The following is a 144179-nucleotide window of genomic DNA, read 5'->3' as shown; positions in this document are numbered from 1 at the left end:
TTCTGTCTTCCCCTTACCTCAACCCTTGTGTTTCATCTTTTAAGTCACCTCTTCTCTTTTGTTTTCAGTTTCTCTTGTTTCTATTTTCTTTCCTCTGGAACTCAGTACTTTCCCTACCCTGGCAAAAGAGTCGAATCATCTGGGGATTTTTTAAATACCCATGCATAGACCCGACGCCTAGGAAACCTGATTACATCAGTCTGGGGTGGGCCTTGTCATCTGCAATTACAGCAGCTCCCAGAAGACCCTGGGGTGCAGCCAGAGACAAAGACCACAAAGCCCTGCCCTGCATCGGCCCTGCAGAAGAGCTTGAGGTTTCCTGTTAGCCTCTCGCTGTCTTGCCCGGGGGTACTGGAACTTCCTGTCTTTAAAAAACCAACATCTATTTTCTACAAATAAACTCTGAGAGAACAACTGAGCCATGGGTTCAGTGTCTGCCTAGAAGAATGCCTGCCACCTGGTGGGCCAATAATCAAATAAAATCCATTGCCTTTTATTTTGCTGTCACAGTAACTGAGGACGCACCTAATCTAGAGGCAGCTTCTGAGTTGAGAATTATACTGTTATCCAATACTGTTGACTCATTTTGAACCTTTAGACACTTATCTCTTGCCATATACGCTCTTTTTAACGGTGCTCCCATGTACCACAGAGATTACCAATCGTAGCGTCAAATAGCAGTTGGTTTCTTTTTATTTTATGGATGTTTATCATTAACAATCTGACCTTTTTTAAGCGTCTTGAGTGATGTTCTGGAAAGACAGAATTGGTACGTGACACAATGCTATCCCAGTTGGAAGATTGGTGCAGAATTCCTTCAAATCTTTGACTTGTAAAGCCTTATATTCTAATTTAGAGCATCTCTTTGACCCAGGACATTTCACAACAGTCCATTTAGTTAAACAAGGCAAGTGCTTCACTCTGCATGGAAAACACGTTGAAGATGAACAGGAAATTTTATTTCTTTTTTGTTAACTTCCTAATATTTACAGTAGTGTCATTAACTGTTTTCTTTAGGGAGAGCCAAAAAAGGATACTTTCTGCAATGTAATGAGATGTTCTATAGTGTAACAAGGAAGGGATTCATGTATAATACTCATTTACAATTCCATACGTAAGTATACAGATAATTTTTAAATATGAGCACTAATAAAGACTGTTCTGTGGATGGTAGTGTTCAATGCATTTTCTGTTTTGTATAGTGATTTCAGGCCTTTAATTTTCTTGAAAAAAGCAGCCATTTAGTAGAATTCTTAGCATTATTTTGTGCTGTGCGCCAGTACTTTTTTGTGCATGATTTTTGTCATCTCCATTAAAAATCGGCATTGCCAAAATTGTGCAGCTCATGTGTAAACTCATTCAAATAAATGTTTATTTTTTTATTGAACTTGTATAATCAGGTGCCCCTTTTCATATTATTTAGAAGTATTAGGAGTGTAGTGGTCAAAATACAATTTATTGGGGAAAAGTAGATTTTAAGTTTTAAAAACTCTTAAGACTTTCGTGGGACCTATACTTTCTTGGATTAAGTTTTGTAGTTCTACAACAAATACTCAATCCAAAAGGATTTTATCAGTGTTACTTAAGAACACAGTCTTCTTTATATTTAATCTAGTAAATGATCAGATGGATTCCTGTCATGAAGCATAAGGGCACTGAGCCAAGTGTCTGCATCAGAGAGAAAGCACCCCATCACTGCAAGTTTCTGGATGCTTCCTGCTCACAAGGCACCACCCCTGTGAACCCATCAGCTGCTTTTCAAAGGAAGCCACCACTCTTTAAATGAAGCCTGAAAGTGGCTTTACCATGGAGCTCCCCTCCTTCAGGAGCCAAAGGGCAGCCTTTTCACGTGGGTAACTGGAACTCAAGCCATGAGCACCGTGGGCGGCGCCTGAGAGGCGGCCACAGAACTGAAATTCACTGGACATTTTCTAGGGATTTACACTGATGTTGGTCCTCAAAACCAGTGGTCTGCAAAACAAAATGTATTGGAAACCTCTGAGTAAGATGAACATACTGTTGAAATTTTGTTTTTAAAAAAACACTGGTGACGCCTGAATCTGAACTACTTTCAATGTCGATCATGTCTGGAATTGCTGATGTTTTCCTTGGTGGCAGGTCTACTGAGACAAGTGAATGAAATGGATTATGCACAGGGAATCATCTTTGTGAGGAGTCATATTCAGAACGAGAAAATGTTGAGTCCTTAGAGGATCATGTAATTCATGTGATTTGAGGAGGAGGAACTGGTCTTTACGGCGGTGTTTCTCAGAGAGCAGTCCAGACCACCCGCCTTAGACTCTCATGGGGATGCTTGTCAAAGGCAAATTCTGGGGCCCCAGTGAATACAGCCTGAAGAGGCTGGGCCCTCATGGGGTCAGTAATGCCTTCAAGCAACTGGAGCTATTTGCTAAGGGATTTCAAAACTTAGCTTGATATTGACACAGGTTGTGTTGAAAGAGTCCTCGTGTCAATGCAGGTACTGAAATATTGTGTAAGCAATATGCAATTGGCTTTTTGTCTGAGGATTCTAAATAAACTTCAGTCTTCAAGGCCAAAAACAGGCTTGTGGAAAGGCACCAACCAGGAAGACCATATGCTCTCCCTGCCCTACCTACAACCCCCGCAGATGCTCTCCCTCACCTACCTAAAACCCCATGTAAAAACCCCTACCTTCTTCCTTCCAGGTGGTGGATCTGACTTCTAAATCCCATCTCTTCATCTGGCTGCCTTTCGATAGTAAACCTCTTTCCTTGCCACAAGCCTGATGTTCCAGGTCTTGGCCCTACTGTGTGGCAGATAAACGAACCTGCATTTGTGTTTGGTAACACTTCCATAGCACTTTATGTATATTCCATCTTGGTATTAATCATGTTAACATATATTTTTAGATGTATATAATAAATGAATATGTACTTCAAAGGTCTGTTGTTTTGTGATGGAATAGAATACATATATGCTGTAGAAAAATTGAAAATATAGAAAGAATTTAAAGAAAACAAAACTTCACTCATGCTCATGCTCTCCAGGAGAAAACCATTGTTAAAATTCCATGTGTTCTTCTTTATTCATATATAATTCGAATATGTACATACCAATTTGACAAAATTGGTGTTTTCTATACCTTATAGTACAACAGAAGCATTTTATCCTCAATAAACATTCTCTAAAAACATGATTCCTGGGATGTAGAGTCACAGATTATTTTACTGTATTTTTCTCCCTAGCTTTATTGAGGTATAATTGCCAAACAAAATTCTCTAATTTAAAGTGTCCAACAGGATGATCTGCTCTGCCTCTAATTGTGAAACACTGACCACAATTAAGTTAATTAACAATCATCTCACATCGTGATGTCTCTGTGTGTATGATGAGAACACTTAAGATCTACTCTCAGTAAATTTCAAGTGCATATTATTATCAACTGCAGTCACCACGCTGTACATTAGATCCCCAGAAATTATTCATCTTGCAAGTGAGAGTTTGTAACGTTGACCAACATGTACATTTCTCGCACTGCCCAGTTCCTGGCAGCCAGCATTCTACTTTCCACAGTTAGAAATAAGTTAACATTCTTTATTATATTTTTCAACCATTTGATAGTAATCATGAGCCTTTATAAAGAAGAGATGCCAAAACTTATCTTAAAAACCTTTGCCATTTAGGTAGGTTAGAAAAAAAAAGACTCCATATTGTTGGTGAGGTTGAAGATATTTTTATATATAGAGTGGCATCGGCGTTTCTGTGATTGCCTGTTGATTTCTGTATTAGAGTAGGTTAAGTGGTAATAGTGTAAAGAGGAAACCCTGAAATCGTCATGGCTCAACAAAATAAAAGGTTACCTTCAACATGTCACAGTTAATGTGAGTTGGACAACTCTCCTTCACCCAGAGACGGTTCAAATACTATAATTTTCAAAAATGGACCAAGTCAGGGCGATGCTCTAAACACAAAATTTAACCAACTCTGCTCTAAGAACTAAGCCAAATATAGGACTTGATCATTGATAATTGTCAACATAACATTTCATAGGTCTCCTTAAGCTTCTGTGTGCATATGTTTCTTTTCACTTAATATCTCCTGGACAAAATTCAGGGGTCTACGCATCCAAATGGATGCTGTGTAGTGCTGCCACCTCAAATTTGTGACCCTTAAGGACACTCGTGACAGGGAAGCGACAGTAATGGTGATGTTTCTCAATTCAAGTATTTGAGGATTAGATGTTTCTCTAAAATATTGTTGCAATCTGCTGGGTTATTCTTGCACCACAGAAGAGCAGATTATGTTCTTAAAATACGTTGAGTAGAAAATACATTGGCTTTTCTGCAATCAGATCACTGATAGAGTGAATTTTCTATTTCCTTTCATGAAGTTTTGCTGGGCTTCATCCTATGCCATCCTTCCGAGCGTAATCCCTTCAAGGGCAGCAGGACAAGGAAGAACGTTCAAAACCCCCTGAAAACATCAGCTGTGTATTCAGGGTTGGGATCAAATATTTAAGACTGTGAAATAGAGGATACTATACAGAGCACAGGTCCAAGACCTGTTTCCCCGGTGTTCCCTGACTAAACAAAGCCCTTGGCATTGACAGCAAGCTTGGATTCCAGCAGCCCTTGATCATATCTGGACCCTATGAGCACTGTGTCACCGACTGTCTTACATGATGCAGTCTGACCATTTCACCCACTCCCTTTCCTATTCAAGATACAGCACATAACCAGAGGGAAAACGATATCCCCATGCTCTACTTTTGAGAATAGGGCTTTGAACCTGTTGGTTTTCCTTGTAGACTCCGGCATGTTTATTCACTGCATGGTTCATACATGGATTCTTAATGATAAAAGGTACAAATTACTGCTGAAACTAAATTGTGTTGTCTATAAAACCGCTACCCAATCTAGAACAGAAGATTGAAATGGGTGTGGGATTGAGGTGAGGCTCAAGGAGATACATACATACATCTCAAGGAGATGAGTATATATATATACTCATACACACACATGCACATGCATACATATGACAGTTAAGTATCTGAGGCGTTGATATCTATGCTTGTTTTATTCTGAAAATAAAGAGGATAGTCCAGCTGATCTGCTCTCCTTTTACAGGATAATAGTGTAAAACTTCGAATTCAGGTATAAGTCTTTCAAAGGCAAGGCTAAACTGACACTGAAAAGCACTGGCTCATACATCTGAAGTCAGAACAATTTAAGACTGTCTGGACTTTTCTCGTTAGTTTTCATCTTCAGCTTGCATTTGACCTTGTGAGGCTGAATCTTGATGTCCGGGACCTTGACTTCCTGGGAAAGACAGATCAATCATGTACTCGGGAGGGACAGAAAGACCCAGTCATATTAAACAATAGTTGATTATGCTGAATATGCACAGCTGCAGTTAGCAAAGCTTATCTCAGAGTTTTTACTCCAGAGCAGAGTTTTCCACTTCTACATGCTCGGTTTGAGAAGAGCAGAATTTCCAGGGAGACTGATAGGTCCCGTTCTTTCTTTACTCTTGGGAAATTTAGCGTTCCCAAAGGAACTCCTCTTCCCCCAGCAGTGTCTCTGGCTCTCCCTCTCTCCCTCTCCTCTGGCCACACTCATTTCCTGTGGAGAAATTCCTCCTGCAGAGTGTTAAGCCCTTGCCAGGTACTTACCGTCCTTCTCTCCAACTAGACTGTGAACTCTTTGCTAACACGAATGGTTGCTTGCACCCCTTTCTAGTTTTCCCTGGACATTTGAGTCAGCCCCGCATGAAACAGGTACTCAAGAAGTATCTAAACATTTGTCGGTTGGTTGATCTTCACTCTAGATAATTTACCCCAGACCTCTTGACATTTCTCCATCCAAACAATTCCAGTAGTGACCACTTTATCATTCCATCTCCTTCCAGATTCATCCATAGATACCTTTTAGTCTGGTTCCTACTGAAAGATTAAAATCTCTTTCATCACACACTGTCTCAGTTCTTCAGACTTCTTGTAATTATGGCTGACGTTGGAAATGGAACTGTAGGAAATAAGCCTGCATCTCTTTGCCTGGAAATGATTTACAGAAAGTTTGTCTTATAACTACAGCACACAACTTCATCATATTCGTGCCCCTAGAAATATCATTATCCTGTCAATTATTTTCATAAGAGAAAACCATGATCTTTATGGAACAGATTCTGAAATTGTAATTCAAATCTAAAGGAATGGAAATGAGTGGAGTACATGTTTGTGTGTGTGTGATTTTTTTTCTAATTTCCTTCCTCTTAACCCTTCACCAAATACCAGAGATCAGCTCTTCTCAACAGGATGGGAGTGGGGCTAGTGATATGTCAAAGTCACCTGAGAAGATTTTTCATTGCTTGAAGCTCACTCAGAACATCCAGGCTGGGTGCAGATCCTGGGCAGGGACCGACACACCACTCATCAAGCCATGTTGTGGTGGCATCCCACATACAAACTAGAGGAAGACTGGCACAGATGTTAGGTCAGGGACAATCTTACTAAAGCAAAAAGAGGAAGATTGGCAACAGATGTTAGCTCAAGGCCAGTCTTCCTCACGAAAAAAAAGAAAAAGAAAGAAGAAAAACCAAGACAAGCTCGAGATCCTTAACTGTATCATATGTGCCAAGACTCTTTTTTTCCCAACAAGGTCACATTTCCCCGCCGAAGCCCGCGGTCCGGGCGGCACTCCCCAGAGCCCAGAGCCCTGGGCGGGCGCGGCCGCTGCTGGGCCCTCCCGAAGCCTGGAGGCAGAGAAGCCGGCCGATTTAAGCGGGACCAAGGCCATGCCCGCACAGCTCCTCGCCGTGGTCATGGACCAGCCCCGCGTTGCCGCCCGCCTGCGCGTCCTGCTGGGCCAGCTCGGCCGCTGCTCGGCCGGGGCCGTCGTATCCTTTGGGCTGCGCGGGGCTCGGGCTGGAAGGCTCCCCGTCTCGGTGTCCGCGCCTGGCAGGGTTTTTGGTGACCCTGCCGGGGAGGTGGCCCCAGGGCGCATCGCGCAGCCGCCACGCCAGTTCGTGGTCCCGAAGGCCCCAGGGGGACCTGGCGGCGGTGGCTGAAGCGGCGTCCATCCAGCGTCCGTCCCTCTCTGGCCTTTGTCCCCTGCTTTATGAGAGGAGGGTGGGCAGTCCTTCCCAGGGGCGTCCGTCCTCAGCTGCTTGTCATTTTCTGCGTTTGTCGGCGCGTGACCTCTGCAGCAGCCAGCAGACCTAGATACGTGTAGAAATGTGGAAGCCCAGCGCAGGCACGCCGCAGCGCAGAGCGGGCCCCGGGAGCCTAGGCTGGCGGGCGGGCGGCCACAGGGCCCTCTCGGGGGACACCCGGGCCGGCTGTGCAGGGGGAGCCGCTCTCCGCCCGCCCTCCAGTCTTCCTCCTCCAGGGAGCTCGGGTGCGGCGGTCCTGGGCGCCTGCGGACCACAGGCGCGTTCCAGCGTGTCCTGCAGACGGACTTGGAGCCCTGTGTCCGCCTGCGGAGTTGCCCTGCAGAAGTGAATCCCAGGGGGATGCGTGTGCTGCCCGGGACGCATGCGGGGAGATGTCACTGAATGGCACGGAAACCAAACTGCCTTGTAGAACTGTTTTTGCCTGCTCAGGAGAAGTGTCTTCTTCGGGACAGACTTGGGAAGCTCCGTAGGAAACTTTGGCTTAGATTTTTCCATAAGCGACTTCTATTCTGCTTTATTTAGGATCCTGAAATGTCTCCTAAAAGTTCCAGTTATATCTCATTCCAGTATATTGCTGGTTCCACAACTGAGCAGGTATCAGAAACCAAAAGTGAAAACAGATTGCTGGCCTCTCCCCCAGGTAAGTTGATTCCACAGGTCTGAGATGATTCCACAGGTCTCCTAAAATGATGATACAGCTGTTCCTTTTACTGTCACCAATGCTCTCCCGGCTGATTCCAAGCAGCGATGTATCAGAACCCTTGTAAGTTTAAATCTGTCCGTAGACCGATAAAGGGAACCCAGGTGATCATGAAACCTCATTTCCAGGTGAGGACTCAGAAGCTGAGGCTAGGGGAGTTCACAACTCTGGGCCAAGGTCATTTATCGAAATCAGTGGTTGTCAGAGTGTGGTCCCCCGACCAGCACCATGAAGATCACCTGGGAACTTAGAAATGCAGATTCTCAGGCTCATCTCAGACCTGTGGAATCAACTTACCTGGGGGAGAGGCCAGCAATCTGTTTTCACTTTTGGTTTCTGATACCTGCTCAGTTGTGGAACCAGCAATATACTGGAATGAGATATAACTGGAACTAGAAATTAAGGTTTCCCTGTCCAGGCTGTTAGTACCTTTAAATTTGATATCTGATCCTGCTGGTTCTTATTATAATATTTGTGAGGTCAGAGCTTAGTTCTTTTTACATGTGTGTTTCCTAGAACAGCACCATCCAGTACAACGTTCTGTGATGGTGGAAATCTGTCCCAGCACTGTCCCATACCGTAGCTACTAGCCACACGTGCCTATGGAGCCCCTGAAATGTGACGAGTGCCGCTGAGGGACTGAAGCTTTCATTAAACACATTTCAATCTAAATGCACGTGGCTAGTGGCTCTGGTATGGGACAGTTCTGCCTAGATTTTCAGTGAATGTGTGTGGTTTAATCTTAAATAGACTACTAGAAATTTTGTGACAGTTTCTCCCCATCCCTAACTGTTTTGAAGAAACATGGACTCTGGAATCAAGAATAATTTTTGAAGTACAAAACGTAATGCAGTTTTTAAATGCAGGGAAGCATAAAGGAGAAAACCAATGTGACCCGTATTCCACCACTCACAGTCATTATTGGTAAACTTTTTGGTGTGTCGCTTTTCTATGCATTTACATAATTAGATAATTAGAAGAATACTGTATGTACACTTTTGCATCCATTTTTTCATGTTTACTAGCATTATGTAGTCAATATTTACTACTTTACATAGTAAACACTGTAAAGATTTATTAACTTTATATAGTAAACATTCCCACAGCATTAAAAGTATTCTCCAAAAGCAAGAACATCAATAATGAAAAACATCATGCTGGAGTGGTAGAAAGGACAAAGGCACTTTGAACCAAAAGCCCAACGTCCAGAATGTCCTGGTGACCACATTGTGCTGAGAATAGGTGAAGAAGGTCGTTAACCTCTCCGCTGTGGGGAAAACAGACAGTAGCTAGTAATTCTGCCTCCTGGCCTGCCTCCCTCCTTGACTATTATATTGTCCCCATTATATAAAGACATCGTTTACAAAATAATGTATTGATGAGAAGGGACCTTCTGAAGGTAATTCTTCAAGCTAAAGAAACAATGAAAAAAATGAGAAGAAAAAAAGAAACAACGAGATGCTAAACCAATAATCTGTGACTACTGGATCGAAAAGAAAATTAGAGTTTCTAGTTCTGTAACATACTCAACTGTGTGGATTATACTTTTCTTGGAGTCACTGTTTATTTTATGGACTTTTTTTCTTGACCGGCCGAACTGTTTCCAATATGTTGACGGGACTCCCACTAAATTAAGTACCTCTTGTGAATAGCACATGTATCTTCTTACTTCTAGAATAGCCCTCCAATGATTTGTTCAGCAGTTTAGTGGAAGGCGTAGTCACATGAAAGAGAATAGATGGAAGCTATGAAGAAAAGCGTGCGGGTCAAGTCATGGCTCAGCCATTTTCTGCTGGGTGACCTTGGACCAGTTCCTGAGCCGCCAGGCCTAGGCTTCGTGCTCTGTTCAGCAGGAAGGATAACAAAGCTCTTGGCCCCCAGCTACCTCCTCAGGCTACTGTGAGAATGAAATGGAGTGCTGCCAGCAGCAGTGCATCAGTGTCAGAGGTTATGTGTGTCAGCAGTTTGCTTGATGTCCGTTTAGGACCTGCCTTCCCTTGTGAGAGCCAATCCAGGGCAGACTGTTGCTTCTAGGAAAGATTGACTCCTCAATTTTACTTTATCTGCCTTAATTCACCTCCTAGATAGCTCACCCCACTTCAGGGGCTGTTCCTCCTGCCGGTTTCCATCCTCAACAATTCCAGTAAGTAGATTGAATTTTAGTTTTGAACCATACAATGTATCTAAAGGTTTTTCTAGTGGTAACTAGGATATAAAATACAATGTATCATGTTGCCTGATGAGAATTCATTATACATTCCTCCATTTCCAGGACTTTTTCTAATTAGAACAGTCGTGGAAAATTTTGAAGACCCTGACTTTAATTTTCTACATATATTTTAAAATTCAGAATGGAGGACAAATGTCAAAAAGTGCATAATGTGATTTTTTTTTAATTCGTGTGTGGTATATCTCATTACAATTAACCTGTAGTTTGGTCATATTGATACATTAGGTAGCATCTTGGTTTATCTCAAATTGTCTTTAAAGGAAAGACCATGATCCCCATGGTATGTTCTCATGAGTCACAATTCCAATCCAGAAGAATGGACTGAATGATTTGAGGTTGTGTGTACGCTATACTCTTATTTGGATTTTGTTACTTTGGTTTTTCTGAGAATGCATGAACTAGACAAGTAAGAATATTGAATTTTTTCCCACCTGAAAAATCATATGTATTCCTTACAGAAAAAATTAAAAAATCAGAGAAATAGAAAGAATTTCATTACATTGGGGCGATCTCTGTTAAAAAATATTTTTTGTTGTATTTCTTTGCAGTCTGGGTTTTTTTTTTTTTTTTTTACAAATAATGTCTTGGTTTCACGTAATTGTAATCATATTTTACTATAATAAGCGTTGTTCATGCTGAAACATTATCTTCATTTTTAATTCCTGACTTATATCCCATTGAGTGTATATAATAGAATTAGTTAATTATTCTTCCATTAATGCAAGTTTTTTTGGTGACAATAATTAATACTTTGGACTTGAAGCTTTTAAATTTTTCACAGAATATGTCCTGAGGGTAAAGCCTTAGAAATAGAAATGCTGGGTGTAGAAGTCTGAGGGTTTCTCAGTTTTATGATTCATATTGTTAGGTTGTGATTTCTTGATTGGACTCATTTAAGAATATCTTTTCTCCTCTAGGTATACTCGGGATAACAGTGTTCTAACCCTGGAACAGAGACAATTTTATGAAGACAATGGCTTTCTTGTAATTAAAAAGCTGGTCTCTGATGCTGATATTGAATGCTTTAGGTACAGTAACGCTATTTGCTATTTTACAGAAATATGTGCTTTACGTATGAAATGGGAACGAGAGAAAGATTAGCCTGTGCAGGTTCAGATATTTTCCAGTGATTTGGGTCATTAGGAAGTGGTTAGGAACATAGGCTGGAGCCAGACTGAGTGGCTTTAATCTGAGCCCCACCACTGAACGTTGTGTGTCCTGGGCAGTTTCCTGAGCCTGTGCCTGCCTCTGTTTGCTCATCTGTAAAATGGGATAATGTAGCACTTCTGTCCTAGAGTTGTCATGAGGACTAAATAAGGTAAAATAGAGAGAGAATGCTTGAACAGGGCCTGGCACGTGTGAGTGCTGTGGAAGTGTTGCCTATGATTTTCAGAAGTAAGCAAATCATGACTATTCCCCACTTGTCTGCTAAGCCAAGGAATATCTGAATTCTGGTGGGGGACTGCAGCCTCACAGTTGGGACACCGGGACTTCTGAGTTGGCCATTTTCTCCTCCTTCTCATCACAGCTCTTCTACCTGGGGCTGGAGGCCAACTGGGGGCAGAGAAACCACCCGCAAATCTTCCCGTCTTTCCACAGAACAAGGCCAGGCAGGTGCTTGGAGTCAGCGGTATTGACATCATTGCCCATTTAATTTTCTAGGAATGAGTTTGAAAGAATCTGCAGAAAGGAGGTGGAACCAATGAGATTAGTGGTAATGAGAGATGTGACCATTGCAAAATCAGAATATGTTCCAAGTGAAAAGATGATTACGAAGGTCCAAGATTTCCAAGAAGATGAGGAGCTCTTCAGATACTGCACTCTCCCTGAGGTTCAAGACTTTCCTGCGTTTTCTTTCTTTCTGAGTCTATAGCCCATCTGCATCCTGACTCTGAAATTGGCTGTTTTTCCTTTATCTCACACCTTTCAACTGTGGCCCTGGAGTAGTGGTTCTCAATCGGAGGTGGACATTAGGCGATGCCTGAGGATATGTTTGGTTGTCCCACAGGAGGGATGGTGTGCTAGTGGCTTCTAATGCTAGAGGCCAGGGATGCTGCTAATGGGGCCCAGGGATCCGGTAAAGCACAGAACAGCCCGCTCCCTGAATAACGACTTACCCAGCCCCCAATGCTGGTGGTGCCCGGGTTGAGAAACCCTGCTGCAGAGTGTGCTAGTTATCTTTGGTTAAGAAGGGCAGGAATTCTGCGTTACTGAGACAACCTTTCTTACACTCCATACAGTGTATCCACAGCGGTGAAACTGCTGAGCCTATTCATGGTAAATTCAATCATGTTTTCTTTTTTCTCTTTGTCTTGTGAATCTGGTCTGGTTATGTCTCACCACAGTTGCCCATATCACTGCTTGTTTCACATCGTCTTCCCACTAGAATATAAGCTCCATGGTGGAGGGACCTGCTTATACGGCTCACCGTTGTGTCCCCATTTCCCATCACTCTGCCTGGTTCCCAGATGTCAGTCAAGAGGTGTTGAGTGAGTGGCTGCACTGATCATGAAGTGTCCTCTGAGCCACTGCTCAGCTTTCCTCTGGGCTACTCATGACAGCTGCAGAGGTGTTGGGTCCTTTCATGGTCCCTTCTTAGGAAGAGTCACCTGAAGGAGGAGGAAGCTGCCTTCTCACAGGACAACCGTCCACAGCTTTGGTTGAAAGAAAGGCATTCCTGTCCTTCCCAGTTGATATCTCTTAGGCACTTGTACCTTTCCTGTAGAAAAAGTGGTTAAGTTTCCGACTGGCTCCAAAAAGCCTGTTTATTCAAAGTATAGTAGATTTCCAATTGCTCACTTTTTCAGGCTTTGTCTGCAACGTTGTATAATACCGATTGCTCTTTAAATATTGCCGTCTGGATTCCTGTGTAGATAGTTGGACTTTGTGTGACTTGCTTGTGCATCTGATTTCCCATGAGCTTTTTTCCCCCCTTTTCCCTTAGGTTCTGAAATATGTGGAGTGCTTCACTGGACCCAATATTATGGCCATGCATACAATGCTGATAAACAAACCTCCAGATTCTGGTAAAGGGCTCTCGTGAAGGAGAATTAAAAACTTCTTAATTAGGGTACATAAGGTGGATGTTCCAACCATAGCCATGTGTGTAACTGCTAAACTTTGCCTAAATGAATCTGTGGACTTTTATTGATGTCCTAAAATAGCTTCCATCCTATCAACATTGATGTGTCATAGTGAGTGATTTCAGATCTCCACTGTGGGGTTATTGCTGCATTTTCAGATGACTGGCTCCTCAAAAAGGCAGTTTCAGAAACACCTCTCTTCATGTGCCAGAGGCTCCTCTTCTCGAGCATCTCTGAGCTTTGTTAATGATCTCACCCATGAGAGTGTGGATTCTGCCTTCCTGATTGGAAGACATTATTAGGACTAACAAAGTTAAATCTATTCTTGTAAATCACATCTTACAGTTGTTTTTAAAAGTTTTGTGCTTGCTAACATGGAGCTTCTAAGACCTCACTCCCAGAGAGGCTGATTCAGAAGGTAGAACCCAGGAATGTGCATTTAATGAGCCATTCCCCGAGAGTTTAATGCGGGTGGCTCCTGGGACATGCTGAGAAATTCAGCTCCAGCCACAGGAAATCAGCCATTAGAGATCCTTCCTCTTTTCCTACCTTTTCTTCCTCCAGATGCTGGGAAAGGTTTCTGTGACAGGCCTGCAGCTTAACATCACCAAGTCCCTCCCTCCCTGGATGTCTTGTCTGGAGAGAGTGGGTGGCTGGGGACCCAAGTTCAGAGAGCAAAAGTGATCATGGTGTCTCTGATTGCACACAGGGATTGTACACCAAATGCCTCTAGTTCAGGGGAAATCCTCTGAGAGGCCTTTTATTTAGTTAGTTAATTTTTTGTGCCTCAGCCACTTGGAAAGCTATCAAGGGACCTCAGATTTGGCCATTTTCTTCAATATAATTCATCAAAGTCTTTTTGAACACTAGACTGTCTGCCCTAACCAGAGTTATAAAGGAATACATGACACTAGAGCTACCAACATATGTACGACTTGCTAGAAAATAGTGTGTGTCAGTACTTGGCTATAAGAAACCCAGAAACAAGTATAGAATCTGGATCAACATGTTGATCTGATATTCCAATTCAGTGCTTATCTTGTGAGTCTCATTTTCTAAATGTTTCAAATTTTTGGCTTTGGCCGGGATAGGTCATTGTTCCAGTTTTCATGCAGAGGAGAAGAATTCTGAGACTTGAGCATGTTTTAACAGCAGATTCTGTTTCAGGCAAGAAGACATCCCGTCATACCTTGCACCAGGACCTGCACTATTTCCCCTTCAGGCCCAGCAATAACATTGTTTGTGCTTGGACGGCCATGGAGCACGTCGACCGGAACAATGGCTGTCTGGCCGTACTCCCAGGCACACACAAAAGCTCCTTGAAGCCACACCATTATCCCCAGTGGGAGGCAGGTCTTCCTAGGTTCTGGGTCTTGATCAGAATCTTATATTGTTTCAATTTCACATCAGTATAGATCAAGAGCTTTACTAATGGCGTTTCCTTCCTTAGCAAAATATTGCTCTAGGAGTTCCAATTAGGATCAGGGAAAACTCAACGATGTCACGTAAAATCATCAACATTTCTGTTCTTTCAACAAGTGTTTGAAAGCCAACCAAAGTGGGGAACTTTGGTAGGTGCTGTGTAGGACCTGAGATTATTAGAACTAATTGCAGAGGTAAGACTTAAATATGGCCACCCCAGGTGCATGTGACAAGTGCCAAGTAAGTTTTACACACTGACTGATGGCCCTCAGAGTAAAGAAGAGGGAGAGCTCCTCTCCTTCCAGCTGGAGGGACCAGTGGAGGCTCTGAGGAAGGTTGAATGGGATTTCATTGCATGGCTGTTCCATGGTTTTTGGACTCAGCTGTTGATGCCAGAGGACTATCAAAGGTTTTTCAGACCATGAATGATGAGATCAAATAGGTCCTTCAAGACGGAAATCTTGGGGTCTGGGCAGGATGTATTGGGGGTGTAGGAGTCCAGAGGTAGAGAAACCAGAGAGACTATTAGCATTTTAGTTGTAAGACAATAAGGTCTTAAAACCCCATAATGATGGTTAAAATGGTAAAGCTCCCATTATTAAGGGAGGGAGAATGAATGTGGTTCTGTAGGATGTAAAGACTATGGCTATAGGAATTTCTGTCTCCTTTAGTTTGAATTCTTGACTGATGATTAGCGCTGAGTGAAAATATTTTAGTCTGTGTTCTGATATAAAATCTGAAATTGTGAGATTCATCAGTTGAGTTGAGATATAGGAAAGGTTCAGTGCAAACAACAGAAGTGGGCTCTGGCCGACTTAAGCCAAATGGGGTGTTTTGGAGGGCTTCAGGGATGTGGAAAGTCCAAGGAAAGGCTGGCTAGCTCTGGTGGGCAGGAAATCGGAAGTCATCAGTTGGCAGGAACAGTCAGGGAGGGGTGCCTGGTGGGGCACTTGAACCCTGACTATGTCTAGTCTCTTTGATCCTCTGCTCATATTCTAAAGGGCTCCAGTGGGAGGTCACATTGGTTTAGCTTGGGTCACCTATCCATGCTTGACAGGAGAGAAGCACACTGGCTCAAAGTCCCAATAGAATGCAGCAGGAAAGGAGCCATTTCTCATAGGAATTTGAGATAGTCTTAGGAAGAGGAATGGGACACTGCCCTCCCAAAACAGCAACAGCCTCCCCTCCATCAAGGCTTGTAAACTTTAAGTCACTTCTCCCTTTAGTTTCTTTATTATTAAAAACATAACCATACCTAAAACAGTAACTAATGTTGGAAATAGTTATAACCAAACACAATGTTTTAATGTACTATTCTTCTTTCTTTACTCTGGACATGACGTGAGTGATATTTGAGCTCAGAAAAATCGAACATTTTATTTCCTCTAGTTTGGGAGAATAGTTGGCTTCTCAGAGATACTCCTCAGTAATACAAGAATGATTTATGTCAAGTTCCAGGTGGGGAGAATATCGTGTTGGGAAAGAATAATTATAGATTCAGCTAAAAGAGTGGTCCCCTGAGTTAACGGTAAAATGCAAAGCTGGTCTAGATCTTCATTTATAATTCAGTAATGAAGGGTAGGTGAAAATTCCAAATTTTTTATTTGGTCCAAGATATCCATGATCTTAATATCAACAGGTGACTTTCTAAAAGCAGACATCTGAGAAGCTTTTGTATATTTAATTCTTTTTAAGACTCCAATTTATTTATCTCTGTCTTGAAAGAACTTCGAGAAACTTTGGTTTTCCTGATGAGTCATTGATAAAATTTTTAATTATTATACTCCCTCAAATACAGAGTTTGCTTCTCTTATATGTTCTAGGAGGGGGTTAATGCAATATTCCATGGCATCGAGGACTATGATGAAAACAACGACCGAGTGCACCTCGTGATGGAGAAAGGAGACACCGTTTTCTTTCACCCTTTGCTCATCCATGGATCTGGTCGGAACAAAACTCAAGGATTCCAGAAGGTGTGCATGAACAGCACTGCACTTTCCAAAGATGAATGGGTTAGAAACAAAAATGTCAAGATATACAAACATTTAAAAGATTTGTGGCTTTTAAGTAAACTGGCCTTTAGTCTGGTTTATTTACCAGGGAATACATTTGTCTACCTCATGCTTTTTAAACTCCTTTCAATAAGAATCTGGGTGACCTCAGGATTCCAACCCTATTGATACTGAATCACAGACATTCATAGAATTGCTTCAGACCAAGAGCTTACTTCATAGCTGAAAGCCCCTGAGTTTGGAGGCAAAAACAATGGCTCACCGACTAAAATAATAAAGCTTAGAATATTTATAGCTCATACTAACCTTATGAGAGGAAAGTTTATAAGATCATTGCTGCTGGAAAGGTATTTTTTATCTGAAACAAAGGTTTTGAACTGGCTGTCCAGGAATCAGATTCAGCAGGCAGCCATGTTTTTCATCCCTTAGCCTCAGAGAGTTTGAAACTTCTTGATTCCATTGCTTCCATTAAAAATGAACAAAATTTATCATAAGGCCAGATTTTTTATTCCTTTGAAATTCAGTAGACTTGACAGTACTATGGGCTCACATTTCTCATGGTAACATAGCTCTCGATACTAAATATTGGAGGCTCCTTTGGGGCTGAGCGAGGATTTCCAGTTTGTCACACCAACCCTTGTTGTCTCCCTGAGACCAAGGCTTAGTTGTCAGTTTTCATCTTCCATTCATTCATATTTCCACCTGGCTCAACAGGACCGGGATGAGGTGAAGCAAGAAGGCACTCTCCTCAGGGTCTCAGTTTAAGCAGGGCACCAAAAAAACCCGTCAGCATCCAAGTTATATGATATTTTAAAAAATAAAAATTAATGCCACAAAATGCATGATAAGCACTATGCCAAAGTTTTAAAGACAAGATCAGCCTCTTCGCTAGCACGACCCTCAGACCCATGCTGTGTGGGTGGATACATAGTGCAAGGAAACAGATAATGTGAAGTTTAATATACACGACTTTGCAATTTTTCAGTATATTTTCAACTACTTTATCTTTGCAAAAATATTAACCATTAAAAAACTACGTAAAAACATGTCCAGAGGAGCGCTCACTTTCCCTTTTGCCTCAGGTTCCCATACGGCTCGGCATGGCACTGGGCCGTACATGGGAAATGGAGTTTGGGACTCCACTGTCTAGAAAGTTGATGTTTTGGGCAAAGTACATAGTCCTTCTGACACGTGTGGTCACCTTAAGATAACTAACTTATGATGAGGAAAGTGAGTTTTAAGGATTGCCTTGCGGTTTAGATGTGTTTCTAACTTTTTCAAGAATGAGGAGAACCACCTAACTTCCCTCTTACCTTCAGAGGGAAACAAGACAGATATCATATGTGAATGCTACTGGACTGTAAATGTCTTTTCGGTTCGAGAGGGATGTGTGTGTGTTATTTTCCTTTGCAGGGTATTTTCATTTTTTGTTTTTCATAATCTGTGGCCGTTGAAATAACCGGTTACAAAGTCAATTGCGTAACTAACTTCTGTGACTAAGAAGATGGTGAAAAACCCTGGAAGACATTCCTTTTTAAGACTGGGTCATATCCACTCATTAGAAAAATCAAAGGCTAAAAGTTAAAGACCTCTTACTTACAAAATTATGTTACCTGCCTCGTAGATACTTTTTGAAAATAAATATCGCAACTAGTTAAAACCCTCTTGTAATATCTCAGTTAGCCTGTTTTAGCAAAAGAGAAGAGACTGAGTCACAAAAAGACTGATTTAGGACACAATGGAACACCTTCAATCTAGAAATCAAATGTGGGTGAAATAACTTTCTAAAACAAGACTCCTTGCTTGGATGCTAATGTTAATGGATTTTTTTCTAATATTAATTGGTTCACTTTGCACAGGCTATTTCCTGCCATTTTGCCAGTGCCAATTGCCACTACATTGATGTGAAGGGCACCAGTTAAGAAATCGTTGAGAAGGAATTTAGAAAGTTTGCAGATAAATTCTTTGTAGTTAAAGACGTCAAACTGAAGGTACGTTTATACGAAATGACAAGGTAAAGATCTCAGTTTTTTCTTTTCTTCAGATGTTTAATAATCCTCATACCTGATTTAATTTGAAACATAAAGTGCTTAGTTTAGAGCTCATTGCAGAAACGCTGCTGAGACCCATTAAGAATGACAGTGGAATCTCAGGTTGTTCTTGCCTCCGCAGTGTGGGGGACCCTGAGAACTGCGTGCTTCATCTTTATGTCTTTGTGTTGTCCTGTGGTATGCAGGCTATCCTGTTCCAAGATGGACAGGCAGGAAAAGAAATAGAAAACAGATTTAGAGCAGAGGAAGTGAAGGACACTAGGCTGCCTTCTGAATGCACACAGGGAAGTTAAAGGTTTGGGCTGTCAATCATAGACCTCCTTTATTTGTATGGAGTAGAGTATTTATGCATTTGGACATCCAATAAGACTCCCAGAGCACATGTCAAGCAAGTTTTCTTTGGAGTCATATTGCATCTGGCGTTTAATGGGAGGCATCGCCTGCAAGTAGCAGAGACTAAACATCACTGCTGCTTATCACTAGGGGGTATGAGACAGCAAGCCATATGCTTTCCTAATAAACACGCATCACTTGTAAATTATTTGTTTTCAACAATTAGACGTTTGATGCTGATGATCATCAATAGACAAAATATCAGTCAAGGCAAATAAATACACAAAGTTACTTTGTAGGCTGTACGTTTTAGTCTCTGAACCAAGACGCTGTTCCTATTTTTTAATTTGCGTTAGATAACCATGCCTGCCTGCATGTCCCATGGGGGTGACATGACCCCCAGATGCACTGAATAGAATGATGACTCTGGGCCTTCCAGTACTTGGAAGAGCATTGCACCCCAACAGAAGCTACATGCTGGCAGGAGTCATGTTCTGAAGCACCTTCCCAGCTCAAGAATCGTACTTCACCCTTTACCGCTTCTCCCCTTAGGATCCATAAATACATCCCGCACATGGAAAGGCTCTAATTTCACATTTGCAGATCCTAGAGAGTCTTGTCTTCCTCCTGTTGTCCAGTCCTTAAAAGACCTCGCATAGGGAATACATTTTGCCAACCAGGCTCCCGTCCAACACCCTGAGTTTGAAGGCAGAACAAATTGTGTCCATTCTGCTAGGGATTTATGAAGGTTTACTCAGTGAATTACCTCCTGTATTCATTTTAGTTACTCTCTAAGTTATAATTTATCAGCTTTAGTTTGAATAACAATACTAACTTCTGCTGTGTAGCTCTTTGTAAGGTACTAAAGCACTTTCATATCCCTTTTGATATTTCCTTCACCAAAACCCAATGGAGCAGTCATGGTAGCTCTGTGGTCTTAATGAGAAAATGAAGAGCCAAAGAGGTTGGCCTGAGCTACATGAGGGACAGAACTGGATTTCAGAGTCAGGCCAACTTCCAGAATCCGTCTCCCCACCACGCCTTGCTATTTACTCAAAAAAACAAAACAAAACAAAACAAAAGCAGAAACAAGAAATAAATATCTGAATTGTTTTAGTAAGAACAAGGAAATGAAAGAACAAACCAGTAACCCAGGCCTAATTTTCACAGTGAGACCTAGGCAGCAATGGACCAGTCAGGACGGGGCCGGCAAATAACACAAAGGAGAACAGAAAATTGGGTAGTAAACTGTTTATATTGTGAGCAAACCTCCACTCAGCCAGTTGGATACCTATGATTAACAAGAGGTGCCACATAAAACAGGCCTGACAGACTGGGGACTCACTGTCTTAGTTAATTTAACACTATTTTAGATGTTGGCAAGTAAATCAATTGGAGTCTCAGAGTGTAGTTACTTACTAACTGATATGACAATTTTTGGGAAATGTTTAGAATATTTAACCATGTGTAGACGCTATAAATCTAGTTTGTCTTATGGTGAATAGCCAGATTGAAGCGTCCATAAACTCATCCTGTTTGGTGTTTATTTCAGGATTATTGGAAATTGTGAGCACGTCTGGTGAAAGGAGAAATGGCCAACTTTTGAAATAGCTCTTCGCTATAACTCTTTTAAAGAAAACCAAAATAAACCGGGTGTGTAAGGAAATGTTTTCTTAATGAGATGACGTAATCTTTTCTGTCATTCTTCACAAAATTAGGATGCATGTATCAGGTACTCAGTTGCACGTGGGTAATTTTGCAGTGAAGTGGTGTTGCTTCGCGGATGTCAAAACAGTAAAAGTGCAATATTATTGTGTTAAGGAAAAGTAACTTAGGGTTGCAACTAATACAGATGATTGATGCATCATTTAAGTGTGTTAAATCAGTTTCATTCAATTAGCTCATTACCCAAGCATAAATGAAGGCTTTGAAACACAGGGTGTGTCGACTTTTCCTCAACAATATATGGTAACAGTTCCAATAGCCAATTCTAGTAATACATCTAATTCAAGTAATACAACTCTTGGGTCTTTACCAAGGAAGCCTTCCTATTGCATAATTGATATCGTCTAAGAAGAGTTTGGTATGTCGTGGGATGAAAAATCAACTTGTGTGTCAATATCGTGCTCTCAGGATTGCAAAAGCGTAGCTGGCCTGCTTGGATAAGAACAAGCTGAACAGCTGAAGGCCAATACCCGGAGCTCCAGCCTGGGCCTGACTGCGTGAACACAGACCGTCTCCGGGGACTGAGGCCTTCAGGGGAATTTCAGCACCACGGACAGCGCCTGCTCCAAGCTCACAGTAGGAAACATTCCCAGCAGCAGAGGTACCTGACCAACCAGTGGCAACAAGAGGCCCTTCCTGTTGACGGCATCTGTCTCTCACTAGTGCTAAGGACGCAGGGACACCCGTTCTCCACACCCTGAAGCCACTAGGCTGTCCTGTCAGTACAATGTCACAGAGGATGTGTTTCACTGACACCAAAGTCAGGTTCACAGGCTTTTGGTGAAGCCCACATTTGGTAAGGAAGACATTTTGTTTTTGAATCCCTCATATTATCGTCTTCTCTGAGGACTTCGCATGCTCCCAACATTCTTCATGAATGCTTTCTTAAAAAACTCGTGGTGAAATATCAATGACGTAAAATTGCCATCTGCTGCACTTTTGAGTGTACCATCCCCTGGCAGTTAGTCCCTTCACAATGTTGTGCAACCAACACCACTATCTATTTCTAAAACCCTTTCATCACCTCAGACAGAGACTCTCTTTCCATTAAGCTTGAAACAGACATACCCAGTTCAGGTGTTCTAGCAACTCTATTCCCACAAACAGGCCCCTTCAGAGGGTCTGAACTTGGGGCCTGATGTGTACGCACACATGCCTCTCATTGTGATGGATGAAAATGCCCTGGCTATCACTTCTTTGCAGATGATTTTCTGAGATGACCAAATGTCTGTGGGGCCTCCTAGCATCAAACCTACAATGGTTTCAACTTGCTTTGCCATTGCTCCCAAGGTAAGACTCTTGTCCAACAGAGCAATGAATAGAACCACAGGAAAGAGAAAAGATTCATGTTTGCTTACAGCTTACAAATAGAAATGCTGAGTCCACACTGTGCATTACCTTCTTGAATCTCAAACTGAGCGGCATCCCCCTGTCCTCCCTGAGTGACAGTGCTCCTCTCCCTGACTGGGGTGTTTGAGAGCTTGAACTCAGCAGTCCTGCTCCCTGTGTCCTCGGTGTGTCTCAGCAGTCATGGGAACGAAAGAACAACGCTAATACAGCTGTTTTGGTGAAACTATTCTCTGAGACAGACACTGAGCCCAGGTGCTTCTCAAGTCTCTGAAAGAGTTTAAAGTTCAAGTGTGGTTTCTTAATCACGTCAGCCACAGCCAGTGTTACAGCAAGGCCAGTTGTAAACATGACTAGAAAGCAGATGAAAATGAAATTTGTGTTATCTCCTTTGGCTTCATAGTACCTGTATTAGTCGGCTAGTGCTGCCATAATAAAGCACCACAAACTGGTGGCTTAAGATAATAAAAGTTTTCACTCACGTTTCTAGAGAGAACAGACTTTGGACATTTGGACCATGCACAGAAACTGGCCAAGCAACAGAGAGATGAGGTGTCCTTTGTGATTCACAACATTTCTGTCCTTGCAAGATGGCTGCTGTGAGCAAGGCCAGTGGAAACGTTTTGCCTCATGCATTTGACCTGCCTGGAGACATCAGTTACAAGGATCCTGGGCCCAAATCTGAGGATCAAACTAGTGAAGCTAAGGTTAAGTTCCATGAGAAGGAAGAAGTCAAGTAAATGAGCTTGACCCACTTTGTATGAGGTCAGTGCTGATAAGCTTGGCCTTCTTAACAAGGAATGTTCTCAGCCCCCTCCAGTGCTGTAGGCTTCCCATCTCCTGCCATCCTGTGTGGGATCGGATCATTTTAAGTGACTTAATTCCAGTGTTTCTGCATTTGTTAGTAGGATGGAAAGGAGGGAGAATATGGGAAAGATAAGTCATTGCTCCATTTCTTTTCAATATTAGCATTTGAAATAAGCATAGGTTACATTGAACAGTCTGCATTTTTTCCTTGAATAAAATGCCTAAAATTGCTATTTAAGAATGAAATCACCTATTACGTCTCCAAACTGCCAAATTTCTTTTGAATTCACTGTTTTTCTCTCTTCCCCTTACCTTGAACCTTCTGTTTCATCCTTTAAGTCCCCCTTTCTATTTTGTTTCAGCTTCTCTTGTTTCTGTTTTCCTTCTTCTGTAACTCAGTAATTTCCCTACCCTGGCAAAAGAGTTGAATCATCTGGGGATTGAAAAAGTATCCGTGCCTCGGCCCGATGCATAGGAAACCTGATTAAATCAGTCTGGGGTTGGCCTGGTCATCAGTAATGATAGTAGCTCCCCAGAAGATTCTGGGGTGTAGCCCGAGGGGATGACCCTGCCCTTGTGTCAGCCCTGGAAGAGGCCTTGCAGTTCTCCAGTGGAGCTCACCAACCATTCACGGAGGACCGTGCACCTCCCTTTATATTAAAAAAACAAAATCTATTTTCTGGAAATCAGCTCCAAGAGGCCAACCAATCTGTTGGTTCAGAGTCTGCCTAGAATGGTGCCTGCCACCTTGTGGGCCACTTAAGAAAATAAAATCCATTGCCTCTTTTCCTATTACGTTAACTGAAGATGCACTTGATCCTGAGGCAGCTTCTGAGGTGAGAATTATATTGTTATCCAATACTGTTGATTCATTTTGAACCTTTAGACACTCATCTCACGCCACATAGGTTCCTTTCTAAGGGTTCTTTCACATAGCACAGACATTAGCAATTATAGTGCCAAATAGCAGCTGGTGTCTTTTCATCTTATGGATGTTTACATTATCAGTGTGATCTTTGGTAAGTGTCTTAAGTTTTCGTAAGAGAAGACCATGATCTCTATGGAACAGGTTCTGAAATTGTAATTCAAATTTAAAGGAATGGAAACGAGTGGAGTGTGTGTACGTATGGCTCCGACTTTTCAGGGTGTTGTTTATTGAATACGTTTTAAAAAATGACCAGCCAAACAGTTTCTAATATTTCAGACTGGACTCCTATTAAACTAAAGACCTCTTTTGAAAAGCACACATTACATCCGGGGCTGAATATTTGAATTTTTGTTCCTTCACCAGCTTAGTGGAAGGAATAGCCATGTGGAATAAAATAGATGGAAATTATGCAGTTAAGAGTGTGGGATCAGTTTCTCATTGGTTGACCTTGACCCAGTTACTGAGCCCTTCAAGAGTAGGTTTCCTACTCTGTGAGGCAGGGATGATCCCCATGAGTCTTTGTATGCAGGATGTGCAGTAAAGAAGTCGGACCCGGCAGTGGTCTAGGGAGCACACGCCAGGCTGAGGGGCGTGTCTGCAAAGAGCCACAGACAGGGCGGGCCAAGATGCGCTTCACTGGAGGTCCACGCTCTTGGCCTGGCAAGGTCCAATAGTGGCCCCTCCAGCCACCTGGAGGCCAGGCGGCCCATAGACTTAAGTGGGGCCCAGGCCAGGTCGGCTCCTCTCCTTGCCACAGTCATGCAGGAGCCCCACTCTGTATCCCGCCTGGGCATCCTGCTGGACCACTTCGGCCAGTGCTCAGAAGGGATCCAGGTGTCCTTTGGGCTGCACGGAGCTCGGGCTGGAAGGGGCACAGCCGCCTCTGTCTCTGGAGAGGCAGCGGCCCTGGTGACCGTGGCTGGGGTGGTGGCCTCCAGGGCAAGTTGCACAGCTGCCATGTGAGCTCTCCTCCTTCCTCGGGCCCCCCTTGTCCCTGTGGTGGTTACATTTCCTCCGGGCACCCCAGGGAACAAGGAAGGAAGGTGCATTCCCACACTCCTGTGGCCCCCAAGACCCCAGGGGGACCTGGCTGCTTGGCGGTTGCCTGACTGTGCCAACCTCAGTGCCTGCAGGGACATTCCCCTGGCATTCCGGGTCCTCTTAGGGCCTCTGTTCCCTGCTTTATGAGAGGAGAGTGGGAAGTCTTTACCAAGAGGGTCTGCCCTCAGCTACCTTGTCAGTTTTGGTACTTGGGCTCACGTGACCTCCGGGGCAGCCAGGAGACCTAGAAATATCTAGAAATGTGGAAGCCCAATCTCAGGGACGTCGCGGTGCAGAGTGGGCCGCTGGAGCTGAGGCGGGCGGGCTGCAGGGTCCTCTGGGGGCAGGTAGGGGGGATGATACCCGGGCTGGCTGTGCAGAGGGAGCCAGTCTCCGCCCACCCTCCCGTCTTCCCATCTCCAGGGAGCTCTGGGTGCGGCGGCCCTGGGAGCCTGAGGACCACAGGGGTGTTTACACCGTGTCCTGGAAACGGACTTGGAGCCCTGTGTCCACCTCCCAATTAGTCCTTCAGAAGTGAATCCCGAGGGAATGTGTGTGCTGCCCGGGATGCCTCCTCAAAGATGTCACTATACAGCACACAGATCAAATTGCTCTCTAGAATTGTTTTTCCCAGTTGAGATGAAGTGTCTCCTTCGGGGTGCACTTATGGAAGCTCCATAGAAAGCTCTGCCTGGGATTTTTCCATAAACGACCTGATTAGCCTCTGTTCTGCTGTATTTAGGATCCTGTAATCTCTAAGATAACGATACAGCTGTTTGTTTTACGTTCACCATTGCTCTCCTGGGTGATTTCAAGCAGCGATGTATCAGAACCATTCTAAGTTCAAATCTTGTCAATAGACGGATAAAGGGAACCCAGGTGATTATGGAATCTCGTTTCCCGGTAAGCAATCAGAAACTGAGGCTAGGAGTGTTCACAACTCTGGACCAAGGTCATTTAACGACAGCAGGGGTCATCAAAGTGTGTTCCCTTGCCGGCACCCTCAACATCACCTGGGAACTTGTTAGAAATGCAGATTCTCAGGCTCATCTCCAGCCCATGGAATCAAAATACCTGGGGGAGAGGCCAGCAATCTGTTTCCACTTGTTGTTTCTGATACCTGCTCAGTTAAGAAAATTCTCCAGGAACTTTGGACTGGAAGGCTGACATCCCCTCTGGACCAGATTGTGCTGAGAATAGTTGAAGAAGATCATTGGGTTCTTTGCCTTGGGGAAAACAGTAGCTAGTCGTTCTGCATCCTGGCCTGCCTCTCTCCTTGACTGTTATATTGTCCCCATTATATAAAGGCATCATTTAAAAAATGATAACACGTTAATGAGAAGTGGCATCTGAAAGGAGCTCTTTCAGCTAAAGAAACAGTGAAAGGGTGACAAGGAAAAAAAGATATGAGATGCTAAGGCAATAATCTGTGATTAGTGCATAGAAAAGAAAATTAGAAAGAATTTCTAGTTCTCTGAGAGAGTCAAGAGTGTGGATCATATTTTTCTTGAAAACATTGTTTACTTTATATACCATTGTTCTAAATGACAAGCCAAACTGTTGCCAGTATGTTGGACTGGACTCTCACTAAATTAAACACCTCTTTTTTTCTCAGTAGTTTTATTGAGATCATAATGGTTTATAACATTGTGTTATTGCAGGTATACATAATAATTTATCAATTTCTGTTTAGACTTCATCATGCTTACCACCAGTAGTCTAATTTTTGTTTGTCATCGTACATTTGTGCTCCTTTACCCCTTTCACCCAGCTCCGCCCCCTTCCTCATTGGTAACCATTAATCTGTTCTCTTTATCCATGCCTTTGTTCATCTTCCACATATGAGTGAAATCATGCAGTTATTTGTCTTTGTCTGGCTTATTTAGTTTAACATCATACCCTCAAGGACCATTCATGATGTTGCAAAAGGGATGATTTTGTCTTTCTTTATGGCTGCGTAGTATTCGATTGGATATATAACCACATCCTCTTTACCGATTCATCCATAAAAGGGCACTTGAATTGCTTCCTTGGCTTGGCCAATGTGAATATAAATACCCAGTAGTGAGATAGCTGGATTGTAGGGTAATTCTATTTTTAATATTTTGAGAAGTCTCCATTCTGTTTTCCATAGTGGCCACGCCAAGTTTCCATTCCCACCAGCAGTGTATGAGAGTTCCCTTTTCACCATAACCTCTCCAACATTGCTCATTTTTTGTCTTGGTAACTATAGCCATTTTGACCAGTATAAGGTGAAATCTCATTCTAGTTTTGATTTGCGTTTCCCTAAGAATTAGTGATGTTGAGCATCTTTTCATGTACCTGTTGACCATCTGTATATCTTCTTTGGAAAAATGTCTGTTCATATCCTCTCCCCATTTTTGGTTTGAGTTTTTTTTTTTCACTTGAGTTGTATGAGTTCTTTATGCATTTTGGAAATTAACCACTTGTCAGATATATGGTTTGCAAATATTTTCTCCCAGTCGTTGGGTTGTCTTTTCATTTTGTTCATGGTTTCCTTTGTTGTGCAGAATCTTTTTAGTTTGATGTAGTCCCATTTGTTTACTTTTTCTTTTGTCTCTCTTGCCTGAGGAGACATAGTATTTGAAAAGATACTGCTAAGACTGACGTCAAAGAGTGGACTGCCTATGTTTTCTTCTAGGAGTTTCATGGCTTCAGGTCTTACATTCAAGGCTTTAGTCCATTTTGAGTTAATTTTTGTGTATGGTGTAAGATATAGTCTATTTTCATCCTTTTGCATGTAGGTGTCCAGTTTGCCCAACACCGTTTATTGAGGAGACTTTCTTTTACCATTGAATGTTCTTAGCTCCTTTGTCAAAAATTACCTATCCATAGACGTGTGGGTTTAATTCTTGGCTGTTGATTCTGTTCCATTATCTGTGAGTCTGTTTCTCTGCTAGTACCATGTGTCTTGATTACTATAGCTTCATACTATATTCTAAAATTAGGGAGAATGATACCTCATTGAATCTGCATCGAATCGGTAGATTGCTTTAGGTAATATGGACATTTTAACTATGTTTATTCCTCTAATCCATGAACACAGAATATCTTTCTATTTCTTTATCTTCTTCAATTTCTTTGAATAATGTCTTATAGTTTTCAGTGTATAGGTCTTTTGCCTCCTTGGTTAATTTATTCCTATGTATTTTATTCTTTTTGTTGTGATTGTAGATGGGATGGTATTCTTGATTTCTCTTTCAGCTTGTTTGTTGTCTGTGTATAGAAATATGCTGCAATGTTGGATATGCAGATTTTTAACAGAGGTCACAAAAAGCGTGCACAGAAAGATAGAGGTACAAAGGACAAAATAATGCTAAGAATTATGCTAAATAGCTGATTATTTCAAGAAACCAAAAGGCCTGAAACCACTATACAAAATATGATATATATTAAACACTACCATCCATAGAATATTCTTTATTATTGATTACATTTAAAAATTACATGCATAGTTAATTATATATGGAATTGTAAATGAGTAGTATACAGGAACTCCTTTTGGAAGGCAATTCCTTGTTGCACTATAGAACATCTCGTGATACTGCAGAAAGCATCCTTTTTGGCCATCCATCAATGAAACAGTTGATACACTGAAATATTAGGAAGGTTACAAAAAAAGAAAATTTCCTGTTCATCTTCAAAGTGCTTTTCATGGAGAGTTAAGCACTTGCCTTGTTTAACTGGTGGACCGTCAGGAAATCTCCTGGGTCAAAGAGATTCTAAGAATTAGAAGAAGAGGCTTTACACGTCAAAGACTTGAAGGAATCACGCAACCCTCTTATTACTGGGATGCTAGAATGGAATGCCATTGTGTCCCTTACCAATTCCATCTTTCCAGAACACCACTCGAGACACTTAAAAGCGATCAGACTGATAATGTAAACATCCATAAAATGAAAAGATACTAACTGCTATTTGCCTCTACGATTGGTAATGTCTGAGCTATGTCAAAGCACCTTTCAAAAGAGCCTATGCAGCAGGAGATGTGTCTAAACATTCAAAATGAATCCACAGTATTGGATAACAATATGATTCTCAAGGGAGAAGCGGCCTCAGGATTAGGTGCATCTTCAGATAATGTAACAGCAAAAAGGGGCAATGGCTTTTATTTTATTAATTGGCCCACCTGGTGGCAGGCATCATTCTAGCCACTCATTGAAATAATGATTTAGCTGCCCTTTTGGAGCTTATTTCTAGAAAATAGTTTTAGGGATTTTTTTAAAGACAGGAAGTTGAAGGGTCCTCTTTAAAGGCTTGAGCGGCCTGTGGGAGAACCACAAGCCCTTCCCAGGGCTGACACGTGGCCAGAGATTTGTGGTCTTCATCTCTGGCTGCACCCTCGAGCCTTCCGGGAGCTGCTGTAAATATTAATGATTAGGCTCACTCCAGACTGACTTAATCAGGTTTCTTAGGTGTTTGGCTAGCCATGGGGACTTTTTAAATCCCCAGATGATTTGATTTTTTTCCAAGGTAGGGAAACTACTGGGTTATAGAGGAAAGAAAAGAGAAACAAAAGAAATTGAAAAAAAGAGAAGGGGGCACTTAGAGGATGACACACAGGAGTCAAGATAAGGGGAAGAGAGAGAAAGATGACTCAAAAGAAAAATGGCACCTTGGAGTCATATTATACTATTTCATTCTTAAAACAGCCATCATAGACATTTTTTCCAAAGACAGAATACAGCCTGTTCAGTGTAACCTATGGGTTTTACAGTTATTTCAAATGCTAAGTTTATGAGGATATAGAGTAATGTCTTATTTTTCCCATATTCTCTCTCCCTCCCAACATATCACCAAACGCAGAAATGCTGGACTTAAAATGAACCCCTTAAAATGAGGCCCTACATCCCACACAGGATGGCAGGAGACTGGTAACCTACGACACTGGAGGGCACTGAGAGCATTCCTTGCTACGAAGGCCAAGGTTATCAGAAGTGACCTCACACAAAATGGGATCAAGCTCATACACTTGACTTCTTTCTTCGCATGGAATTTTCCATTAGCCTCACAAGTTTAATCCTCCGATTTGGGGCCAGGATCCTTGTAGCTGAGGTCTCCGGGCAGGTCCCATGCTTGAGGCCAAACATGTCTGCACAGGCCTTGCCCACAGCAGCCATTTGGCCAGGACAGGAAGGTTGTGAATCACAAAGGACACCTCGTTCCTCTGTTGCTTCGTTTGGTTCTGCACAAGGCTCAAAATCCTCTCGAGAACTGTGAGAGAAAGTTTTATTGTTGTAAGCCACCCAGTTTGTGGTACTGTCTTATGGCAGCTCTAGCGGACTAAGACAGTGCTACAAAACAAAGAAAGATGACGCCAAAACTCAATTTCACCTACTTTCACGTCATGTTTACAACTGGCCTTGCTGTAACCCTGGCACTGATTCATGTGATTAAGAAACTACAGTTGAACCTTAAACTTTTTCAGAGACGTGTGAAGTACCCAGGCCCAGTAACCATCTCAGAGAATTGTTTCACCAGAACAGCTGTACCAGTATTGTTCTTTCATTCGTGTGACTACTGAGACACACTGAGCACACAGTGAGCAGTGCTCCTGAGACCAACTTAAAAACACCCCAGTCAGTGAGAGGAACATTGTCACTCAGGGGAGACAAGTTGATGCCACTCAGTTTGGGATTCGAGAAGGGAATGCACAGTGTTGACTCAGGATTTTTAATTTCTAAGCTGTAAGCAAACGTGATCTTTTCTCTTTCCTGTGGTTCTTTTCATTGTTCTACCAGACAAGAGTCTTACTTTGGGAACAGTGGCCAAGCCAGGGGAGACCACTGTAGGCTTGGTGCTGGGAGCCCACACAGACATTTGTCACCTGAGAAAATCTACAAAGCAGTGAAAGCCGGGGTGTTTGCATCCCAAAAAACCAGAGGCACATGTGAGTACCCAGCAGGCCCCAAATTGAAACCTGTAAGGGGGCCTGTTTGTGGGGAAAGAGTTGCTCGAAGATCTGGGCTGAGTATGTCTATTTCAAGCTCCATCTTCTGGGTCTGTCAAACTGAGGTCAGATGTGGTGGTGGTTACAGAGATATGACGGGTACAGGTCTCCATAATGCCACTGGGACCACTGCTCAATAGCCTCCCAGCTTCTCTCCTCCTGTTCTGGGGAGGAGAGATGACGTCATCATGTCAGGATGGAGAGGACTCTGAGCTGAGGAGAGGCACTGAGCCCTCTTGGCAGCTGTCAACGCTAACTGCCAACACTGTGGAGACATCAACCACCTGTGCCTGTGTGCATTGGTGACAGACACAGAATGTCCAACCTAGGTGGGCCTGAGAGAACATGGAGTCCATAGGCGTTGTTATCAGGTCAAGCCCATACAGGTGAACTTGACAGAGCTGGTTGCCAAGAGAGGTGAGACCAGGGTCTGGCATTCCAGGTCAGCCCTCTTTCCCTGCATGAGTAGCAAAGAGGAAGAGCCTTATGCAGAAACTGGCTCAAAGATATAACAACTAAGAACCGAAATAGAAATGGGATGAAACTGGACTACTCGCCATACCCAGAAGTAAATATCATAGAAGGAAATAATCGCCACCTTCCAGTGATGGGAATATGGTTAATTTTTCCCCTATATTTTTCTGTTTTCTAAGCTTTGAAAATAAAATTATGTTTTTAAAATTGATTGGAAAAATGGATGGATGAAACAAGTGTGGAGCATTTGATAATTGTTGATTCTGGGTGATTGTTACATGGACATTCATTGTACTATGTACCTTTCCACGTATCTGAAATTTTTCATTAAAGGCTAAAAAGAATACAAGGGAATTTTTTAATCAGTGAGAAAGTGCTTATTTTTCTGTCCTTGGTAAGACATATTTCTGTGTAATACCTTTGTGCAATTGTAGAATTAGGCAGCCAGTGCCAATTCAACACTGCCTGTTAGTGTTAAGTGCCATTAAAGCTTGAAGAGATATCCTATCTCTGTTTAAATGTTGAAAAACATCTGTAAGGCTCCTCCAAAAGAGAAATAGAATCACCACATAACCCAACAATTTCACTCCTAGATATCCACCTGGGAGAACTGGTACAGGAACAGATGAATGGATAAATAAACTGTGAGAAAGATAGATGAATGCATATATACGTATGTATGTATTATTCAGCCAGAAAAAGGAATGAAGTTCTGATACAGGCTACAACCTGAGTGAACCTTGGAACATGTTAAATGAAGTACACCAGACATAAAAAGACGAACATATGACTCTACTTCTATAAAATATCTAGAACAGGAAAATTTACGGAAACGAATGTATTAATGGTGACCTTGGCTGTGGATGGGAGTTATTGCATAATGGGTACAGAGTGTCTGTTTGAGGTGTTGAGAGGGTTTTCAAACAGTGGTGGTAGTTGCACAACATTGTGAAGGTACTAAATGCCACTGAACTGTACACTTAAAAACTGTTCAGATGGTAAATATTCTGTTACGTATATTTCACTGCAATTAAAAAAAAGGGATTCATGAAAAACGTTGGGGGGGTTCAGCATTCCTAAGAGAAAGAGATAATATCAAGTATTCAACACCCAAAATGTAACTCTCTCCTCTCTTTTCTCAAATGCGGGCTTGACCAAAAAGCCTGTGAACCTGACTTTGGTGCTAGTGAAACATACTCTGTGGCATTGTGCCAACAGGACAGCCTAGTGGCTCCAGGGTTTGGAGAAAAGGGGTGTCCCTATGTTCTTAGCACCCGTGAGAGCCAAATGCCCTCAACAGGAAGGGCCCCATGTTACCACTGGGTGTTTAGGCACCATGGCTGCTGGGAATGCTTCCTTCCTCTGTGAGCCTGGAGTTTGCACTGTCTTTGGTTCTGAAAATCCCCTTAGGGACTTGGTCCCCAGGGACAGCCTGGAGCTCACAGAGTCAGGCCCAGGATGGAGCTTTGGGTAGTAGCCTTCAGTTGCTCAGACCGTTCTCAGCCAACGAGACCAGCTATTCTTTGCCAAACTTGAGAGCATGATATTGACAGAGAAGTTGGTTTTTCCTCCCAGGTCATGACACACTCTAATGGTCTAAGAAAGACCTTTCACTTAGAGAAAGGGAAGGTTTCGCTGATAAACACTTGGGAGTTGTATTACTAGAACTGACTTTTGGAAATCCTACCATATATTGTTGATGCAAAACTCAACACACCCTGAGTTTGGAAGCATTCATTTCTGCTTGGGTAATGAGTTAATTGAATGAAAGAAACTGATTTAACACCCTTAAATGACGCATCAACCAGCTTTATTAGATACAACCCTAAGTTAGTTTTCCTAAAAACAATAATATTCCACTCGTACTGTTTTGGCATCCATAACGCAATACCACTTCACTGCAAAATTACGCACATGAAATGGAGTACCTGATACATGCATTCTGATTATGTGAGCAAGAGATAGAAAAGATTACATCATCTCCTTAAGAAAACATGTCCTTAGACACCTGGTTTCATTTTGGTTTTCTTTAAAAGAGTTATAGCAAAGGGCTATTTCAAAGGCTGACTCTTTCTCCTCTCACAAGGTATGCTCACAATCTCCAAACATCCTGGAAACAATGCCAAACAGAAAGAGCTTATGGGGCACTTCAATTTGCTTATTCACCAGAAGACGAAGTAGACTTCTAGCGTCTACAAATGGTTAAGTATTAAAAATATAAATCCACAATAGTCATATCAGGTAGTAAATAAATCATACTCCTAGAGTCCATTAATTTACTTGCCAACATCTAAAATAACATTTTAGTTTAATGTAATTAATTAATTTACCAATTTATTAAATTAATTAATTAATTATTAATTAATTAAATAAACTAAGACAACGAGTCCCCAAACTGTCAGTTCTGTTTTATGAGGCACTCTTGTCGATCTCAGGTATTCAACTGGCTCAGTGTGATGTTTGCTCATAACATAAATAGTTTCCTACCAAACTTCTGCTTTCCTTTGTGTTCATCGCTGGCCCCATTCTGCCTCGCCCATTCGTGACTAGATCACATCACGAAAATGATGTCCTGCATTACTGATTTTTTGTTTGCTTGTTTTGTTCTTAATAAAACAATTCAGACTCTCTTATTTATTTCTTATTTCTTGTCACTTTTTGAGCAAAGAGCAACGTACGGTGGGAAAAACAATTTTTGACTTCGACCTGACTCTGAAACGTAGCTCCACGAGTCACATAGCCCAGGCCAACCTCTTGGACTGCTGATTTTCTCATTGAGACCACACAGCTGTTAGGACTGCTCTATTGAGTTTGGGTGAAGAAAATATGAAAAGGGACATGAGAGTTATACAGCAGGAGTTAGTTTTGTTGTTCTCACGAAAACTGATAAATTGTAACTTAGAGAATAACTAAAATAAATTCAGAAGGTAATTCATTGACAAACCTGAAACATAATATTTACAATTTTTTTCTGCCTAAAACTAAGGTTGTTGTTCAGAAGCCCCAATTGACTAAATAAATTGCCTTTGTAATATAGTTTAAGACTGACCAAAGGGAGAAGGACAAGACTCTCCAGGATCTGCAAGTGTGACACAGAGCATTTTCATGCATGGGGTTTATTTATGGATCCTAAGGGAGCAGGGGTAAAGCATGAAGTAAGATTCTTGAGCTGGGAAGGTGTTTCAGAAGATGACTCCCACCAGCATGTAGCTACCATTGCTGTGCAGTGCTCTTCAAAGTACCGGAAGGTACAGAGTCATCATTCCACTCAGTCCATCTGGGGGTCATGCCACCCCCATGGGAAATGCATGGATGGATGGTTATCCAGTGTGAATATAGAAAATAGGATCAGCTTCTTGGTTCAGAGGCTAAAATGTACATAGTCTACAAAACGACTATGTGCATTTCTTTGCCTTGACTGATAATTTTTCTGTTAATCATCAGCAGCATTGAATGTCCAGTAGTTAAGAACAAATACTTTACAAGTGATGTGTGTTTATTAGGAAAGCATATGGCATGTTGTCTCACACCCCCTATTGATAAGCAGCAGTGATATTCAGTCTCTGTTACATGCAGGCTATGCCTCTTATTAAATTCCAGATGCAAGTGGACCCCAAAAAGCCTGCTTGAGATTTGCTTGCTGGGAGTCTTATTAGATTTCCAAATGTATAAATACTCGATTCTGTACAAATAAAGGAGGCCTATGATTGACAGCCCAGACCTTTAACTTTCCTGGGCGTATTCAGAAGGTAGCCTTGTGTCCTTCATTTCCTCTGCTCTAAATCTGTTTTCTATTTCGTTTCCTACCTGTCCATCCTGAAACAGGATAGCCCGCATACCACAGGACAACCCAAAGACCTAAAGATGAAGCACACGGTTCTCCGGTCCCCCACACTGGGGAAGCAAGAACAACCTGAATTCCACTGTCATTCTTAATGGGTCTCCACAGGTTTCTGCAATGAGCTCTCAACTCCTGCACTTTATACTTTCAAATTAAATCAGATATGAGAATTTTTAGCCTTTTGAAGACAAGAAAAAACCGTAATCATTACCTTGTCATTTCATACAAACATACCTTCAGATTGATGTCTTTTTTAAGTTCATAGAATTTAGCTGCTAATCCTACCATTTCCTTCCCAATGTTTTCTTGGCTGGTGCCCTTCACAGGATATAGTGGCAATCGGCACTGGTGAAACGACAGGAATTCGTCGGTGAAAACTGAACCGGTTAATGTGAGAAAAGACATCCCCCCAGCAACTGAGCACGGAGTCTTCTCCTAGAAAGTCAATTATTTCATTCACATTTGATCTTCAGATTGAAAGCTATTCCATTGCATCACAAATCAGTCTCTTTGTGGCTCACTCTTTTTTTTTTTTTCCTCAACAGAAATTACAAGAGGTTTTCTACTACTGTGATAGTTATTTTCAGAGGATGTGTATGCGGCAGGGAATGTAGTTACATAAATAAGAGGTCTTTAGCTTTTAGCATTTGATTTTTCTAATGAGTGGATAACTCTACATCCTGAAACAAATGTATTCTGGGGGTTTTCATCATCTTCTTAGTGACAGAAGTCTGTTACTCAATTGAGTTTGTGATGGGTTCTTATTTCAATGGCCACATCATGAAAAAATAAAACCTGAAAATACTTTGCAAAGGAAAATAATATACTCATTCCCCCCTCTAGGATCAAAAGGACATTTACAGTCCAAAAGCATTCACATACGATATCGGCCTTGTTTCCCTCTGAAGGTAAGAGGGAAGTTGCTTGGTTCTCCCCATTCTTGAAAAGTTAGAAACAGATCTAAGCTGCAAGGCAGTACTTAAAACTCACCTTCCTCCTCAAAAGTTAGTCACCTTAAGGTGACCTCACCTGTCAGAAGACCTTCCTACTTTGCCCAAAACATCAACTTTCTAGGCAGTGGAGTTACAAACTCTGATTCCTATGTGAGTCTCAGTGCCATGCCAAGCCATATTAGAACCTGAGGCAAAAGGGAAAATGAACACTCTTATAGAAATGTTTTATATTTTTCAATGGTTAATATTTTTCCAAACCCAATGTCATTGAAAAATACTGTAAAATTGCAATATCAGTAAATTAAAATTCACATCATTTGAATCATTTTGCCTATCCCCGTATTTGCACAGTTCTGAGGATCACGCTAGTCGAGAGTCTGATCTTGTCTTTATTTAAAATTTTGACATTAGTGTGCATCATTGACTTTTTTGCATTAATTTTGATTTTTAAAAATATTATTTAACTTGACTCCTGAGTTTTTTGATGTCCCCTCCCCCCAGTCATTTAATGTTTCCCCAGAGGAGAGTGTCTTCTCGCCTCACCTTCATCCTGGTCCTTTTGAGCCTGGTGTAAATATTAATGAATGGAAGATGACAACCAAGCCCCGGTCTCAGGGAGACAGCAGGGTTGGTGTGACAAACTGGAAAGCTTCACTCAGCCCCAAAGTAGCCTCCAATATTTAATAATGACAGCCAAGTTACCATGGGTAAATGTGAGCCCACGGTACTGTCAGATTGCTGAATTTTAGAGAAGTGAGAAATCTGGGAATTTATGAAAAATGTTGTCACTTTTAATGTAAGTGATGAAATCATTAAGTTTCAAAATGCTGAGTCTAAGGGGTGAAAAACATGGCTGCCTGCTGAATCTGATTTCTGGGCGGCGGGTTCAGAGCCATACTTTCAGATCAGTAATATTGTTGCAGTAGCAATGATATTATAAGTTTGCCCCTTATAGGGTTCCTATGAGCTATACACATTCCAAATTTTAGTGTGAATCTTCCTCAGCCAAAAAAAAAAAAAAAAGCATTAGATAGACAACATATTTCCTGGTAAATAAACTAGACTGAAGTCAGTTAAATGTCACAAATCTTTTGAATGTTAATATATCTTAACATTTTCATTTCTAGCCCATTCACCTTTGGAGAGTGCAGCGATGTTAATGCATACTGTCTGGAATCCTTGAGTTTTGTTCTGACCAGATCCCTGGGTGAGCAAAGGATGAAAGAATACAGTGTTTGCCTTCTTCATCATGAGGTGCACTCAGGCCTTGTGACTGTCATAGTCTCTGATGCCGTGGGACGTCCATCCTAGAACGCATAAGAGAAGCCAAGTCTGTAGCTGAGGAAGACAACAATTAAAAACTTTATCAATGACTCATCAGCAAAGGCGAGGTTCTCTACACTCTTCCAAGAGAAAAAGATGCATAACTTAGATAAAAAGATACGTAATTAGATTCTTAAAAATAATTTTAATATACAAAACTTGTCAGATGTCTGCTTTTAGAAAGTCACATGTTGATATCAAAATCATGGATTTCTTGGATCAAAGGAAAAATTTGGAATTTCCACCCTGCATTGCTAAGTTATAAATGAAGATCTGGATCAACTGCATTTTGCAGTTAATGCAGGAGACCGTTTTCAGCCTGAATCCATAATCATTCTTTCACCTGGCACTGTGCATAAATCATTCTTCTATTACTCAGAAGTATCTCTGAGAAGTGAACTATTTTTCCAAACTAGAGGAGATAAATGCTCACTTTTTCTGAGTTCAAAAACTGCTCATGTCACGTCCAGAGAAAAGAAAGAAGGGTAGTAAATTAAAGAATTGTGATCATTTACAACTATTTCCAGAGTTGTTATCACTCTAGGTATGATAATGTCTTTCTTAAAGAAACTAAAATGAGAAGTGATTTCAAGTTTACGAGCCTTAATGGGATGGTGGTTGCTGTTGCTTTAGCGGGGCAGCAGCCCATTTCCCTTCTGAACACTATGTCAAATTCCTTTCGGGAAGGATTCCTTTCCTGCTGGACTGTGTTGGCACTTTGATCCAGTGTGCTTGCTCCTGGCCATGGTGGATAGGTGACCCACGTGAAACCAATCTGACCTCTGAGTGGAGCCATTTGGAATCTGAGCAGAGGATCAGGGACCAAATACACTCAGGGTTCCACTGACCACACCATGTGCCCCTTCCTGACTGTCCCACCAAGCAGTGACTCCTCCTCTCCTGCCCACCAGACTAGCCAGCCTTTCCATGGACTCACCATGTGCCTGCAGCTCTCCAAAACACTCCCTTTGGCTTAAGAGCCACAGCTTGCTTCCATTGCTTGCACCAAACAGTGCCTAAACCTCAACATAATTCGTGACTCTTGTAATTTCAGATTTTATATCAGAATCCAGACTCAGATCATTTCATTTAGTACGAATCATCCATGCACGGATTCTAAGTACAGGCACAGCACAGAGATATTGCGGGTTCAGTTCCAACCACTGCAGCAAAGCAAATAGCACAATAAAGCAAGTCCCATGAATTTTTGGTTTCCCAGTGCATATAAAAGTTATATTTATATTATACTGTACTCTATTAAGTGGGCAATAGTGTTATGTCTAAACAACAATGTATATACCTTATTTAAAAAATACTTTATTGGGGCCAGTCCCATGGCCTGGTGTTTGAGTTTGGTGTGCTCTGCTTCAGCGGCCCAGGATCAGCTCCCTGGTGCAGACCTGTACCACCCGTTGCCAGCCATGCTGTGGTAGCAACCCACAAACAAGATAGAGAAAGATTGGCATAGATGTTAGCTTGGGGCAAATCTTCCTTAAGTGAAAAGAGGAAGATTGGCAATAGACGTTAGCTCAGGGCAAATCTTCCTCAGGAAAAAAAAAAACATTATTGCTAAAATATGCTCACCATCATCTGAGCCTTCAGTGAGTTGTAATCTTTTTGCTGGTGGAGGATCTTGTCTCGAAGTTGATGGCTGCTCACTGATCAAGGTGGTGTTTGCTGAAGTTGGGGAAACTACGGCAATTTCTTAAAATAAGAACAATGAATTTTGCCCCATCGATTGACTCTTCCTTTCATGAATGATTTCCCTGTATCACTCAATGCTGTTTGATAACATTTTACCCAAAGTAGAACTTCTTTCAAAACTGGAATTAATCCTCTGAAACCCTGCCACTGCTCTGTCAACTAAGTTTATGCAGTATTCTAAATCTTTAGTTGTCATTTCAACAGACTTCAGAGCAGCTTTACTAGGAGTAGATTCTATCTCAAGAAACAGCTGTCTTTGCTCATCCATAAGTAACTCTTCACCTGCTAAAATTTGATCATGAAATTGCAGCACTACATCATATCTTCAGGCTCCACTTCTAATTCTAGTTCTCTTGCTATTTCCACCACATCTGCAGTTACTTCTTCCACAGAAGTCTTGAACCCCCCAAAGTCAGCCATGAGGGTTGGAATCAACTTCTTCCAAACTCCTGGTAATGTTGTTATTTTGACCTCTTCCCATGAATCATGAATGTGCTTAATGGCATCTAGAATGGGGAATCCCTTCCAGGAGGTTTTCAACTGACTTTGCCCAAATCCATCAGAGGAATCACTCCATGACAGCTATAGCCTTGTGAAATGTATTTCTTAAATAAGACTTGAAAGCTGAAATTACTCCTTGATTTATGGGCTGCAGGATCAATGTTGTCATAGGAGGCAGGAAAACAACATTAATCTCATTGTGCATCTATATATCAGAGCTCTTGAGTGACCAGGTGCTTTGTCAGAGAGCAGTAATGTTTTGAAAGGAATCTTTTCTCTGAGCAGCAGTTCTCAAGAGTGGGCTAAAATATTCAGGAAACCACCTTGTAAACAGATACGCTGTCATCCAGGCTTTGTGGTTCCATTTGTAGAGCACAGGCAGAGTAGATTTAGCATCATTCTTAAGGACCCTAGGGTTTTCGGAACGGTAAGTGAGCACTGACTTCAACTTAAAGTCATCTGCTGCATTTGTCCTTAACAAGAGAGTCAGCCTGTCCTTTGAAACTTGGAAGGCAGGCATTGACTTCTCCTAGCAGTGAAAGTCTTCGATGGTATTTTCCAGTGTGAGGCTGTTTGGTCTACAGTGAAAGTCTGTTGTTTAGTGTAGCCACCGCCATGAGTTACCTTAGCTAGAGCTTCCAGATGACTTGCTATGGCTTCTGCATGAGCACTTGCTGCCTCACCTTGCACTTTTATGTTATGGAGGTGGCTTCTTTCCTTCCACCTCATGAAACAACCTCTGCTAGCTTCCAACCTTTCTTCTGCAGCTTCCTTACCTCTCTCAGCCTTCATGGAATTGAAGAGATTTAGGGCTTTGCTCTGGATTAGGCTTTGGCTTAAGGGAATGTTGTGGCTGGTTTGATTTTCTATCCACACCGCTAAAACTTTCTCCACGTCAGCAATAAGACTGCATCCCTTTCTTCTCATTCGTGTGTTCACTGGAGTAGAAGTCTTAATTTCCTTCAAGGACTTTTCCTTGGCATCACAAGGCTAACTGCATGGCACAAGAGGTGTAGCTTTGGGGCTACCCCAGCTTTTGACATGCCTTCCTCACTAAGCTTAATCATTATTATGTTTTGATTTAAAGTGAGAGACAAGTGACTCTTGCTTTCACTTGAACACTTAGAGGACATTGTAGAGTCATTAATTGGCCTAATTTCAATACTGTTGTGTTTCCTGGAACAAGGAGGCCTGATGAGAGAGAGATGGGGGACCAGCTGGTCGGGGGTGCAGTCAGAACACACACAACATTTATCGATTAAATTTGGGGTCCTATATGGACATGGTTCATGGTGACCCAAAACAATTAAAAAAGTAAAATTAAGATCACAGATTATCATAATGAATAATAATGAAAAAGTTTTCAATATTGGGGTAATTACCAAAACTTGACAAAAAGACAGGAAATGAATAGATGTTGTTAGAAAAATGGCGCCAATAGACTTGCTCCATGTGAGGTTGCCACAAACCTTCAATTTGTGAAAATGCAACATTTGCAAAGAGCAATGAAGTGAAGCACAAAAAATGAGGTATGCCTGTAATTGAGACAGAAGTCCTTAAAGCCATGTTCTTTACTTCTTCCAGAACCACATTCATTCGTCCTGACTTAACAACAAGTACTCTCTCCATTCTGACCACCATTATGGGGTTTCAGGACCTTGTTGTCTTATACCTAAAATGCTAATCATCTCCTCTCTGGTTACTCTGCATCTGGACTCCTACACCTCCAATACATCCTGCCCCAGACCCCAAGATTATCAACAAACAGATTTGATCTCACCACTCATGGGCCCCAAAGCATTTAATAATCCTCCAGCATCAGCAGCTGAATTGACAAACTGTGGAACAGCCACAAATAGAAGTGGTGGCTCCTCAGAGCCTCTACTGGTCTCTCCAGCTGGAGGAGATGAACCCTCCCTCTTCCTTACTCTGAGGACCATCAGTCGATGTAAGACTTGCTTGGCACTTGTGACACACATCTGGAGAGGCCATGTTTATATCTTATTCTGCAATTAGGTTTTATAATCTCAGGTCCTACCAGCACCTACCAAAGTTGCCCATGTTGGTTGGCTTTCAAAAACCTGTTGAAAGAACAAAAATGGTCATTATTTTATCTGACATCCTTCAATTTTCCCTGACCTCATTGGAAATCCTAGAACAATGTTTTGATCTGAAAGAAAATAAATTTCTTTCATTTCATTGGTAAAGCTCTTTATGTATACTGTGTGAAATCAAAACAATAAAAGATTCTGATCAAGACTCAGCCCCTAGGCAGAACTGCCTCCCACTGGGGATTATCCTGTGTCTTCAGGGAGCGTTTGTGTGAGCCTGGGAACACAGCCAGACAGCCATGGTTCCCGTCAATGTGCTCCATGGCCGTCCAAGCACAATGTTCTTGCTGGGCCTGAAGGGGAAATAGTGCAGATCCTAGTGCAAGGGTTGATGAGATGTCTCCTTGCCTGAAACTGTTACCAATTTTTTTTTCTTTCTGCTTTTTCTCCCCAAATTCCCCAAGTATGTAGTTGTATATTTTAGTTGTGGGTCCTTCTAATTGTAGTATGTGGGGATGCAGCCTCAATGTGGCCTGATGAGTAGTACCATGTCCGTGCCCAGGATCCAAACCAGAGAAACCCTGGGCTGCCATAGTGGAGCGCTCAAACTTAACCACTCGGCCATGGGGCCGGCCCCTTGCCTAGCTCTTAAAGCAGAGTTACGTAAAATTGGTGTGTAGAACGTATTCTTACTTTGGCCCATTTTAAAACATTAAGGAAATTATACTAGTTGAAGTCTCCTGCTTTTATTTTTTAAATAAAAGCTAGATTTTATTCCAGCACATCAAGAAACAATACAAATGAATCAGAAAGACATATATTTGTAAATCATTTCTCAGATATTAAAATAGGACAGTTCACCTGGACAACTTTAAACGTCTTAAAATTGAGTGGCCATTATGCCCCTAAACCAGTCAAATCGGTCTAGTAAATCCACTTACACCAAGAAGTTTTGAGGTGTTTAAGGTCCAGGTGACGTTTATTTCTTTTCCCAACTTTTTAGTTTGAAAAATTTTAAATACAGAAACTTGAAGAAATAGCAGAATGGATCGTCCTAGCAACGTGAAGTTGTTGATATTTACCACATTTCCTTTCTTCTTTCTCTCCACATATAACCTGTGCAGCTTCCATACAGGTAGATACGCAGCCTTGTTTCTGTTTTGGGTGAGCCACTCACAGAAGGCAATTACAGACATTGTGACGGGTGGCAGGTGGACGACATCCATACTATACCAGCATGTACTTTCCTCAGGTGATCAGATTGCCTTGCATGCAGCCATAGTGTTTTCACAGCAGTTTTGACAATTTTAAGGGAAGAATGAAAGAGAATTTCCAGGGTATAAAATAATTGATGTGAGGAAAACTAAGAGAAATACCAAGTGAGAGAAAGTCTTTTTAAAAATTAGAATATGCTGCACATATGATTGTACAACTTGTTTCTTTTTACTAAGATATCTTGGACATAATTTCCTATCAGGTTTTATGGTAGAAATATCCCCATTAGTTTTTACTCTTAGTTAGTAAGCATTGTATGGCTGTAGGATACTGAGTTATTGAAACATGGATAGATATTGAAGAGGTTTCCAGTTGTTTCCAGTTGTCTTTCCTTAAGTTTTGTTGAATACTGATCCTTGAAATGTTGGAAACCTAAAAGTTGTACTTCCAGCCCCCAGCTAATAAGATTTGATCATTTTCTTTTTTTATATTTATTTTTTTATTGCAGTAACATTGGGTTATAACAGTATATAGCTTTCAGATATACATCGTAATATATTTTGAATTCTGTGTAGATTACATCATGTTCACCACCCAAAAACTAAACATAGTCCATCACCTCACATGGGAGCCTCATCACCCCTTCTGCCCTCTCCCCTCCCCTCTTCCCCTTTGGTAACCACCAATCCAATCTCCAGTGCTATGTGTTTGCTTGTCGTTGTTTTTATCTTCTACTTATGAGTGAGATCATACGGTATTTGACTTTCTCCCTCTGACTCATTTCACTTAGCATAATACTCTCAAAGTCCCTCCATGTTGTCACAAGTGGCCAGATTTCATCATTTCTTATGGCTGAGTAGTATTCCATCAGGTATATATACCACATCTTCTTTATCCATTCATCCCTTGATGAGCACCTAGGTTGCTTCCAAGTCTTAGCTATTGCGAATAATCCTGCAGTGAACATAGGGGTGCATGTATCTTTATGCATTTGTGTTTTCACGTTCTTTGCATAAATACCTGGCAATGGAATAGCTGGATCATAAGGTAGATCTATTCTTAATTTTCTGAGGATACTCCATACTGCTTTCCATAGTGGCTGCACCAGTTTGCACTCCCACCAGCAGTGTACTAGGGTTCCCGTCTCTCCACATCCTCTCCAACACTTGTTGTTTCCTGTCTTGTTACTTATAACCATTCTGACCAGACTGAGGTGATATCACATTGTAGTTTTGATTTGCATTTCCCTGATAGCTAATGATGTTGAGCATCTTTCCTTATGCCTGTTGGCCATCTGTATATCTTCTTTGGAGAAATCTCTGTGCAGATCTTTTGCCCATTTTTCAATTGGATCATTGTTTTTTTTTTGGTTGTTGAGATGTATGAGTTCTTTGTATACTTTGGATATTAACCCCTTATCTGATATATGGTTTGCAAATATCTTCTCCAAACTGTTAGGTTGTCTTTTCATTTTGTTGATGGTTTCCTTTGCTGTGCAGAAGATTTTTGGTTTGATGTAGTCCAATTTGTTCATTTTTTTCTTTTTCCCCCACTCAGTCAGACATGGTACTTGAAAATATGCTGCTAAGACTATGTCAAAGAGCATACTGCCTGTTTTCTTCTAGAAGTGTCATGGTTTCGGGTCTTACATTCAAGTCTTTATTCCATTTTGAGTTGATTTTTGTGCATAGTGTAGGTAATGGTCTACTTTCATTCTTTTGCATGTGGCTGTCCAGTTTTCCCAACACCATTTATTGAAGAGGTTCTCCTTTCTCCATTGCATGCTCTTGGCTCCCTTGTCAAATATTATCTGTCCACAAATGTGTGGGTTTATTTCTGGGCTCTCAATTCTGTTCCATTGATCTGTGTGTCTGTTTTTGTGCCAGTACCATGCTGTTTTGGTTACTATAGTGTTGCAGTATATTTTGAAATCAGGAAGTGTGATACCTCCAGCTTTGTTCTTTTTTTCTCAGGAATCCTTTGGCTATTCAGGGTCTTTTGTTGTTCCATATAAATTTTGGGATTCTTTGTTCTGTTTCTGGGAAAAATGCTGTTGAAACTTTGATAGGGATGGCGTTGAATCTATAGATTGCTTTAGGAAGTATTGACGTTTTAACTATGTTAATACTTCCAATTCAAGAGCACAGACTATCTTTCCATTTCTTTGTGTCTTCTTCAATTTCTTTCAACAGTGTTTTATAGTTTTTGGTGTACAGATCTTTCACCTCTTTGGTTAAGTTTATTCCTAGATATTTTATTCCTTTTTTTGCAATTGTAAATGGGATTGTATTCTTAATTTCTCTTTCTGCTACTTCATTGCTAGTGTATAGAAATGCAACCGATTTTTGTGTGTTGATTTTGTATCCTGCGACTTGACTGTATTCATTTATTACTTCTAAACTTTTTTTGTGGATTCTTTAGGGTTTTCTATATATAAAATCATGTTGTCTGCAAAGAGTGACAGTTTCACTTCTTCTTTTCCAATATGCATCTCTTTTATTTCTTTTTCTTGCCTGATTGCTCTGGCTAGGACTTCCAATACTATGTTAAATAAGAGTTATGAAAGTGGGCATCCTTGTCTGGTTCCTGTTCTTAGAGGGATAGCTTTCACTTTTTCTCCATTGAGAATGCTATTAGCTTTGGGTTTCTCATATATGGCCTTTATTATGTTGAGGTATTTTCCTTCCATGCCCATTTTATTTATAGTTTTTATCATAAATGGATGCTGAATCTTGTCAAATGCTTTCTCTGCATCTATTGAGATGATCTTATGATTTTCATTCTTCATTTTGTTAATGTGGTCTGTCATGTTGATAGATTTGTGGATGTTGAACCATCCTTGCATCCCTGGGATGAAACCCACTTCATCATGATGTATGATCTTTTCATAGTATTGTTGTATTCAATTTGCTATAGTTTTGTTGAGGATTTTTGCATTGATGGTAATGAGTGATATTGACCTGTAATTTTCTTTTTTTGTGTTGTCCTTGTCTGGTTTTGATATCAGGATAATGTTGGCTTTGTACAATTAGTTAGGAAGCCTCGACTCCTCTTCAATTTTTCGGAATAGTTTGAGAAATATAGGTGTTAAGTCGTCTTTGAATGTTTGGTAGAATTTACCAGAGGTGCCATCTGGTCCTGGACTTCTATTTTTTGGGAGGTTTTTGATTGCTGTTTCGATCTCCTTACTGGTGATTGGTCTATTCAAATTCTCTACTTCTTCTTGGTCCAGTTTTGGAAGGTTGTATGTTTCTAAGAATTTATCCCTGTCTTCTAGATTATGCAATTTGTTGGCATATAGCTTTTCATAGTATTCTCTTATTATCTTTTGTATTTCTGAGGTGTCCATTGTAATTTCTCCTCTTTCATTTCTGATTTTATTTCTTGGAGCCTTCTCTCTCTTTTCTTGGTGAGTCTAGCTAAGGGTTTGTCAATTTTTTTTATATTTTCAAAGAACCAGCTCTTGGTTTCATTAATTTTTTCTATTGTTTTTTAGTGTCTATTTCATTTATTTCTGCTCTGATTTTTATTATTTCCTTCCTCCTGCCAATTTTGGGCTTTGTTTGTTCTTCTTTTTCCAGTACCTTTACATGCACTGTTAGATTGTTTATTTGGGAGTTTTCTTCTTTGTTGAGGTAGGCCTGAATTGTTATAAACTTCCCTCTTAGAACCGCTTTTGCTGTATCCCATAGATTTTGGCATGTCGTATTTTCATTTTCATTTGTGTCCAGGAATTATTTGATTTCTCCTTTGATTTCTTCATTGACCCAGTTGTTGTTCAGTAGCATTGTGTTTAATCTTTGCATTTTTGTGGCTTTTCTGGCTTTCTTCCTGTAGTTGATTTCTAGTTTCATACCTTTGTGGTCAGAAAAGATGCACAGTATTATTTCAATCTTTTCAAATTTATTGAGACTTGTTTTGTGGCCTAATAGGTATCAATCCTGTAGAATGTTCCATGTGCATTTGAAAAGAATGTGTATCCTGTGGTTTTTAGACGGAATGTTCTATATATATCTCTACGAAGTCCATCTGGTCAAATATGTCGTTTAAGGCCAGTGTTTCATTATTGATCTTCTGTTTGGAGGATCTATCCATTGGTGTCAGTGGAATGTTAAAATCCTCTACTATTATTGTGTTACTATTTCTCCTTTTATGTCTGTTAATAATTGCTTTATATATTTAGGTGTTCCTATGATGGGTCCAAAGATATGTACAAGTGTTATATTTTCTTGTCGGGTTGTTCCCTTTATCATTATGTAGTGCCCGTCTTTGTCTCTTGTTACAATTTTTGTTTTAAAGTCTATTTTGTCTTATATAGGTATTGGTACCCCCGCTTTCTTTTCTTTGCCATTTGCATGGAATATCTTTTTCCATCCTTTCACTTTCAGTTTGTGAGTGTCTTTAGGTCTGAAGTGTATCTCTTGTATGCAGCATATATGTGGGTCTTGTTTTTCTATCCAACTGGCCACCCTATGCCTTTTGATTCGAGCATTTAGTCCATTGACATTTAAAGTAGCTATTGATAAATATGTATTTATTTCCATTTTGTTACCTTTTTTCTGGGTGTTTTAGTAGTTCTTCTCTGTTCCTTTCTTCTTCTCTTGCTCTCTCCCCTGCGGTTTGATTGCTTTCTTTAGTAATGTGTTGAATTTCTTTTGTCTTACTTTTTTGCTTACTTATTATAGGTTCAGATTTGTGATTACCATGAGGATCCTATTTAATATCCTATGAATATAACAGTCTATATCGAGTTGATAGACACTTTTGCTTGACCTCTTCCTAAAGGTTCTACTTTTTCACTCCCCTCCTCCCACATTTTATGTTTTTGAAATCATATATAGTCTCTTGTTTAGTGTGTGTCTACTCATTACCCTCTTATCATTGAAACAGGTGATTTTAGTACATTTGTCTTTTAACCTTCATCTTCTCTTCATAGGTAGTTATCTGCTACCTTTACTATATTTTTACCTTTAGAAGTGATTTTATTGCCTGGTTTTTTGGGTGGTCTTTTGTTTTTTGATAATTTTTTTATCTCTATTTGTGGTCATCACTTTCCCACTTAAATAAGTCCCTTCAGCATTTCTTGTAGAACTGGTTTCTTGGTGATAAAGTCCTTTAATTTTTGCTTGTCTAGGAAGCTCTTTATCTCTCCTTCCATTCTGAATGACAACCTTGATGGATAGAGTATTCTTGGCTGTAGGTTTTTTCCTTTTAGCACTTTAAATATGGCATGCCATTCTCTTCTCACCTGTAGGATCTCAGCTGAGATGTCCGCTGATAGCCTTATGGGCTTTCCTTTGTATGTCACTTGTTGCCTTTCTCTTGTTGCTTTTAGGATTCTCTCTTTATCTTTAATTTGGACATTTTAATTATAATATGTCTTGGTGTGGGCCTCTTTGGGCTTATCTTCTTTGGAACTCTCTGTGCTTCCTATACTTGGATGTCTGTTTCCTTCCTTAGGTTAGGAAAATTTTCATCTATTATTTCTTCAAATAAATTTTCTGCCCCTTTTTCTCTCTCTTCTCCTTCTGGGACACCTGTAATATGAATGTTGGCACACTTCACAGTGTCCCAGATTTCCCTTAGACTGTTCTTCTGTCTAATTCTTTTTTCTTTTTTCTTTTCAGCTTTGGTGATTTCCTCTAGTCTTTTGTGTAGCTTGCTGATCCATTCTTCTGCATCCTCTACTCTGCTATTGAGTCCCTCTAGTGAATTTTTCATTTCCAGTATTGTATTCTTCATTTCTGATTGGTTCTTTTTCATATTTTCCAATTCTTTGTTGATGAGCTCACTGTGTTCATCCAGTCTTCTCCCAATATCTGTGAACATCCTCATGGTAGTTTGTTTTAACTCTTCCTTGAGTAGGTTACTTATTTCTGTTTCATTAGTCCTTTTCCTGGGGTTTTGTCCTGTTCCCTTGCTTGAAAAGTATTCCTTTGTCTCCTCATTATGCCTCTTTCTCTGTGCTTATTGGAGAAGTGGCCTTATGTATGAGAGGCCTTATGAGGCCCAGCAGTGTGCTTCCCTCTCGTCACCGGTCCGAATGATCCAGGAGTGCCCCTTTGTGGGCTACTTGTGTTTTTCTGCTGTGGCAGGGTTGCTCTTACTGCAGGTACACAGGGAGTTTAGTCTTTCCTTCCCTGGCCAGCTGTTTGTAAATCCAGTTTGGGAAGCCTCAGCACCATTGGCTACAAAGTCTATCAGCACACTCCTATTGCAGTTTTCCTCTTAATTGGGTTGGTACCCAGTGTAGTTGGTTGCTAGGCTCAGGGGCTTACAGTTGCTATAGGCCTCAGGACTACAAGGCTGTTGTCAGTTCTCTTAGGAGTGCAGCTGCATGTGGTTGGCCCCTGGCATGGAAGCACTCAATTGTTTCAGGCTTTGGAAGGTGGGACTGATCCTTTCTATGGCTATTTGTGAAGCATAGGTCTTCTGCTGCTGCTGCGTCTCACCCCCCCACCCCCCAACAGGACCACACACACTATCAACACAATCCTGGTCCATGCACACTTCCAAACCCTCTGGAGTGTACCCCAATGCCACACTGCAGAGGCCCCCACCTCTCCACCAATGCCCCCGACAGTTCACCTGGTCCTCACACAGGCCCTGCCCCACAGAGGCAGACACACTCACCTGTCTGTAGAGGATCGAGCCACCCAGTCGATTTAGGTCAAAAAGTAGCCTGAGGGCTTACTATTGGGTGGGGCCAGTCCCTAGGGTGGCCTGCCTGCCCTGGCTGAACTGGATTAAATCTGTGCTCTAGTGGGTGTGGCAGATCCCTGGGCTAACAGGCCAAGGGATGAACCTCACTGGTGCCCACCGGGGTCTGTGTCAGCAGACGTGGACCAATTCAGATCAATGGCCCCCACCAATGTCTCAGTCTCTGGAGAGGTCCCTCTTCTGACCAAAATGCCCCCAGAGCCCACAAGGTGAGTCTCATTTCACCAAAGGACTGTCAGCACTCTCTCTGGTGGTTTTAGGTTGCTGCAATGAGTGACTTTGTGAGTGGGCCCTTTAAGGCCCGGGTCTTTTCGGTTTTCAGCCGATAGCTTCTCTAGGGGTGGCCTCGCTGCAGTTAATAGCCAGCGAGGCCAGATAGTAAGACCCTCATCTCAGTTGGGCTGAGTCTGAAGTATGCTCAGAGCAGTATTGGCCCCCGCTCCGGAACTCACTCCTCCAGAGAGGGCTGTGTACCTTAGGGTGTCTCCCACCTGGCCAGATGAGAAGCACCGCTGCTCCCAAAGGTGGCTTTTTTCCTCACCAGCAGGAATTTCTGCCTCTTCCGCCTTAGTCAGGACTGTCCCTTGTTGTGAGGGTTCTTTTTATCCAGTTTTCAGTTTTCTATCCAGGCTAATTTTTCCAAAAATAGTTGTAACCTGGTTGTGTTCATGGGAGAGGATGAGTTCAGAGTCTGCTTACACTGCCATCTTGACGAGATCTAGTCCTCTTTTGTTTATTTTCATTTTCTTTAAGTTACAGTTTATCAACTTTACTTAGAATAACAATACTGGCTTCTATTGTATAGCTCTCTGTAAGGTATGAAAGCAGTCTCATATACCTTTTTCTGTTTTCTTCACCAAAACCCAATGGAGTAGTCCTTATGGCTGTGTGGTCTTAATGAGAAAATAAAGATGCCAGAGGTTGGCCTGAGCTATGTGAGTGACAGAGTTAGATTTCAGAGTCAATTCGAATTCCAAGTTCTGTTTCCCACCATTTCTTGCTGTTTCCTCAAAAATAAACCAGAAATAAGAAATAAATAATGAAGCATGAATTGTTTTCTCAAGAACAAAGAAAACAAAAGAACAAACCAGTCACCCAGGACGTCATTTTCATGATGTGATCTAGTCAGGCGTGCACCAGGCAGGATGGGGTCAGCAGGAAAGGAAAGCAGAAAATTGGCCAGGGAACTGTTTATTTCTGAGCAAACTTCGACTCAGCCAGTTGGATACCTGTGATTACAAGAGTGCCACCTGAAACAGGCCTGACAGACTGGGGACTCACCGTCTTAGTTTATTTAACACCATTTTAGATGTTGGCAAGTAAACTGATTGGAGACTAGGAATATGCTTTGTTTACTAACTGACATGACTATGAAGGAGTTTTTTAAATATATATTTAACGATTTTTAGGTGCTAGAATCTACTTCATCTTATGGTGAATGGACAAATAGAGTTGTCCCATAAGCTCTTTCTATTTGGCATTATTTGCAGGGTGTTTGGGAATTGCAAGCATGACTAGTGAAAGGAGAAAGAATCTACCTTTGAAAGAACCCTTAACTCTTTTAAAGAAAATCAAGATGAAACCAGGTGTCTAAGGAAATGGTGTCTTAAAGAGATGATGTAATCTTTTCTATCATTGTTCACAACATCAGGATGCATGTATCAGGTACTAATTTGCACATGGGTAGTGTTGCAGTGAAGTGATGTTGCCTTATGGATGTCAAAACAGTAAAGTGAAATATTACTGTGTTAAGGAAAACTAACTTAGGGCAGCAACTAATAAAGGTGGTTGGTGAATCACTGAAGTGTGTTAAACCAGATTCTTACATTCAATTAAGTCATTACCCAAGCAGAAGTGAATGCTTTGAAACTCAGAGTGCATTGAGTTTTGCATCAACAATATATGGTAGCATTTCTGACAGCCAATTCTAGTAATACAGCTCTTAGGTCTTCATCAGGGAAGCCTTCACTTTGTCTGAGTGAAATGGTCTAAGAAGAGACCTAGGAGGAAAAACCATCTTCGATGTCAATATCATGCTCTCAATATTGGGAAGGAGTAGCTGGTCTACCAGCCCGAGAAAGCTCTAAACAGATGTGGCTAACACAAAAAGTTCCAGCCTGGGCTTGACGCTGTGAACTCCAGGCTGTCCTTGCGGACCAAGTCCCTAAGGGGATTTTCTGCACCAAGGACAGCACCAACTCCAAGCTCACAGAGGAAGGCAACATTCCCAGCAACCATGGTGTCTGAACACCCAGTGGTAACAAGGGCCCCTTCCTGTTAAGGACACCTGGCTCTCACGGGTACCCATTTTCTCCACACCCTGAAGCCACTAGCCTGTCCTGTTAGCTCAGTGCCACAGAGGATGTGTTTCAGTAGAAACAAAGACAAGTTCCCAGGCTGTTTGGTAAAGCCCACATTTGAAAAATGAGAGGTGAGGAATACATTTTGGCTTTGAATCCTTCATATTATCTTCTTCTGTTAGGACTTCTTGTCCTCCCAACATATTTCAGAAATATTTTTTTTAATGCAGTAAAATATACATAACCGGAAATTTACCATCTGAATGATATTTAAGTGTACAATTCAGTGGCAGTTAGTGCCTTCACAGTGATGAGCAACCTTCACCACTATCTATTTCCAAAACACTTTCATCATCTCAAACAGAAACTCTGTACCCATTATGCAATATCTCCCCCTCCCACAGCCCTGGTCACCACTAATATGTTTGTCTCTACAAATTTGCCTATTCAAGATAGTTTATAGAAGGGTAATCACACAATATTGTCCTTTTGTGTCTCATGTATTTCACTTAGCATGTTTGAAGGTTCATTCATGTTGTAACCTGTATCAGAACTTCATTCCTTTTTATGGCTGAATAACATACATCCATATGTTTACATTCATCTATCTATGTATCTCACGTTTTCTTTACCCATTCATTTGTTCCTGTTCCAATTCTCTTAGGTATCTGCCTTTGAGTAAACTTGTTGGGTTATATGGTAGTTCTGTTTATCTTTGGAGGAGCCTTGGAGATGCTTTTTAAACATTGATGGCCTTGTGATATCTCTGAGATTTAATGACACCTAACAAAAGCAGGAAGTCTTTTTTTAATGGATGTGAACATTTGTATTTTTATTTCTATTTCTATTATTTTATTGAGGTCATAATGGTTTATAACATTGCGTAATTTCAGGTGTGCATTATTATTTACCACTTTATGTATAGATTGCTTTGTGCTCGCCACCAAAATTCTAGTTTTCATCCATTACCATACATCTGCTCCCTTTACCCCTTTTGCCAATCCCCCACCCCCTTCTCCTCCAGCAACCACTGATCTGTTCTCTTTATCCATGTGTTTATCTGTCTTCCACATATGACTGAAATCATACATTGCCTTTGTCTGGCTTATTTCACTTAAACTAATACCCTCAAGATTCTTCCATATTGTTTCAAATGGGGCAATTTTGTCTTTTTTATGACTGAGTAATATTCCATTGTGTAGATATACCACATCTTATTTATCCATACATCAGTGGTTGGGCATTTGGGGTACTTCGACGTCTGGGTTATTGTGAATAATGCTGCAATGAACATAGGGGTGCATAAGTCTCTTTGAATTATTCATTTCAAGTGCTTTGGGTAAATATCCAGTAGTGGGATAGCTGGACCGTGTGGTATTTCTACTTTTAATTTTCTGAGAAATCTTCATGTGATTTCCATAGTGGCTTTACCAGTTTACATTCATACCAGCATGAATGAGGGTTCCCTTTTCTTCAGATCCTTTCCAACATTTGTTATTTTTATCTTGCTAATTAGACTAGTGTGAGGTGATATCTCACTGTACTTTTGATTTGCATTTCCCTAATAATTAGTGATATTGAACATCTTTTCATGTTGGCCATCTGTATATGCTCTTTGCAAAAATATCTGTTCATATTTTCTGTCCATTCTTTTTTTTTTTTTTTTTGAGGACAATTAGCCCTGAGCTAACATCTGCTGCCAGTCCTCCTCTTTTTTCTGAGAAAGACTGGCCCAGAGCTAACATCCGTGCCCATGTTCCTCTACTTTATATGTGAGATGCCTGCCACAGCATGGCTTGCCAAGCACTGCCATGTCCACACCAAGGATGTGAACCAGTGAACCCTGGGTCATCAAAGTGGAATGTGCGAACTTAACCGGTGCACTACTGGGCTGGCCCCCAATTTGTGATGAGTTGTTTGTGTTTTTGTTGTTGAGTTGTATGAGTGCTTCGTATATTTTGGAAATTAACCCCCTGTTGGATATATGATTTGCAAATATTTTCTCCAAGTTTGTGGGTTGTCTTTTCCTTTAGTTCATAGTTTCCTTTGCCTGCAGAAGCTTTTTATTCTGATGTAGTACCATTTGTTTATTTTTTCTTTTGTTTTCCTTGCCTGAGGAGACATGGTATTCAAAAAGATACTGCTAAGAATGATGTCAAAGAGTGTACTGCTTATATTTTCTTCTAGGAGTTTTATGGTTTCAGGTCTTACATTTAAGTTTTTAATCCATTTTTAGTTAATTTTTGTGTATGGTGTAAGATAATGGAGTACTTTTATTCTTTTGCATGTGGTTGTCCAGTTTTCCCAACACCATTTAGTGAAGATACTTTCTTTTCTCCATTGCATGGTCTTGGCTCCTTTGTCAAAGATTAGAAGTCCGTAGATGCGTGGTTTTGTATCTGGGCTCTCAATTCTGTTCCGTTGTTCTGTGTGTTTGTTTCTGTGCCACTACCACACTGTTTTGATTACTATAGCTTTGTAGTATATTTTGAAGTCAGGGATTGTAATTCCTCCAGCTTTGTTCCTTTTTCTCAGAATAGCTTTGTCTAATTGGGGTCTTTTGTTGTTCCATATAAGTTTTATGAATCTTTGACCTATTTCCAAGGAGAATGTCATTGGGCTTCCAATTGGGATTGCATTCAATGCATAGATTGCTCTAGGAAATATGGACATTTTCACTATGTTTGTTCCTCTGACCCATGAGCCTGGAATATCTTTTCATTTCTTTAAGTATTCTTTGATTTCTTTCAATAATATCTTTTAGTCTTCAGTGTAAAGGTCTTTCACTCTTTTGGTAAAATTTATTCCTAGAAATTTTATTCTTTTTATTTTGATTGTAAATGAGATCGTAATCTCGACTTCTCTTTCTGCTATTTCATTATTAGTCTATAGAAATGCAACAGATTTTGGTAGGTTAATTTTGTACCCTGAAACTTCGTTGTAGTTGTTGATTATATCTAAAAGTTTTCTCATGCATTCTTTAGGGCTTTCTCTACGTAGAAACCTGTCATCTCCAAACAGAGAGAATTTTACTTCCTCCTTTCCAATTTGGATCCCTTTTATTTCTTTATGTTTTTCTTATTTGCTCTGGCTAAAACTTGCAGTATTATGTTGAACAAGTGTGGTGAAAGTGGGCATCCTTGTCTGGTTCCTGTCTTCAGAAGAAGAGCTTTCAGTTTTTCTCTGTTGAGTATGATGTTCGATGTGGGTTTGTCATATTGATCTTCATTATGTTGAGTTACTTTCATTCTATATCCATTTTAGTGTGAGTTGTTTATCATAAATGGATGTTGGATATTGTCAAATGCTTCTCTGCTTCCATTGAGGTGATCATATGATTTTTATTCCTCATTTTGTTAATGTGGTGTATCACATTGTTTGATTTGTTGAACCATGCTTGCATCCCTGGAATAAATCCCACTTCATCATGGTGTATGATCATTTTAATGTATTGTATTGATTTACTAATATTTTGTTGAGGACTTTTTGCATCTATTTTTATCGGTGATAATGACCTGTAATTTTCTTTTTTTGTGTTGGCCTTGTCTGGTTTTGGTTGGGGTAATGTTGGCCTCATAGAATGAGTTAGGAGCTGTTTAATACTGCCAGACATACAGCTTTGATCTAACCTTTTATTAATTAGTGAGTGTTGTAGTGTACCTTATTCAGAGCAAAAATTCAATGGAAACTATTTAAAGTCTCTTCTTGTACCTGCCTCTGTATCTATGTATGTCTATATGTGTATGTTATACATATGTGATATTTTTCTGCCTCTGGATGGTACAAATTCTGAAAGATCTCTTGTTAATTGGCTTAAGGTAAGTGATAACATAAATTATTTCTAAATGTACTAGAAAGTAACCCAAAGTTTTTCAAGGTATGATTATCTTTGGTAAAAACTGAGGGTAATTGTGGAAAAAATTATGTTACACCTTTGTAGATGTGGGATTCTAGTCTTGTTGATTATCTTTGAGGTTTTGTTATATACCTATAGACTGGATTTCCTGGCCTAAGGTATTGCCTTTGGCTTCATCAACTGTTCAAAGTGCTCTCTCGGAAAACATGAACTGGCCCCACATGGGATGGTCACTGGCAGGTCAGTGTCTGTTGGTACACAACCTTCTGCTAGTCTCTTGTTGTCTTATGCTGGTGTGACCAGCTACTCTAAGTCTCTAATGTCTTATACTCAAGCCTATCATCAACAGGATAAAGAAGCTTTCCTAGATTCCAACATAAAGGATCCCCTTGGTCACAGTCTAGAGCCAGGAGACTTCATAGACTAGAAAAGACATCAGTGAAAGAATTCCCTCCAGCGTCGCTGGAAGGTGTCATGTCAGGTACTTTTAAACGACCCATGCACATCTAAATTACAAGACATTGATTCATGGATACCTGTTTCTCATCTAAAAAAGCATCCAGATCTCACTTTTAAATGGATGGCTGCACCTGTCAGTGAGACGTGATTGAAACTAACCAAAACCAGAGCACCCTCTCATGGCCAAGAAGCAGAGGAAATCTGAGGTAGACGCTCAACCAACACTCAGGACTAGACCTGTCATTCTCACTTTTCCTCCGTTGTATTACACCTGCTACCTTGGACAATATTGGACTCACTTGCCTAACCCCCCTCCTGAATTCAATCTTACCATAAGACCAGGAAGTTTATGGGAAGCTTTATGGCATAACAAACAAATTTATACTCAGGTGTTACTACTACCTATTTAACATTAGCCTGGGGAACTCCTCACTTTGGGGTCCAAAACCTTTGTCCCAGTTGCACCAAAGCCATTAGCCTGCAATGGCAACAACATAGTTGGTGGGTTAATCAGCACAGGACCCAAGGGGAAAAGTGAGATTTAGGAAGTATAGGATCAGGGTTAGGTGTTCTTGGACAGGCTGAGTTTGCCATTAATGAAAAAGGACACTCAGAAAAAAAATTTTAATATAAAAAGGTAACTTAGAAGGACTATTATTCCAAGAAGAAGGTAAAGGATGTTCATCTTCTTGGGGTCATTTACCATTATTAAGATGCTTGGAACAAACTGAATGTATTGTGACAGAAAATGCCCATACTCAACAATGGAAGAGAGCATGTACTATAACTGAACAAGGGCTTTCAGAGATGTTCATTCCAATAGAATCTGAAGTAGCAAGGGGCCAATGGCCTTCCTTGCTCATGGCAGAAGCCCAAAATGTACATCTACAGAAATTATATAACCTACCTAACTTACAGAAATTTGCTAAAGGTCCTGCAATTCACAGTTTAGTACCTAATCTTACAACAAACCATGATGTTCAATTAGTAGGAACAGAGAGCATGTCGAATTCTACCCAAATTCTCCCTGTAGGGGAAGATGACCCTTATCAAAGAATTCCTGATGGACCCCTCCATCCACTCAAATTTGCTAATTCTGACAAGGTGTGAGGCTGTGCTCTGAACAGCAATAGAGCCCCAGATTTACTTCTACTTGGCCTATAACAACAGCACCCATGCAAACAAATTTACAGTATAAGCATAAAGAGAAATTTCGTTGGGAGGTTTACAAAATACCTCTCTCGTACTTTCTGACCTGTATTATAATCAAAGTACTTTTTATCATAACTTTACTGGTACATGGTGTAATACTGGCTTTCCTAGTCAAATACAACTGCCTAAAAATAATAAGACTTACACTACTATTGATATTGATGATCAAAGGCTTTGGGAATTAGAACTACATCCACCACAGGATGTAATTCCAATGAAATCTAACTGGCCTGAAAGATCATTACAAATGGTGACTGATGATCTTAATCCTATATTAAGCCAGTCTGCCCAAACTTACCATAAGGTACACATAGCAGTGGATGAAAGAGGCAAACCAATACTTAATTAGTATGAAATTACCAAAATACCTGGAATGGATTTTTTGGCTTCTTTTCTTGTCTCATTAAATTCATGACTACTCCTCCCTGGCTGCTTCAAATATCATTATTGATTTCTTATTATTGTTACTATAACAGTGCTATAAATGTTATAAAGTATGTGATCACAAAAGCACACATACAATGCCTGAAAAACAATTTGACTTCATTGAAAATAGTATAACCTATAAAAATGCTTCGCCTGTCGGTGCGCACCTCAATGACTGTGAGTTATATTTGGCCGTTTCTCCCCGATGTAGGTAACTGCACTGGTCAGTTCAAAACAAAGCCAACCACTCAGAGACATGATGGACCCAGGGCAGGAAGCAGCCACCCTGGCATCGAGGGACGATATTTTGATCACCAATGCTTTCTCTCCAAAGATTATTGATCGTAAGGGGAAATGATATAAGAAACTTTTATATTTTCAAGTACATGGGGAAGCCATTCTGGTTTGAACCTGATTTGGCCTAAACCTGTTTTTGACAAGAGCAGCCTGCCTTAACTGCCAATCATACATACCTTCTACATAAGCTTTAACTCGCTACTCTAAAGTAAAGAATGTACTTTTTGAAGATAAAGATGAATGCCTCCCTCCCTATGAAGCCAATACCAGTACCTCTTTGAAAGATAAGTTTTCCTTCCCATGACACAAGGGTCATGTTGGCTCTCTGTGAACATGCTAATCTGTAACAAAATATCTCCTTGAAACCTTAAAACAATGTACCCCTGTCATGCATGATGTATGTCTCTTTGTTGCAAACTGGAATATAGCTGTGTTGAAAGCCACTTTTCTCCAGAGTACTTTGCACTCCCAGCCTACTTTGCACTCCCAGGTTATAGTCCTCAGCTTGACTCAAATAAAACTCTCTGCTATAGACTGATTATTGATTATTTGTGTCAATACTATCAAAAAGAAAACAGTAAATATTAAACAGGTTACAAAAAAAAAAGAGATAAACTTTCCTTTTGTCTTCAAAGTGCTTTCCATGCAGAGTTAAAAACTTACCTTCTTTAACTGAATGCACTATTGTGAAATGTCCTGGTCAGAGATGCTCTGAATTAGAAGATGAGGCTTTACAAATCAAAGACTTGAAGGAATCATGCAACTTTCTTACTATTGCGATACTAAAGTGAGATACCATTGTGTCACTCACCAATTCTGTCTTTCCAGAACACCACTCAAGACACTTCAAAAAGATCAGGCTGATAATGATAAATATCCATAAAACGAAAAGACACCAACTACTATTGACACTACGATTGGAATGTCTGTGTTATGTGCTATGTGAAAGCACCTTTAAAAAGAGCCTATGTGGCCAGAAATGAGTCTAAAGATTGAAAACGAATGAACAGATAAAAACATAATTCTCAATTTAGAAACTACCTCAGGATTAGGTGCATCTTCAGTTAATGTAACAAGAAAAAAAGGCAATGGATTTTATTTTATTAATTGCATCCACTCACGAATTGATCTCAGGTCACGAGATGAGTAAACAATGGGATTGTGGTTGTTGTTTATAGTCTTAATTGAAATGATGATAAAGGAAGTAGATCGATTTAAAAACAAAATCAAGTAACTCAGGCTGGATTACAACACGGTGTGGGGTTCACACTCTGAGTGGCCACTTCTGGGGCGACTTCGATGATCCGAGGTTTGTCTATGATCCTGGCCGTCCGGTTGCCCTTCTCTACGATCTCAATAATCCAGGCTTGGTGACCTTCACCATATTTGGGGGACTTTATCTCTGCACAAAACCGAGCTGCTTGCTCACGTGGTAAACAGATTAGAAGGCCTCCTGGCAAAGGGAAAAAGAAGAAAGAAAGGATTATTACTAGTCATGATGCTGTGCGAGCAGTTTCTCTGCCAAGATCTTTCCAAAACACTTCTGCACACAGCCACGTTCAACCAACAACCTGGGTGTCTCTGTGCAGCTGCCCTCTCCATACAACTAAGAAGCTGGCTCTGTTCTGTCTTCACTGTTCCACAGATGAAACCGTAGGGTAATTAAGCAACTTATCGTAAACTCCTACCGTACTAACAAACACACACAACAACAAACTTTCAACTGTGAAAGTGACCTATCTGTGAACCATTTAATGCTGTGCAGGAGTAAGGTGTTGGAGGCCTCAATAACATAGGTGGAGGCTGATTGTTCTGTGCTACATGGCAGGAAATATTTAAAAACAAAAGAGAACTTTCCTTTTCAATTTGGTTCTCTACATGAATTCCTTATCTGACAAAGAAGATTTTTTAAATTTAAAAATTAACATTCAATAAAGAGTGTATGCCTCAAAGTATCTAGATTCTGTCATTGGCCCTGTTGTTATCTTCAAAATAGAAAAGATATAAAATATGTTAACGTAAACTTTAACAGCTATTTCAGTAGCTAGGACCAAAATGTGATATATTTATAAGTAGAAATAACACAATCAGGACAAAATATGTACTATACCCTTACAAAAAAGCAAACGTTGCTCATTTTTGAATAAATGAAGCTAACTGAATTTGTTGGTAATATTCGTTAATTCCTTCAACCTTTATTTCATGACCACCAGGTGGCACCAGTGGCCCACCAGGTGGCAGGCACATTCTAGCCAGACACTGAACTAATGGTTCAGCTGCCCTCTGGGAGCTTATTTCTAGAAAACAGATTTTGTTGTTTTTCAAAGACAGGCAGTTGAAGGGTCCTCTGGAAAGGCTGGGAGAGCCCTATTGGAGAACCACAGCCCCTCTGCAGGGCTGACGCGCGGGCCGGGCCTTGTGGGCTTCCTCTCCGCTGCATCCCAGAGTCTTCTGGGAGCTGCTATGATTATAGACGACGGGTTCACCCCAGACTGACTAACTCAGGTTATAGGCATCGGGTCTAGGTGTGGGTACTTTTTAAATCCCCAGATGATTCCACTCCTGCCAGGGTAAGGAAACTACTGAGTTACAGAGGAAAGGAAACAGAAACAAGAGAAACTGAAAACAAAAGAGAAGGGAGGACTTCAGGATGAGACACAAGAGTCAAGGTGGGGAAGAGAGAAAAAATGAGTTGAAAAGAAAAATGGCACTTTAGAGACATAATATACTATTTCATTTTGAAAATAGCCATTTCAAACATCTTTTTTCAAGGAAAAAGTACAGCCTGTTCAATGTAACTTAATATTTATTACACTTATGTCAAATGCTAATTTTCCAATGAAATTGAATAATGGCTTATTTTTCCCACAGTCTCCCTCCCTCTCATTATATCACTAAATGAAGAATTGGACTTAAAATAAGTCACTTAAAATGAGTTGATCCCACACAGATGGCAGGAGACTGGTAACCTGCAGCACTGGAGGGGGCTGAGAACATTCCTTGCAAACAAGATCAAGGTTATCAGTGCTGACCTCACACAAAGTGGGTCAAGCTCATGTACTTGACTTCTTCACCCTCATGGAACTTTCCATTAGCCTCACTAGCTTAATCCTTGGATTTGGGCCCAGCATCCTTGTAGCTGATGTCTCTGAGCAGGTGCCTTGCATGAGGCCAAACATGTGTCCACAGGCCTTGCTGACAGGAACCATCTTGGTCAGGACGGGAAGGTTGTGAATCACAAAGAATACCTTGTCCCTCTGTTGTTTGGCCAGTTTCCATCCATTGCCCCAAATTCCAAAGCCTGTTCTCCCCAGAACTGTGAGTATAAACTTCTGTTGTCTTAAGACACACCCAGTTTGTGGTACTTTGTTTCGACAGTCCTAGCTGACTAATACAGGTGCTATGGAAAAAAAGCAGATGACTCCAAAACTCAGTTTCACCTGCTTTTTGGTCTTGGCTACAACTGGCCTTGCTGTAATCTGGCTCTGATTGATGTAATTAAGAAACTACAGTTGAACCTTAACCTCTTTTAGACACACGAGAAGCACCTGGGCTCAGTAACCATCTCAGAGAATTGTTTCACCAGAATAGTTGTATTAGCATTGTTCTTTCATTCAAGTGACTACTGAGACACACCAAGGACACAGTGAGCAGTACTCCTGTGTTCAAGCTTTCAAATGCCCCAGTGGGAGGAACACTGTCACTCAGGGGAGACAAGTTGATGCTACTCAGTTTGAGATTTGAGAAGATAATACACAATGTTGACTCAGCATTTTTGTTTGTGTGCTGTAAGCAAACATAATCTTTTCTCTTTCCTGTGGTTCTTTTTATAGTTTATCGGACAAGAGTCTTACTTTGGGAGCAACGGCAAATCAAGAGGAAACCACTGTAGGCTTGGTGCTAGGAGGCCCCACAGACATTTGCTCATCTCAGAAAATCATCTGCAAAGAAGTGATACCCAGGGCGTTTTCATCCATCACAATGAGAGGCATGTGTGTGTACAGAGCAGGCCCCAAGTTGAGACCCTGTGAGGGCGTCTGCTTTGGGGAGAAAGTTGCTCAAACAGCTGGGCTGGATGTGTCTACTTCAAGCTCCATCTTCTGAGTCTGTCAAGATGAAGTCAGATGTGGTGGCTTTTATAGAGATATGATGGGTACAGGCCTCCATAATGCCACTGGGACTACTGCTCAATAGCCTCCCAGCTTCTCTCCTCCTGTTCTGGGGAGGAGAGATGATGTCATCATTTCAGGATGGAGAAGACTCTGAGCTGAGGAGAGCCACCAAGTTCTTTCAGCAGCTGTCAACCCAAACTGCCCACCCTGTGGGGACATGAACCCACTGTGCCTGTGTACCTTGACAGACACAGAATGTCCAAGCTGGAAGGGTCTGAGAGAACATCGAGTCCAAAGGCGTTATTGTTCAGATCAGGCCCAGACAGGTGAAAGTCACAGATCTGGTTGCCAAGAAATCTGAGACCATGGTCTGGCATTCCAGGTCAGGGCTCTTCCCCTATATGCCAGAGCCTTACGCAGAAACTGGCTCAAAGATATTACAACTAAGACCAAAAATAGAAATGTGACAAAGCTGGACTACAGGCCATACTGTTGAAAAATCACGGATGGAAATAATTGTCTACCTCCAGTGATGAGAGTAAGAGTAACTTTTTACTCTATATTATTCCCTGCTTTCTAAACTTTAAAAATAAAGTTATGTTTTTAAAACTAACTGGAAAAACAGATGGATGAAGCAAAGTGTAGGGACATGTGATAATCATTGATTCTGGGTGATGGTTACACGGGCATTCCTTATACTATGTACCTTTCCATTTGTTTGAAATTTTTCATAGTAAAAGGCTAGAAAGAACAAAAGAGACTTTTTAATGACTAAGAAAGTCCCGATTTTACTATCATTGATAAGACATTTTCTGAGTAATGCCTTTGTGCAATTATAGAATTAGTCTGCTGATGCGAATTCAAGACTGCCTGTTATTGTTAGGTGCCATTAAAGCTCTAGGAGATATCACAAGGCCTTCCGTGTTTAAAAAGCATCTGTAAGGCTCCCCCAAAAGAGAAACAGAATCACCATATAATCCAACAATTCCACTCGTAGGTAGACGCCTAAGAGAACTGGAACAGGAACTAATGAATGGATACACAAAAAGAGAGTTAAATAGTTGAATGTATATATATGTATGTATGTATTATTCAGCCATGAAAAGGAAAGAAGTTCTGGTTCATGATACATGAATGAACCTTTAAACATGCTAAGTGAAATACGTGAGACACAAAAAGACAAATACAGCATGACTCCACTTGTATAAACTATCTAGAATAGGCACACCTAGAGAGACAGATGTACTAGAGGTGACCAGGGCTGAGGGAATGTGGAGTTACTACACGACGCATACACTTTCTATTTGAGGTAGTGAAAGGGTTTTGGAAATAGATTGTGGTGATGGTTGCACAACATTGTGAATATACTAAAACTCCACTGGATTGTACACTTAAAAATGGTTCAGATGGTTCAACAAAATGAAAAACAAAAACCACATGATCATCTCAATAGACGCAGAGAAAGCATTCGACAAGATCCAACACCCATTTATGATAAAAACCCTCAGTAAAATGGGTATAGAAGGAAAGTACCTCAACATAATAAAGGCCATATATGATAGACCCACAGCCAACATCATACTCAATGGACAAAAGTTGAAAGCCATCCCTCTGAGGACAGGAACAAGACAAGGGTGCCCACTTTCACCACTCCTATTCAACATAGTACTGGAGGTGCTGGCCAGAGCAATTCGGCAGGAAAAAAAAATAAAAGGAATCCAAATAGGTAACGAAGAAGTAAAACTCGCGTTGTTTGCAGACGACATGATCTTATACATAGAAAACCCCAAAGAATCCACAGAAAAACTATTAGAAATAATCAACAACTACAGCAAAGTAGCAGGGTATAAAATTAACGTGCATAAATCAGTAGCATTTCTATACACTAACAATAAACTAACAGAAAAAGAACTCAAGAACTCTATCCCATTCACAATCGCAACGAAAAGAATAAAATACCTTGGGATAAACTTAACCAAGGAAGTGAAGGATCTATACAATGAAAACTACAAGACTTTCTTGTAAGAAATAGGCGATGACATAAAGAGATGGAAAAACATTCCTTGCACATGGATTGGAAGAATAAACATAGTTAAAATGTCCATACTACCTAAAGCAATATACAGATTCAATGCTATCCCAATCAGAATCCCAAGAACATTCTTCACAGAAATTGAACAAACAATCCTAAAATTCATATGGGGAAACAAAAGACCACGAATTGCTAAAGCAATCCTGAGCAAGAAAAACAAAGCCGGCGGAATCACAATCCCCGATTTCAAAACATACTACAAAGCTACAGTGATCAAAACAGCATGGTACTGGTACAAAAACAGGTCCACAGATCAATGGAACAGAATTGAAAGCCCAGAGATAAAACCACACATCTATGGACAGCTAATCTTCGACAAAGGAGCAGAGGGCCTACAATGGAGAAAAGAAAGTCTCTTCAACAAATGGTGCTGGGAAAACTGGACAGCCACATGCAAAAGATTGAAAATCGACCATTCTTTTTCACCACACACCAAAATAAACTCAAAATGGATCAAAGACCTAAAGATTAGGCCTGAGACAATAAGTCTTTTGGAAGAGAATATAGGCAGTACACTCTTTGACATCAGTTTCAAAAGAATCTTTTCGGACACTGTAACTCCTCAGTTGAGGGAAACAATAGAAAGAATAAACAAATGGGACTTCATCAGACTAAAGAGCTTCTTCAAGGCAAGGGAAAACAGAATTGAAACAAAAAAACAGCTCACTAATTGGGAAAAAATATTTACAAGCCACTTATCCGACAAAGGGTTAATCTCCATAATATACAAAGAACTCACACTGCTTAACAACAAAAAAACAAACAACCCGATCAAAAAATGGGCAGAGGACATGAACAGACATTTCTCAAAAGAAGATATGAATATGGCCAATAGACACATGAAAAGATGTTCATCATCGCTAATCATCAGGGAAATGCAAATCAAAACTACACTAAGATATCACCTTACCCCCGTTAGATTGGCAAAAACATCCAAAACCAAGAACGACAAATGTTGGAGAGGTTGTGGAGAAAGAGGAACCCTCATACACTGTTGGTGGGAATGCAAACTGGTACAGCCACTATGGAAAACAGTATGGAGATTTCTCAAAAAGTTAAAAATAGAAATACCCTATGACCCGGCCATCCCATTACTGGGTATCTATCCTAAGAACCTGATATCAGATATCTCAAGAGTCCGTTGCACCCCTATGTTCATCGCAGCATTATTTACAATAGCCAAGACGTGGAACCAGCCTACATGCCCAGAAACTGATGATTGGATAAAGAAGATGTGGTATATATACACAATGGAATACTACTCAGCCATAAAAAAAGACGAAATTGGCCCATTCACAACAATGTGGATGGACCTCGAGGGCATTATGTTAAGCGAAATAAGTCAGTCAGAGAAAGACGAACTCTATATGACTCCACTCATAGGTGGAAATTAGTATATTGAGAAGGAGATCTGATCGGTGGTTACCAGGGAAAAGGGGGGGTGGGGGGAGGGTACGGAGGGGGAAGTGGTGTACCCACAACATGACTAACAAAAATGTACAACTGAAATTTCACAAGCTTGTAATCCATCATAACATTAATTAAAAAAAAAAAAATATTTGAAGGAAAAACCTGTATAAGCAGAAATGGACTCACTTTCTCCCACCACAACAGGCAAAACCAAGAGGGACAGGAAAAACTGACAAGGAAATAGAACATAGCTCGACCAAAAAAAAAAAAAAAATCACTTTCTAACACCTTCAACAGCCCGTAAATGAAACGACTGCTTTTATGCATGATGAAGTCCTCATTAATGAAGTGTTAAATGGAGGCTAGAGCCCTCTGTCAAAGGAAGATTCCTGCATTTAAGTAGAAAAAGAGACTCAAAGTTTCTATCCATATGTAAGGTTATATGATCCCATAAAATAAAGTGAATAAATAAATTAAAACTATTTTCACTTAAAAAAAAAAAATGGTTCAGATGGAAAATTTTATGTTATACATGTTTCAGCACAAATGTTTTTTTAAAAGTATTCGTGAAAAATGTTGGGAAGATGGGAAGTCCTAACAGATGAAAATAATACCAAGGATTCAAACCAAAAATATACTCCTGGGCTCTCTCTTTTCAAATGTGGGCTTCCCCCAGAAAGCCTCTGAATCTGACTTTGGTGCTAGTGAAACATCCTCCGTGGCACTGGGCTTAACAGGAAAGCCTAGTGGCTTCAGGGTGTGGAGAAAATGAGTGTCCCTATGACACCTTAGCATCTGTGAGAGTCAGATGCCCACAACAGCAAGGGCCCCTTGTTACCACTGGGTGTTTAGGAAACATGGCTGCTGGGAATATTTCCTTCCTCTGGGAGCTTGGAGCAGTCGCTGCCCGTGGTGCTGAAAATCCCCATGGGGACTTGGTACCCAAAGGACAGCCTGGAGGTGAGACAGTCAGGCCCAGGCTAAAGCTTTGGGTGTTAGCCTTCAGCTGTTCAGAAGTTTCTCAGCCAGGTAGATCAGCTACTCTGCCAATCTTAAGAGCATGATTTTGACATCTTAAGAGCATGATTTTTTTCTCTGAGGTCATGCCAAGCTCTTCTTAGGCCATTTCAATTAGACAGTAGGAAGGCTTCCCTGGTAAAGACCCAAGACCTGAATTACAAGAATTGGCTTTTGGGAAGCTACCATATTTTGTTGATGAAAAACTCAACACATGCCAAGTTTCAAAGCTTTCATTTCTGCTTGGGTAAAGAGCTAATTGTATGAAAGAAACTGGTTTAACACACTTAAATTATGCATCAATCACCTTTATTAGATGTAAGTCTAAGTTACTTTTCCTTAACACGGCAATGTTTCACTTTCACTGTTTTGACATCCATAAAGCAACACCACTGCCCGGCAGAATCACACACGTGCAGCTGAGCACATGACATACACATTCTGATTTTATGAACAATGATAGAAAAGACTGCATCATTGCATTAAGAAAGCATTTTCCTTAGATAGCTGGTTTCATTTTGATTTTCTTTAAAGGAATTATAGCAAAGGGCTCTTTCAAAGGTTGATTCTTTCTCCTTTCACAAGTCGAGCTCGAAATCTCCAAACATCCTGGAAATAATGCCAAACAGAAAGAGTTTATGGGTCACTTCAATTTGTCTATTCACCATACAACAAAATAGATTTCCACTATCTACAAATGGTTAAAGAGAAAGACTCCAATTAATTTATTTGCCAACATCCAAAACAGTGTTAAAGAAACTAAGACAGTGAGTCCCCAATCTGTCAGGCCTGTTTCATGTTCTGTTCATCACAGGTATTCGACTGGATGATGTGATATTTGGTCAAAACACACATAGTTTACTCCCCAGTTTTCTGCTTTCCTTTTATTATTTGCTGGTCCATTCCTGACTAGATCCCATCAGGAAAATGATGTCCTGGGTGACTGGTTTGTTTCTTTTCTTTGTTCTTAATAAAACAATTGAGACTATCTTATTTACTTCTCGTTTCTTGTTTATTTTTGAGCAAACAGCAAGGCATGGTGGGAAGAACGATTTTAGAATTTGATCTGATGCTGAAATCCAGCTCTGTCACTCACGTAGCTTAAGCCAAACTCTTGGATTCTTTATGTTCTCATTAAGAACATGGAACTATAAGGGCTGCTCCACTGGGTTTTGGTGAAGAAAATATGAAAAGAGATGTGAAAGTGCTTTAGTATCTTACAAAGAGCTATACAGCAGAAGTTAGTGTTATTCCAACTGAAGGTGATAAACTAGAACTTAGAGAGTAACTCAAATAAATACAAGAGCTAATTCATTGAGCACAACCTTGACAAACCTCAAACAGAATGTATATATTTTTTTCTGCCTGAAATCTCAGGGTGTTGTTCAGAAGCCTAGTTGGTCAAATATGTTCCCTATGTAAGGCATTTTTAAGGACTAGACAAAAGGAGAAGGACAAGGCTTTCTAGGATCTGCAAGTGTGAAACGAGAGCATTTTCATGTATGGGCTATATTTATAGATCCTAAGTGGAGCAGGGGTAAAGGGCGAAGTAAGCTTCTTGAGCTGGGAAGGTGTTTCAGAACATGACTCCCACCAGCATGGGAGCTGCCACTGGTGTGCAGTGCTCTTCAAAGTACTGAAAGGCTGAGTCATCATTCCACTCAGTCGATATGGGGGTCATGTCACCCCCATGGGACATGCATGCATTGATGGTTATCTAATGCAAATTTAAAAAATAGGATCAGCTTCTTGGTTCAGAGGCTACAAAGTGACTATATTTACTTATTTGCCTTCACTGATATTTGTCTATTGATCAGCATCAGCAGCAAATGTCCACTAGTTACAAAAAATTAATTTACAAGTGATGCGTGTTTATTAGGAAAGCATATGGCATGTTGTCTCACACCCCCTAGTGATAAGCAGCAGTGATGTTTAGTCTCTGCTACTTGCAGGTGATGCCTCCCATTAAACGCCAGATGCAATATGACTCCAAAGAAAACTTGCTTCACATGTGCTTTCTGGAAGTGTTATTGGATTTCCAAATGCGTGAATACTCTCCTCCATATACATAAAGGAGGCCTATGATTGATAGCCCAAACCTTTAACTTTCCTGTGCGTATTCAGAAGGTAGCCTGGTGTCCTTCATTTCCTCTTCTCTAAATCTGTTTTCTATGGCCTTTCCTTTTCCTACCTGTCTGTCCTGAAACAGGACAGCCTGCATACCACAGGACAACACAAAGACATAAAATGAAGCACACAGTTCTTAGGTCCTCACACCATGGAAGCAAGAATCTGATTTTCCATTGTCATTCTTAGTGGGTCTCAGTAACATTTTTGCAATGACTCTAAACCCACATATTTTATACTTTCAGATTGAGTCAGGTATGAGAATTTTTAAACATCTGAATAGAAAGAAAAAGCAAGACTTTTCCCTTGTCATTTCATACAAACATACCTTCAGGTTGATGTCTTGTTTAACTTTAAACAATTCATTTGCAAACCGGACAACTTCCTTCTCAATGTTTTCTTGACTGGTGCCCTTCACATCAATGTAGTGGCAATTGGCACTGGCGAAATGACAGGAAATTGCCTGTGCAAAGTGAACCAATTAATATGAGGGAAAAACTTCCCATTAACATCATCAACCAAGCAAGGAGTCTTCTTTTAGAGAATCAGTTATTTCACTCACATTTGATTTCTAAATTGAAAGCTGTTCCATTGTGTCCTAAATCAGTCTCTTTGTGGCTAAGTATCCTTCTTTTTCCAGCTAAACATTAACTGAGAAATTACAAGAGGTTTTCAACTAGCTGTGATATTTATTTCCAAAAAGTATACATGGGGCAGGGAACATAATTATTTAAGTGAGAGGTCTTTAACTTTTAGCATTTGATTTTTTTAATGAGTGGCTACTCCCCAGTCCTAAAAAGGAATGTATTCTTGGGTTTTTCATCTTCTTCTTAGTCACAGAAGATAGATACCCAATTGAATCTCTAACAGGTTGTTATTTCAATGGCCACAGGTTACGTAAAAAATCAAAAATCTGAAAATACCTTGCGAAGTCAAATAATACACACAGACATAGCTTCTTGAATCAAAAGGTCACTTAAATTCCCATGCCATTCATATATAATACTCATCTTTTTTCCTCAAGGGTAAAACGGTAGTTACTTGGTTCTCCCATTCTTAAAAAAGTTAGAAACAGATCTAAGCTGCAAGGCAGTAGTTAAATCTCACCTTCCTCCTCACAAGTTAGTTATCTTAAGGCGACCTTAAGGACTTCTTACTTTGCCCAAAACATCAACTTTTTAGTCACTGGAGTCACAAACTCCATTTCCCACGTTAAGACCCAGCGCCATGCCAAGCCATATTGGAGCCTGAGGCAAAAGGGAAAGTGAGCACTTCTATTTGCATATTTTTGTATATTTTTTTCAGATTTACTGAGATATAATTCACAAGTAACATTGTATTAGTTTAAGGTATAAAACACAGTGATTAGATCTATGTATATATTGCAAAATGATTACCACAATAAGTTTAGTTTAAACCCATCACCATACACAGTCACAATTGTTTTCCCTGTGATGAGAACTTTTAAGATCTATTCTCTTAGCAACTTTCAAATATACAATACCGTATGAAGTATAGTACCCATATGGTACATTCCACCCCAACACTTATTTATCTTACAACTGGAAGTTTGTACTCTTTGACCACCTTCACCCATTTCCCCGACCCCCTGCCTCAGGCAACCACCAATCTGTTCTCTCTTTCTATGCATTTGGTTCTTTTAGACTCTACATATAACTGAGATCATAGAGTGTTTGTCTTTTTCTGTCTGACTTATTTCACTTAGCATAAAGCTCTCAAGATCTATCCAAGTATCTCAAATGGCAGAATTTCTTTCTTTTTACAGCTGAATGTTATTCCATTGTGTATGTACACATATATACACACACACCCCACATTTTCTGTATCTATTCATCCATCGATGGACATTTACGTTGTCTCCATGTCTTGGCTATCATGAATAATGCTTCCATGAACACGAGGGTACAGGTATCTTCCACATAGTGATTTTGTTTCCTTTGAATAAATACCCAGCTGTAGCTTAGTAGCCCCTAACTCCTTAAATTTCACCCCAAACCTTGGATCAGGGAGACAGATTTCAGAGCCTTGCCTCCTGCCTCCAGTCAACATCACAATAAAGCCTTTTCTTTTCTCAAAAGCCAGAGCCACAGTATGGGCTCCCATGTGTGTTGGGCAATGGGTGTTTTCCCAGGAACAATTTCTGATGACCATGGTCCTAACACCACCTGCCTGAGGCTCTGCAGCCCTCTGTGGGGTGGATTAAAATTAATTTAATTAAGTAAATAAGTTTCAATATCAACTAAGCTGGCAGAAAATTAGAATTTGGTTTTTTTCTCTCTTAAAAGGATAATTTCCTTGAACTTTTAGTCTGTTCTTCATAAAGAGATTATAAAAGGTTTTTCTTTATTTTTGTGTAAGTCTACCTAAAACACATATTCTGTTTTGTCAAAATAATTTTCTTTGTTCAAAAAGTGGAGATTCTTCTATTAAGAGAACTAAGGGTTTTTTTTTTAACTGTTTAACTAGTGTTTTAAAAGCTTTTGATAGTTTTGAAAAACTTCCTCAAAATTCAAATTCTAAATACAATCCTGAAAGTAACCTTGAGAATTTCAAGCAGGTCTCTGAGACTTCTCAAAGAATTTGTTCTCTCTTTCTATAAAACGGTTGATATTCAACTAACTAGGCTTATTTGGTATATTAAATTACATGGGAAGCATTGGCAAATGATGATAAAACTTCTTGAGTTATATTACATGGGTGAATGTTATGAATAGAAGTATTTTAAAAATTATATAACATTCCTAAAATTCTGATCTGTCCTGGTTATCAGTTATAATAACAGCTACTATCTTAAAATGTTATATGTCACAGAAATAAACACTTTTTTTGTCAATTGCCATTTTTAAGTCTTTTGTCACTTACAGACCGATTACTCTGAGGCTTTTACAAATATTTTTCATCTTCAGAGAGATTCATGGAAAGAATTCTGACACTCACTCTAGAAGACAGGTTTCAGATAAACTTTCAGATCATACAGCTAAACTACGTAAGAAATACAGAACTCCAACAGGGAAACTGATGGCTTCATAACACAGCTAACAAAAGATCAAGATCAAGAGTTGATTACATGCAACTGAATGAACTGATGAGGATGAGTATAATTTTTATGACTTATTGTATAAACTACACCTTTATAAGCAAAACTGAAACATTTATCTTTTTCTCCCTACCTGATCCCTCCAGAATTTAGAATTAGTGAATATTATTTTCATGGCAATATAGGTATTTGCATAACTTCAATAAGAATCTGTTCTGCTTATAACAGGACACGATTGGAAACGTTGGTTATATTACCAAGGCTTTGATTGGCATTTTTTTTTTTGCATGAAAAGATTCACCATGAGCTGACATCTGTTGCCAATCTTCCTTTTTTAATTTTTTCCTCCCCAAACCCCCACTGTATGGTTGGATATCTTAGTTTTAAATCCTAGTTCTTCTATGTGAGCCACTACCACAGCATGGCAACTGACAGACGCGTGGTGTGGTTCCGTGACTGGGAAACGAACTTGGGCTGCTGAAGTGGTGAGAGGGCCAAACATTAACCACTAGAGCATCGGGGCTGGTCATCTTCGAGACAGACCTACGTAGACTCAGATCTAACCAGACAGCTTTAAGGAGAAAATGTTGACTTTATGGAATATATAAAGCCTCTTGGAAATGGGCCTGATACCTTCCATATAGGGTTCCCAGAAACCTTACCCAGTGAATAAAGAAGGACACTTCCTGTCAGTGCAGGAACCTCAAGATATTTTTGGGAACCTGAAGAAGAGTGGAATGCACCCAAATCTTTAGGTATCACAGGCAGAGTCTGATAAAAAGTCCTTGGCTTGGCTTTCCTGGCCTTGAGGGGCCTTTAAAGTTCAATATGAGTTTCCTTATGAAAAGTTACAGTAAGGCAGATTTAAAAGAACCTACATGATCAATTGCTATTCTCAGCGTACTTATGCAAATAATTGGGCCAAGTTTATTGTTGCAAACAAATCAGTCTTAATTTGGCTATCCTTGGTAAAAATGAAGGTGATTTTACCTTCAAATTATTTTTCGGTAGAAACTGAAACACGCATTCTAGGTCTGTTGATTGTCTTTGAGGTTTTGTTTTCTACCTGTAAACTGGACCAGATCCTGGATTCTTCTAGTTTCCTGAAATCCTGACAAGTTTCCAAACTAACATTTTCATTCTTTTCCATCCCTTCCATTTGGAATCACTGAGAACTGAAACCACCCTTTTTTCTGAAGTCCTACAAATTGAAGCTGGACAACTGCATATAAACTTAAGAGAGATCACCACAACAGCCCATGTTGAGACAATATTCATGCCTGTTGCTGCATAAACCACTCAAAAGATACCTGAACACCCAATCACAGCATCAGAGACTGCAAAGTACAGACTGCAAACAGCAAACTTTGAAGCTGTGAAAGATGCTTCCACACTGACATCTAGAAATCCTCTTCACTGGCTGTCCCCTGGGCTCAGAAACTGGTTTATAATTTGCTCCAACAATTAACTTTGTTTTTCTTTTCATTTCCACAGAAATTCTTCTTATTAAATACCTGATTTCTTGCTTACACAATACAGGCAAAACAGACTCAAAAGAAACTTTGACCTTCCCTCGAATCAGCAGGAAGTAGCTAGAGCAGCTGTCACCCCATTTCCCTCAGATTAAGGAATGTACAAAGAAAAGGGGGGAACTGAAACAGAACATAAAACCATGACCAGCTTAAACAAGTTTTGCCTCCTTAAAATAGGTTGTTGAGGGGGCCAGCCCCATGGCCAAGAGGTTAAGTTCACATACTCTGCTTCAGCAGCCCAGGGTTTTGCCGGTTCAGATCCTGGGTGCAGACATGGCACCACTCGTCAGGCCACATTGAGGTGGCGTCCCACATGCCACAACTAGGACCCACAACTAGAATATACAACTATGTACTGGGGGGATTTAGAGAGAAAAAACACGCACACAAAAAAAATAGGTTGTTGATTCATTAAACTTTGCTCAACACCAGAGACAACAATGGGCATATACCAGATGGGAACCCACAACCCAACCAAGAACCAAGAATCTTCCTTCAACAAGGAAATCTGGCTTCCAGAAGTCCAAGTAGCTTGATTACCATATATGGGCTGATTTGAGACAAGTCAATCAGCTTAGTAGCCCCTAACTCCTTAAATTTCACCCCAAACCTTGAATTGGAGAGACAGAATTGAGAGCCTTGCCTCCTTTCCAGTCCACCTCACAATAAAGCCTTTTCTTTTCTCCAAAGCCAGTGCCATACTATTGGCTTCTACGCTTTTGAGCAGTGGGCCCTTGCTTGGTAACAATGTTAATGCATACCTTCCGGAATCCTTGAGTTTTGTTCCGACCAGATCCATGGATGAGCAAAGGATGAAAGAACACGGTATCTCCCTTCTCCATCACAAGGTGCACTCGGGTGTTGTTTTCATCATAGTCCTGGATTCCATGAAACATTATGTTAATGCCCCCCTGGAACACATAAGAGAAACCAAGTCTGTATTTGAGGAAGACAATAATTAAAAACTTTATCAATGACTCATCAGGAAAAGCAAAGTTTCTCTAAGATGTTCCAAGACAAAGAGACAAACTAGATCCTTAAAAAAAAAAATTCAAATACAGGCATACCTTGTACTGTGCTTCATTTTATTGCACTTTGCAGGTATTGAGTATTTTACAAGTCTCTCCATCAGCAGCAAGACTACAATTCACTGAAGGCTCAGATTTTTTAGCGATAAAGTATTTTTAATTAAGGTATGTACATTGTTTTTTAGACATAATGCTAATGCATACTTAACAGACTACAGGATAGTGTAAACATAACTTTTATATGCACTGGGAAGCCAAAAAATTCACATGACTCGCTTTATTGCAATATTCGCTGTATTGAGGTGGTCTGGAACTGAATCCACAATATCTCTGAGGTATGCCTGGATACAGAAGCTTCTCAGATGTCTGTTTCTAGAAAGTCAAACGTTGATATTAAAATCATGGATTTCTTGGACCAAACGAAAAATTTGGAATTTCTACCTACCCTTCATTACTGAATTATAAATGAAGATCCAGAGCAGTTTTGCATTTTGCAGTCAACGCAGGAGACCACCCTCCCAGCCTGAATCTGTAATCATTCTTTCCCAACACGATATTCTTCCCACCTGGAACTTTGCATAAATTATTCTTCTATTATTCAGGAGTATCTCTGAGAAGTTAACTATCTTCCCAAACTAGGGGAGACATAATGCTCAATTTTTCTGAGCTCAAAAACCACTCATGTCATGTCTAGAGTAAATAAGAGTAGTAAATTAAAATAGTGTGTTTCTTTATAACTATTTCCAGAGTTAGTTATTGCTTTAGGTAATGGTTTATGTCTTTATTTGGGTTATGTCTCTTTTTTAAAAAGTTAAAGAGGCCAGCCCCAGTGGCCTAGTGGTTAAGTTCGGAGTGCTCCACTTCAATGCCCTGGGTTCAGCTCCTGGGCGCACACCCAAAGCACTCCTCTGTCAGTGGCCATACTGTGGTGGCGGCCAACATAAAAAAAGGGCAGGGGGTGGGGAAGATTGGCAATAGATGTTAGCTCAGGGCAAATATTCCTCAGCAAAAAAAAAACAAAACGAAAAAAGATAGTGGTATAAGATTCTTGGGTAATTAGATAAAAAGAGAGCTTCAGGGTATTCATTGCACATGTTTGGAATAAAAAAGGCTGAGACCAACTTAAATGTCCATTATTCCAAGAATGAATAAATCAATATTATGAGATACTCTACATAAATACATTCAATCTTTACACATCAATATGGAAAGACTTCAATTCATAGCCTAGTAGCATAATATCATTTATGTAACCTTTTTAAACACCCAAGATAATACTATATTGCTTATGATACATTCATAGAAATTTTTAAAAATAAACTAGAACAGAGGTTCTTGATAGTTTTTTGTGCCATAGTTGAAGCCGATGAACCTGTTTGCAGAATGCTTTTAAATGCAGAAAGTAAAGCATACAGTAAGTAAAACAATCCTAGAATTGTTTCCAAAGAAAACAATTATAATGAATTATAAATACTGTTATTGAATCGTTGATACAGCAATGTATATGCTTGTTTATTAACAAATTAAATAATATGACCTGGTTGTGGGTCTAATACAGATCATAAAATGAAAACAGTACTGATTATAAATAATATTCCAGGATATCTGCAAAAACTGGGTATCGCTCCCTGAGAACAGCACAAGAGTGAAGTGCATGAAATCGAGAAGTGATTTAAAATTTACAAGCCTTTATTTATGGGGGGGCTGCCACTGTCTCAGGGGGGCAGCACCCCATTCCCCCTCCTGAGACTCTCTCAATTTCCTCTGGGGAGAGACCTGTTCCCTACTGGACTGTGTTGGCACTTTGATCCAGTGCACGTCTCTCCTGGCCAGTGTGGATAGGGGACCCCATCTAAGCCAATCTGACCTCCCACCGCAGCCACTCAGAATCTGAGCAGAGGATCAAAGAGATGGGACATAAGCAAGGCTCAACTGCCCAGGCCATGTGCCCCAACCCGACTATTCCTGCCAAGTGACGACTCCCACTTTCCTGCCCCCTAGAGCTAGCCAGCCTTTTCACGGATTCAGCATGTGCCTGCCACCCCCAAAACACTGCCTTTGGCTTCCGTCAGCTGAAGCTCACTTCTGCTGCTTTCACCACACCTTCCCCAACCTCAATTTAATTGATGACTCTCACAATTTCAGATTTCATATCGAAATTCAGACTCAATGTTGTCACTTAACACTAATCATCTGTGCCAGAATTCTGACCGACACAGAAACCCCTTAAAGCCACAGCCTTTTCTTCCTATAGAACAGCAACTCCATCTTCCTGACTAACAAGAGGTGCTCTTCCCATTGCGACCAGCATTACGGGGGTTTCAGGACCTTATTTTCTTACACCTTAAATGTTAATAGTCTCCTCTCTGGTTTCTCTGCTTCTGAACTCCTACAACTCCAATACATCCTGCCCCAGACCCCAAGATGATTGTTCCTGAAGAACTGATTTGATCTCATCACTCATGGGCTCAAAAACATTTACTAGTCCTCCAGCATCAATAGCTAAACTGATAAACCATGGAACAGCCATGCAATGGACTACTCAGCAATTGAAAGGAATGAGTGATTTCTGATACATGGAACAGCACTGGTGAATCTCAAAATACATATGCTGAGTGAAAGAAGCCATATTTGAGAAAAAAGAATATATACTATATGACTACATTTATATAACATTTTAGAAATGCAAACAAAGCCATAGGAACAAAAAGCAGCTCAGTGGGTGCTTGGTAGAAGGGACGGAGAGGAGGAAGGGATAATCTTGATTGTGGTATGGTTTCACAGGTGTATATATATATATGTGTGTGTGTGTGTGTGTGTGAAAAATTACCAAATTGTACACTCAAAATATGTACTCTTTATTATTTATCAATTATATCTCAATCAAAATGTTTAAAAAATAAATAAAAGCTCTTCCAGCTTCCTGAAAAAAAGAAGTTTTCCAGTCCTCCCAAATGGAGTGAAGACTCATTAACAAAACAAACAAGGTTCTTCTGATCTGATTCTGATGCACCTTATCAGGCTCATCTCTATGGCTGCTCCCCAAACACACGCCCAGCCCATCTAGTCTGTGAGCTCTGTGGGTCCTTTCTACTCTTAGCCAGGTTCATGCTTACGCTTGACCCCAATGCTCCCCATAGCCTCTTTGCTATAGAACATTCTACTCTGTCCTTCAAGACATGGCATAAACAAACACTAGCCCTCCTCATAGCCTCCTGTGGTCTATCCAGCTGGAGGAGATGAACCCTCACTCTTCCTTACTCTGAGGGCCATCAGTCAGATGTAAGACTTACTTGGTACTTGGCACATGCATCTGGTGTGGCAGTGTTTATGTGTTATCTCTGCAACTAGGCTTTATAATCTGGGATCCTACACAGCACCTACTGAATCTCCCCACATTGATTGGCTTTCAAACACTTGTTGAATGAACAAAGATGATGAATTTTTTCTGACATCCTTGAATTTTCCCTGATCCTAAGTGGAAATCCTAGAACAATGTTTTGCTAAAGAAGGAAATGCCATCTCATTGGTAAAGATCTTTATGTAAACTGATGTGAAGTCAAAACATTACAGGAGATTCTGATCAAGACCCAGTGCTGGGCCCACTTACCTGCCACTGGGGATAATCGTGCGGCTTCAGGGATCCTTTGTGTGTGCCTGGAAGTACAACCAGACAGCCATTGTTCCGGTCGATGTGCTCCATGGCTGTCCAAGCACAAACAATGTTATTGCTGGGCCTGAAGGGGAAATAGTGCAGATCCTGGTGCAAGGGATGACGGGATGTCTTCTTGCCTGAAATAGAACCCACTGTTAAAAGATGCCCAAGTCTCAGAATTCTTCCTCTCTGCATGAAAAACCAGAACAATGACCTATCCCAGCCAAAGCAAAACAAATGAACCAACACTTAGAAAATCAGCCTTGAGAGATAAGCACCAAATTGGAACATCAAATCAACGTGGCAACTCCTGATCCCATACTTTCTTCTGGGTTCCTAGTAGCCGAGTACTTACACACACTATTTTCTAGCAAGTCGTACATACGTCATCAGCTCTATTGTTATATATTCCTTTGTAACTCTGGTTTGGGCACAGAGCCTAATTTTCAAAAAAAAGGTTTGATTAATTATATTGAAGAATGTGGTGAAATTGGAGATCCCCTGACAGCCTTCTAAGTGGCTGATGCAAAAAATATTAATGAATTAACTAACTAAATAAATAAAAGTCCTCTCAGAGGTTTTCCCACCGAACCAGAGGCATTTGGTGTACAATCACTGTGTACAGTCAGAACCTTGACCACATTCACATTTTGTCTGGTTTTGCTCTCTGAACTTGGTTCCCGGCCACCTGATCTCTCCAAACAAGACATCCAGGCAGGGAGGGACTTGAGGATGTTAAGCTATAGGTCCATCACATCAACCTCTCCTGGAATCCAGAGGAAAAGGGTAGAAAAGGAGGAAGGGTCTCTAATGGCCAAGCTACTACTGCGGATAAAGCAGAATTTCTCAGCATGGCCCGAGAGCCACCTGCATTAGACTCTCCAAGCATGGTTCATTAAATGCAGATTCCTGAGTTCTACTTTCCGAATCAGTCTCTCCGGGAGTGAGGTCTTAGAAGCTCCATTTTCGTGTGATGTCAGATTCATGGCAATGTGACCTGTTCCTTTTGCCTCTCCTCTCTAAGTTACAACCAGTAGGACTCCCATTGACCAACAAAGGACTCCCTGCACAGCACACCAGAATGCCTGAGAGATCCATACACTTGTACACCCGAAGGTGGGTGGACTGCCTCTAGGAGGCAGCAGAACTAGAAGAGCCACCCTCACCACCTCGTGGTGGGGATCCAAAATGCAGATATGTCCCCCACTCCCACCCCCGCCAAACCCCCAGTGTCAGTGGTGCCCTGACTTGAGGTTTTAAAAACTGCACTGGCATGCATGCATCAGCAACTAGAGGCTGCAGGAGTAGACACGACACTTGTGGCTTAGCCCCTGCCCGCCTCCAGCAGTGGCAGATGGCGCCCGTGAGCTGCAGCTTTAGGAAACACAGTGGTGCCAGCGACCCAGCCCGCTCCCCACTGCCCAGGCAGTGGAGACTTCAACCTTGGTTTTTACAACAGCAAGGGCTATATCCAAACTGCAGATACCTCCAGCAAGGGCAGTGATGCCCTAACCTGGGGTTTCAAAAAGCGCACTGGAGCTGGAGAACAGAGGTTGCAGGAGCAGCGGCGATACTCAAGGCTCAGTCCTTATCCCTCCACCAACAGTGGACAGTGGCACCTGTGACCTGAGGCTTCAGGAGCCACAGCAGAACCCATGACAGCCCCCAGTGGCATCAGGTCAAAACTGGCTCTACTAGCAGTGGGGGTTGCATACAGGACACTGGGCCTTTTGCAGTCGCAGAGACACCCATGAACCCAGTGTCTGTGGCAGCAGTACTGCCAGCACACCCAGATAATCTGGGAACAGCAGTGCGGGGAGGGCACTGGGCAGCAGCACCCGAACCAGAGGAGAGCCCCCAGAGAGCCAGTGGGGGAACATGTGATGAAGAAGAAGCAGAGGTGCTTGCAACATGGTGACCATGCTGGCAACACCTGAACCTGCAGTGACACCTAAGCAGCAAGGCACCAGGAACCTCGGAGGCACAAGCAGCACAATGAGGGCACTCACAACTCGTCTACCAGAGGCAGGGAGGGTGAAAAGTGCAGGCTCTCAAATACAACCAGAAGCAGCTCAGAGTCAAAGGAGCCAGAGCCATACCCAAACAAGAAAGGTGGTTACTACCACAAATGTGCCAGCAGGGATCAACCCAACAAACACCATGAAGAACTCCAGTAATACGGCAGAACAGAGAGAGAACAACAACTCTACAGAAACCAAACCTCAAGTCACAGACGACTGCAATCTGAGAATTCAAAACAGCCATCATGAAGAAACTCAATGAGCTATAAGAAAACTTAGAAAGATAGTTCAGTGAGCTCAGGAAGAAAATTAACGAACAGAAGGAGGACTTCACCAAAGAGATTAAAATTCTAAAAAAAAAAAAAAAACAAACTCTAGAGATGAACACAATCAATACAATGAACAATAAAGTTGAAAGCACTGGAAACAGAGCAGATCATACGGAAGAGAGAATTAGTGAGCTTGAAGACAGAAATCTAGAAATGATTCTGGTGGAAGAGGAGAGAGAACCAAGATTTTTTCAAAAATGAAGGAATTCTAGGAGAAATATCTGACTCAATTAACAAAAACAACACAAGGAAAATGGGCATTCAGAAGGAGAAGAGAAGGAGAAAGGAACAGAGAGCTTTTTCAAAGAAATAATAGCTGAGAACTTCCCAATCCTGAGGAAGGAACTGGATATACAAGCACATGAAGCTAATAGACTGCTAATTATCTCAACGCAGAAAGACCCCCAAGGGATGTTACAGTAAAACCGTCAAAAGCCAATGACAAAGAAAGAATATTATGGGCGGCCAGAGAGAAGAAAATAACTTAAACAGGCTATCAGTGGATTTCCCAGCAGAAACTCTATAGCCTAGGAGAGAGTGGAATGATGTATTCAAAATATGGAAAGACAAAAACTATCAGTCAACATTACTCAACAGTGAAAAACTGAAAGGTATTCCTCTAAGAAAAGGAACAAGAAAAGGATGCCTACTTTCACCACTCTTAGTCAACGTAGTGTTGGAAGTTCTAGCCAGAGCAATTAGGCAAGTAAATGAATAGAAAATCCTAACGAATCCATCAGAAAATGACTGGAAATAATTAAGGAATACAGTAAAGTGGCAGGGCACAAAATCAATATACAAAAATCAGTCATATTTCTAAACACTAACAACTAACAACAAACTAGCAGAAAGAGAACTCAAGAATACAATCCCATTCTGAATCACAACAAAAAGAACAAAACACCTAGGAATGAATTTAACCAAGGAGATGAAATACCTACACACCAAAACCATAAGACATTATTGAAGAAATTGAAGAAGACATAAAGAATGGAAAGATGTTCCATGCTCATGGATTGGAAGAATAAACATACTTAAAATGTCCATATTACTTATAGCAATCTACAGATTCAATGCAATCCCAATCAGAACCCCAATGATATTTTTCATGGAAATAGAACAAAGAACACTAAAATTTATATGGAACAATAAAAGACCCTGAATAGCCAAAGCAATCCTGAGAAAAAAGAACAAAGCTGGAGGTTCACACTCCTTGATTTCAAAATACACTACAAAGCTATAGTAAGCAAAACAAAATCAAAGTACGCTCATCACAGCATTATTTACAAGAGCCAAGAATTGGAAACAACCTAAGTGGCCACCACTGGAAAATGGTTAAAGATGCGGTATATATATATACAATGGAATACTCCTCAGCCATTAAAAGAATGGAATCATGCCACTGGTGACAACAGGGATGGAACTAGATGGTATTATGCCAAGTGAAATAAGTCAGAGGGAAAAGGACAACTACCATATGGTTTCATTCATATGTGGAAGATAAACAAACAAACAGATAAACACAGGAAGCAGATTGGTGGTTACCAGAGGGGAAGGGGGTGGGGGGAGGGCAAAAGGGGTAAAGGGACACACATGTGTGGTGGTGTATGGAAACTAGACTGACTTTTGGTGGTGAACACGATATAGTGTATAAAGAAGCCAAAATATAATGAGGTACACCTGAAATTTATATAATGTTACAAACCCATGTGACCTCAATAAACTTTAAAAAAAGAAGCTCCATTTTAGTAGTATGAGAAATTTTAAGAACTGTAGTATGTTACTCATAAGAATAGTTTTAATTTTGTTAGTACTAATAACATCTTCTGAGCAGGAAGGCAGAATCCACACTATCATGGGTGTTAATCGTTAACATAGCTCAGAGAGGTTGAATAATGGGAGCGTCTGGTACGCTAACAGACATGTTTATTAAACTGCACTTTTGAGAAGCCAGTTGTCTGAAAATCCAGCAATAACCCTACAGTGAACATCAAATCACTATTACACTTCGATGTTGTTAGCAGGTAAGCTATTTTAAGACTAAAATAAAAGCACACATATTCACTTAGGCAAAGCTTAGCAGTTAGACAACGGCTATGGTTACAACAGCAAACTTATGTACAGTAAGTAAACAATTTTTTTCACTTCTACGTAACAAATAAGAGCCCTTTACCTGAATCTGGAGGTTTGTTTATCAGCATGGTATGCATGGCCATAATATTGGGTCCAGTGAAGCACTCCACGTATTTCAGAATCTAAGGGGAAAAAAAAGTTCATGGGAAATCAGATGCACAAGCAAGTCACACAAAGTCCAGCTACCTCCACAGAAACCAAGATGCAGTAGTTTAAAAAACCAACTGGAATTTCACAACATTGCAATAAAGCCTGAAAAAGTCAGCAATTGGGGATATACAACACTCTGAATTCAACAGACTTTTTGGAGCCAGTCAGAAACCTAGTCACTTTTTCTACAAGGAAGATATGAGTTTCTAACACCACTTAGCGTTACAATTTCTAAGAAGTACTATATGCAAAGTGTCCTTTAAAAACCATTTTAGGGGCCGGCCCGGTGGCGCAGCAGTTAAGTTCCCACGTTCCACTTTGGTGGCCCGGGGTTCGCCGGTTTGGATCCCGGGTGCGGACATGGCACCACTTGGCAAGCCATGCTGTGGTAGGTGTCCCACGTATAAAGTAGAGGAAGATGGGCACGGATGTTAGCTCAGGGCCAGTCTTCCTCAGCAAAAAGAGGAGGATTGGCAGCTGATGTTAGCTCAGAGCTAATCTTCCTCAAGAAAATAAAAACTATTCTAAATAAATGGTTCATAACAGTAGTACATTTATGCAATGGAATACTATGCAGTAGTTTAAAAGTATGAAGTACGTTCACAGATACTGATGTGGAAAGATGTCTATGATTTACTATAAGTGGATTTACTATAAGTGGATAAAACAAGGTAAAAACCAGGACGTCCCCATATTACAGAAAAAGGGGATACACAAATAGGCTTGGATATACATGAAATAATTCTAGCAGAAGACACAAAAAAAGCTGAACAGTGAGTGGGACTGGCGGTGTCGGACTTTACTTTTCATTTTATGCCCTTCTGTACTACTGGCCTATTTTCATAAATATGAGTTACTATTAAAGACTAATAATTTCTTTAAAAAACTAACTTTAAAAACAAACTTTCCCCTTAGCTGATCAGAGTCATTAAACAAACAGAAAAACTGAATGAATTTACAATGAACAGTTTCACCACTGTTGATACACTGTATGGAGTGTAAGAAAGGTTGTCTCATTAACACAGAATTCCTGCCCTTCTTAACCAAAGAGAATTCGCACACTCTGCAGCAGGGTTTCTCAATCGGGGCACTACTGGCATTTGGGGCTGGATAAGTCATTATTCAGGCAAGCGGCTGTTCTATGCATTACAGGACCCCTGAGCCCTAATAGAAGCACCCCTGGCCTCTAGCATTAGAAGCTGGTAGCTTCTTCTAGCATATCACACCTCCTGTGTGACAACCAAACATGTCCTCAGGCATCACCAAATGTCCACCTCCGACTGAGAACCACAGCTCCAGGGCCACGGTGGAAAGGAGAGAGAGAAAGTAAAAACAGCCAGTTTCAGAGTCAGGCACGTAGATGGGCTATAGACTCAGAAAGAAAAATGCAGGAAAGTCTTGAACCTCAGGGAGAGTGCAGTATCTGAAGAGCTCCTCATCTTCTTGGAAATCTTGGACCTTTGTAATCATCTTTTCACTTGGAACATACTCTGATTTTGCAATGGTCACATCTCTCATTACCATTAATCCCATTGGTTTCACCTCCTTTCTGCAGATTCTTTCAAACTCATTCCTGGAAAATTAAATGGGCAATGATGTCAGTACCGCTGGCTCCAAGCACCTGCCTGGCCTTGTTCTGTGGAAAGACGGGAAGATTTGCGGGTGGTTTCTCTGCCCCCAGTTGGCCTCCAGCCCCAGGCAGAAGAGCTGTGATGAGGAGGAGAAAATGGCCAATTCAGAAGTCCCGGTGTCCCAACTGTGAGGCTGCAGTCCCCCACCAGAATTCAGATATTCCTTAGCTTAGCAGACCGGTGGGGAATAGTCTTGATTTGGTTACATCTGAAAATCATAGGCAACACTTCCACAGCACTTCCACGTGCCAGGCCCTGTTCAAGCATTCTCTCTCTATTTTACCTTACTTAGTCCTCATGACAACTCTAGGACAGAAGTGCTACATTATCCCATTTTACAGATGGGCAAACAGAGGCAGGCACAGGCTCAGGAAATTGCCCAGGACACACAACGTTCAGTGGTGGGGCTCAGATTAAAGCCACTCAGTCTGGCTCCAGAGCCCATGTTCCTAACCACTTCCTAATGACCCAAATCACTGGAAAATATCTGAACTTGCACAGGCTAATCTTATTCGTGATCCCATTACATACGTAAAGCACATATTTCTATAAAATAACGAATACCATTACTGTACCTAAAGCGTTCAATATCACCATCAGATACCAGCTTTTTGATTACAAGAAACCCATTTTCTTCATAAAATTTTCTCTGTTGTAGGGTTAGAACACTATTATCTTGCGTATACCTAGAGAAGAAAGAAAATCTCAAATAAGTCCAAGTGAAAAATCACAACCTAACAATATGAATCAAAAACCTGAGAAATGTTCATACTCCGCCATCCAGCATTTCTCTTTCTAAGACTTTACTCTCAGGACATATGCTGAAGAAGATTTCAAAGCTTTAAGTCCAAAGCATTAATTACTGTCACCAAAAAAGTGCATTAATGGAAGAATAATTAACTATATTATATCCACTCAATAGGATATGACTCAGGACTTAAAAATGAAGATCATATAACAGCATGAAGAATGTATATTACAGTAAAACATGATTACACTTATGGGAAATCGAGGCATTATTTGTGAAAAAAAAGACTGCAAAGAAATACAACAAAAAATATTTTTTAACAGTGTTTGCCCTAATGTAATGAAATTATAGATGATTCTTAAAAATTCCTTCCATTTCTCTGATTTTAAAATTTTTTCTGCAATGAACATGTATGCTTTTCAGAGGGGAAAGATATTCAATATTCTTACTTGTCTAGTTCAGGCATTCTCAGAAAAAAAATCAAAGTAACAAAATCCAAAGTGTACAGCACATGCACAAACTCACATCACTCACTCCACTCTTCTGGACTGGAATTGTGACTCATGAGAACATTCCATGGAGATCAAGTTCTGTCCTTTAAAGGAAATTTGAGATAAACCAAGATACTACCTAATTTATCAACATGACCAAAGTGCACGCTGATTTTAATGAGATATATCACATACGAATTTTAAATAATCACATTATACACTTTTTGACACTTTTCCTCCTTTCTGAATTTTAAAATACATATAGGAAATTAAAGTCAGGGACTTCAAAATTTTCCACGATTGTTCTAATTAGAACAAGTCTTGGAAATGGAGGAATGTATAATGAATTCTCATCAGGCAACATGGTACGTTGTATTTTATATCCTAGTTACCACTAGAGAAATCTTTAGATACTTTGTATGGTTCAAAATTAAAATTCGATCTACTTACTGGAATTGTTGAGGATGGAAACCGGCAGGAGAAACAGACTCTGAAATGGGGTGAGCTATCTAGGAGGTGAATTAAGGCAGATAAAGTAAAATTGAGGAGTCAATCTTTTCTAGAAGCACAGTCTGCCCCGGATTGGCTCTCACAAGGGAAGGCTGGTCCTAAATGGACATCAGGCAAACTGCTGACACACATAACCTCTGACACTGATGCACTGCTGCTGACAGCACTCCATTGCATTCTCACAGTAGCCTGAGGAGGTGGCTGGGAGCCAAGAGCTTTATTATTGTTCCTGCTGCACAGAGCACGAAGCCTAGGCATGGAGGCTCAGGAATTGGTCCAAGGTCACCCAGCAAAAAACAGCTGAGCCATGACTTTTCCCACACTCTTTTCTTCGTAGCTTCCGTCTATTCTCTTCCACATGACTACTCCTTCCACTAACCTGCTGAACAAATAATTGGAAGGTCCTTTCTAGGAGTAAGAAGATACATGTGCTGTTCACAAGAAATACTTAATTTAGTGGGAGTCCAGTCAACATATTGGAAACAGTTTGGCCGGTCAAGAAAAAAAAGTCTATAAAATAAACAGTGACTCCAAGAAAAGTATGATCCACACAGTTGAGTATCTTACAGAACTAGAAACTCTAATTTTCTTCTCTATCCAGTAATCGCAGATTATTGATTTAGCATCTCATTGATTCTTTTTTTCCTCTCATTTTTTTCATTGTTTCTTTAGCTTAAAGAGCTACTTTCAGAATGCCACTTCTCATTAACGTGTTATTTTTTAAATAACATCTTTATATAACGGGGACAACATAATAGTCAAGGAGAGAGGCAGGCCAGGAGGCAGAATTACTAGCTACTGTCTGTTTTCCCCAAGGCAGAGAGGTTAACGACCTTTTTCAATTTACTGGAGCACAACGTCGTCAACAGGACATTCTGGATGTTGTCCTTTTAGTCCAAAGTTCGTTTTTCCCTCTCTACTACTCTAGCATGACGTTTTTCATTGTTGACATTGTTGTTCTTGCGGAATTTTTTTAATGCTGTGGAAATGTTCACCATATAAAGTTAATAAATGTTTACTGTGTTTACTATATAAAGTAGTAAATGTTTACTATATAATGCTAGTAAACATGAAAAAATGGATGCAAAAAGTTGTACATACAGTATTCTCCAAATTACCTAATTATGTAAATGCACAGAAAAGAAACACACCAAAAAGTTTACAAATGATGATCTGAGTGGTGGAATATGGGTCAGATTTTTTAACTTTATGCTTATCTGTATTTAAAAACTGCATTATGGGGGCCGGCCCCATGGCAAAGTGGTTAAGTTTGCACGCTCTGCTTCGGCGGTCCAGGGTTTTGCCAGTTCGGATCCTGGGCGTGAACATGACACCGATCATCAGGCCACGCTGAGGCGGTGTCCCACATGCCACAATTTGAAGGACTTACAACTAAAATATACAACTATGTAGAGGGGGAATTGGGGCAAAAAAAAATAGAAAAAAAAGGAGACTGGCAACAGTTGTTAGCTCAGGTGCCAATCTTTAAAAGCAAAAAAAACTGCATTATGTTTTGTAGTTCAAATAATATTCCTTATTCTGGAATCCATGTTTCCTCAAAACCAGTTAGGGCTGCAAAGAAACTGTCACAAATTTTCCAGTACTCTATTTAAGCCTGAAGAGCATATACATTCACTGAAAATCTAGGCAGAGCTGTCCAATACCAGAGCCACTAGCCACGTGTATTTAGATTGAAATGAAGTTAATGAAAGCTTCAGTCCCTCAGCGGCACTCCTCACATTTCAGGGGCTCCATAGGCACGTGTGGCTAGTAGCTACGGTATGGGACAGTGCTGGGACAGATTTCCACCATCGCTGAACGTTGTACTGGATAGTGCTGTTCTAGGAAACACACATGTAAAAAGAACTAAGCTCTGACCTCACAAATATTATAATAAGAACCAGCAGGATCAGATATCAAATTTAAAAGTGCTAACAGCCTAGACCGGGAAACCTTAATTTCTAGTTCCAGTTATATCTCATTCCAGTATACTGCTGGTTCCACAACTGAGCAGGTATCAGAAACCAAAAGTGAAAACAGATTGCTGGCCTCTCCCCCAGGTAAGTTGATTCCACAGGTCTGAGATGAGCCTGAAAATCTGCATTTCTAACAAGTTCCCAGGTGATCTTCATGGTGCTGGTCAGGGGACCACAGTCTGACAACCACCGATTTCGTTAAATGAACTTGGCCCAGAGTTGTGAACTCCCCTAGCCTCAGCTTCTGAGTCCTCACCTGGAAATGAGGTTTCATGATCACCTGGGTTCCCTTTAACGGTCTCCGGACGGATTTAAATTTACAAGGGTTCTGATACATCGCTGCTTGGAATCAGCCAGGAGAGCACTGGTGACAGTAAAACGAACAGCTGTATCATCATTTTAGGAGACATTTCAGGATCCTAAAAACAGCAGAACAGAAGTCGCTTATGGAAAAATCTCAGCCAAAGTTTCCTACGGAGCTTCCCAAGTCTGTCCCGAAGAAGACACTTCTTCTGAGCAGGCAAAAACAGTTCTACAAGGCAATTTGGTTTCCGTGCCATTCAGTGACACCTTCCCGGATGCGTCCCGGGCAGCACACGCATCCCCCCGGGATTCACTTCTGCAGGGCAACTCCGCAGGCGGACACAGGGCTCCAAGTCCGTCTGCAGGACACGCTGGAACGCGCCTGTGGTCCGCAGGCGCCCAGGAGCGCCGCACCCGGAGCTCCCTGGAGGAGGAAGACTGGAGGGCGGGCGGAGAGCGGCTCCCCCTGCACAGCCGGCCCGGGTGTCCCCCGAGAGGGCCCTGTGGCCGCCCGCCCGGCAGCCTAGGCTCCCGGGGCCCGCTCTGCGCTGCGGCGTGCCTGCGCTGGGCTTCCACATTTCTACACGTATCTAGGTCTGCTGGCTGCTGCAGAGGTCACGCGCCGACAAACGCAGAAAATGACAAGCAGCTGAGGACGGACGCCCCTGGGAAGGACTGCCCACCCTCCTCTCATAAAGCAGGGGACAAAGGCCAGAGAGGGACGGACGCTGGATGGACGCCGCTTCAGCCACCGCCGCCAGGTCCCCCTGGGGCCTTCGGGACCACGAACTGGCGTGGCGGCTGCGCGATGCGCCCTGGGGCCACCTCCCCGGCCGGGTCACCAAAAAGCCTGCCAGGCGCGGACACCGAGACGGGGAGCCTTCCAGCCCGAGCCCCGCGCAGCCCAAAGGATACGACGGCCCCGGCCGAGCAGCGGCCGAGCTGGCCCAGCAGGACGCGCAGGCGGGCGGCAGCGCGGGGCTGGTCCATGACCGCGGCGAGGAGCGGAGCGGACAGTGCTTTAGCCCCACCTCGGTTAAATCCGCCGACCGCCCTGCCTCCAGGTGAGGGGAGGAGCCACCAGCTCCCGCGCCCTCTCGCGGGCGCACGGACGCGCCCCCTCAGCCCGGAGTGCGCATGCGCAGGGCCCTGGGCCCATCCCTTCCCAGCAGTGGATTACTTCCGTCGCGCTCCGCTTACAAACCAGCACAGACGTGTCCCTGCCGCAAAGTGCAGAAACCTGCTTGTGGACCTGGGTAAGTTGGAACCAAAACGTGACCCACACTCTGAACTGCATAGTTTCAACCTATTTTATTTCACATGACTGTTTGTTCCGCTGAGATGCTGGAGGAATAAAACTTCTAATGTTCACCACCAGAAGTAACGTGTGCTGTCCAAAAGAGGCGTTTAGTTTAATGGGAGTCCAGTCGGAAACATTAGAAACAGTTTCGTCATGTAAAAAAAAGTGTATGAAATATATAATCTCTGAAAAACCTGATCCACGCAGTCTAGTATAATTTTAAATTTATAGAATGAGAAATCTTTTTTTCTCTCCTGTTCTTGTTTTATCAATTAAATGAGTTTGGAGGATAAGTATAAACCTGTGAAACTATCACCACCGTCAAGGCCATCAACATCCACCTCCCAAAGTTTCTTCACGCACTTTTTTCATTATTTTAGTTAACATACGATGTCCTCTCTTAACATTTAAGTATACGAGGCAGCATTGTTAGCTGTAGGCACTTGCTATATAGTAGATCTCAGAACTATTTATCTTGCGTAACTGAAACTTTGTCTCCTTGGACCAACATGTCCGGTTTCCTCCTCCCTCAGCCCCTGGCAACCACCATTCTTGTCTTTGCTTGGATGAGTCTGACTCTGAGATTCCACAGAGAAGTCGTATCTCCTAGTATGTGTCCTTCTGTGACTGGGTTATTTCGCTTACTGCAGAGTCCTCAAGGTTCATCCTTGGTGTTGCAACGGCCAGATTTCCTTCTTTATTAAGGCTGAATAATATTCCATTCTATGTATATACCACATTTTCTTGATCCATTCATTCATCAGTGGGCATTTAGCCTGTTTCTGTGTCTTGGCTATTGTAATAATGCTGCAACAAACACGGGAGTGCAGACATCTCTTTGAGATCTTCATTTCAGTTCCTATTGATAAATACCCAGAAGTGAGATTGTGGGAAAATATGGAAGTTCTATTTTTAATTTTTTGAGGAGCTTTCCTACTGTTTTCCATAATGGCTGTAAGAACTAGAATTCTTTCTGTAAGATCTCTTTTCTCTCCAGTATCCACAGATGGTTGACATATTATCTCATTGTCTCTTTTCCTCTCTCATTTTTTTCATTGTTTCCTTAGCTTCAAGACTTTTTTCCAGAATGCGCTCCTCATAAACATGTTATCATTTCTTCAGTGATGACTTTATATGATGTGGTGAAACTGCCAGAGTCGCAGAGAGAAGCAGGCCAGGACCCAGGATAATTAGTTCCTGCCTGATTCCTCCCAGGCAGAGAGGGGAAAGTCAGCGTCCAGAGCAAGGCCTGCCCTTTGGACTCCCCTCTTCATTCGTTCTTTATTTCCATGCTTCCTCCTCACCCAGACTCCCAGGTTCTTTTAGGTTCACAGAAGGGCTCTGGGCCTCCCCTCATTAGCTCTCATCCCCCACCCTGATCATCCCAGGGCTGGACCTGGCCTTGAACTTGTCGATTGGATCCCCGAAGATTTTCAAGAGAAGCACTTCTGTTTCTCATAATTTAAGATCAAGTATCTGGCCATTGGCAGGTACAGGAAAGGGAAAATCATCTTTCTGCTTCTAAGAAAAGCCCCTACTGGAATGGGGACAGAGGCCTAGGTGTCTCTTTACTACCCTCGCCTGGTGAGTAGTGGGGATTTCTGGGAGGAGGAAAATAAACTAAAAATATGAATTCAGTTCACCCCCACCCAAATGATTTAATGATCAGGACCTTAACTCTTACAGGCCCTGAAAGTTCTCAGCTTTCCTGACCAATGAGAAATACGAATGAGATGACGCTATCTTTGCCTGTATTTCAAATGTCCCCCTAAAATGCCTTCATTTTACAAGTGTGTGAAAATCCCTGCCCTCTCCACCATAAGGTATTTATACAAAGGGCGTGTTTATCATTATTATAAGAGGAAGGAAATGCTTCCAATTGTTATCTGCCTTTCACAATTAGAGGGATGCTGAGGTTAAAATTTTTCATTTAGATCCCAGACAATTAAAACAATCATTTCTCCTTAGGTAAAGAGGTAATTTGATAAATGTTACTAGTTTTTTAAAATAGCAATTGGGATTATTTGGAAATTCCCTAAGTAGACATCTTTAATAATTGTGTTATTAAAATAAAAATATTTTAGAACAATTGAAACATCATTAATGGAATGTAAACATTACCACAAGGATGACATTTTCTTTCTCCTTCTGCACTTGATATTTACTCATTTCTTACTAACTTTGGAATTTACCTCTTTTCCCCCCACTTCCAACAATGTGCTTGGTTTATGCAAATATTGAAAGTAACCTTGAAGACAAATGTTGAAAGACGACAATTTTCATATTCATCTAAGGAAGAGTTTTCCTGAAATGTAAAAGAAGTTAAAGAAGGTGATTTTTCAATAATAGCCAATTTGAGCATGTAAGGAAAAATTGTATGACCTAAGAAAAGCTCGGATTAAATTGTTCAATTTCAGATTCAAAAATACCATTCCCTTCTGAGAATACATATGACTGTACCCTGGAAATTCTTTCATTCTTCCCTTAAAACTGTAAAATCTGCCATGAAAACACTATGGCTGCATGCAAGGCAATCTGGTCACTGGAGGAACCGTGTGGATGTCGTCCACCTGCCACCCGTCACAATGTCTGTAATTGCCTTCTGTGGGTGGCTCAGCCTAAACAGAAAAAAGGCTGTGTCCCTACCTGTACGGATGCTGCACAGGTTACACGTGGAGAGAAAGGAAATGTGGTAAATATCAACAACTTCACGTTGCTAGGAGGATCCATTCTGCTATTTCTTCAACTTTCCTGTGTTTAATGTTTTTCAAAATAAAAAGTTAGGAAAAGAAATAAATGTCACGTGAACTTTAAGCACCTCAAAACTCCTTAATGTAACTGGATTTACTGGACCTATTTGACTGGTGTAGGTGGACAATGGCTACTCAGTTTTATGCATTTAAAGTTGTCTAGGTTAACTATTGTATTCTAATATTTGAGAAATTATTTATACGTATGTGTCTTTCTGATTCCTTTGTATTATTTCTTAATGTGCTGGAAATAAAATCTAGCTTTTTAGTTAAAAAATAAGAGGAGGGTTCAACTACTGTAATTTTCTTAATTTTTCAATATGGATCAAATCAGGGCTATGTTGTAGACACCAACTTTATGCAACTCTGCTTTAAGAACTAGCAAAATATAGGACTTGCTCATTGATAATTATCAACATAACATTTCTTAAGTCTCCATAAACTTCTATGTGCATATGCTTATGTTATTGAAATACTGAGAGTAGAAAATACTTTGGTTTTTCTGCAATCAGATCACTGATAGAGTGAATTTTCTATTTCCTTCCATGAAGTTTTGATGGGCTTCATGCGATGCCGTCCTTCCAAGCGTAACACTCCCTCCAAAGGCAGCAGGGCTAGGAAGCACAGTCAACACCCACTGACAACATCAGCTGTGTATTCAGAGTTGAATATCAAACATTTAAGACTGTGAAATAGAGGAAACCCTACAGAGCACAGGTTCAAGACCTGTTTCCCCAGTGTTCCCTGACTAAGCAAAGCCCTTGGCATCGGCAGCAAGCTTGGATTCCAGCAGCCCTTGATCCTATCTGGACCCTATGAGCACTGTGTCACCGACTGTCTTACTTGATGCAGTCTGGCCAGTTCACCCACTCCCTTTCTCTTTCAAGACACGACACTTAACCAGAGGCAAAATGATATTCCACAGTCTGCTTTGAAGAACAGCACTTTGAATGTGTTGATTTTCCTGTGGACCCTGGCATGTTTAATAATTGCATGGTTCATATGTGGATTTTTAGTGAGAAACAGTACAAATTACTGTTGAAGGTAAGTTATGTTGTCTATAAAACCTCTACCTAATCTAGAACTGAAGGGTGAGCTGGGTGTGGAATTGATGAGAAGCTCAAGGAGACATAAAAACACACATATACTCGTACACACACACGCACATGCACACGTGACAGTTAAGTGTGTGAAGCAGCAATACCTGTGCTTGCTTTATTACTTCTAAAAATAAAGAATAGCATAGCTATTCTAGTCTCTCTGTACAGACAAATAGTGTAAAACTTACAAAGCAAATGTAACTTTTAAAGGCAAGGCTAAATTCAGACTGAAAACTGCTGGCTCATATATCTAAGATCAGAACAATTTAAAACACTCACATTTATTCATCATAAGGCATGCAGGACTTGGAGACTACCATATAGGAAGGTACTTTAAAATATTGAGCCAAAAAGTACATATTGCTCACACAGTATTTCTTTTCCTGGATTGAATCACAATAAACGCTTCAACACAGCCTTTGCAAATAACAAGCTAAGCTTTGAACATAAGCAAATGGTCCTATTGCTAAACCAATTATTGACTCCTTCGGGGCCCAGCTTTTTTCAGGCTGTTCACTACTTCTGTGCATTCTAACAAACTGTATTTGGGATGCAACTACATCATAGGGTTTAAAGAAAATAAACTGCTATACCAAGATGGCAATGTGAAGTTTTAAAGTGCTGCCAGGAAGCCAAATAATTGTCTATGTATTAACTATTCACTGAATTTTAAAATATTCTACATAGATTTTGTCAAGAACTCAAAAACTCAATGACAATCACCTGATATTTCAAGGAAATTTCAAGATATCTGGGTTTTGTTTGTTTTGCAGGGCCCAGGTGTGGAAGGAGTCAATAAGTAGAATGGTCAAGATTTAAAAGAAAACTTCCTGTAAAACTATATTGCAAAAGTGAGTCCACTCCCCTCCCCTCCTTTGCCTCTCCCAGCCATCTGCGACGCTCTGTTATTGGGGGTTCTGACTTTATTGCGCACAGCTGCTTAGGGTGATCATTTAAGACAGATTCCCAAGCCTCATGACCCCCAATTTCTGATTCTGATGGTCTGGGGTAGGGCCTGGGAATTTGCCTCTGACAAGCATCTCCAGGTAATTCTAAGGCAGGTGGTCTGGACTGCTGAGAAACACCACCGTAAGGACCAGTTCCTCCTCACATCGGGCCGTATAAATGACATGGACCTATAAGGACCCAACCTTTTCTCATTCTAACTATGAATCCTCCGAAGATGCTATCAAGTGCATAATCCATTTAGCTCACTTATCTCAGTAGCCTTGCCACCAAGGAAAACAAGCTTTCAAGACATGAAAGTAGTTTCTACATTGAAAGTAGTTCAGATTCAGTCATCACTAGTGTATTTAAAAAGAAAAAGAAGAAAAGCTCAACAGTATGTTCATCTTACTCAGAGGTTTCCAACACATTTTATTTTGCAGACCACTGGTTTGTAGCTTTTGAGGACCAACATGTGTATAAATCCCTATAAAATGTCCAGTTAATTTCAGTTCTGTAGCAGCCTCTTAGGTACCACACACCGTACTAATGGCTTGAGTTCCAGTTACCCACGTGAAAAGGCTGCCCTATGGCTCCTGAAGGAGGGGAGGTCCACGGAAAAGCCTCTTCCAAGGGCTTTATCTCCGGAGTGATGGTTTCCTTTGGCAAGTAGTTGACGGATCACAGGGGTTTGGTGCCTGTGGGCAGGAAGCATCCAGACCTGCAGTGATGGGGTGTTTTTCTCTGACGCAGACACTTAGGGGGTCAGTGCCCTTGTGCTTCACGACAGGAATCCTTCCTAATCATGTAGTCGGTTAAATATAAGGAAGCCTCTGTTTTTAAGTAACACAGATAAACACCTTTGTAGATTGCCTGTTTCTTCTAGAACTACAAAATTTAATTCAAGAAAATATAGGTCCCATGAAAGACTTAAAAGTTTTATAAAACTAAAATCTAGTTTTCCCCAATAAATTGTACTTTAGCCAAAACCCTCCCAAATGCTTCTAAAATAATACTAAAAGGGGCATCTGATTATACAAGAGCAATAAAAAAAATTAAATATTTATTTGAACAAGTTTGAGCTGCTGCAATGTTGGCAATGCAGATTTTTAACAGAGATCACAAAAAGCGTGCACAAAAACTTACTGGCGCAAAAGACAAAAAAATGCTAAGAATTATGCTAAATAGCTGATTATTTCAAGAAAACAAAAGGCCTGAAATCACTATACAAAATATAAAATGTATTAAACACTACCATCCACAGAACAGTCTTTATTATTGATTATATTTAAAAATTATTTGTGTAATTATATATGGAATTGTAAATGAGTATTATACATGAACCCCCTTTTGGAAGGCAATTCCTTGTTGCACTATAAAACATCTCATTACGTTGCAGAAAAGTATCCTTTTTGGCTCTCCATAAAGAAAACAGTTAATGACACTACTGTAAATATTAGGAAGGTTACAAAAAAAGAAATAAAATTTCTTTTCTTTCTTCCAAGTGCTTTCCATGCAGAGTTAAGCACTTGTCTTGTTTAACTGAAAGCATCATGGGAGCTGTCCTGGGTCAAAGAGATGCTCTGAATTAGAAGATGAGGCTTTATAAGTCAAAGACTCAAAGGAATCATGCAACCGTCTTACTACTGGGAAACCATTGTGTCACTTACCAATCCTGTCTTTCCAGAACACCACTCAAGACACTTAGAAGAAAATCAGACTGATAACGATAAATATCCATAAAATGAAAAGACACCAACTGCTATTGACACTACGATTGGTAATGTCTGTGCTGTGTGAAAGCACCTTTAAAAAGAGCCTATGCGGCAAGAGTTAAGTGTCTAAAGATTCAAAATGAATCAACAGTATTGGATAACAATATAATTCTCAACTCAGAAGCTGCCTCAGGATTAGGTGCATCTTCAGTTAATGTAACAGGAAAAAAAGGCAATGGATTTTATTTTATTAATTGCATCCACTCACAAATTGACCTAAGGTCACCAGATGTGTAGACACAATGAGATTGTTGTTGTTGTTTATAGTCTTTAATTGAAATGATGATAAAGGAAATAGATTGATTTAAAAACAAAACCAAATAGGTGTTTCGGTCTAGATTACGAGGTGGCCCCAGGTGTGGGATTCACACTCTGAGTGGCCACTTGTGGGGCGACTTCGATGATCCGAGGTTTGTCTATGATCCTGGCCGTCCGGTTGCCCTTCTCTACGATCCCAATAATCCAGGCTTGGTGACCTTCACCATATTTGGGGGACTTTATCTCTGCACAAAACCGAGCTGCTTGCTCACGTGGTAAACAGATTAGAAGGCCTCCTGGCAAAAGAAAAAAAAAGAAAGAAAGGATTATCATTAGTTGTGATGCTGTGCAAGCAGTTTCTCAGCCACAATCTTTCCAAAACACTTCTGCACACAGCCACCTTCAACCAGCAACCTGGGTGTCTCTGTGCAGCTGCCCTCTCCATACAACTAGTGTTCCGCCTTCACTGTTCCACAGATGAAACCGTAGAGTAATTAAGCAACTCATTGTAAACTCCTATCATACTAACAAACACACACAGCAACAAACTTTCAACTGTGAAAATGACCTATCTGTGAACCATTTAACGCTGTGCAGGAGTAAGGTGTTGGAGGCCTCAATAACATGGGTGGAGGCTGTTTGTTCCATGCTACACGGCAGGAAATATTTAAAAACAAAAAAGAACTTTCCTTTTCAATTTGGTTCTCTAATGAATTCCTCACCTTAAAAAGAAGACTTTTTGTATTTTTTTCATTTAAAAATTAACATTCAAGAAAGACTGAATGCCTCAAAGCATCTAGGTTCTGTCATTGGCTCTTTCATGATCTTCAAAACAGAAAAAGTATAAAATATGTTAATATAAACTTTCATAGCTATTTCAGTAGCTAGGTTAAAAATTTTATATATGTTTGTAAGTAGAAAAAACAATCAGGACAAAATATATACTGTACCTTTACAGAAAGAGCAAACACTTCTCATTTTTGAATAAATGAAGCTAACTGAATTTGTTGGTAATATTCGTTAATTCCTTCAACCTTTATTTCATGACCACCAGGTGGCACCAGTGGCCCACCAGGTGGCAGGCACATTCTAGCCAGACACTGAACTAATGGTTCAGCTGCCTTCTTGGAACTTATTTCTAGAAAATAGACTTTGGGTTTTTTTAAAGACAGGCAGTTGAAGGGTCCTCTGGAAAGGCTGGGAGAGCCCTACTGGAGAACCACAGCCCTTCTGCAGGGCTGACGCGCGGGCCGGGCCTTGTGGGCTTCCTCTCCGCTGCGCCCCAGAGTCTTCTGGGAGTTGCTATGATTATAGACGACAGGTTCACCCCAGACTGACTAACTCAGGTTATAGGCATCAGGTCTAGGTGTGGGTACTTTTTAAATCCCCAGATGATTCCATTCCTGTCAGGGTAAGGAAACTACTGAGTTACAGAGGGAAGGAAACAGAAACAAGAGAAACTGAAAACAAAAGAGAAGGGAGGACTTCAGGATGAGACACAAGAGTCAAGGTGGGGAAGAGAGAAAAAATGAGTTGAAAAGAAAAATGGCACTTTAAGAGACATAATATACTATTTCATTCTTAAAACAGCCATTTTAGACATCTCTTTTCAAGGAAAAGGTACAGGCTATTCAGTGTTACCTATGGTCATTACGCTTACTTCAAATGCTAATTTTCCAATGAAACTGAATAATGCCTTATTTCCCCCATATTCTCCCTCCCATCCTATCACCAAACACAGAAAACACTGGACTTAAAATAAGTCACCTAAAATGAGCCGATCCCACACAGATGGCAGGAGACTGGTAACCTGCAGCACTGGAGGGGGCTGAGAACATTCCTTGCAAACAAGATCAAGGTTATCAGTGCTGACCTCACACAAAGTGGGTCAAACTCATGTACTTCTCCCTTTTCATGGAACTTTCCGTTAGCATCACTAGTTTGATCCTCAGATTTGGCCCCAGAATCCTTGTACCTGATGTCTCCGGGCAGGTCCCATGCATGAGGCCAAACATGTTTCCACAGGCCTTGCTCACAGCAGCCATCTTGGCCAGGACGGGAAGGTTGTGAATCACAAAGGACACCTCATTCCTCTGTTGCTTGGCCAGGTTCTGAGCATGGCCCAAAATTCCAAAGCCCGTGATGTCCGTGGCAGCGTGGGCATTGAATGTGTGCATGAGTCCTGCAGCTAAGAGTGGACAGATGAGGCATTTGTTATCTGGTGTAAGAAATGGTGACTCTCTGAGGGAAAAAAACACCTTTCCTCAACGCAAAATCTTAAATATTCTTTGACCTCCAAATTCCTAATTTGTCAGGAAGACGGCATAAAGGAATAATGAAATGTAACTTAAAACATCAACAAAACCCAGAGTGAAATTCTTAAAGTTGATTTTTTCTTCCAATTTCAACCACTTAGACTTAGCAGCAGCTTCAACCAACAGTAATTTCCCACTGAACTAAAAAGTCTGTAGAAAGGAATTACAATCTCAAGGAAAGATAAACTTGTCTAAACCATCCTAAAATCAAAGAACAGGACTTTTTAAGGTTGACCTGAAATCAGGGAATTCTTGATAGAAGTAAATTGCCTGAAAGGTTAGTATCTTTTTTATTCTTTAATTAAAAAAACTAATACACCTTATTTTTTGAAGTAGATTTAATTTACAGAAAATTGAGTGGGAAGTGCAGGAAGTTCTCATATACCCCCTCCCCCTCCCGCTTTCCTCATATTGTTAACATACTGTGGTACATTTGCTACAAGCGATAAGCCAATACTGATACATTATTATTAACTAAAGTTCACGGTTTACATTAGGGTTCACTCTTGATGTTGTAGTCTGTGAGTGTTAACGAATGTATATACAATGACACATATCCACCATTGCAGTATCATAAAGGATGGTTTCACTACCCTAAAAACCCTCTGTGCTCCACGTGTTCATCCCTCACCTCCCCCCCAACCTCTGGCAGCCACTGATCTTTTTACTGTCTTCATAGTTTTGGCTTTTCCGGAGTGTCACAGAGTTGGATCATACAGTATGTGGTCTTTTCAGATTGGCTTCTTTCACTTACTAACATGCATTTAAGGTTCCTCTATGTCTTTTCATGGCTTGACAGCTGTTTCTCTTTAGCGCTGAATAATATTCCATTGTCTGGATGGACCACAGATTATACATCCATTCACCTACCGAAGGACATCTCGGTTGCTTCCCAGTTTGGGCAATTATAATAAAGCTGCAACACCTGTCTGTGTGCAGGTTTTTGGTGGACAGAAGTTTTCACTCATTTGGGTAAATACCTAAGAGCACACCTGCTGGATCCTATTAGTATTTTAGTATATTTAGTTTTGCAAGAAACTGCCGAGCTGTCTTCCAAAGTGGCTGTGCCCTTGTGCACTCCCACCAGCAATGAGAGCTCCTGTTGCTTTTCATCCTCACCAGCATTTGGGTGTCGTCAGTGTTCCGGATTATAGTGTAGTAGTATGCGGTGTTGTTTTAATTTGCAATTCCCTACTGGCGTATGATGCAGAGCATCTTTTCAAATGATTATTTGCTGTGCCACAGCTTCTCTGGTGAGGTGTCCATTCAGGTCTTTTACCCTTTTTTTAATTGGGTTGTTTTCTTATTGTTGAGTTTTAGGAGTTCTTTGTATATTCTGTACACCAGTTCTTTATCAGGTATGTTCTTTGTAAAGATCTTCTCCCAGTCTGTCTTGTCTTTTCTTCCTCTTAGTGTCTTTCACAGAGCATCAGTTTTCTATATTAATGAAGTCCAACTTATCAGTTTTTTCTGTTATGGACAGTGCCTTTGGTGGTGTATCTTAAAAGTCATCACCAAGCCTAAGGTCACCTAAGTTTTCTTCTATATTGTCTTCTAGGAGTTTAATAGCTTTGCATTTTACATTTAGGTCTACAATCCGTTTGGAGTCAATTTTTATGAAAGGTGTAAAGGCCTGTGTCTTGATTAATTTTCTGTTGTGGATGACCAGTTGTTCCAGCACCACTTGTTGAAAAGATCGTCCTTTCTCCATTGAATTGTCTTTGCTCCTTTGTCAGAGATCAGTTGACTATATTTATGTGGATCTATCTCTGGACCCTCTATTCTGTTTCACTGATCTCTCTATCTGTTCTTTCTCCAATACCACACTGTCTTGATTACTAGAGCTTTACAGTAAGATGAAGTTGGGTAGCGTCAGTCCTCCAACTTGCTCTTCTGCAATGCTGTGTTGGCTGTTCTGGGCGTTCTTCCTCTCCGTCTAAAGTTGAGAATCAGTTTGTTGATACTCAAAAAATAACTTGCTGGGATTTTGATTGGGATTCCACTGAATCTATAGATCAGGTTGGGACGAACTGACATCTTGACAATATTGAATCTTCCTATTCATGAACGTGGAATGCCTCTCCATTTATTTACAACTTCTTTGATATCTTTCATCACTTTTGCAGTTTTCTTCATACAGATCTCGTACATATTTTGTGTGTGAAATACCTAAGCATTTCATTTTAAGGGGGAGTGACTAAAAGCCTAACTTTTAAAAATTAAATACCTCTTCCTCATGAAATGAAATATGTCCTACTCTACTCTGGAGTAAATGCGTTTCTTAGTACATTTTTAGAATAAGATCTCTTACTCAGGTGCATTCTCAACAACAGAGGCAGAGGAGAAGTGACATTTCTGGTCTATCATGGTGGCTAAGCAACCAGACATACCATTCTGTTAACACTGTACCTAGTGCAGTGGGGCAGCCAATGACATTTAATAAAGCAGTGGCCTCCACTTCAGAAGCTCTTCCCAGTGCCATCTTGGATGAGCTTTGAGGACCAGAGTATACAAGAGGACACACTGAATCTTCTAGGCAGTAATAGGGATTCCATTTTTAAGGTACTGATTACCACTTCTTTGCTGTGTGGGGAATTATTGCTGCTCATTTTCACTATGAAAATTTTAATGAAACACAAAAGTAGAAACAGTAGTATACTACAATGTATTCCCATGTACCCAACAATACCCCCATTACCACCTTTCTGCTGGGGTCTCATCTATTCTTGCCTACTTGTTGGGGGTGTGGGTTGGGTAGATTAATTTTAAAGCAAACCCCAGTCATAGCACTTCACCTATAAATAATTCTGTATGTATCTTTGAAAGATAAAGACTTGTTAACATAACCACAATACCATTATCATACCAACAAAATTAATATTACATCTGATTGATATCAATAATATCAATAATACTTGATATGCTTAACTGACTGCAGTCACTCTTCTTTTTGATACCCAAAATGTCTCCTGTCTCCTCCTGTCAACTGTCTCCTCCCTCAGCCCAGTTGACTGGTGGGAGCTTCTTCAAGTTACAGTGAAGTGGCATGACCCACTGGTTGCTGAAAGTTCCATTACTTTCAGGCAATGATGTCCCAGGCTTCTCTTTTGTATTTCCTGTCCCAGAGTGGAATCAGCCATTTCCCCAAGGAGTCCTGGGGCTTTTTAGTGGGAAATGGTAATTTTCAGATCAGAATGTGGGACCAGGACTTCATTACTACTGGGTCATCACTGCTTCTAGGCCTCTTCGAAGAGCAGGCTCACAAATAAATCCTGAGTTTATATGGATAATTCCAAATTAAAGATTACAGTTTTTCCTTAGCTTCTTTGATCCTCTTTCTTTTCTCTTATTCTTAAGTTCCTTGTTTCTAACTACATCAGTTTATTTGCTTTATCTTACTTTATCAACATTCCCACAAACACAAACACACTGAACACAAGAAGATACTTTTGTGGGTTTCTGTCCTGAGGCTATACACTGAAAATACCAGGCTCAAAGTAACTTGAAATAATTCTTCCCCATGTGGTTTTGCCACTAACTCGATATTTGTTAGGCAACTTTGTTTTGATTTCGTTTAGATTTGTAAGATATGCCTTTTTTAACTTTTTAATTATAGAAAACTATTATTTCGAAGTCAAACTTTATAAAACGAAGCATGTTCAGAGAGGGTCTGCTTCTTCCCTATCCCCTCTCCTATGTAACAATTTTTATGAATGACTTATTTCTCCATTGTTTCTCTTTGAAAGTATAAAATACTTATTACTACCTCATATTCATATATGAACTCACAAAATGTAGCACACATACAGGCTTCTGTCCCTCGCTTTTTCATTTGATCATACCCTGAAGATGGCTCCCTGGTATTAACGACCTCTCATTCCTGTTTATAGCTGTAGAGTATTCCACCGTGTGCATGCAGACTGGATAGTTCAATCAGTCACCTACTGATGGACATTTGGATTGTTTCCTTCTTTTGCAATTATAAACAGTGCTTCAGTGAACAGCCTTGGACACATGTCATTTCATATTTTGGCTACTGTGGCATAGGGATAGATCCATAGAAGTGGGACTTCTAGGTCAAAATAAATGTGCACATTATTTTGCTAGATAATGACCAATTACTCCACCATAAGCGTTCTGCCATATTGTACCCCTGCCTATAATGTAAAAAAATGAGGGTGGGGGAACCTTAAAGGCTCAAATATAAGCAAACTAATAATCCATATGGACAAAAATAAAGCCATTACAAATCACTTTCTTATTGTTAAACTACTTAATCTAAAGGACCAAAAAAGGGAAAAACCCCTAATGTAGTTTGAGTGACACAGGAACAGAAGAAACACTAGCGAAAAGCCTCAGTTCTAAGTGATGAGAACATGTGAAGACAAAGAATTAAGGAATTACAGTTCAACTTTGGAATATAGCCAAAGAAATATTCCTGGAATGCAGAAAAACATTATGGAAAAACTTAATCTCTAATAAATTGTTCAAAAGTAGGCAGGAGGTAAACTAATTATGGTATGTCTCTCTGGTAGAAGATCTAGCCATTAAAAACTATGTGTATCAGGATTATATAATATGGAAAAAAATTTAGTCACGTTAAACGAATAAAAGCAGATTCCACATACATAAAATATATGATAACCACTAGTTTAAAACATTAACAATAAAACAGTAAACCACCAACCAACCAAACATAGGAAAAAATCCTACAAGAATACATAAAAATATTAACAGAAGCTGATTTTGCGTGGTGGGATTATGGACAATGTTTTTTCTCTCCTTTTTTCATTTTCTAAAATTTTCTATAGTGAGCATATGATTTTTTAGAGCAGAAAAAGTATATAAAATAAATAGGAAGAGAAGTGACATTAAGGAAACTTTTTAAATGTAGTGCATCATTATAAACTGTGGTGTGCGAACACTGTGGACAACAATTTGGCACCATGTGGAAAAGCTGAGGCACTGCTGACCTCCTACACACATGCACCAGCAGTGAGAAATGAATGAAGACAGCTGCACACACCAGGGATGACGCTCAGGAACGTTAAATGGTAGACCCAACACCAAGAAAAACACAGGACAGGTATGATTCAATAAAGCAAAAACTGCGAAACTAACTTATCTATGGATACAAGCCTATGTAATAAAAATACTTCAAAATGCCTGAGAATCAGGGGCTGGCCCCGTGGCCGAGTGGTTAAGTTCGCGCGCTCCGCTGCAGGCCGGCCCAGTGTTTCGTTAGTTCGAATCCTGGGCACAGACATGGCACTGCTCGTCAGACCACGCTGAGGCGGCGTCCCACATGCCACAACTAGAAGAACCCACAACGAAGAATACACAACAATGTACCGGGGGGCTTTGGGGAGAAAAAGGAAAAAATAAAATCTTTAAAAAAATAAATAAATAATAATAAAAAAAAATGCCTGAGAATCAAGATTAGACTGAGAAGTGGTCACCCCTAAGCAGGAATTCAGGAGCTGGGCTTCCAAGGCGATGATGTTTATCTCTCATATGAGATGGTGCGCACGTGGGTGTTGCACTGTTGTTCCATAAGTCCTGCACATATTTTATAAAATTCTTTTGTGTCAACTCCATATCTAATTTAAAAGTTTTAATAAAGGAGGGAAAGACTGATGTTGAAAAAGAATCTCTTTTCACATTCTAACTTTAAAATCTGAGTATCAGATGTGATTTTTTAAGATCCCATGGTCAACATTAAGAGTTCTTTTTTTTTTTTTTTTAATAATAAGAGACTTCATGGCTTAAGTATTACATATGTTTTGTTCAAAGTCATTTGGGGAAAGTTGAAGAACAGAAGGGATAAGACAAGAAGATGTATTCAAATCCATTTCTGATTGCTGGCTAAGGGACTCCAAAGAAACTACTAAATGAAGAGTGACTTTGTCTAGGACAAGATTTTTGAACTTCACGTTTATCTTGAACTTCATCTTCAAATATCCTCAAAGTTCCAAAATAGGATGCCACACAACCCAAGGCCTTAAATACCACATGCAATTAATGAGGAGAGAAAAATCAGTATTTTCAGGATAAAAACTGTATATATTTCCAACACTAGCTTATGCAGATGGAATGTGCGGTGTCAGAGAAATAGCAGTTTTTGTAGTTAGACTGAGGTTTGACAAGGGGATCTGCATGAATTTCTTATATGTATTTCCTTTCTGCCAAAGGGGCAAACAAGATACAATTCACAGGATTATTAAAAACAAAACACCCACACATGAAGTATCAAGAATGACTCATGCATGGTACACAGAGCTCACTCACTGGACCCATGTTTTTGTTTTGTTTTGTTTTGTTAGGAAGATTGGCCCTGAGCTAACATCTGCCACCAATCCTCCTCTTTTTCCTGAGGAAGACTGGCCCTGAGCTAAGATCTGTGCCCATCTTCCTCTACTGTATATGTGGGACGCCTGCCACAGCATGGCTTGACAAGTGTAGGTTCGCGCCTGGGATCCGAACTGGCGAACTCCGGGCTGCTGAAGTGGAGCACACAGGCTTAACCGCTGCGCCACCAGACAGGCCCCTGCATCCATGTTTAATGAGCACCTGTGGCATGTCCTCCTCTCTTCTAGGTGCTGGGAACACTGCCCTGCTGGAGCTGACACTAAACATCAGTTTGCTTCCAGATCACTCCTTCTCTAGAAACAGCTCCTCTGGCCCGTGAGAGGTTAGGACTTCGAAGAACCATGAGAAGAGCTTCCTTCTTAATCACAGAACATACCTGATATGTTCTATACACATATGAAAGTCACTAAGAAGTGGGTATAAGACACTTGAACTATTATCCAGTGATTCCCTAGGCAAGCCTTGCTGCTTTCTAGAAGATGAATTCTGGCTCTTGAAGCTTCCTGTTTTATTTTAAACTCCTTCTAAAACTCTCAGCATAGTACAGAAGTATTGTTCAATTATCACGCACAAAGACTGTGAAATGGCCTCAATTTCTTACTAAATCGGTAAGAGAAGAATAGAATATAATATTTAAAAGCATTATAAGCAGTGGTTTCAAAACATTACAAGCATATCTGGTTTCAAATCCTGGGGCCACGACCGATTAGCTGTGTGACCTTGAGCAAGTTACTTAACCTCTCTGTAAAAGGAGGATAATAATAACCTTATAAGGAAGGGTGTCTTAAGAATAAAATGAGAAAGTATGTCAAGTTCCTGGTTATGTTAATAACTACCAAATAAATGGTCATCAATATTATTATTACTTTTTAGCATTAAGAAGCTAGGACTAGAAATAAAATGTGAAGAAAAAAAATTATGACATGAATGTCATTCCTCATTTATATACCACAAACCTCGGAATTAAAAATATAACAATGTTAACACCTCAAATAACAAATAAGTCAAATACTTCTGAAAATATGCTATATAAATTTCTTTTCCATTTTCACTGGGGCACAGAGGAATTCAGTACTGCCTATAATCACAGAACTTTATAATTGGGAGGAAGAGGGAGAAAATATAAGCTCAACTCTCCATTTCACACGTTCATTAACGGAATTCAATTCCTCCGTATTTCCGCTGCCTCTGCTCTGTGCCGGGCACCACTCTCACTGTGAGGTTCCCAGCCCGAGGGGGAATAAAGATGCTGGCACAGCCGCAGTGCCCTGCAGAGCTCCGGGCACACGGATGAAAGAGCTGGAGAAAACATGCTCATGACCTGATGACCCGTCCAACGTCCTGTTTGGGCCACTCACTGGTCATTTATTTTCTCTCATGCAAGTCACATTTAATGGGCATTTCTGTCAAGTACAAGCAATCTATTTGGAGCCCTGCTAGTGACCTACAGACCCCAAACCAGAGACCGAGGGAGGAGGGTCTGCGGTCACCAGCAGCATCTGACCCCATTTCTCCAGCTAAGATTGGCTTTTTGACCCTGCTTAACGAGTTGTGGGAAAAGTCAATATGCAACTGAGACCATACCGGGCCCGCAAAGCCTAAATGTGGCATCCCGTCTGGGCCCTGTTCAGAAAGCCTGCCAACCTGTGCAGTGGGCGCCCTCGTGCCCCGGTACCTGTTCTGTTGAGCCTGGCCATGTTCATCATCGCCTCCTGGTACGCCAACTCCACATCTTCTTGGGTGACCACTAGTTTAATTTTATTCCATTTTTCAGGCTAATAGGAACATGCACGAGGGAGAAAACCACAGAGAGAGAACAAGATAGAAAAAAGGTGATTAACTTTTACTTCAAACCACTGAAAGAAAGAACGTTATCTTTTTTCATTGTCATGTTTTGGAGCGTTTATTTAATTTTGTACACAAAATTAAGTTTTCTCACTTTTTGGTCCCGTGACTGTTATTTTAGGTGTCTATTAGACATCTCATCATGGTATCTTTTCGCTTCTCAAGCCACACTTCTGCAGTCGGATACCGCAGTTTACTGGATACATAAACGCAGCCGGACATACGGCCGCCAGGCGCAGACAATAAAAGCTGTGCTAACACGGGCTGCTGTAGCTTCCCTTCTGGGGGGTTTCCCCTCCCCATCTGCCCTCTTAAGCTGAGGGCTTTCGTTTTCCATACAATTACAATTTTGCTGACTTCACCAGAGTTCTGGATCAAGTCATCTTGATGGACAAACAAATGAAAGAACAACTTCAATTGCACACGCACCAAGGACGGCCTTGGGTGACCACAAAGGCTATCTTTTGGGGGTCTTTCCCTTTTTCCTCAGTCAGCTTTTCAAAGAATCTAACATCACGATGCTGGGTTTATAACATACTGTCATCATGGTCCAGTAATGGCAATCACTCATTCACTGTTTAATTAAACACCCAGTAATCCACCTCTCAATGCAATAACTTCAGGCGGTCGACGTGGTCCTCTATCGCTCACCCTCCATCTCTCCCGCAGGGAATAACTATTCCGAATTTTATGCTTATCACTCCCCTGCCTTTCAAAAAATACTATTCCCATACGTATTTGATGCCTATACACATACTCTCTGGTTGCTTCTGACCTTTATGAAAAGGGCATTCTGCTGTTACATAGTCTTTGGAACTTGCTCTTTAAAATTCTGAGCATTTTTTTAAAAAAATGGTAAAAAATGAAGGCGGTGTCAGGTTGGGGGTGGGCAGACGAGAAGGACCCCACGCCTCCTCTTTGATGCTCCCTTGCCTCAGCTGCTTCCCCGCCCTGGGTCACTCACGTGGGCCTGGGCAGTTGTACTGGAAAGCTGCTGCGAGATTACTGCCCTGTAGTGGCCCCTCCAATCTAATGTACAGACCATCATACTTGACTGGAGACTCCCGATCGTCACCGGATCAGAAGGAAACATAACTAAAGAGCACGGCAGCCTCAGAGAGTCTCTCTGCTCTGCTGTATCAAGCCAGCATACACCTGGCCGAGGAATAACAGAAACTTCTTTTTCAGCTGGTTCTCAGGACCGGTAGTTTCAGATGACAGGTGTAGAAATTAAAAGCACCAAGATATGTGAGACTACGCCACGATCATATTAATTTCTGAGTTGTTATGGCAATGAAAAAATCTTAAATGCAGTATGATAACAGCTCAGTGGAAAAGTGACTCAGGATAAATAACCTCGTATTCTAGATGCTTTCTCCTCGAGGTAATTAGTCATCAAAATGTTCTAAGTTACTAATTAGTTTAAAAAAACAATCAAAAACCTCATGTCTAAAGTAATTTAAACCGTCAATATCCCTGGCCTTATTTATACCCCAAACACCACACTTTCCACACATCCTCCTCCGTCTTATTTTTTAGTGATGTTTAAGGTATGAAAGATAAAGTTCTCTCGGCACTGGATAAGCCGAACTCGCTGCCCCCCAGAGTCTCTTCGTGGACTATCTTTGAAACCGCAAGCTGGGGCTTACCCACTCTAAGCATCCGATACACGAAACTTTGATTTAATGAAGGAGCATGGACAGTTTCTAGGACTTCTAAAGGACTTGACTGACACTAAACTCCCCGGTAGGAGAACTAAAAGGGCTCAGTCTTAGAGGACAAGCTGCTGACACTGAGAGGACCTAACAGATCTTAGCCACGTTCAAACACGTCCAAGGGGAAGAAGGGCTTACTGGATGGAGGAGAAGCAGCATTTCCATGATGAACAGCTATGTGTGCCTGTAGAAGCACATTCCAGCACTAGCAGACTAGAGAGACGTTATTTGACCTGACTCATAGAGTGGATGCCCCTTCTCTCCAAACCTTCCCACAGAGACTACCACAACCCTAACACTGCTGGCCAGCCCCCCGTCCCCAGGCCGTGGGTCACTCACAATATCCAGCCACTGGTGCACCGCCACGGCCACTTGTGTCCCCAAGGGCTTCGTCAACACCAGGACGTCCCCCGGCACTGCGTTATCTGGCCTGAAGGAAAACAGAAGGGTAGGTTCCAGTCAAGTTAACCAAGGAGATAAATTCATTACCAGTTAGACAGGAGGAAGAAAAGGCTGTCAGAGACACATTTGGGCTGGGCCAGTGGCACAGTGGTTAAGTTCACACGCTCTGCTTCGGCAGTGTGAGGTTCACGGATTCCAGTCCCACGCATGGACCTACACACCCCTCATCAAGCCGTGCTGTGGTGGTGCCCCATGTACAAAATAGAGGAAGACCAGCACAGATGTCAGCTCAGCAACAATCTTCCCGACCAAAAAGAAAAAACAAAACAAAACAACACCACATTTGGTTTTGCAAACACTTACTTAAATGTAAGCCACTACCACCACGTATCAGAGCCTTGCAACACGTCACTGAGGCTACTGCTGGAACAAAACGGTAAAAGAGAATCGAAGAGTCCGCAGACTTAAACCTACAGGCCAGTGACTTACTAGGTTCCAAAAAGAAGTGTACAAAGAAGCTGATCACTTAGCCTTCAAAGGCCTCCTGAGGCCCTGCTTCAGCCATGCTCACGTCGTTTTTCAATGCAGACCCACCACGGTTCCGAGGCAACAAGACTTTTGGAACAAAGGCTGCTTTTTTAATGATCTCTTCTATGACAGACATGTGGGGCGTATTTCTCAGGCTGTGGAATTGGGCTCAAATCCGTGGGTCTGATGTTTTGGTGATTTCAGCCCCAAAGTCTTCAAACTCAGGCTGACCAGTAAGTTTCCTACTTGGCACCTGGTTGGTCTGTCATAGAGACAGAAGGCAGATACTAGAAAGGCAGCCCTAAAAACAAAAAGACTGATCCCCCAAAGGGAACTGCTCTTGTACCTGCATCCTCACCACAAGGATGCAGGTCTCGCATGGGAGTCGTCCTGTCTCAGTTCAAGGAGCTGTCCATGTGGCTGTTCCATCCCGATGCTGCACGACTCAAATACTCACCCAAACTGATTAAAAAGCCAGCGGCATGGACTCAAAAACCAACTAGCTCCCCAACGCATCCTATAATATTTGCATCCACTGTTAGCTTTGAAAAGTATTAATTCTGTGACAATATACAAGAAATTCATTTTCCAAAAGTTAGACCTTAAGACATAAATGTTTCTCAATTCTGCTCAGCCATACCTTAAAGTCAATACGTTCTTGCACATCACTGGTCATGTGCAACCTACAAATTCATATCAACAAATTAAGTGTGATAAAATTACTGGGTTATTTTTAAGTTTATGGGAAATATTTTATGAACTATAATCATGCTAATAGGCCTATTCATATTTTACAAAGTAAATACATACGTTGTTGACAAAAAATTCATTGAAGCTTGTTTTATTAATTTTTCCTCTCTGATTTTTTGCTATCGCTAAGTTCTTTTTCTACTGGAAAGCTGGAATGGGTGAGACAGATGGGCTCTAGGATCTTTTGTCCCATCTAAGTAGAAAGTTTCAGAACTACAGACATAAAATATAGGAAAATAAAACCTTGATGGAAGTAATGCAAGATCCTTAACATGAAAGTTGTCAGGTAATGGCTCTAAAAGGAGCTCCCATCAATTAAAAAAATGGACAAAAGATATGAAAATATGAAAAATATGGTCCACTTGACTCATAGGAGTAAGGCTTAAACCACCAAACGCACTGGCAAAGACCAGGAAGTTTACCAGACTGTGTTGGGTAGGACACAGGGGAACTGGCATCACTTGCTGCTGGTGGAGCATACACTGATGGAGCTCCTATGAGGGCAACCTGGAGTGTCCATCAAATTACATATACACCTGACCTAGCAATTCCATTTGGAAAATTTTCCTACCAATAGATTCACACATGTGCACAATGACCTGCGTATAAGGTTACTCACTGGAGTGCTATTTGTAACGTCAAAATAATTGAAAGTAATCTGAATGTCAATGGTAGATGGGTTAAAGATACCCAAGACTGATCAAAGTGGAGCCTCCAGGAAGGGACACTGGTGATACAGGATGGGTGAGGGGCTTTGCACTGAAGAGCCTTTTATACTGTGAGTTCTGAACCACGTGAGCACAGCCCCTGTCAGGGCCTACTCACACAATAAGCGGAGTTTCTACTTCCTTCAGAAAATAGGACGTGTGGCTCTTCTTAACAAGACATCAAACATGGAAAGTGACCCTTGTGTTCAAAGAGAAACTTCTCCAAAGATCTAGAAATGGCCAGAAAGCACATGAAAAGATGCTCAATATCACTAGCCACCAGGTAAACGCAAATCAAAACACAGTGAGCTATCACCTCACACCCACTAGGATGGCTATTATCAAAACGACAGACAATAAAACACGGACTAGAGAGGATGTGGAGACTCTGGAATTCTCATACATTGCTGCTGGGAATATAAAATGGTGCAGCCACCTTGAAAACCAGTGTGATGCTTCCTCAAGTTAAACGGGTTACCACATGAGCCAGTAATTCTTAGGTATATACCCAAGAGGATCACATACGTTCACACAAAAAACTTGCACATGAATGTTCATAGCAACATCATTTACCACAGGTTGAAATAACCCAAAGGTCCATCACCTATGAAGAGATAAACTGTGGTATGTCCATACAATGGAATATTATTCAGCCATAAAAAGGAATGAAGTAGTGATACATGCTACAACATGGGTGAACCTTGAAAACATTATGCTCAGTGAAAGCAGCCAGTCACAGAACATCGTTGTATGATTCCATTTATATAAAATGCCTCAAACAGGCAAATCCATAGAGACAGAAAGTAGATTAGTGGTTTCCTGGGGATGGAGGAAGGAGGGAAGTGGGAGTGACTGGTTATGGGCTGATGGAAATGTTCTGGAATTGGATAGTCGCAAAGGTTGCACAACTTTAGAATACTAAAAAATCAATGAATTGTATACTTTAAAAATTTGAATTTTGGGGCTGGCCCCGTGGCCGAGTGGTTAAGTTCGCGCGCTCCGCTGCAGGCGGCCCAGTGTTTCGTTGGTTCGAATCCTGGGCGCGGACATGGCACTGCTCATCAAACCACGCTGAGGCAGCGTCCCACATACCACAACTAGAAGAGCCCACAACGAAGAATATACAACTATGTACCGGGGGCTTTGGGGAGAAAAAGGAAAAAATAAAATCTTTAAAAAAAAAAAAAAAAAATTTGAATTTTATGTTGTGTGAAATTGTTGTAATAATTATACTTCAATTAAAAAAATCTAATGAAGTACTAACACATGCCACAAAATGGATGAACCTTAAAAATATTAAGCTAATATTATGTAAAGTGAAAGAAGCCAGGATGGGGGGAGGCAGAGCAGGGAGTGAGAGCTAAAGGGTACGGGTTTCTTGTTGGGAGGATGAAAATGTTCTAAAATCGACTCTGGTTAATGGCTGCACAACTCTGTGAATGGACCAAAGACCACTGAATTGTATACCTTAAGGGGGTGAACTGTACGGCATGCAAATGATATCTCAATACATCTATTTAAAAAAAAGAGAGAGAGAACAGGCCACGTGACATGAAACAAAATCCACTTACATGATAAATTCATTGGGCTGGCAGACAGTCGTAGCCACTCCTCCCAGAACAATCCAGGGGTTTAACACTGTTTGGCCGCCCGTTACAGACGTTCCGGCCTCCTCTGCTGCATCTTTAAAACCCTGTATAATTAGGGGCATCACTTTATCCCTTTCCTAGGGTTTAAAAGGACACAAATTAAAAGTCACATAATTCAGTTCAAAACCAAGAAAAGAGAGTCTACACTCGTAGTTATAAAAAGGATCATAAAACCCTAAAGGGAGGCCTGAAAGTTTCCAGAAGGGGCAGGGAGTAACAGAAACAAGTAGGGAAGAGTTTACATTGTAGCCATCTTATCAAAGGCTGGGAGATGCTCTGGGTTACACCGTGAATGAAGCCCAAACAAAGAAGTAAAAGCTGGAATGTGACTGGGTGCACAGGGCTGCCCGACACCTGAGCCAGGCTCCTTAATGGTCCACAGGAATCCCAGGACCAGCTTAATACACGCCCTAGGTCTGTAAGGCTAGGCCAGTCCACAAGCCCGGTGTGGGGATGCTATTACGGTGGCCTAGACGTCACTAAAACAAACAAAAATGTCTTGGCTTCAGTCTTCCCAGAAGAGAGAAAGGGAAGCAGGCGGCAGAAATGAAAATATGAATAGGCCAGACTCTATTTTAATTTACTGCTAAGTGCCAAAAAGTGGAGAGCTGGACGGGATACAGAAGCCACGCAGCCTGGGCTCCTCACTCTGGGGGGGGGGGGCATGAAGGGCTAACCAGTCAAGTGACGCAACAAGACAACAGACCAGCAGGCAGCCGGACGATCTCCTACTTACCCTGTCGGTCATTTTATTACTGACTCCAAGAAGCATCAGCATATTGTCACATTCTGTGACCCCCATTGCGTAGAGGTCACTGAGGACATTGGCACATGCTATCCTGCCCTGGAAGGGAGGGGAGATGTGAGAAAGGACAATAGGGGGACTTTCCAAGTGCAGAAGCAAAGAGCAAGCCCACGAGCGCCTCCCAGGAGAGCTCAGGGGCTTTCCAGGGACATGGGCCTCAGTTTCTAGGACGTGCAGGTCACCACCTGCCCTTAATCACAGAACCACTAGGCCATTCACTCTCTCAGATGTTCCTGTCACCATCTCTTCTCCCTTGTGCAGAACAAACAGTTTCCATGTTCTCTCCCATTCTAAATATTGGGAGAAGGCTGCAGTTTACTTAGATGGGGAACGGAGAGCGCCGGAGACGTCAGGGGGAAGCAAGGTGGGAGCCGATGGTTTGGGAGGAAGAGCTATGGAGTGAAAAAGCTTGAAAACAACCATGCCGAAGCAAACTTGGAAACAGCCACTTATCCTAAACAGATTCTAAAAAAGCACTGACTATATCAATTATAGAGAGGATGGTTTCTATACACTTAAACGGAAAAATTTTTGCAGTTTCTTTTCAAGGCTGTAGGAGATAAACAGAGAAATCATCTTGTTTGAGAAACCAAACAAGTGGAAGAAATAAAACACATCCAGGCTTGAAATTAGGTTGTTTTTTAAAGAAAAAGAGGAGCATTTCCCAATCAACTATATGATTTTATTAAAGGACTTTAGAACAGTATTTATTAGAAATGTGGTAACAAAGATTTTTTTATCACCCTTGGAGATATTTTAAATCTAAGTTGCCACTGCCTCAACACTAAACAAGAAAATGATGCATTTTTCTTCTGCCATAAGGATAATCAAACTCCAAAGTAGTATCATTTTCAGCAGCCGTTTCGCTGCTTGTCTAAGGTTTGCTAATGACTTCCTGGCAGATCGGCAGTGCGCTCAGTAGCTCTCTGCGACTCACGTTCAATGTAACAAGGGCAACAGGTGGTTTGTGACTTGTAACGTAACAAGGTGCCAACCGCTGGTTAGGGCTGCAGCCATTCACTGCCCCTCCTGCTCTGGGCTCTCTCAGATGCTTTCACGAGATGCTGGGAAAAGGATGAATCCTGGGTCTAGCCACCTCTGCCACCCAGTCATGTGGGAAACTTGGGGTATGGCATACCTCAGTGTCTCAGGAGTCCTGCTCTAGAGGACAGAGCAGATGGACATGCAGAGGACAAACTGGTTTCTAGTAACATCTAAGAGGTGAACACCGCCCTCCCCCCATTTGGCGACCTCATGGCCAAGTTCCCGTGTGTGCAGCTTGATCCCAGTGCCCTTGGCGCACAGGAAGAACCTCTGGAATTACATGACAATAGGACACTCCCAGTGCCGCCATCGGCTCCCCTTGGCTGGTGGGGTGGAGGGGTTATAGTCAGGTAGACTGGGGGGTGCTGGCTACAACCGTGCAGTGAACGATGTGGAGACCATCTCAGCAGAGCGTGATCAGTGACAGCAACTTTAATTCAGTAGTTCAGATGCAAAGTACACCGTGGCATATAACACAGTGATGGGGAGAGTGACCAGAATCAGATGAAGTGGTCAAGATGCTGAATTGTGATGACATGCTAAGCTCCTTATTTCTGGAAGGAAACATCTAGGATCAGTCCTACTGGAGAGTATGGTAACATCTCTAGCCTGAAACACAGGAGTTTACACATGTCAGAGAAGAAAAGGGACAAGGAATGAAAGAAGAAAACTACAAACACGTCAGCCAGTAGACATGCTTAGTAGACAACAGGTGCTCCTGCACAGACACGCACTCAGGTCCAAAAGCAGCAGAGGACTCCCCACGTCTACCTTCACTGCTTCACGCTCGGGACCAAGCGTGCGCAGGAGACAGATCCAGTTGCTGTGACTGCAGGAGTCGGAGCAGCCATGGAATGAGGACAATTTGGCTATAACAAAAACAAAAAGCCCACACACGTACACAAAACCCCCGCCACAACCCACAACCAAACGAACTGCTGCTCCAGATGTGAAAACACATGAGGTCAAACTTACCATCATGTAAGGGTCATCGACGATGGGATAAATGTAATCCGTGGTTTGAACCAAGGACAGGCCGCCATGCCTCAAAGGAATGACACAAGTATCCATTCCAATGCCTGCAAAGACGGAGGTCAGCGTCATCCAAAAATCAAAAGGAAACGCCATTTCACTTTACACCATCAGTGTTCTGAACAGGAAGAGTTGTGTAGAAGATACTTAGGGAACACCGCACACTGCCAATAAAGCAATGTGTTTCCTATCAAGAAGCATAATTGAAATAAACATGAAACATACAATTAGCTTAAGACAGAAAATGAGAATAAAATTTGTCAGTGATGACGGCTCAATTTCAGTGTGGTAAACTTTTACACTCTAATGATGCCCTGAAGAGAAATTTTCCTTTGTGTTACTCTATCATGTGGCTGGCACCACAGAGAATTTCTCTAAAGATGAGAATGGCACACCTGGGGCGTCTTACCTAGTTACTTAGAGTGACTCTTTAGGCATTAGTCTGTTTTCCCACAAGAAAATCTGTAAAATATTTTACACATAGAAAATCCTATTATTACTTCAACATTTAGTCAAAATTGAAAATGACAAAAAAAAAAAAAAAAAAGGAAAAAGACAAAGCCAGAACAGGTATTCATCATTTCCAATCAACCATGTACATAACACTGTGGCATCTGTGATCTCTCATATGGATTCCCAAAAGCTTTTTTTTTGGTGAGGAAGACTGTTGCTGAGCTAACATCTGTGCCAGTCTTCCTCTACTTTACATGGGATGCTGCCACAGCATGACCCGACAAGCGGTGCTAGGTTCACGCCTGGGATCTGAACCTGCAAACCCCAGGCCACCAAAGCAGAGTGCGCGAACCCAACCACTAGGCCACCAGGCTGGCCCCTAAAAGCATTTTTAGGGGGAAACCTTAAAATTCCATGTTATTCCCCTTGTGAAAAACTTATAAATGTCACCTTTACTAACTTATACTATGAACAGGGAAAAAAACTAAAGAAGCCTGTGGGAAATACCTCAATTTATGAAAAATTGTCTCTAAACATTTAGAAAGATAATACAGACAACTGATGGGCTAATTAGAAATAATTACCTTTTCCTGAAATCAGTTTAGAAATAGTCAAGACTAGCTACCGTAGGCTACATTTCATTAAAAATCACCTATAATGCAGACATTCTGCAAACTCAGAGTGGCCTTCCCACCAAGTAAGCTGAATAAACAGGGTGCCTTTCTACACCTCTCAAAAGGATGCCCTCCTGCCCTCTTAGGAAGTGTTTCAACTTTGCAACCCAACAGCCAACAGGAGAGAAAAAATCAGGACGAAGTACAGAAGGAAGCAAGCGGATGCTCTCCTCTCAGTTCAGAATTCCAAACGAAACAGGAGTGAATCGCATCCGAATCACACTGGAACGAGTACACGGTACCTTTCGTATTCTGAATAGTAAAATTGCCACGGCACCACCACCTCAGCGCCGTGATGGCGACATGCCCAACAGAGGCCGGGGCACAGAGGCGCCTTATTTTCCGGGTCTTGGCCCATTATTATGCAAAAATAAAATCAAGTTTAGTGAAAAGGCAGACTCTGTGTAGACAGGCTGATGTTTTTACTATACTAGACGGCAAAGCAGAAACTCTTGTTGGAAGATCCAGTTAGGGAATGGAGAGTTCGCTTCAGAATGGCAAGTCTCACAAATTTGTGATGATGGAAGGCACTTTACCAGTGATCAGTTTTTGTGTTTTAGTCCAGAAGGTGTGCGATAATTCATCTAAACAGTGTATGCGCGAAGTCTCTCAGAAATTCCAGCTAACAACGTTCCGTGGCACTTGGGTGAAAACGGGGCAAGAACCACAACTTAACTCATATTGATTCTGATTCCAACAAGCGGTTATTCCAAGTATATTCCTATTCACTTTGGAAAAGAGTGAAATATGGTTTTCTTTTAGGTTTTCATATAAACTACAGGACTACTGAAAGAGAAACTAAAATACCCGTTGCTGAATATGAGCTTTAAATGTTTCTGATTTGGGTAATCTTAAATTTGAATTAAATATATTTGGTTTGTAAAGCCTGTAATTTCTATTTATACCTAGCATCAGAGCATGTTAACTGATGATTCTTGAGCACGTTCCCCGGGCTGAAGAGGAGCTTACAGTGTCCACATGTCCTCTCTCACAACCATGACACCACTACATACTAGAATGAGGGTCCCGTGTCCTCTCTCACAACCATGACACCACTACATACTAGAATGAGGGTCCCGTGCTGTCCAATATGGTAGTCACCAGCCACGTGAGGTTATTGAGCATGTGAAATGTGGCTACTGCAAATTGAAATATACTGTAAATATAAAATACACACCAAATTTTAAAGACTTGTACCAAAAAAAACCCAACATCTCATTAGTAATGTGGTTTAGATCAATTTTGTGTTAAAATTATATTTTTATATATTGGATTAAATAAAATATATTAGAATTAATTTCACCTGCTTCTTAGAATGCATACACTTAATACCTAAATTAGTTAGAATACATCTAATAAACATGTATGTGTTTAAAAGCTATTATGGCTCATCTTTCAATTAATGCCATCTTGGAATCCGGGAACTACGACATCCTTTTAGAAAAAATTTAAAGACAGATAAAGACACTTGTGTGTGTAGACATATACAAACATAAATACACACACACATATGTATTGTGTATGTGAGTACAGATATACAAGGTACATTTACATGCACAGATAATTTCTGGTACTCACACAAGTGCAAACAGTAAACATTAGCATCCCATTGTACAGACTGGGAAAGTGAGGCTCAAGAGGGTTAAGTAATGTGCACAGAGTAACAGTAGTGACTAGTAGGCAACTATGTCAGGATATGAATCTAGATCTGACCCCAAAGCAAAGTTTCAGCCATCAAGATAGACCGCTTCTGTACAAGGTTTTAATACGTCCTCTGCTTCCTTCAGCATCCATCTGCTTGTAACCTGGGGTCCATCTACCCCTCAAGGATGCTGCAAATGCAAACTTTTGTGGATGTGCATTTTTCTGCAAAAGGGTCACGGCTTTGATTTACTTCTCAAAAGCTGTATGTGACCACACTCCTTCGCACTCTGTGTTCTGACATCTGCTCTTTCCTGCCTCTTCCTTTGCCGTCAGACAGCCGGCCCCTTCAGCCGGTGCTAATGGCAGCTCATGCAGCTCCTCTCCCCACCATGACACGTCTGGACTTAGAAGCCAGATGACAAGCAGTATGGTGGGTGGAGGAATTGGAAGATGTGGATTCCAGGTCCTGACCCCAATCAAGGGACAGAATGGGTTACCCAGCCTTCCTGAGCATCCTGAGGCTGCTGGAAGGAGCAGATGACCCGACCCATTATCAAAGCGCTTCACAGTGCATGGCGTGCCCACGCGCTCAGTAAGATCAACAGGGGGAAGTTGTAAAGGGGAGTTATTACTTTATCCATGAGGTTTTTATTGCATTTGTTTTTGCCCATTCAAGTAGCTTATTTTTCTTGACAAAGTTATCTAAGAGCTTTCTCAGTATTTTCTTATTTCTTGACAAGTTAGCCGACATTCTCCAACTCATTCACAAGGTATTTCTCCACAGCTTAGACATCAGCTAGATGAGGACGGTTTTCAAACTGAGCTCCCAGGAGCCCTGCAGGCCCTGGGAGTGCGGGCTGTGGGTCCTCCTCTCTCCCAACCAAAGCAACTCTGCTTTGATCTGCCTTAGAGATTGGCGAAGAAGGAACACCCTGGGTTCAAAACCAATGCTGTAAGACAGGACTTCACAACAAAATGATGGGCGGAAATAAATGAAATAAAAACCCTATGTAAGGGGCCAGCCCCATGGCCAAGTGGTTAAGTTCACACACTGTGCTTCGGCAGGCCGGGGTTTCAGCGGTTTGGATCCTGGGTGCAGACATGGCACGGCTCATCAGGCCACGTTGAGGAGGCGTCCCACATGCCACAACTAGACGGACCCACAACTAGGATATACAACTATGTACTGGGGGGATTTTGGGAGAAGCAGCAGAAAAAAAAATAAAAGATTGGCAACAGTTGTTAGCTCAGGTGCCAATCTTAAAAAAAAAAAAAAAAACCCTATGTAAGAAAGCTGATCAAGTCACACAGCGTAACTACAAAATCTCTGACCTTCTAGGTGCTGGCCCAGTCGGGCAGCGGTTAAGTGCACACATTCCCCTTCGGTGGCCCGGGGGTTCACCAGTTCGGATCCCGGGTGCGGACATGGCACCGCTTGGCAAGCCATGCTGTAGTAGGCGTCCCACATATAAAATAGAGGAAGATGGGCACGGATGTTAGTTCAGGGCCAGTCTTCCTCAGCAAAAAGAGAGGAGGATTGGCAGCAGTTAGCTCAGGGCTAATCTTCCTCAAAAACAAACAAACAAAAACTCCAACCTTCTAGAATACACACTAAACACTCAAAAAGCAAAGTGATCGCGGTCTTGCATCACGTACTTAACAAACCACACAATAAAGGCTAACAAACAGTATCCCAAGAGCCTAGAATTTCCTTCTGAGCACTATGTTTGGGAAAAGGCAAACCCCTAATGACATCAGGAATTTAGTCAAGAAGAAAAAACAGCTTTCCATTCCAGATGACGTCCTGGGGTCAAGTACAGATTCAGTCCAGGCTTCTCCTCCCCTCCTCCCCACAGGAGCATTTCACACAGTGCACACGACAGAGGACCCCCAAGTTCTCCCCCTGCCCCGTCACTGCTCCGAAAGTACTGCACAGTGATGCTTAAGTACTACCCTTCCCAAGGCGATGAAAAGAACACAAGCATTTTAAGGAAAATTTGAGGTAAAGACATAAAGGAATTTCTGTAATCCTCAGCTAACCAGAAAATTCAATTTCACAGAAAATGCTTTTACTGTAATATAATTGTCTCCATCGCAGACTTAAGTGTTTCCTCCAATCAGTTACAACAACGTAACACAGTTACCACTGCTTTGCTCTGAGTCCTTCTTACAGAAATTAGGGGGAAAAGAAAAGCGACATGGGAGGACAGAAATCTGGTTTTCGACTTACTGACTGGACCGCAGGCCAAGATGCTTTGCTCAGGAAAGTACAAAGAAACAACGGTTCACGTACCGAGCCTTGGCATAACTGCTCCCAGAAACTGCTCATCTTCTTGGAAGTGGTTCTCTTGCAAGGACTCCAGCAATTTCTGCAGGACATCTTGGGGCACTTTGCAGCCGGTGCCCTTCAGTTCCGTGAATCTGGTTAGCCGGAAGCTCTTGTCCAATTCATAACTTTCCGGGTTAAAGGACTCCCGCGTAGACATGGTTCTTGGGCGCACACGCCTCACAGCCGGGCTCCCCCCCTCCCTCTCCTAGCGGCTGGTTTCTTGACAGATCCACCTAGGTATCACCAAAACACAAAGACAGCATTTAAGGAATTCTCACCAGTACTTGCCAAGCATCAAGCAAACACATGATGGTGAAAAATAAACGTGAAAAGGTCTAAAATCACCAGGACCACAGGGAAAGTGATTTTGGGCCACAACAGTTCATCACAAGGGATGCATAAGCCAAAGCAAGTCATTTTACAAAGTGACGACACCATCACAGACATCTTCTGCCAGAGAAGATCTAACGTCTGTGTTATAACTGTGGTTCAGGGGGGCAAGGAGGAAGACCTCCTCTGAAGAAGGAACTACGGGCTGGCAAGCTTCCATGACACAGTGCCACCATGAACACTAAGCCCCAAAGCTGCTTCTAGCAGGCAACATTGTGAGAACACATCTAAGTCGCTTCATCTGTCAACCTAGAAGCACTATGGTTTAGAAATTAAACACTCCGGCTAAAGTGACTTCTCTGGAAAACCTTCTGATGGCTTTTGCTATAAAATGCCTCATAGAAACTCAGCGGGAAACGGATGTTGATGGAAACGCGTTTCATGAAATTCTTCACGATGCTAAGACTCATTTTAGGAAAGCATGTTTTCACTCTGAGCCAAAAGTACACAACACGATCCAAAACTAATAGGAGGCCTCACTACAGAACACAACTTGCAAACTGGAATGGCTGTTGAACACAGCGAGGTTTATTTTCTTCAAAGAGAGCGGTGGAAAGTTCTCTGATGTTTTAATGCAGCGCTATTTCCTAGAAAGCAAACATCCCACCCAATAAACTAGTACACACACAGCATTGACAAAACACGCTACTGCTCATTACCATTTCACTGCAAAACTAAAACGATAAATTAAACCGTACTAAATCACTAGCATTTATGGTACTTGGTACCACCGGAAGTTTCTGGAACAAGCTCTCCTAAGTTTGAAGTCTCTGGAGCTAAACCAAAAGCTGACATGTGCTCCTAGGGTTTACAAACCTCCAGATTGATACTTTATTGGGCATAGAATTACAGACGCCCCAAGTTTTAGGGTCGGTTTCCCCTATAAAATTTATGATTAAGAACATAATTCCCATTTATAGGGTTTTCGATCCCTGGGAAGCACATAGCTCCTCGAAAATAAATCTCACAAAGCCCGCGTTTGGGCACTAATCCAAACGGACTTTACAAAAACATGTCTGGGATGAGCGCTGATTTCGGTTTGAAACCTACAACCTACAGGAGTAAACCCTTCAGCATTCGTGAACAACCTGCCCAAAACGAGGGCGGCAGGCGACCAAAGCCAGTCACCGAGATGGGAATTCTGAAGCCATTTTAGAGTCAGGAAAAGTCTAAAACCACTTTGACTTGGAAGGGTTTGGAACAAAAACAACAGTCTTTTCCTCACAAAATGCCTCGCATTTAACACCGCCTCACTCCTACCAGGAAAAAAAAAAATCCAACTCACGAGGCATTCAGTTATTTTCCTACCTCCAACCTCTATCCAAAAAAAAAAAAAAAAGGCGGGGAGGGGAATTTGGCATCTGGAGGATTAACTTCCTTTGAAGCATAATTTACATCTCTCCCAATTTTTACGGGGAAAAAAGTTTAAAACACCCTAAGTCCAGAAGGCACTCAGGAGTTTTAAAATTCCAAAAGGAACGAGAGACACAAATCACACACACACACTCGAACTTCAAAAAAATAAATTCTTACATTTTGGGGGGGGGATGAGAAAAGGGGATGCTTGCGGGGCGGGGGGGGGGGGGGGGACGAGTAATTAACAGGGGGGCCAATTTGCATCATAAGAGGCTGTCAATTCCAGCCCTGAAAGCCGCCTGTTTACACCTTTAAAACAATGACATTAATATTTAAAGACGAAGGTTAACCCTTTCTTTCTCGGCCACTTTTGGGTTTGTTTTTTTTTTTTCCAACAAGAGTACGCAAAGCGGGCCGCACCGCCGGGGGAGCGCAGTAAGTGGGGGTGGCAAGGGCCGCCCCAGCCCGGTACCTACCTACCCCCAAGCCCCTAAGCCCAGGGAATAAACAATGGGGTGGACGCCGCGACCCGGGCGCAGGGGCCCGGCGCTCGCCATGCAGCACCGGTCGAGGAGGCAGCCAGAGCGCGGAGGCCGGGACTCGGGGACACCTGAGAGCTCAGGCGGCCGCCTTCCAAGGCGACCCGGGCCCGGGCTCTTTGTGCGGCGCGGCGCGGCGGGCTGGCCGCGGCCGGGCGGAGGCAGCGCGGCGCCGCCAGCTGGGCCATGCCCGCCCGCTCTGCCGGCGGCGGCGGCGGCGGGAACGGCGCGCGGCCCCCGCCGCGGGGAGGGCGCGCGGCGCGCAGGCCAACCGGCCGCGGCGGGACCCCGGCCCGGCCGGGCGCCCAGGGTCCGGCGGCGCCCGCGGGCCGGAGGGCGCGCGCGTGGGGGCGGGGAGGGCCCGGAGGCGCCGCGCACCGCGCCCAGCGGACCGGGCTGGCTTCTCCCGCCGCGCACGCGGGCCGCCGCCGCCGCCGCGCAAAAATGTCGGCGGGCGAAAAAATTAACCCGTGCGTCGCCGCCGCCGCCCTCCCCCTCCACTCCTCCCCCGCCCTCCTCCCTCCCTCCTTCCCCGGCTCCGCGCGGCGGCGGCGGCGGCGCGGGCGGTGCTTCTTTTTTAAAGCGGCCCCACCAAGCCCTGGCTCTGCCCCTCTCCAGGCAGCGCTGGAGCGCGCCGGCCGTGCACGGCTCCCGGCGGGCCCCGGCGGCCCGGAGGGGGATCTGCACGGCCGCCATGGGCCTGCGGACGAATATTCCCCTTTAAGCCTGGTGTCTCGCCCCCCCCTCCCCAGCCAGGCGCTTACCGGTTCGCTTTGCGCCCTCCTCCTCCTCCCGCGAACGGGGCTCCGGCGCTCCCACAATGCACCGGGCGCGGCCGGGCTCCCTTAAGCGTCGCCTGAATAAAAATGCCGCTCCCGGCGGCGGAGGGCGGGAGGGCCCGGGCCGCGCCTGGGCGCCGCGGGGGCTCGGCCTGGCTCGGCGGGCCCCTGCCGGGAACGGGGCCGCCGCGCTCCGCCGTGCGCCGCGCGCGAGGGGCCTTTAAGGGCCGGCTACCTCCCTTTAAGAGGCGGCGGGCCGCGGCCGGAGCGGCTCGGTGGCTGCGTGCGGCCCGGGAAGGGGGCGGGGGCGATGTGCAGGCCCGAGCGCGGCAATGATTGGTCTCGGGGGAGGGGTGGGGGGTTGCAAACCCGAGGAGCGGTGGCATCCGTTGCATGATGCAAAAAGGATTGATTTCAAAAGTTGCGAGTTGCATTGGCAGCAGCCTTTGGCGCCCAGGCCACCTACTTTTCCTTGACCCGCTGGAAGGGCCGGGAATGTTTTCCCGAACCTGGCCGGGCTCAACCGCGCTACGCTCTGCGGGACGCTGTACCTGCTCCCCGAGCGCTCGCGTCGCGTTGTCCTGGAAGACAATGAGCGTGGAAACAATTTGAAAAAGACAGGGAGCAGAGGAAAGACTCGGAGCAGTGTAGCCGCCTCTGCTACACTGAAAGATTTAAAAACAACCGGCGCGATTGATTAATAATGACTTCCATGTCTCGTCCCTTCTATTGTTTAGCCCGGCTCGGGAGTTAAGATGAGCCTTGATGAATATGCAAACGTCCTGCAGTTTCTGGAACCTTTAATATGCTTGGTAGGAAGTCAGAGCTTAAGGTTCCTCAGTTACATTGTTTGCTCTCCACATGTCCAAGTAAACATGGCAGCCTAATAGCGTATGGGTTCGAATTAACACCGATAGGAGAGCTTCGGCTTGTGAAATTACTTTTTCCAGGTTTTCAACTTCCTAATGCACTGCTGGTTGAAATAAAGCGAAAATGCTTTCGTATTGCATCACTTAGGGCTTCCCTTAAAACCGAGGAGCGTGGAGGAACGCCAACCAAACTTTTCCAGAGTGGTGCAGCGTTTTCCAAATGTATTTCTGAGCAGAACTGTTGTTGGTAACCGAACGGTGCTTTAGGTTGCGCGTCAGCTTTGCGGGCTGCGCAGATGCCTTTTTAATTCTTTAAAATTTCTGCTTGACATTCCCCCAGGGTTTTTATCTAAGTGAGGATCCGAAAAGTGATGCAACCTAGAAGACCAGGTTGATGGCAGCTCCTCCACTCTGTGTCCTTTCTCTGTACTACCGTAAGTTAGGAAAGAATGTGGTCGCCTGGGTTCTTTAATGTGATTTATGGACTCTTGTAAGAATGGCATCACCTTGTGGTTGACAAACCTGCATTTGCCTCTGAATCACCTGGGAAGACAGGTCCACACAACCCCAGGCAACACTCCAGACTCCGCATCAAGGAAGAAGGGTAGATATCTTTATTCCCCTCCTCCCTTCCCTTTTAAAATTGATTTTGTAACTTGTTGTGGGGTTTTGGTTTTGTGTGTTTGTTTTTTAGCAAAAAAAGTCACAACTAGAAAAAAATAATTGGGACGATTAGGAGGAAGATGATGCAACAGAAGTGAGTAGGGCCCTCTGTGAAGATGCCTGTGTCACGCCAGGGAGTTTAGTATTTATGCTGTAATCAGCAGAGCTTATCAGATTTGTTTTTTACAAGTTTAGCTTGTAATGGGGGCTGTACCACATCTGGGAGGATGCCCTCTCCTGGAGGGGAAACCAGGACCACATCTCCAGTTAGCAGGTAATTGTGCTAGTCAAGCATGGAGTCAAGGATATTGGAACTGACGCAGCGGGAAAGCAGACAAGGAAAGGGATTTGAGGTGAGTTCATGTGTGGTTGGAGGAAGAAGCATAAGATGAGCCCCACGTTTCTCGCTTGGGGGGCCTGGGTGGGAGGTGATGCTACCAACTGAAATAGGAACTGCTGAAAGACAAACAAGTTTTGGGGTGAGTTCCGGTTTGGAAATGTTAAATTTCAGGGGCCTCCCAGATATTCTAGGCAGAAGGCAGTTGGTAAAACTAGGTCTGGCGCCTGGGATGGGGGTGAGCTCTGACTTTGAGATGCAAATGTGGGTGCCATCAGCATGTAAATGGACTTTGACGCCTCGGAAAATGGTGAGACGAACCAGGAGGGAGAGAGTTCAGGAAAAAAGTGAAAGAGACCTTGGACAGAGCCCTGCGGAGCTCCAAAATGGGATGGCTGGGCCAGCGAGCGAGAGGCTGACTGCTGCTGGGTCCGTGGGAGGTTAGCATGCTCAGAATCATTCCTCCCCCAGCCCTGGGGGCTGCAGCTCCAGAACAACTTTAGTCAAATTCTCCTGAGTGGAGGCTATAGATTCTTGGCTAAGCCACAAACACCTGGATTCATCTGGAGCTAGTCTGCAACTTTGGGGCTGGATATCCCACCAGATCTCTGTCTCTCCCTTCCTTTGTTGTAAACGCCAGCCTCACTCTGTGCTTCCCTTTGTTGCCTTCTTTCTCCTGCCATCCTTTCCATGAGCCTTCCCCAGCGGCCTCATCAGAGCCCCATTCCATTGGGAACCATCTCCCCTGAGTTCTCAGGTCCTCCTGGCTCCACTTGAAAGATGGTTCCTCTGGGTTGAATTACTTGCTGGAGGTTTGTTAAAAATACAAATTCACCAGCCCCACTCCGAAGATTATATCCAGCAGGTGTAATGGGTTGAATTATGATAAAGATTCTTTGCTTGACCAAACTTTAGTCGGGCTCCTGAAACTTCTCCTAGGCCCAACTGTACACTTCCTTGTAAAATCCAGTTTTGGCAAGATGGGTATCTGATCACCTGGCCTGCCTTCAGCAAGAGTCCTGGTAGGTCGGTTTAGACAGGATCCCCCTCAGCCCTGATGTCTCTTAGTCCTTTCCCATCTGCTGACCTCCACCCTGCTCCTTGGCTACAAATTCCCACCTGCCCATGCTGTATTCAGAGTTGAGCATAGTCTCTCTCCCCCACTGCAAAATTCCAGCACAGTGGCCCTACACTTATTGCAATAGTCCTGAATAAAGTCTGCCTTACCATCTTTAACAAGTGTGACAAATAGTTTTTTCTTTAATAATTGTGCCCCCTCCCACCTCCCCCAAAAAGATATGTTGAAGTCCTAACCTCTAGTACCTATGAATGGGGCCTTATTTGGAAAGAAGGTCCTTGCAGATGTAATCAAGTTAAGATGAAGTCATACTGGATTAGGATGGGCCCTAAATCCAATGAGTTATAACAAAAGGAGGATTTGGAGACAGAGACCCAGGGAAGAAGGCCACATGAAGATGAGGCAGAGATTGGAGTCAGGCAGCTACAATCCAAGGAACGCTGAGGATTACTGGCGACCACCAGAAGTAGGAAGATACCCTCCCAGAAACATCAGAGAGGCCATGGCCCTGCCAACACCTTGATTTCTGACTTCCGACCTGCTGAGCTGTGAGAGAATACATTTCTGTTGTTTTACGCCACCCAGTCTGTGGTATGTGTTACAGCAGCCACAGGAAACCAATATAGCGTGTCTGAGGTGTACGTTGGGGGACGAGGTGCTAAGAATCCATGCTTTGGATGGGCTCCCCTGGTGGTGGTGGTGCTTTAGGGGAACACTGCGCTAAAGAATGCTGCTTTCTCAGAAACCCAGAGGGCAGGAGGCTGCCCATTCATCTGCTTCCCACGTTCTACTAGCTTCGGTGACGTTACTTTCCCTCTGTCCTGCCTTTCTTATGTCCTGCCTGTCTTTCGGGTTCTTGCTATCCAGCGTTCCACCATCTGATGCCACACTGGTCACTTCCTTACGTTGTTTGAGTCATGCTCATTCAGATATGGCCCCTGATCTGTGATCATGGGGGGTGGTGGGAGTGTCCAATCAGAGCTAAGAGTCGGTGGGCAATGGACACATCATATTATTAAATTTAGCTTTACTCCACATAAGCTGCCCATTCTCGTGGCTATACTGTGAACCTCCTCATTCCTAGAAATCTTAAACACCAACATCCTGTCTTCAATCCTATAGTCCTCTCATTGCTTTACTCCCTGACACCTGCACATCAACTGCATAGTGGCCGCCAGTCTCTCTCCTTCCATCCAGCCTGGATCCCTTGGTCAGCTCAGCAGCCTGGTCCCCTGCACCTCCCCTTCTTTGACCACACCCACCCACAAACATGCAGCCTTAGGTCCCTCCCACCTGCCATGTTCTCTGCCCTTTTGCTAGGCTAGAGAAAACGTAGAACTTGGAGACCATGCCATTACAGATGTGTGATCTCCAGTGCCACCTGGGCCTTTCTGACAGCTGGAAAATCCTTAAGTATGTTATTCCTAATGTTTGTTATTCTCCCCGAAGTTTATACCACAGTTTACTGCCCTCAGTGGCAGATGCATCTCAAGAAGAAAATGTACACCATGGGAGGGAGCCTCCAACTTTCCCATACCGTTCCCATCCCACCCCTTGGACCAGCACGCCAGTGTCTGGGAGGGAGGACCACTTCTGACCGTCCAAGGCTGGTCCCCTGCCTGTGCTCCAGTTGCCACCCTTCCAACAATAGCTAACTTTTGTTGAGGACTTGCTACGTATGTATCCCACTGTACAGAGTGTTTTCTGAACATCACCTCTTAGAATTCTGGCAACATCCCCTTGAGGTAAGTCCTATTGTATATTTTCCTTTCCTGGAGGAAAGCAGGGCTCAGACTGATTAAGCAGCTTGCCCAAAGTCACTGTCTTACTTTGGGTCCCCCCCCACCCCCCAGGGCAGAACTGGAGACAAGGACTTGGGGGAAGGAAGTCTTCAGAAGGTAGTTTCAGGAAGCACAAGTCAAGAAGTGGGCAAAATAAGACAGGAAAGGGAGAAAGCCAAAAAGCATGTAAATGAGTAGGTTAGCACAGTGGGTAGTGGGGCTCAGCCCTGTTGGCGCCTCTCTCAGAAACTGTGTGGAACCCCCTCTGGTTGGTGGAATAATGCACCTCCTGCCCCCAGAAGATTGTCTATGTCCCATTCCCTGGAACCTGTGAATATATTATGTTCCAAGGTAAAGAGGAATTAAGTTTGCTAATCAGTTAACCTTAAGGAGATTATCCTGGGTTATCTGGGTGGGCCCAGTGTATCCACAAGCGTCCTTAAAAGTGGAAGAGGGAATAGAGAACAGAGCGATGTCAGCCTGAGAAGGATCTGGCCTGACATCGCCGGCTTTGAAGATGGAGGAAGGGCCACGAATCAAAGAAAACAGGAGCCTTCTGGAAGCTGGAAAAGGTAAGGAAACAGCTTCTCCTCTAGAGCCTCCACAAGGAATGACCCCTGCTGGTACCTTGGTCTTGGCCCAGTGAGATCCGTGTCAGATTCTGATCCGCAGAACTGTCAGATTGTAAATGTGTGTTGTTTCAAACTGCAAAGTTTGTGGTAATTTGTCCCAGCAGCAATAGAAAACGAATACATCTCCTTAAAATCACGCCACTGGCAGGCTGGAAGGCTGAGGGTTGCCCCTGGGGCAGTGGACGGAGACTCAGAACTTCCTGCCCTGGAGAAGCAGCCCTGGAGGACCAGGCAGGCAGGTGATGGAGGTGGAACACTGCCAGTGGGCTGGAAACTCTCCCCAAAGCTTCAGGTGAAACCAGAAGCAGGCTGGGCATTGATGGTGTCGACAGCCTCTGCCACAGGGCCCAGCTGTAAGCAGTCAAGCCAGGATTGGAACGGGGTTAAGTGTGGAGCCCACGTGCCTAGCCTAGGACTTCCCTGTGGCATTTGAGGCCGGTAAGTACTCACTCTTCTTTTTGCAATTCTCTGGGTTTGATGTTAGCTCTTCCCTCATTTTCCTCCTAACCTCTGACTACTGAATCTTTTTGCATCCCACCTCTTTCACTGTCCTTGCCCCCAAGACTGAGGTCCATCAGGTTTGTCTTCGACTTTCTTCGTGGGCTCTTCCTACTTCTTACGTTACTCGTGGCTTCTAGTGTCAAGCTGTCCAGTGCAGCCACTCTCTTGGTGTGGCTGTGGAGTGCTTGGGTTGTCCAAATCGAGACATGCTCTAAATGTAAAAGATGCACTGGATTTTGAAGACTTGAAAAGAATGTAAAATACCTCAATGTTTTTTGTATTGATTCATGTTGAAATATAATACTTCGGATGTGTTGGGTTATATAAAATATATCATTGACTTCATCTGTTTCTTTTTACCTTCTTTTTAATGTGGTCACTTGAACGTTTAAAGTGACATAGGAGGCTCAAGGGCTATTTCTACTAGACAGTGCTATTCCGGAGGACTCCCCCATCCCCAGAGACCCAGACACAGACATTCACCACTTAGGTAAGTGTTGCACAAACCCTTCAAATTCAGCATGTTCCAGACCAAAATAATCATTTTCCTTCCAACCCTGCCCCCATCGCTATCGCTCCTCCTCTGTTTACTGTCTTGGCGAATGGACAACTCTCTGCTGTTTTGCACATGCTAGAACCTTGGCCCTTGTCCCAACTCCCCGCTCTTTCCAGTCTTGACAATTATCAGTCAGTTCTACCCCCTTGATGTTTTTCGTATCCAGACCGTCCCCTCCACTCCCACAGTTCTGTTTTGTTCATTTTCTCATCTCTCACCTCGACTATTGTGGAAGTGTCCTAATTTGTGGTCTTTTTGCTGTGCTTTTCACTTGTTTCCATTCAGCCCAAAGTGGTTAATGCCGTCGGATTGGTATTTATCAAGGGCCAACCTGATCGTGTTCTTTGCCTGCTTGAAACCCCTAGGTGGCTCTCATTGCCTCTGGCTCCACTTTTCCAATTGCGGTTCTCACTCATGGGTGTGCGCGGATGATCGTAGGTGGTATGTGGAAGAACATTAATTTGTATAGTCATATGTTCATTGTAACACACATTGAGAAGATTTAACTGACATATAAAACCTGTGATTTCATGGACATTAGTATTTAGGACAAAAAGGCAGTCAACTTAAAGAAAAATTTAAAGAAACAAGAGCACAGCCTAAAGTGATAGCATTGGTCAAGTAAATAATAGCTACAGGATAAATTTCAGAAAAATACAAACAACCTGCATGATCCAGCTTCTCCTTTTCCTCTCTGATCTGATCTCCGGAAGGTGCCCGCTTTCTCTTCTTCAGCCACACAGCCATACTGAGTGCATCCACACCCCCAGGCTCACCTGCTCTTTCTCCACTTTGCGTCTTGGCAAGCACCATATCTTTGCTTGTACCACCTCGTCTCCCTTTCTGGCAAAGGAAAACCAAACTTGTAAGATTCTGCTCCAAGAGCCTTCCCTCTGAAGAGTTCTCTGGCTACTTCGGGGGAACAACCACCCCATCTGTGGTAGGCAGAATAATGGCCCCTCAAAGATGTCCACATCCTAATCACCCATGAATATGTTACCTTGCGCGGCAAAAGGGACTTTGCAGATGTGACTAAGTTAAGGAGTTTTTGATGAGAAGATTATCCTGCATTATCTGGGTGAACAAGTGCAACCACCAGCATCTTTTTAAGGAAAAAAGGAAGACAAGAGGATAGAAAGAGATGTGACAAAGGAAGCAGAGGTCAGAGTGCACTGGGGCCACCAGCCAAGGAATGTGGGCAGCTTCCAGAAACTGGAAAAGGCAAGGAAATGGATTCTGCCCAAGAGACTCCAGAAGGAACACAGCCCTGCCAACCCATTTTGGTCCTCGTCGTGGAACCTATCCTGCTGATTTGCAGTTCTTATTCCATATAACTAATCTCTCCTCCACAATTCCACCCCTCCTCCAGAAGCCATGAGCTCCTTGTAGAGACTGTGTCATGTGTATCTTTGCGGTAGGAATGGCAGGAGAGTGGTATTCTGGAATTTGGGGACAAAGAATTTAAGAAGGTAGGAGGAGTCAACATTGTCAAGTGCTACAGAAAAGTGAGGCAAGATAAGGACTGAAAATAGATCATTGGATTTAAGAGGTCCCTAGTGGCCTTGGGAGAAGATACTCACATGCAGACGCCAGAGTGGAAGATGATGTAGTGGGCTGATGAGTGAGTGGGAGTTGAAGAAGTGGAGATAATGAGCATAAACACCTCTTTTAAGAGATGTGTTGGAGAAGAAGAAGAGAGGACATTCACCTGAGAGGGAAGAGAAGGAGTTTGTTTTTTAGAACCTCAAAATTTGGAGAGGTATGTACGCCAAAGCGAAGCAGTCAAAGCAGAAGAGACTAAAGATATGAGAATGGGAAGTGACAGGGAGATGAAGATCCAAAAGACAGGGAGGAGGAGAGGGATTCTGGCGTGCGGACGGAGGCAGAAGAGGAAGCGAGGACGGGGGCTCTGGGAGGTAAGTTTGTTGGCAGATTATGCAGTGTTTGTTTTGTTTCTGCTTTCTTCACTACACTGTAAGCTCTGTGTGCACAGATTGTGGCTCTGTGCTCAACACGGAAATAACAGTTAACACTGAAAATCACTTGCTCTGTTCCAGACACTGTTGTAAGAGCTCTGCCTATGTTAACTCATTTAATCCTCATGACAACCCTATGAAGTAGGTATCATTATTATGCCCGCTTTATAGATGAGGAAATGGAGGCACAGGGAGGGTAAGTAACTTGTCCAACGTCACAAAGGCTGAAAGTGCAGGACTTGGATTTGAACCCAGCCTGTCTGTCTCCCAAGTCCACACTGCACAGATGGGGTTGCTCAAGGAGTTGTCGAGCGAGTGAGGAACAGAGCTAGCTTTTCATGCTCCCCCACAAATAGGGTGGGTTTGCTTTCCTGCATCTCTATTTCTTCCTCCCCCCCTTGTGGGGCCATCAGCATGATCTTCTCACACAGATGAGGGTGAATGGAAGGGTGGCTATCTGCTGGACCAAGGGTGACGTCACAAAGATGCCTGAGACCTTATCGCTTAATCTCCACCTAGAGACAGGAGCCCAAAATGCCCGGCTCCATTAGGATAACACCTTTCCAGACACCTCCCTCTTCCCTCTTTCTCCATCTCAGCCAGAACTAGGATTCCCTAGGCCATCCCTTGCTTCTCAGCAGGTTACTGGAATGTTCCTTCCACACCACCCCATCACCCTCTGCAGGCCTGGCTTTGTAGCCTTAGAATTTGCTAGCAGGACTTCGGGCTGGGGGCCAAGCTCAGAACCCTCCCGAAAGTAGGTTTCTATGGGGAAGGCAGAAATTCAGAACCAGACCCAGGAGGGCCAGAGGTAATCGGTTCAGCGCCTAGGAAGGCCAGAGAACATGGGAAGGCAAGATGGGGCCTTGGCACATCAGATGGGAAAGCAGCGTGGCCTGGACTATATCATGAGAGAGAGCCTGCACCTGGCACCCCTCAGTGTCTGTGCCTTCGCAGCCAGCCTTGGCCTGGTGAGCGGATTCTGGAAAGAAATAAGAGCCTAAGGCTAATTTTAGGCTGCATCTTGATCTTTTGGGGACCCTCTCAGTTTTCCCCGAGGCCCCTGTCTGGGTTTATTCTTGTGACTACACATCTTTCCAGACCAATTTAACTCTCCCAAGGACTGAGGTTCCAGATCCCTGTCTGAGAAACTGGCTGTTTTTCATGCTATGAAATTTCCAGGTGATGCGAATCCCAATAAAAAATGGAAATAGCTGGAAGGCCAATAAAATTTTATTTTCTTGCACCACATAAATATGCTTTCTCTCTTCTCCTAAATATCATTTCTCTCATTTCACCACTCTTGCTGGAAAAGTCACATCAACCATAAGCCTTATTTTTGAGAAACTACTAGTTTGCAGACACTGTGACCAGGTTAAAACCCCAATCAATAAAAGAGAATTGCTGTAATGCCAAGTGCTGGGCTGAGGTCTCAGGGATTTTGAGGAGCAGCAGGGAAGGGGAATCTGTGGACCTCCTGAAATTATGTGCAAAATCGTGTCCACTTGTGCATTTCCGGGAAGAGACTTCCTAGCTTTCATCAACTCCTCAAAGGGGTCTATGACCCCAAAAATGAGTGCTTTGGTGGCAAATGCTGTGGGAGAACAGAATTTGGAATTGGAGGAGAAATTTGAAAAATAAGGAGTACATTATTATTCCACTAATTCATTAATGCTACCGTAATTTCAATAATCATCATTCTCATCAGTGGTCTTTTACAATCTTCGGTAAAAACCTTTTTTGGCAAGAAGAAAAAGATCATGAGAAATTCAGGCCATCGCATTGGCACTTCTGTGTTTGATCTCTGAAGGAGTGAATTGATTATTTCTAAATGAAGGACACTCATTGAAGTCAATCATAGTTAAGAAGCCCCCTCCAGGCTTTCCCTAGGGTTCCCATGTGACACTCCTCTCTCCATCAAGCCTGGGGCTCCCTCGGAGGCCTGCTTCCTGCAGCATCTCCCAGATGTGGCTCTGAGGTTGGGCTCAGGAGGGCTCATCAAACCGGCACCTCGTGGCAGGATGCAGGATTTAAACTCAGTCTAAGCACTAATGCAGGGAGGCATCTACGCTGATGAAGATGGACAGAAACACGCCCCCAGTGTGGTCAGTTGAGGGGGGTACTCTCCATGGAAATACATTAACAATAGGATGCTCTCCGAAATTCTGGCTCTGCTCCTCCCAAAATATAGCCACATTCCACAAGATCCTACTGTGCTGTGGTGTTTTCCCTGGCGAATCCCATTTTTCTTAAGCACAGAAGTGATTAATTTGGTGCCGTAAAATAAAGATTTCCCTTTTTGCATCCAGAGAGTATCAAAGACTACAAAATTAATTAAGTTTTCTCTTTGTCTTTTTGATCTAGGAAAGAACACTGTGGGAAAAAGCAGATTATTTTTCTTTCTTGCATTTTTCACATCCCTCTCTCTTCCTGTCTCCACTGATTAAAATGAGTGATGTTGCACATAATTCCAAAAAATGCATAGACCACCCCCTCCCAAATCCTGAGACCTTGATATCCATCCACTCGTGATAACTTATCCTGTTCTTCCCTTGAACATTCCGTTCCCTCTTTTTTTTTAAGGAAAGCTGTCTTGCCTTCTAGCCAGATATGCTCTCCCCATTTCCAGCTTCCTGTCCTTTGGGTATTCTGCAATATAATGAATGAAGAGTCTTGATCGCCTTGGTTCGGGTGCATCCCTTCACATATTTCTGAATTACTTGTCACTGGCTCTCCTCTGTGCCCCAGGTTTAAGATCCTCTGCACACGGTCGCATTGTAATAAATAATGATTGTTAGAAGCCAAATTCTCTCTAGTATTTGGTGCAGGGAGAAGAAAAGCGAGGGAGAAGTAAGGAAGGGAGAGACGCAGAAGAGAAAGGTTGGGAAGACGGTGTGTGTGCATGTATGTTTCAGGCTTGCTGTCTATTTCCTGCTCTAATTTGTTAAATAAAAAATTGGCTCCAGACTTAAGTCCTAAGTGAACTAGAGTTCACTGTTCTCCAAGCAAAGAAGCAGCTATTTATTCACATTCGTTGTTCTCAATGCTTAATCCACGGCAGACTTTACCCTTGGCCCCCAAATAACAGCATCTTCCTTAATTATCTCCTCTGGTCAGAGGCCACTTGGGAAAAGAATCGCAAATTGAGCTCATCCTGCCCAACGGTTACTGTCCTCGTCTGCCACTTACTCTGTTAGCAATGTGCTTGGCATATGCTGAGAACGGCTCAAGGGTGGACCCAGCCTCACGGCCTCCAGACTCGAAACTAGACAGGATACAAGAGGAGGAATAATAAATAATGGCAGAGGCAAAAAGAGGTTTCATTTTAAATCTTCCAGAGCCCCCACATCTGGAACACACGGACCATGTCTGGCTTTGGATGTTGTTGAGGTTTGGCCCTCTTTAGCTCGAATTCCTCTGAGCAAAGCTGATCCCCCTCTGTCCTTCGTGGTGAGCGAGAGTGTTTCCATTTCGATGCTTTGCATGCAGATCCAAGCAGCACATGGGTGGTGGTACTGGATAAGCGCTAAGTTCCTTTTCGGCCTGAAGATTCTGTGATCCCATTGAGGGGAAAGTGCACCCTTGACAATTTATTGGTGGTAATTTCCTCTGTTCATTCTGGCTTCCACTTGATTCTACTTTTCTGTATATTGCTCAAATCCATTCACTTTTGTTCTTCTCTGCTGGTTCTTCCTAAATTCACATTTCATTTGCCTGAATGATTTGCAAGATCTCAGCTATGGACTGAAGGTTTGTAACCTCCCCAAATTCACATATGGAAGCGCTCCCCCCTCAATGTGATGGTGTTAGGAGATGGGGCCTTTGGGAAGCGATTAGGTTTAATGAGGTGTGGAGGGTGAGGGCCCCTATGGTGGGATTAGTGCCCGTAGAAGAGGAAGAGAACAGAGCTTTCTCTCTTTCTGCTACGTGAGGACACAGCAAGAAGGTGACCATCTGCAAGTACGAAGAGGGGCCTCACCAGACACCAAATCTGCATCATGATCTTGGACTTCCCAGCCTCCAGAACTGAGAGAAATAAATATTTGTTGTTTAAGCCCCGGAGTCTAGGGTATTTTGATAGAGCAGCCCGAACTGCCTAGCACTGTCTCCAGCTGCTTCCACTCTTGTCCCAGCCCTCTTACACATCTCCCCTGTTCCATGCTGAAGCACAATGCAGATAACGCCACACCCCAGCCTGAAAACCCAGAGGGCCCCTCACTGCCTATGGAGTCAGGCCCACATCTTTTAACCCAGGTAGCCATGCTTGACCAGTGGTAAATTACTCATCAGTCCCATTGTTATTAACACCCAATGTCAAGACTCTAAGACGCCACCTGGCTGCCAAAAGAAAGTCCTGCCTTTTGCAGTGCCTCCCTCTCTGAAAGTCCTGGAGATGTCCAAGGTGCTTCTATTTCCTGCAGGTCAAGCCTAGTTACTGGTCCCTCTGTCGCCCTTTGCACAGCCAATGCCGGACACTCTTGACACGAAAGGTGAATGCCAGAGACCTGCAGTGGCCAAGAACGTGAGAGCCAGCATGTCTCCCATTTTTTGAGCTTTAACTTAAAAACATTAAAAACGCCACTGATGAAACACCAATGGTTTCCAAGTAGTTAGTAAAGAAATTGTATTCATACCAAAAAATAAAATAAAAATGCCCTAAATTACAAACACAAGTGGTATAATTAAAGTATATATATTTAATAAATTAATGCTTTTCACACACACAAAAATCAATGCAATATGATTGTACTAGTTATAGGATAATTAGAGGTTTTATAGAGGAAGAATAAATCTTTACACTTATATAAGAAAGTATAAGAGTTTATCTTTGTGTCCTTAGAGCAAGAGGAATTTCTTAAATAAGACCAAAAAACTCAAATTAAGAGGGAAATAGCCTTACATTTGGCTATAATAATACTTAAAACTTCTATGTAATAAAAATATACTTAAACCAAGTTATGGGCAAGCCACAGACTGGGAGTAGATATTCGTAAAGCATAATCAACAAAGGAACAATTTATAGAATATGTAAAGAATGCATACAAATCAATAAGAAGAAAAAAACAATCCAATAGAAAAAATGGTGAAGTTCCAAAGAGGGAATTCACAAAAGAGGACATCTGAGTGGCTAATAAATACATGAAAAGACGTTCAATCTCATCAGTAATAAGGAGAATGAAAATTAAAACGAGATGCTATTTTAAAGCCACTAGATTGGCAAGAATTAAAAGTCCAGCAAAACTAAATGCTGTAAAAATGTGGGGGCATTGGGGCTGTCTTATGGTGGTAGCAGGAATGGAAGACATTAAAACCTTTTTGGAGGGCAAGTGAATGTTCTCCGGTAAAGTCAAAGATGTATATATCCTCTGACTCATTAATTCCTCTTCCAGGAGAATGTGCACAAAGAGACACATACAAGGATAGTTGTCATAGCTAAAAATGGGAAATCATTTAAATTTCCATCAATACAGGAGTGGGAAAATGTTGCATATTCATATCATGGAATACTATATAGCAGTTAAAATGACTTTTAAAAACCCTCTAAATATATCAACATGAAGGAATCTTAAAATGTAACGTTAATGGAGTTATTGTTAAACAGGTATGAAGTTTCATTCCAGGAAGATGAAAAAGTTTGGGACAGGGATGGTAGTGATGGTCACACAAGGTGAATGTGGTTAATGCCATTGAACTGTATACTTAGAAATGGTTAAAATGGTAAATTTTATGTTATGTATATTTTACCACATTAAAAAAGAAAATCATAATGAACAGAAAAAGTGCACCGTGAAATGCATTAGGTGGCACATTCATGACATTTAAAGACTTTAGATAATACTACTACATACTTATGGAATCTGCATGTATATGATAAATATATAAAGACGAAGATGAGAAGGAGTCTCAGATGCAAGACATTGACTTCTGGGAACGAGAGGAGGAAAGTCTGACTTGGTGGCTATGCTTGAATTCTATCTGTGACATTTTATTTCTTTTGTAAAAAATCTAAGAACTCATTAAAATGTTAACACAAATGGGTGTTTATTATACTAGACTCTGCATTGTTCCGTCTGAAGGCGGGATCCATCCCTCCTATGAACATATAATATGGGGCTTTATCTCTGTCCTCTGTCTGTATTACAGTTTGTGAACACATCCATTTATTTCTTGAGGGCCTTTGATGTCTCAGGCACTTTGCCGGGTGCTGGGTACTTCATTCTGAACAGAACAGGCCTGCTCCCAGCATTTTCCTCCCAGGGATGTTCTTGGACAATGGTTTTCAAAAGTTGGTCCCTGGACCAGCAGCATTAACCTTACCTGGGAACTTAATGGAAATGGAAATTTGAGGACCCTCCCCCCCCGCCCCAGACTATGAGCTGAGACACTATGAGTGTGGGACCTGGCAATCTGCTTTCATGAGCCCTGTGGTGATTCTGGGGCACGCTCAAATTTGGGAACCACTGCTCTTGTCTGATGAAGAGGATGCTGACTCCTTTCAACACTGGATCTGAGGCGGGGGCGGGGAGGTGTCCTTCCAAAAGTTGCTTGTGTCCTCAAGTGTTCCAGAGGTAACAACAGTGCTCCTTAGAATCCCACGTGCAGCCCTTTCGTAACGGTTGCATGTGTCACCCCAGTGCTGGTGTCATCTTGTTCTGGTGCCCGCTGCCCTGGGACACTTGGAACTCCTACCCCCATCATGTGCAGCTCGAAGCTGTGCCTGGTTTGCCAAGTCAGACTCAGACCCCCTGGACCCTTCCTCAAAGCTGCCCACACCAAGTTGTGTGTCTATGTATGTCCAAACTGCAGGGGTAGGCAGAGTCTTTTTTTCCCAGAAGTACTACCACTCGCATGGAAGAGCGAGATACAGCTGGATAGCTGGGTACAGGGGCGTCTGTGCTCCACCAGCCCACAGACACTCCACCCCGGCTCCTACCTGTCAAGATATCCTACTACCCTCCATTTGGCTTGTAAGGCCTTTAGTGACGTGGCCCCATCTACCTTTCTCTCTTTCCCCTGAGAGTACCTTAGGCTCTGGAAAAACAGCACATCTCCTTGCTCATAGAAGATACTCACAGTTTGCTGTCTCAGAGACTTGTATTTTATTTTGTTTGTATTTCTTCTGTCTGGAACAGTTTCCTTATATGACTACACCTCCACCTAACCCCACATATATAGCTTATCATTTCAGATCAGGCTCAAAAGTGATTTCATCCTCTGGCCAGAGGCAATTGCTCTTCCTTCGAGTCACCTAATACAGGGCTTTATCCCCTTCTGTAACCTGCCGTTTCTCTCTCACGTTCCATCTTGTATTCCTGTTCATCGTGTGCATATCTTCTTAGGTCATAATTCCCTTATTCAAACATCCTAGTCAAGAGGATTCCTTTAACAATGCTGAGCAATTTTCAAATTGAAGTGATACAAATAAGTGTATCATTCAAAAATGTCTACGACATGGTCTTCTGTCCTTAAATCGCTGAGGTCTAGGGGGCAAGACAGACACCTATAAACAAGGCGACAGTGCTAAGGACAGGGGGACGTGGTCACCGGGAGGTAGAAGGTGGAGGTGGGAAGGGGTTACAGAGAAGGTGATACCGGAAGCTGTCGGAGTAAGGCAATCTCATAACAGGAAAGTGTAAAAGGACAGAATGTGGAGACAGGGCAAAGACATCCTTCCCTATTTTCAGGGGGAAAAGACAGAAAGATATAGAGGACAAAGAAGAGAAATGTAATTTCACAGAAGCCAAGGGAAGAGAATGTTTCCATAAGAATGGAGTTATAAATAACACTGAAAGTTAAGCAGACAGGTGCCCCGACTAAAGGTCATCATTGCTGCAAGATTTATGGCAGGAACTACACAAGGTGCATAGCCCAGAGAACAAAGATAACGTCTGTGCCTTGCGGGATCTCTCATGGAAACTGAAGGCACCTCTCAGAATTTAACGCTTGCTTGCTATCTGAACTTCCTCGTTTGCATAATTTAGAGTGGTGTTTTTCCATCTGGGGACGGCAGATATATTTAAAAGAGATTTTGCCCCCCCTTTAAAAAGAGTCTATGTTAATCGAATTGAGAAGCACTGAATCACAAGTTTCCTGCCTGCTGGGAGTTTTGTGCAGTGTCTCACTCTGGCCAGTAGGGGGCGGCATAACCTAACGCTGTGACTCGGGATCCTCGTCGCTGGAGGCAGCCCTGGTCCGGGGAGGAGCGGCCGCTCTTGGGGTCTGTGCCCATGTTTCCTTCTCTGGATCCCGAAAGATGCAGGAACTAACTAAGAGCCGGGCATCTTCAAACGTTCAATGCTGCGGGGGTGCCAGGCGTCACTGCAGAAATCACAGCTGAATATGGCACGTTCTCTCTCTGAACCGGCCGTGCTCTGAATGGGCCCTGAAATCTGAAAAGCTCAAAGGTTTTTCCAAGTGAGTCTTGCTCCCGTTTCTGCAAAAGGAAACCCTAGTGTGTAAAGTCACAAGCGACATAAAATGTCAAGTTCCAGAAAGACGCCTGGTAGATCTCCAGTATGTAGGTGTAACTCAATTAAAATAAACGTCACAGCAAACTTCCACCTGTAGGTATGAAAAAATGGAAACGCCAGTGTTTTTCTGGCAGTTTCCAATTCTAGCGTATGACCTGAATGCTCTGTAATTGCTTGAAATGATCATATTACTCTTTTGAATATATTATAGCAGTAATTTGTCTAGTGCAAACACTGTATGTTCCTATCTGCAATAGCTGGATTTTATGTAAGTCTCTTCACTTCCCAGAAGCAGCAAAGCATAGTGGAGAAGTACACCAGCTTGTCCCTCCTGCTGTGTGACCTCAGAGAGTTGGTCCAGCCTCTCTGATCTTCCCAGCACCTATGACATTGGACTGGTCATAACAGTAGCAACTTGGTAAGCTTGTTGTGAGTATGAAGCTAGTGCCTGACACATAATGGAAACAATAAATATTTGGCATACTATTATCAGCTGGATGTTTGGCCTCTAATCTGGAATATGACCTAGGGTATTGCATTAGATACCTTCCATATGTCAACTTCTATGAGTCTATGGGATATGGTAAAATGATAAAATATATATTCATTTTGGTTTTGCCAAAGCTGCCAGCACATTGAACACCAACATGAAAGCTGCTGCTACTGATCTTGACCATGTCACTTTTTTTTCTTAAGGAAGATTAGCCCTGAGCTAACATCCGCTGCCCATCCTCCTCTTTGTGCTGAGGAAGACTGACCCTGTGCTAACATCTGTGCCCATCTTCCTCTGCTTTATACGTGGGATGCCTGCCACAGCATGCCTTGATGAGCGGTGCTAGGTCAGAGTGTGAGAATTTCACCGCCAAGCCACCGCGATGGCCCCTGATCTTGACCATGTGAAAGCTGTCGGAATAACGAGCTACATCCTTCAAGGGCCCCTGCCGATTTGTTTTCGTACATTAGCTTCTTCTGGAAGCTTATTTCTGGGCAGAGCACTGAAACTACGGCCAGTCACTAAACAGGACTCCAAGAAGCTCGAGGGAATTAATGGACTTGATTATGAGTTTAAACCCCATGAAGGAGAAAAAACATCTGACTAGAGCAATATGTTATGCGGGAAATGATTGTGTGGTCGTATATATTTGGGCACAACTATAGTTTCCTGTTAGAGACTCATAATGCGCTTTAGTGTGTTAAAAGCTCCGAGGAACTCTGTCCTGGAGAAATAGAATGCGAGCCACAGATGCAATCTTAAATTTTCTAGCAGCCACGTTAACAAAGTAAAAAAAGGAGCAGATGAAATTAATTGTAATAAGATGTGTTAATGAACAGAATATACCCGAAATAGTATCATCTCAAAATTTGTAACCAATATTTAAAAATTGTTTAAAATATCTTACTAAGTCTTTGAAATTTTGTGTATTTTATGCCTAGAGCACATCTCAGTTTGGACCGGCCACCTCGCAAGTGCTCAGTAGTAGCCACATGTGGCCGGCGGCTACTGTATGGGACGGCTGAGGCTCAGGGAACCCACGCCCTACAGGGAACCCCAAGGAGAACCTGCAAAGTCACCAAGAAGTTACAGGGGAAATAATGGAAGAGAATCAAAGGTGTATTTAGGTGAATTTAAAGGCCAAGATCTTAGAAGACAGCCTGTCCAGGAAAAGGCTTAAATGGCAATAATTTAAGTTAGGATTAAAAACTTGATCAGAAACTCAGCATTTCTCTGACACTGCAGGCAGGGGTCAGCAGAGCCCTTGGGGTCTAGGCCAGGAGGTGGTCCAGCCTCGTGTTTATTTGCTGCTTTGAATTCTAGTTCATTCTTGTCTTTTTCTGCTTCTGGGTGTCTATGGGTTGAGGCTGTGAAGTGTTGGGCAATTGTTTTTAAATCTGCAAATCATGTATATGAATGACAACTACTTCTCAAACTCTTTAGCAAGAGAATTTTAGCTCACTGTCTCCTCCCAGTTTTCCGGTTCCCAAACTTCTCATCGTGTCTGTGTACTGACATTCTCTGCAGTCGCCGCCCTGACTCCCCTGCCTTTGTCTCATCTCTGGGCCGGCTTCCTTCCCCAGACAGAAAAAGTGACCGATTTGAAATATGTTGTTCCTCCTAACCTGCTCTGAGATACTTCCTCTTGCGTGCCTCCGTAAAAACATTTTATGATCCCGCGTGTTCATCAACGTGGTTCTTTATCAGTCCTGTGTAATTGCACCATGAACCTCGACCCCCAGTCAAAACACCTTCTCGAAACCTTTCTCTCAGTGACTGCTCTGGATAGTTGTGAAGGAGGGAAGATGGCTGACGTTTAATCAGAGACTATGAGCCTTTTAGGAGAACGTCCAACCTAGCTCGAAACTCATGCAAAGGATGTTTGCTTTTCCCTCTCAAGTATCTTGCTTGATCCAAAGTCTGTTAACAATTTAAAAGTCAAATCCTCCTCTCGGGTTACTGAGTGGGTATCCGCTTTTGTTATGAAAGGAAGGTGCGTAATTATTCCGGCCGGGTTCAGACACCTGATCCCAGTGATAGATCTGAGGATGCTCCTTAAGCACTACGTTCCAGTTACCTTCTCAAGCGGGCAGTGCCGCGGAACTAACCCGCTCTCCAACTGCCCCCCTCGGAAGGCAGCAAACATCTGTGGGTCTCGGAGGCCCCCGTTTTATGCAGACATGCGCGGCTTTCTCCGTCGTCTTGGGACTTGCATGTGGATCCAGGCAATCAAGTTGGGACCACATGCTTTCGATAATTTTTTGGCAAGTGAGCACTTCCTGAAGCCAGGATTTCTCATTATCCTTTCTCTTTCTTAGCTGTGAGAAAAATAGATACATATTTTGTTGATTGCACTTTTTGAAATTCACTTGTCTGTGTTTTGATGTCTGAAACGACTTTAAAGGCAAAGAACGTTGATTTTGGTTACTTTCCCTCCTCTGGCTGAGGCTACTTTCCCTCTACAGTGGGAGAAGAAAGGTGGGGAGGGAAAACAGCCTGTAAAGAGAAAGGGGAAGAGTGGTTTAGGGCGGGGTGCCCCAGTTCCTGGGCCTGTCTGCACTTGGGGCTCCTGCAACTTCCTGCTGTTCCAACCTGCCTTCCTCCTCCAGTTAACATCTGCTCTCAGGAGCTGATAAAGCCCATTTCATACCTTAGGGTTTCTTTTTTTTTTTTTTTTTAAGATATAACACGGGGCCAACCCCGTGGCCGAGTGATTAAGTTTGCGCACTCTGCTTCAGCAGCCAAGGGTTTCGCTGGTTCAGATCCTGAGCGTGGACCTAGCACTACTCATCAAGCCATGCTGATGCAGTGTCCCACACAGCACAACCGGAAGGACCTGCAACTAGAATATACAACTATGTACTGGGGGGCTTTGGAGAGAAGAAGAAAAAAAAAAGGATTGGCAACAGATG

General features: G+C 42.1%; 3 protein-coding genes and 2 long non-coding RNA genes across 25 annotated transcripts; 3 read left to right on the top strand and 2 right to left on the bottom strand.

The window, feature by feature from the left end:
* The first annotated feature begins 7899 nt into the window (after positions 1-7899).
* LOC106840471 (phytanoyl-CoA dioxygenase, peroxisomal-like) lies at positions 7900-24753 on the top strand. Its single transcript, XM_070501017.1, is given in 8 exon segments — positions 7900-7980; positions 9937-9995; positions 11000-11110; positions 11745-11913; positions 16411-16560; positions 18459-18590; positions 22646-22791; positions 24456-24753. Coding segments are annotated over 8 exon segments (1146 nt in total).
* Positions 24754-67057: 42304 nt separating this feature from the next.
* On the bottom strand, positions 67058-89581 carry PHYH (phytanoyl-CoA 2-hydroxylase). Of its 5 annotated transcripts, none has more exons than XM_070501014.1 (10): positions 89373-89514; positions 86119-86177; positions 85703-85772; positions 85005-85115; positions 84203-84371; positions 82689-82770; positions 78121-78302; positions 74244-74360; positions 69221-69355; positions 67058-67374 (listed from the first exon to the last, which is right to left on the bottom strand). In XM_070501014.1, coding segments are annotated over exons 3-10 (852 nt in total). In that variant the 5' UTR covers positions 85705-85772; positions 86119-86177; positions 89373-89514; the 3' UTR covers positions 67058-67320. The 5 variants fall into 5 exon arrangements, with proteins under 5 accessions (XP_070357115.1, XP_070357114.1, XP_070357116.1 ...); XM_070501013.1 differs by having other exon boundaries at positions 74244-74393; positions 89373-89513; XM_070501015.1 differs by lacking the exons at positions 85703-85772; positions 86119-86177 and adding an exon at positions 88411-88573 and having other exon boundaries at positions 74244-74393; positions 89489-89581.
* A 305-nt stretch (positions 89582-89886) lies between these two features.
* LOC106840464 (uncharacterized) lies at positions 89887-106938 on the top strand. The gene is made up of 3 exons (XR_006521965.2): positions 89887-93551; positions 94381-94458; positions 105497-106938. It is a non-coding gene; the product is annotated as an uncharacterized lncRNA (long non-coding RNA).
* Positions 96576-124197, bottom strand: SEPHS1 (selenophosphate synthetase 1). Of its 6 annotated transcripts, none has more exons than XM_044762384.2 (9): positions 123896-124197; positions 120811-121079; positions 115690-115793; positions 113602-113709; positions 112788-112942; positions 109169-109259; positions 106945-107044; positions 98561-98773; positions 96576-96881 (listed from the first exon to the last, which is right to left on the bottom strand). In XM_044762384.2, exons 2-9 carry the CDS (start codon positions 121001-121003, stop codon positions 96667-96669), a joined length of 1179 nt encoding a protein of 392 aa, XP_044618319.1. In that variant the 5' UTR covers positions 121004-121079; positions 123896-124197; the 3' UTR covers positions 96576-96666. The 6 variants fall into 6 exon arrangements, with proteins under 6 accessions (XP_044618319.1, XP_044618321.1, XP_044618320.1 ...); XM_044762386.2 differs by having other exon boundaries at positions 112788-112909; positions 123896-124126; XM_044762385.2 differs by lacking the exon at positions 123896-124197 and adding an exon at positions 123069-123344.
* On the top strand, positions 121086-138367 carry LOC106840461 (uncharacterized). 12 transcript variants are annotated; one of them, XR_011499262.1, is made up of 4 exons: positions 121086-123027; positions 125120-129708; positions 130166-130261; positions 130693-138364. It is a non-coding gene; the product is annotated as an uncharacterized lncRNA (long non-coding RNA). The 12 variants fall into 12 exon arrangements; XR_006521964.2 differs by lacking the exon at positions 121086-123027 and having other exon boundaries at positions 124261-129708; positions 130693-130768; positions 131041-138367; XR_011499267.1 differs by lacking the exon at positions 121086-123027 and having other exon boundaries at positions 124265-129708; positions 130693-135753; positions 136243-138367.
* Positions 138368-144179: the final 5812 nt, after the last annotated feature.

The sequence above is a fragment of the Equus asinus genome, chromosome 29 (genome assembly GCF_041296235.1).
Source record: "Equus asinus isolate D_3611 breed Donkey chromosome 29, EquAss-T2T_v2, whole genome shotgun sequence".
Classification (NCBI taxonomy): domain Eukaryota; kingdom Metazoa; phylum Chordata; class Mammalia; order Perissodactyla; family Equidae; genus Equus; species Equus asinus.
The sequence above is the reverse complement of the archived record's forward strand: the minus strand, read 5'-3'. Positions and strand labels throughout refer to the sequence as shown.

What these genes read in the sequence shown, in the direction of transcription:
- SEPHS1 (XM_044762384.2), bottom strand. Translation starts at nt 121,003, where the DNA reads ATGTCTACGCGGGAGTCCTTTAACCCGGAAAGTTATGAATTGGACAAG. An exon ending in CAGCCCAATGAATTTATCAT is followed by an intron (nt 109,260 to 112,787) that starts GTAAGTGGATTT and finishes GTTTTCCTTCAG; the next exon opens with GCCAGATAACGCAGTGCCGG. An exon ending in TGCACCAGTGGCTGGATATT is followed by an intron (nt 107,045 to 109,168) that starts GTGAGTGACCCA and finishes TGTTCCTATTAG; the next exon opens with CCTGAAAAATGGAATAAAAT.
- PHYH (XM_014855940.3), bottom strand. Translation starts at nt 89,447, where the DNA reads ATGGACCAGCCCCGCGCTGCCGCCCGCCTGCGCGTCCTGCTGGGCCAG. An exon ending in TTCCATCCTCAACAATTCCA is followed by an intron (nt 85,116 to 86,118) that starts GTAAGTAGATCG and finishes TTTCTTCTCTAG; the next exon opens with GTATACGCAAGATAATAGTG. An exon ending in ACGATTATCCCCAGTGGCAG is followed by an intron (nt 74,394 to 78,120) that starts GTAAGTGGGCCC and finishes TATGTGTTCCAG; the next exon opens with GGGGGCATTAACATAATGTT.